The sequence below is a fragment of the Nyctereutes procyonoides genome, unplaced genomic scaffold (genome assembly GCF_905146905.1).
Source record: "Nyctereutes procyonoides isolate TBG_1078 unplaced genomic scaffold, NYPRO_anot_genome, whole genome shotgun sequence".
Classification (NCBI taxonomy): Eukaryota; Metazoa; Chordata; class Mammalia; order Carnivora; family Canidae; genus Nyctereutes; species Nyctereutes procyonoides.
In genome coordinates, this window is record NW_026575151.1 from 12,732,677 (window position 1) to 12,854,572 (window position 121,896).

A 121,896-nucleotide genomic window follows, 5' to 3' on the forward strand; every position below is an offset into this window, starting at 1 on the left:
ATTTGAAGTACACTTGAGAGTTGGCCAGAAAGGTGTGACATTTAGGCAGGTAGCAGTGGACATGACTACCTACAAGGGCCTTAACCTGAGAGAATACAGAATGCTGCGGCAAGAGCTAAGATTCTGGATTCGGAGACACGTGGGTTAAGATCAGAAGCCCACCATTTATTATCTATATGACTTTGGTTCAGGTACACTATTTAACCTCCCTGTGTATCAGTTTCCTCATTCAGGATTGTTGTGAGGAACAGACCCAGCATACATCTGATGCATAGAAAGTACTCAGTGTCAGTCCCAACCTTCCCTGACCACTTAACCTCTGTGGTACCTTCCTTGCAACAGAGGGTTCCACATCTCATACACAAGAGAGACCCTCCAAGGACTGAAAAAAATGTTGGAAAAATGAGACAAGGATGCCTGGATGGCTCAGTGGTTGAGCATCCGCCTTCGGCCCAGGGCGTGATCCTGGGGTCATGGGATCGAGTCCTGAATTGGGCTCCCTGCAGGGAGCCTGCTTCTCCCTCTGCCTGTGTCTCTGCCCCTCTTTCTGTGTCTCTCATGAATAAATAAATAAAATCTTTAAAAAAAAGAAAAACGAGACAAAAAGCCCATCTGACAAGTTCTCTGTATCTACATTTTTATATTACTAGTCCAGACCATTATTGTCCCATTCCTAGACTATAATAGCCTATTTTTCTTCCTGTGACTTTTAATCAATGTTTATCTTGCTTCCTTACTATTCAAAGCACAACTCATAGAATACCATTTTTGCTTAAAATGGTGTAACTTCTGTTTAAATCAAACACACCAGGGCCTATAAAGCCCTATGTGAGTTTATGCTCTGCTTGCTTTTCTGACTACGCTCCTTTCATCCTCCCCTTCATTTGTGAGCCTCAGCCTTACCTTTCTCTCTCAAGCATACTGAATTCATTTCCTTCTCAGGCCTTTGCATATGGTGTTCCCTCTTGTGCTGGATTATGCTATATCAGCTTGGTTAACCTGGGAACTCTCTTTCCCAGAATCTTCTTCTGTGTGTGGTTCTAGGTCAGAATTAACCTAAGAGGCACTTATGTGAGATTTGGAAGGTGGAAGTGAGGAAATGGCCATTACTCTTGATTAGGTATAATGACAGACACAGTGTTATCCCAAGGATTCCAGCTTGCCCTTGTTCTCCTCCATGTTCAGTTCATCTTCATGACTGCTGGCCTTGTGACTAACTATGATCCCAAACCCCCCACCAAATACTTGGAAGTTCACCCACAGAGGCAGTAGTTACACAGAAGCAACAGCTTCCTATAGGCCCCTAGCAGTCCCAGCGTGGAAGCTGAACAGATTTGGCTTTTTGGATTTTCTTAAAAGCTCTGACTTGTTCAGCTGTACCAGTGCTTCTGAAGGATTGATCAGTGAATCTTTCTCCAATTCCCTGAATACTCTCCCAGGCTTTTATACCCAAAGATCCTTCCTCATCTGTGAAAAGTCTGATTGCTATAGTAAACCTTTTATTCCCATAGTACTCAGATAGCCTCTGCTTCCCTGATACACCCGTGCCACTTTTTTTGCATGGCTGTTCCTACCTCATCGTTTGAGTTTCAGCTTAAATGTCACTTCACAGAGTCTCTGTCCCTTCTCAACCTTAATGAAATAGCCATCTTGTCCCCAGACCCTCTCTATTGTAGTGCTTTCCAAAGTTGATGTGTGCACCCTCTGGGGTGGATGAAACAAGAATATTCATAACATTTTTTTTCTAAAAAAAAATAATAATTATAAAGAGAGGTGCCTGGGTGACTCAGTGGCTGAGCATCTGCCTTTGGCTCAGGTCGTGATCCTGGAGTCCTGGGATGGAGCCCCACATCAGGCTCCCTGCAGGGAGCCTGCTTTGCTCTCTGCCTCTGCTTCTGTGTCTTTCAGGAATAAATGAAATCTTTTTTAAAAATTTAAATAATAAGAAAGCTGAAGAGTTTTTATAAATCTGTGAACTCAGCTGTTGATACTGGCAGCTTCACTGGATACATTGGTCAGGTGGTCATGTGTTACATGGAGATTTCCTGCAGAAAAAAGTGAGACATCCACAACTGGAAGGCATTGACATGTGTCCTTCAGTCACTTCCAGTGCATTGAAATGATGGATTGCCACTTATGTGGGCACAAACTTCTCTGGCTAACTCTAAACTACAACCGGGATTATGAGGATTATAAAATAGAGTGCTAAATGAGCCAGCCTTCACAAAATGGGCAAGTGGCTTCAAAAGATTCCTACTAAGAAATTCATATGGAAGATAACACTAAGAATGCAAATATAAACTAACAAAAGAAGGACGCCTGGGTGGCTCAGTGGTTGAGTGTCTGCCTTTGGCTCAGGTCATGATCCCGGGATCCTAGGGGGAGCCTGCTTCTCCTCTGCCTATGTCTCTGCCTCTCTCTGTGTCTCTTATGAATAAATAAATAAAATCTTTAAAAAAAATAAACTAACAAAAATAACACACATGCAAAGGATGCCTGTTATAATTTTATCTAGAGGGACACACAATTTTAAAGACCTGATAACTATTGTCTGTTTCATTCTCTTTTATCACAATCTGATAAATCAAACCTCATCACAATCTGAGATTATCTTTTAAAAATATTTATGTAGTTATTGCCTCTCCCCCAACCCCACCACAAACACTAATTTGAGTTTCTTGACTACAGAAAATTTCCTCTTCACCACTGTATCCACAGTGCCTAGAGCAGTGCCTGACACCTAAGGAAGTACTTAATATGTATTGTGTTTTTTTTTTTTTTTTTTTTACTTAAATGACATATGTTTCACCCTATATTTTCTTCCAGGCCTTTCCCAAATTAATCTCAACTACTCTTACCACTATTATTTAAATTTACCATGCTTACTTCTGTCTTCAGCTTTGCTGATGCTCTTTTATTCAGCTGCTCCCCTCACTCTTCATCCCCATCTGACTCCCACCCAATTCATGATGCAAATCTTGCTTTCCCATCCCACTCAGTACTCCATCCCAGAATGCTCCTGGACTACTGAAATCCTCCTACTGTGACTACCCTGTCATAAATTTTAACAATAAGAACTGTTCACTGAACTCAGGACAGAGCTGCCAGGCAGGAGTGCTCACTTTGGACTGTGAAGTGAGAAAGATATACAGTTCTTTCTTTAAGTAGGGAATCCATATAATTTATCATCCAAACTGAGACACCTGTGAAAATAATCACATGGCACACTTGTGTAAACAGATCAGTTGCTTCACTGAGACACCTGCACCCCAATGTTTATAGCAGCAACATCCACAATAGCCAAACTATGGAAGGAGCCTCAGTGTCCTTCGACAGATGAATGGATAAAGAAGATGTGGTCTATATATACAATGGAATATTACTCAGCCATCAGAAAGGACCAATACCCACCATTTGCTTCGACTTGGATGGAACTGGAGGGTATTATGCGGAGTGAAATAAGTCAATCGGAGAAGGACAAACATTATATGCTTTCACTCATACAGGGAATATAAAAAATAGTGAAAGGGATTATACGGGAAAGGAGGGGAACTGAGTGGGAAAAATTAGAGAGGGAGATAAACCATGAGAGACTCCTAACTCTGGGAAATGAACAAGGGGTAGTGGAATGGGAGGCAGGCAGGGGAATGGGGTGACTGGGTGACGGGCACTGAGGGGGGCACTTGATGGGATGAGCACTGGGTGTTATACTATACGTTGGCAAATTGCACTTCAATAAAAAATAAACATATAAAAAAAAAGAACTGTTCCCTGATTTAAAATTTAAATTATTTTGCTATACCAGAAAGCAGTTTGTATCTGAACAAAGTTTTTATATTAGAGCAAGTGGTAAATAAATCAGTAAAATATTTAGTCTGTAAACTTTACTTTTGAATTTAAATGCCAGTGATCTCTAGGTCAGTTCATTGAAAAAGCTATCTGAGATTTCTTTATCTTTCCTGGGAAAACAGAAAGCTGCTTTCTTCATAGAAAGGAAGATACAGGGAGAGACTGCAATTACAGATACTTAAAAAAAATTTTTTTTGGCCTGTATAGAGAGAAGATGAAATTAAGTGATAGGGAAGAAAAGCAACCTTCCTTGCTGATAAAGAGTTAGTTACCTTGTTGGTAGTCACTGGGCGAAGAGATCACTTGAAGCATTTTGATGCCAAGTTATTTTACAGTTCCCATAAGGATTTTTGAGCCAACATTTTAAGGAAGTAAGTAAATCACAAAGAAGCCATCAAATCTAAGTTTGTGAATAACATTATGAACTGGACCAAACTGATAAAAGATTAGAGGAAAAGATGTCAAATCATCATAACTATTTGCTTTCTTTAAAAGCTTGCTTTATGACTGAAGAAATTTCATACTTTAAATATACTATTTTATTATACTGTTTCAAGTTGACTGTTTTCATAGAGAATTTGTTTCACTTTAAAAAAAGAGGAGGGGAGAGTTGCTGGTGCCCCCATCTGGAGGGAACAAGGCCGTGGCCTCTACCTTCTGTGTGGAGCTCAGAACCGATTAGGCCCAGCTACCTACCACAACCTTTCTTAACCATCAGACAACCTGAACTTCCTCCAGAAGGAGGAACTGAACACCAAAATCTGTAATTATGAGAGGAGAAATGTCAAAATAAACCATATAACAGGAAAAAAGTTTTGTTACTTAAAAGTGTGATCAAATCACTTCTATAACATTATCAACAGCAGAATTTACCTCAGGACAGACAGAGGCCTCTAGTTTGGAGCCTTTGATTAGGGCCTGATTGGCATAGGAGTTTTTATTGAATGGAAACTAAAGCAAAAGTGAGCTAAATTTATCTGAATAATAAGGAAACAGGAATTATCTCTGGCAGTTAGGAAGGCTGTTGGGGGGATCCCTGGGTGGCACAGCGGTTTGGCGCCTGCCTTTGGCCCAGGGCGCGATCCTGAAGACCCGGGATCGAATCCCACGTCGGGCTCCCGGTGCATGGAGCCTGCTTCTCCCTCTGCCTGTGTCTCTGCCTCTCTCTCTCTCTCTCTCTCTGTGTGTGTGACTATCATAAATAAATAAAAAAATATTTTTTTTTAAAAAAAAGAAGGAAGGCTGTTGGGGATCCTGGAACAGCAAAAAGAGAGGCAGTAGAGGGAGATGGGAAGGGGACAGAAGGCTGGAGTAAAAGGTAAAGAAGAACAGTGGGAAGTTTCCTGTGGTGGGATGACCAGCTTTAAAACACTGCTGTGTGGGGCATCTGGGTGACTCAATGGTTGAGCATCTGCCTTCGGCTCAGGTTGTGATCCCAAGAATCCCGGGATCGAGTACCACATCAGGCTCCCTGCAGGAAGCCTGCTTCTCCCTCTGCCTGTGTCTCTGCCTCTGTGTGTCTCTCATGAATGGATGAATAAAATCTAAAAAAAAAAAAAAATTGCTGTGTAACATTTGGTTTTAAATGTGAGGCTTCCTAGGACTCTGGAAATATTGGGAAACAATGAAAATATTGGATTTCTCATTGGTGGAATAGAGGCTTACATCACCCTACTTGGATACTGAAGGTAAATACAGAAGGCACTTTGGGGCCACTTGGGTTATATGGCAGCCATGGAAGTGTGCTGCGCGGATCACCATGCAACAGAGTTCACTGTTCAGCTACAAAGAAGGCAGTTAGCTGCAGTTAGCTGTCACAGCTTGGCTCACACCAGATTTCAGACCATGGTCTTACATGGTCTTCCAGCCAATCAGAGTATGAAAAGAATACTAGGGCCTGGCCATGTCTGCCAAGTGCAGGACTCACCTTCTGGGTAGTTTTTAATCAGAGCTCCCCACTAGGTTGACTAAGACTTAGTCAGATCTGCATCACAGTCTGAGGCAGTTTCTGCCCCAATTCTGCTGCTGCTCTGTTTTATTTTTGTAAGGGTTACCTTCTCTAAAACTCTGGCATATCCAATTCTGTCTCAGTGCCTGCTTCCCAGAGAACCCAAATGACACAGGTTACATATACTGTTTATTTTGATCACTAAATGTTAGCTGCTATTACCTTATTATTCCCTCCTACAGCCCCACAGACTTTTAACACTGGGAGAAACCTTACAGATGGAACTACAACCAAGATTCTGGAAATGAAGATATTACTGGTCTGCCACACATTGGCCAAGTAGTTTCGACAAGTCTCATGGCCTCTCTGAGTAGAAGACTACTTCTCTGGTCTTAGGTTATTTTGATAGCTGATTTTCTACTGAGGAAGAAATTAGAAGCTGCAAAAACAGTTTCATTATTTCTCCATTTCCTATCAAATGAATTGCTAAGTAATATCCAGGTAGTTCCTACATTGCTCCATTCCTCTGCCTGAAAGTAAGAGTCTCCAATTGTCCAGTTACCCTATGTGGGTCTCTCAGGTTCAGGGCAGACAATAGAAGGGATGCTATTCCTTTTATAACTGAGAAGAACATTCACAATTCTTCCTGCAGCATCCTTGGTGTCATCTGAAACCTGCATCCTTTACCCAGAGATCAGGGTAAAGATCAGGGTAAAGAGAGAGACCCAAGAAAGAGGTAGGTCATACCAGATTGGTAGGTAGCAATTTTTGTTTGTTTGTTTTAAAGATTTTATTTATTGGAGAGAGAGAGAGAAAGCAGAGCAAGAGAGTGTGCCCTAGGTGGGGGGAGTGGCAGAGGAAGAAGCAGACTTCTCACTGAGCAGAGAGCCAGACTCCGGACTCTATTCCAGGACCCTGGGATCACAACCTGAGCCAAAGGCAGATGTGCAACCAGCTGAGCCACCCAGGCGCCCAGTAGGTGGCAGTTTTAATAAGCAAAGGGAACTTAGACACTAGGCTTGTCTTGGGTGGCAACAAGATGAATGTATCTCACACCTGCCCACCAAACCAAAATTGAGTTCAGTCACATATACTGTGCAGGTGTTCTCAACATCACACCATTATCTCAAGACTATGTCCTTAGAGCAGCCTCTGGGAGTTGGAAAGACAAGTGGAACCCATATTTCTGGCAGGAAAGGAAGCAAGGAACCTCCTATCTCCCAGCTCCAGCTCACAGGTCCAATGGAAGGTTCATCTTTCAGTGGCCTTCCTAAATAGGAAAGGAGAAGTGTTCTCATCATTCTTATTTAGTTACTGAAATACATAAGATCCTTGAGGTTGTGGATCCTTGAGGATATCTCAACACAACCTTCATATTATTTGGGGTAGAGAGAGATTTGTTTTTTCCGAATTTTTATAGAAAGAAAAAAAAAAGTAAGGATAATTTATCAGCAAAGAAATAGAGAATTTACACATATTACATGTTTTCTCCCCTGTTAACACTAGTCTTTTTTTCCCCAGAGAGGAGAAATAGACATCCTAAAGACACCAATTCTCTTCATAATGATCTTTTTTGAATTTATTTAAATTTAATTTGTAACCTGTCTTCTAAAAGGGACCCCAAAATCTTTTTATACCTTACTAAAACATATCCAAAAAAACTAGCCACAGCCTATTATATTTCTCATGTGATGGAAAATTATATATAGTGGTATTAGAACACCTTGGGCCCAAGATGGGCATTTTCCTAATGGGTTCCTATGACAATGAAAATCAGGAACATTAATAGTCTTTACATTGTCTAAATTAATCCAGCAGTAACAGCAGATCTTACAGATTAAGGCAATGAACTGCGTTGGTTTCATCTGGCACACCCAAGAAATCTGGCAAAAGAATAAGAACCAGTCTCTGTTTCTTTATCCTTTATGAGATTAAATATTGATAATGTGCAGTGATTTATCTTCAAAGGAGCTATTTCCCCACTATCACAAAATCACCAATATCTTCCAAAACCAACTAAAATGTTATCACCCTTTGAAGTTTTAAGTATAAACACATAAAAAGTAAAAAACCATCAGATGGTTCTTGAAGATTTTGACATAAGAACCTGGCTGTTGTTATTTCAAAGAAAAAAAGCAGAAAGATAGAGGAACTAGTCCCTGCTGGACCTGGGGTTGATATATTTGTCCAGGGGCAGACCCAACAGTTCTCACCGTCCATTGAAGGAGGGGTGGTGGTGGAAATAAGGAACAATGAAAACTTATATTAACCTTGAAAAGAACTTTGCTGTTGAGTTTGTTTGTGGTCATTTTTATCAAATGATAGAATTTTCTTGCTTTAAAAAAAAGCATGAGCTCCCTCCAGTGGCTAATCCAATAGTTTCTAAAATCAAGATATTTTAATTAGAAAAGGACTCACACACACCTGGCTTTTCTGAACATGATTGATATTATTGGCTTCTAACAAGAGAGAAAATAATTAGAATTCACATGTTAGTTACTGATCTTGAAGTAAATTTTGCTGGTGGATGTATATTTTAAGTTTTTACTTTATAAATCAAATCACACAACTGAAGAGGTAGAAGGCACTATAGATTGTGTATCTGTTCATCCAACAAATATTAACTGATTACCTACTATGTGTCATACATTGGTCTAATTGTGGAGGATTGAGCAGTAAACAAAACAAAGTCCTCATTAAATTCATCCTCTAGTGGCAGAGAGACAGACAACAAAAAATTAAGCTAGTAAATACATACTAGGCCAAAGCCTTATAAGAGCTATGGAGAAAAACAGAGCAGAAGGGGGTAAGCAGTGGGAGGCAGGATAGGAAGTCAGGGAAGTCATCTTGTCACCTTGATAACAAGATGTCTCTTGAGTGGAGACCTAAGGCAAGTGAGGGAGCAAGACTTGTGGTTCTTATGTCAAAGTAAGCACCTGTTGTGATGAACACTGGGTGTTATATGTGATGAATCACTAAATTCTATATCTGAAACCAAGATTATACAACATGTTACCTAACTAGAATTTAAATAAAAACTTGAAATCAGGGATGCCTGGGTTGCTCAGTGGTTGAGCATCTCTTTTAGTTCAGGGTGTGATCCCCGGGATTGAGTCCCACATCAGGCTCCCCACAGAGAGCCTGCTTTTCCCTCTGCCTGTGTCTCTGCCTTTCTCTCTCTGTCTCTCATGAATAAATAAATAAAATCTTTAAAAAAAATAATTTCAGAAAGTCTTTTAAAAACTTGAAATCATAAATGAATTAATCAATGCAAATGTATTTCTGTGAGAATTTAAAAAAGAAAACAACTCTAAAAATAAATAAATAAATCTTAAAAAGGGGGGGGCACCTGGGTGGTTCAGTCAGTTGAGCATCTGACTCTTCATTTCTTGATTTTGGCTCAGGTCATGATCTCAGGGTCCTCAAGCTCTGTGTTGGGCTCCATATTCAATAGTGAATCTGCTTGAGATTCTCTCTCCCTGGCCCTCTGCTCCTCCCCACCACATTCACACTCCTGTACAGGCTGGCTCTCTCTCTCTTAAAATAAATACTTTTTTTTAAAAAAAAAGGAAACAGCAAGTGTGAAGGACTTGAGGGTTGATACATTGAAGGTAGGAGGCTATTTTGCCTGGGGCTGACTGGACAAAAGGGAGTGTGATGGGAGAGGAGAAAGAAGCTTGGGATCAGATTATGTATGGCCTCCTCTGCCACTGGAGGACATTAGCTTTAAAGGTGAGGGCATGATCCTAGAGTCCTGGGATGGAGTCCCACGTTGGGCTTCCCGCATGGAGCCTGCTTCTCCCTCTGCCTGTGTCTCTGCCTCTCTCTCTCTCTCATGAAATAAATAAATAAATAAATAAATAAATAAATAAATAAATAAATAAATAATCTATCTATCTATCTATCTATCTATCTATCTATCTATCTATCTATCTATCTAAGTGAGGAGAGAAGTTGAAGGAGCAACCAGATCCCTCTGACCACCACTATAAGAACATACATAATAAGGGGCTAGGGAAGAAGCAGAGTCAAAGCTGTCAAAGGCCAGTTACCAAACTTGTTTCCAGAAGGAGTGAGAGACCAACTGTATCCAATACTGCACCTAAGATAAAGAATGACACTGACCATTGAATTTAGCAACAACAAGGTGATTGGTGATCTTGATAAAAAGTTTTAGTGGAATGGTGGAAGCAAAGGATGGTTGGCAGTTTCTTAAAAAGTTAAATAAAACCTATCATATCATCCAGCCATCCACTCCTAGGCATTTATCAAGAGAAATGAAAATGTATGTCCACATAAAGACTTGAACAGAAATACTGATAGCCAAAAACTGAGAACAATTCAAATAGTCAATAGGTAAGTGGACAAATAAATTGCATTATAGTCATATGATTAAATGTTACTCAAGAATAAAAGGAATGAATTATTAATATACACACACAACATGGATGCATTTCAAAATTATTATGCTAAATGAAAGAAGTCTGACACAAAAGAATAAAGGGTGGCTCAGTTAGTTAAGCGTCTGCCTTTGACTCAGGTCATGATCCCAAAGTCCTGTGATTGAGCCCCCATCGGGTTCCTTGCTCAGTAGGGAGTCTGCTTCTCCCTCTGCCCCTCTCCCGCTTCTGCTCTTTCGCTCAAGTAAATAAATAAAATCTTAAAAAAAGAAGAACGTAGGATTCCATTTGCATAAAATTTCTGCAAATGCAATCTTATCTACGGTGACAGAAAGCAACAGCATGTTTGTCTGGGGATGGTGGAGGCCAAGGAAACTTGGGGATATCTTCATTATCTTGATGGTAATAATGGTTTTGTGGATGCATACACACACATCAAAACTGATGAAATTGCACACTTTATGGCCAATTTCTCATACACTAATCACATCACATCTTAATAAATCTGGAAAATAAATACATGATCACAAAAAAATAAAGGATGGGATCTCATGTGGAAGCAGAGGTATTGACCTTAGATGGGCTCAAAGAAATATCACCACCACATGAAACCCATCATCCCCAGATATTATTGTTTTGTATCAGTGAATAGAGTATATTTAGCATCAATTCAATGGAAAATTTCAATTGATCATCATATAGATCACACCTCCATATGACAATGTAATAGTATGAGGTTGGAATGAGAATGGCTTTGTTCAATACTCTCATTTTACAAGGATATATTCCCTAAGGAATACCACAAAGCTCTTTTACACAGATGATACTAATAATTCTTATGGAATTACTACCTGTCTCAATTTGAGTTAGTTTCTTTGTTCTCTATATATCATCCCCCCAGCATATCAAAACTTTATACAGCTTTCAAGACCTATCTCAAGTACACCCATCTTCATGAAACTTTTCCTTACTTCTCAAAACAACCATAATCTCTCCTTCCTTTATCTCCTTCCTTTAATATCTCCTTCCTAATCTCTCAAAGCTTCATTGTACCCAGCCAAAACACTCCTTGGTAGGACTACCCATCTCACTGACCAAGAAGATAAATGTATTAGTATTACATTGTTTGGAACTTCTATAAAGCTAATTCAGCTGGGAGGTGAACCCATTTGCGCTTCCACACCCTCTTTCCTCCTACTGTTTGTAATAGAGATTTAATGGCTCAAGATGTGTTCAAACTGCTGTCTGGACTATCATAACCCACCCCACCCAAAAGGCGCCCCAAATAAAAATATAAGAAGAGTGTGCTTCTAATGCAATCAAAACAAACCAGCCCCCAGTCTTGGTGCCTTTAATAAAGAGATACTTATTCCATTTGAATCCAGATGATTTGATCCATTTTATAATTACTATAGGGTCTCTTCTGCAAAGGTATTAAGGAGATTTTCTTTCCTAGAATAATTCATTTCAAGTTAAAAGTTATCTGGGATCAGAAAAAGATGGAAAGTTCCTTTGCCAATTCAAGACTAAATATAGAAATGAATATGGAGTTTTCTTTTTTAAAAAATATTATTTATTCATTTATTCATGAGAGACACACAGAGAGAGGGAGAGACACAGGCAAAGGGAGAAGCAGGCTCCACACAGGGAGCCCAATGTGGGACTCCATCCCAGGACCCTGGGATCACAACCTGAGCCAACCAGGCATTCCTAGAGTTTTCTTGATGTTAATCTGGTTCATATACATTAAACATATGCAGATTATGTTACATACAATATAGCCATTGTTTAATATTTTAAAAATACATATTCAGTTAGTCATTCTCAGCCTTAGTTTTCTCATAAACTTATATGCCCTCCTTAGATGAGCACAGAAAGCTTTTCATCATTAGGATATCATAACCTCAGCTGACTCACTTTCCTCATCTCCTTCCCTGCTGTATTACTCTCCTCCTAACATTTAATCACACCAAACTTCTAGCTATCCCTTAAATCCACCAGATTTTTTCAAGCCTTTGTACCTCTATACAGGCTTTTCTTTTCTTTTCTTTCTTTCTTTCTTTCTTTCTTTCTTTCTTTCTTTCTTTCTTTCTTTCTTTCTTTCTTCCTTCCTTCCTTCCTTCCTTCCTTCCTTCCTTCCTTCCTTCCTTCCTTCCTTTCTTTCTTTCTTTCTTTCTTTCTTTCTTTCTTTCTTTCTTTCTTTCTTTCTTTCTTTTTCTTCTTTTTTAATGTAGAAAGCCTTTCTTTCCTTCCTCCAGAAAAACTCTTCATCTTTCAGGATTTCAACCAACTAGTACCATAACTATGAAACATTCTGGTTCCTCTAGACTGGGTTGTCCTTTCCATGGCTTCCACTACTCTACTGTAAGAACATTTTTATTCATTTTAAAAACGCTTGTCTATTTGTCTCCCTTTTCAGTCTATGACTACCCTGAGGACAAATGCCCATGCTTCATTTATCTTTGTATTCCTTGTACCTACCCTAGTGCCTGACATATAGATGGCAAACAAAAGTTTGTGACATGACCTGAGTGTTCTATTCTTGTCATATTTTTGTAATTAAAGAGTCATAGTACATAAGTTTATGATTTTGATAGGAATTCTATTAAATAATTTCAAATTTTTTTCAATATATTTCATTTTTAGGATACTTTTCCTAGTACAACCTAATCAAAAACGTTTTTTAATCTAAATCTATGAATGGGCTTTTTAAAAAACTTATTTACTCATTTAAGCCATCTCTACATCCAAGGTGGGCCTTGAACTCATGACCCTGAGATCAAGAATCCCCAGCTCTACAGACTTAGCCAGCCAGATGGCCCTCCGAATATGCTTTAAAAAGAGAAAAAAATATTGTCCAAACATAGCTGAAAAATAATGGTGGTTTGCACAACATTCTTGATTTTGTTTGTGCTCAGGTGATTATAGAGTTCTCTTGTTTTGGGCTCACTCTATTCAGTTCTGTGATGACCTGGACAGAAATGAAGTTGGTGTTTTGTAAATTTTTTTAAAATTTATTTATTTTAATAATCTCTACACCAATGTAGGATTTAAACTCACAACCCTCAGATCCAGAGTAGCATGCTCTAGCCCACTAAGCAGCCTGGTGCACCTAAAATTGTTTACCTTAAGCAGAAGAATACCACTGCCCCTCTATTAATGCCAGACCAGTTACCAGATGATAGATAGCAATGAGGTTTTTGGGGTTTTTTTTGTTTTTTTTCCATCTAGTTACAATCAAAACTGCCTGGGCTGAAATCCCAGCTCCCACACCAGCTATGAATTTGGGCAATTTGTCTGAGCCTATTTCCTCCTCTGTAAAGTGCAGATAATTATAGTACCTAATTTAGAGCGCTTTTCTGAGAATTAAATAAGTTGATACAAGTTAAGTGCTTGGAACAGTGCCTGGCAGAGTGAGTGATCAGGCATATTTTTGTATCAACACCTTAACTCAATCATTCATTCATTCATCACACTTGCTTTTCGAATAACCCGCATCTGATTTTAAAACTCTGGCTGAAGAATACTTAAAAGATTATAACAACATCCTTTAAAAGATTTTAACAATTTGTCCTTTAAATACAAATTAATTTGCATTTTAAATCAGCATGATTATATTTTATCCAGGCCACAACCTTTTCCCTAGTATGGGTCACGGTGGGTTGAAACAACCAAAACAAATGGCAGTTAAAGTTATAGCAAGGGACGCCTGGGTGGCTCAGCGTGATCCGGGGTCCCGGGATCGAGTCCCACATTGGGATTCCGGCGTGGAGCCTGCTCCTCCCTCTGCCTGTGTCTCTGCCTCTCTCTCTCTGTGTCTCTCATGAATAAATAAATAAATAAATAAAATCTTAAAAAAAAAATAAAGCTATAGTAAAAAAGTAACTTACGCACCTCATCGCTCTTCCCCCGCCCCCACTCTAAAATAGCATAATGCTATCCACTCCCAAAGGAAAAAGTTTCTGCTCTTAGGCTGTGGGATTTAAAAAATATAATAATCCTTATCTGTTTCATAGGAGTGTCAGAATAATGAGAAAACTAATATGTGTGGGAAAAAAATTGCATTTCAGATTTCAGAAACGCTAGGTAGAGCAACGATTGCCAGAGAGGGAAAACAAAACAAACCTCGTGTAAACCCTTGTTGAACATTTCGGCAGTGGGAGAAATTTGACACTCTCAGGCTCCCGTAATCCCGCTCCCCCCCGCCCTGCAGGAGACAAGATGGCGCCGCCTGCTGAGCTTCCCTTGTGCTGTTTCCGGTCGCTCTCGGAAGGACGAGTCCCACCCGTAGCCGACGCTGCTGGCGGTTGCTAGCGGTGAGGTGCTTCTTCAGACCGCTTCTTGCGAGCGACTCCGCAACCAACATGTCTAACAGAAACAATAACAAGCTGCCCAGCAACCTGCCACAGTTACAGAATCTGATCAAGCGAGATCCGCCAGCTTACGTCGAGGAGGTGGGAGTGGGAGTGCGGCGCGGCGCGGCGAGAGGCTGGGGGGGAGTGGAGTGGAGCAGGGATCCTGGCAGATTTTCCGGTTAGGTTCAGGTGTCCCTAGGGAGGAGCGAAGAGGTTGAGGAAGGGACGTGTCCTGGAGTTGGTTCCCCACCTCATGGAAACTTAGTGCCATTTGGATTTTCTGAACTACATGGTAGTCCCGGCTGCCTCGGAAAGACCCTTAAAGAAAGATTATATATATATATTTATTTACTTTTATAAAAAATATAAAAATATACATATATTATTTTTTTATTGTTTTATATTTTTATAAAATAAAAATAAAATAAAAATAAATATATATAAAATAAAAATAAATATATATATTTATTTTTGTTTTTATAAAAAATATAAAAATATACATGTATTATTTCTTATTGTTTTGCTTTAGGGTTTATCTCCCGACCTCATAGAGGCGGAGAGACAAATGGCTTCTCCCCAAACTCCAACTTGACGCAGATTTTTCAGCCTTTTGCTTTCAGAAACCCCGAAGTTGAATCAGTCGGTAACACTTGAGGAGCTTGCGTTAGAATGAATGCCTTCCGTTGGCGCCTGTTTCCAAGAGCCGGAAACGGACCTCCAGGCCTGAGATTGCAAGCGGGCAGGGGGGGCAGTTACGGAGCTGGAGAAGGTGCCCATCTGGAGGGATGCCTGTGCTCTGTCAGTAGCACAGGGAACAAAGAGGGCGCTTCCTGGGCGGAAGAAAACGAGACAGCAGTGCGTCAGGAGAGAAACAGTTTTCCAGAGAGCATCGGAATGACTGGGCTACTTTAAAAAGTGTGATGCCCTCGCCCCACCCAAGAGTTCTTGATTTCCTTGGTCCGGGGGTTAGAGAGAGGGAAATGAGGGATGGCCTGGGAGTCCTGGACGTTTGTGGTGACTGATGAACACAAGGGGCTTAGTGGCACAAGTACTCATCATCTCAAGACAGATAGTTGTGGCTGAACCATGAATAAGATGGGGAAGAAGTGAGATAAGGAACTTGCCACCCAGATCCAGGGCCCTCTCCTCATTCCTGCCAATGGTAGTGTGAGTCAAGAAAGCAGGGTCTTAGCTGAAGCGTGTAGGAGTTGTAGGTCTTTTTCTTGACGCTCTTGGAGAAAGCTGGAGGCCTAAGAGTTTTGTTGGAGTTGTTTTTTGACCATGCTAAGTTTAAAATGTCTATTAGATAACTAAACACAGATACAAGGCATTGAAGACATGAATTTGGAGCGCACTTAGGACCACTTAGGACTGCTAACATAAAGAAATACTGATTCTCAGGGTGCCTAGGTGGCTCAGTTAAGCCTCTGACTCTTGATTTCAGCTCAGGTCATGATTGCAGAATCCTGGGTTGGAGCCCTGCCAGGGCTCCCCTTTCAGAGGGGAGTCTGCTTGAGGACTCTCCTCCCTCTGCCCACCCTGCCTCCCACCCACCCGCACTATCCCCCCCCCCCATGGTCTCTCTGACTCTCTCTAAAAGTAAGTAAATAAATATTTAAAAATAATACTCCCCTAGTGTCTCTCTCTCACAATTTAAAGCTGTGGTCTAGGGCTGGAGAGTGGATGTAGGGCATGGAACTGAGGCCTGGTGAGTTCCAACATTAGATCGTTGGGTTGTTGTTAGAATTAAATATAAGTGAAATAATGTATGTAATGACTTAAACATACAGTAAGTGCTAAATAAGTGTAAGCTATTATCGTTATTGCTGTCTGTTGCTTTTGGCTGCTGATACATCCTATCTAGAACTCCAGGATAAAATCTTAATCATTATTTAAAGGAAGAGGGTAATTTTGACTGGAGAGTTTTACATAGTTGTGATATTTTCTTTTTCTGACCTATATTTTTCTGCTGCTGTGAGTGCTCTATATACTGAATCTGAGTTTTTGACTCTTTTCTTAACGTTCCTTATACCATACCACCTACATTTCTAATGATAAAGGAATGGGTCTTTAGATTACCAATGATGTGTCCACGTTTTTCAAAACTTCTTTTGAAGAATGCAGGTAAAGGAAAGATGTTTCTACACACTTTTGCCAATTCCCCTTTTCCATGCGACTATCAGAGATGTATACTAAGTAATTTCTTGTTCTTTACTGAGAAAGTCATATAATAGAATGTGACCGACTTAAATTTTATTTTTCTACAGTTTCTACAGCAGTATAATCACTACGAATCCAATGTGGAGATTTTTAAATTACAACCAAATAAACCTAGCAAAGAACTGGCAGAGCTAGTGATGTTTATGGCACAGGTAAGATGATTTCTGAGTAAAACAAAAACAATGAAAAATTGTTTCATACAGTTTGCAGAATATTTTTCCAGTAATACCCAATATTATTCCATTCAGGAATGGAAACGTAATTTAAATTTTTTTTTTAAGTTTCCTCTTTTTTGCAAATTTTATTTTCTCCCTGAGCTGAATTAGATTTCACTGGAGCTTTTTGCAGAACTAACTGAAGCAAAACTTTCAGATTGTTTGGTTCTTTTTCAAATTCATTATAAGAGCAGATTCTAAATCATGGTCAGAGAAATTAGCATGTAGAATAAAAAGAAATTATTTGAAACCATCTATTTCTATCAAACAGGCTTTTACTCTCCTTTTGCAGAACATCATATATATGTGCATATGAGTTATAGGAGAGAAAGAGAAACTTCAGAAGAACCTTTGCTTTGTTACAGATTGGTCACTGCTACCCAGAACATTTAAGTAACTTTCCCCAAGAGCTGAAAGATCTTCTCTCCTACAATCACACTGTCTTGGATCCAGATCTTCGAATGGTAGGTTCAGTATTTGGATTGATATATTGTGCTGTGTTTATGTGAGAACAGCCTCAGCTAAATATCTTCTTAGAATGTAAATGAGAATGTGTCACCTGTCCTTAAAATCTTTCCGTGGCTTCTATTTATATTTAGAGTAAAACTCAAACTTATTAACATGGCCTATAAGTCCCTACGTGATCTACTTCTTTCCAGTATTTGAAGATTTTATTTTTAGAGGCGCCTGGGTAGCTCAGTTGGTTAAATGCCTGCCTTTAGCTCAAGTCATGATCTCAGGGTCCTGGGATGGAGCCCCTTTTCAGCGGCGATTCTGCTTGTCTCTCTCCCTCTGCTAGAGCCCTAGCACCTAAAAGGTTGTCCTCCCAGCCAAATAGTGGTACCTGACTAACCCAGAGGTCCAAAAGCCTGATGCAGGACTTGATCCCTGGACCCTGGGATCACACCCCAAGCCAAAGGCAGAGACTCAACCACTGAGCCACTCAGGCATCCCTGCATGCATTGTTAAATAAATAATTGAGTGTATGTTTCTTTATATGATTTTTTAATGATGATTAATAGGTTTTTAAAAATAATTAATGGATATTTCCTTTGCTGGGAAACAAGGGATTGAGTCTGTGTAATTAACATTCCTCTTTTTAATTGGCAATTGTGATAACCACTAGTCCTTAACAACTGCTGGACTTTCTGCTTAGTGTATTTATTATTTTCCCAGGAGTTTTTGAATCATTCCCAAGTTTTTCCTGCTTAACACAGATAGAACAGACTGTGTTTCTTAATGGAAGAAACAAAATACCTATATAGGTTAACTGTTACTTTAATGAAATCAATAAAATTGATTTTCTTGTGTTTCTCTTTCTTTAACATTGTAACCTTTTTATGTCTTTTTTTTTTTTTTTTAAAGATTTATTTATTTGAGGGGCACCTGAGTGGCATAATGATTGAGCATCTGCCTTTGGCTCAGGTTGTGATCCCAGGGTCCTGGGATCAAGTCCCACATCAGGCTCCCAGTAGGCAGCCTGCTTCTCCCTCTGCCTATGTCTCTGCCTCTCTCTGTGTCTCTCTCATGAATAAATAAGTAAAATCTTTTAAAAAGAGAGAGAGAGAGATTTATTTATTTGAGAGAGAGAGAGAGCTTGCAGAGGGGATGGAAAGAAAAATTGTAAGCAGACTCCGTGCTGACCATGGAGCCCAACACATGGCTCAATCTCACCACCCTAAGATCACGACCTATGCCAAAACCAGGAGTTAGACATTTAACCAACTGTATCACGTACCTAAGTCCTTTTTATTCATTTCTTTTTTTAAAGCATTATTTATTATTTTTTGTTCAAATTGTTATCATTTGGCCAGTGGGAGCTTCTCAGTCCTTTTGGCAAAGCCCCTTCCTTATATTTTTGAAAGATCCTTACATTCTGGCGGAATAGTTCCAAAACCATTTTTACTGCTTTTTGTGCCCCAAGACTTGAGAATCATCTATTCTCCAAGAATTACCTGTTCCATTAATGGAGAATGGTAGTAGAAGCCAAACCTTGGGTGATATGGGTACTCATGAAAGTTGGTGTAAGCAGGAGTGCTACAAATGCTGTTAGGTGATTGATGGTACTAACACTACTGCTAAGGAATGCCTTATAAGGTCACAAATTCAAATTGATGATTTCAGTTCTGTTCTTGTTACCTCACCTTTCTTATCTTTGTGCATTCATTGTGCACAGTAGGAGTTTGTACTTTCTTGAGACACTTGGCCTCCATATGTAAAGTAGCCCTCCCTCAGTCACTGTGTATCAATTATATTACCCTGTTTTACTTTCTTCATGATATATTTCAATGTCTGAGATACCCTGTTTACATGCTTCCTTGCTCCTCTATCCCCTCTTCCACCCCACTCCCATGTAAGGTTCGCGATGACAGAGAATGACTTTCTGTTTTCATGCACAGAATAGTGCCTAATTAGTAGAAGATACCACACTCTTTTAGGATATACATACTCCCTTTTCTCATCTTAATTTCATCATCATCGTATAGTAGTATGTTTTCTTTTTTCTTCCTTAGACATTTTGCAAAGCTTTGATCTTGCTGAGAAATAAGAATCTCATCAATCCATCAAGTTTGCTAGAACTTTTCTTTGAACTTCTGCGTTGTCATGATAAGCTTCTGCGAAAGGTAAGGAGCAAAATTGCTTTTTCACCCCTTATTTTTCACTTTTCCATGCAGTGACATTAAACTTGTAGATTGAATTCTTGATGTTATTGGATACAGTTAAAAATAATTTTAACAGGAAAAAAATCAACACTTGTGTGCATGCAATATAGTGCTAATAGCTAATAACATTTATTGAGTGCTTACTTTTTACCAGGTACCATTCAGAGATTCTTAGATGTTCATCTATTTACTCACAAAATGCACTAGGGTTTTTTGTTACCATTATTTTAGAGATGAAAAGGCTGAGGCACAAAGAAGTAGAATGAGATACCCTGAATCATGGGACATGTTAGTGGGAGGGCAGGAATATAAACCCACGTATTGTATCTCCAGAACCCGTGCCTTTTTCAACTGTGCTATACTGACTAGCTAAATCAGAGCACAGACTGGACACTCATAGCTATAAAAGCCCCCACACTATTTCCCAAAACACTTTTTTTTTTGTTATTAAATATTTCCCTGTGATTTGGTGTTTGCTTTTATAAGTAAGACCAGAAGCCGAAGGTTTGTGAAAGAAATTTAAGGAAGAAAAATTTAAGCTTATATTTATTAACTTAAAAAAATTTTCTTTTTCCCAAGTGTTAAGAGACTGCCACCTCTTGATTTTAGCAATTGTGAACTTCTTGATTCTAACTGTAGGATAAAAGTTGTCTATGGAACCATATTTTGGTCACCAGTGGTTATTTGTATACTGGGTGGGGGCTAAGTAAATGGAGCAACTTTCCTTTTTTTGAATAACTTTATTGTGATATAATTCACATGCAATTCATTTATTGAAAATACACAGTTCAGGGGATCCCTGGGTGGCGCAGCGGTTTGGCGCCTGCCTTTGGCCCAGGGCGTGATCCTGGAGACCCGGGATCGAATCCCACGTCAGGCTCCCGGTGCATGGAGCCTGCTTCTCCCTCTGCCTGTGTCTCTGCCTCTCTCTCTCTCTGTATGACTATCATCAATAAATAAATAAATAATTAAAAAAAAATACACAGTTCAGTGGTTTTTAGTATATTCACAGAATTTGCAACCATCACCACAATCAATTTTGGAATATTTTTATCCCCCCTCAAAAAGAAACCCCGTACCCATTTGCATTCCCTCCCCATTTACCCATCTCTGTCTGGCCTGTGTAGCCATCAGTCTACTTTTGGCCTCTATAGATTTGTCTTCTCTGGGTATTTCATATAAATGGAATCACGCAATACATAATATTTGTGTCTGGCTTCTTTCACTTAGCATCATTCTTTCAGGGTTCATCTATGTTATTGCATGTATCAACGCTTCATTCCTTTTTGTTGCCAAATAATATTCCGTTATATGGGTATACCATATTTTGTCCATTTATTGGTGAATGGACAGTTGTTTCCACTTTTTAGCTATTATGGATAATGCTGCTGTGAATATTTGTGTGGATATTGGTTTGGAACTATCATTTTTCTTGGATATATAACTAGAGGTGGAATTGTTGGGTTATATGGTAGCTCTTTGTTTAACATTTTCAGGGCAACTTTTGTATTTTAGCTGCTGCTTTTGTTTTGTTTATGGTATCTTGTTATAGAATGAAAAGTAGGTAAGATTAAATTCTCCCATACTTTTGTACTTTGCTCCAAACTGAGCAAGGTTAGAAATGTTAATTAATATTTGTATGTTTTTGTTTCTTTTCCTCAGACTTTATACACACATATTGTCACTGATATCAAGAATATAAATGCAAAACACAAGAACAATAAAGTGAATATTGTAAGTACTCTTTTGTTTTCCATGTTTGCAGCATGTACCAGCAATGTATCATATTGTCTTCTCCTCTTTTTCTTTAGGTGTTGCAGAATTTCATGTACACCATGTTAAGAGATAGCAATGCAACTGCAGCCAAGATATCTTTGGATGTGATGATTGAACTCTACAGAAGAAACATCTGGTAATATATATATGTATTTGTCTCTTGAAGACCCATTACTACAGAGTACATACACAAATATTTTCTGGATTTTGAGCTCTTTAATATACTTCTCTTATAGATTAAGTTGGAATTAAAAATAGAGAGCAATCCAAAAACTAATAACATTGGCTACCATTTCTTGAGCCACTTACACCTCATAATACCTCATTCAACCTTTAGAACAATATAATGCAGGTTATCTGGAATTATCCCTGTTTCATAGGTAACAAAACTGAAGTTCATATAGTGTAAGCTTAGTTGCTAGTCAAGGGTAGAGCTGAAATTCAAATCCAGATATCAGACTCTGAATTCTGTGCACTTTCTACTCTGTCACTTTGAAGATTTTTACATTAGTTTATCCCATGTATATAAAGTATCACATTCTGTAAACTTTGATTTGTTGGTACTTTGCTCCCAATTCATGTCTTTTGCTTTTCTTATTCACTATTTTTTTTTACTATTAAAGTAATACTTATTGCAAAAAAAAAAAAAAAATGGAAGAAGCTAGAAAGTGTTTTTTTTTAACTTTTTGATAGTTTTACCACCCAGAGATAATCAATCACTGTTGATAGCTTATGATATTTTCTTGCTTTTTCTTTTTTTTTTTTTTTTAATTTTTTTTTTTAAGTTTTTTTTTTTTTTTTTTTATTTATGATAGTCACAGAGAGAGAGAGAGAGGCAGAGACACAGGCAGAGGGAGAAGCAGGCTCCATGCAGGGAGCCCGATGTGGGATTCGATCCTGGGTCTCCAGGATCACGCCCTGGGCCAAAGGCAGGCGCCAAACCGCTGCGCCACCCAGGGATCCCTTGCTTTTTCTTAAATGTGAATTTTTTAAAGATTTATTTATTTGAAAGAGAGAGGAGCATATGCACACACAAAGCAGGGAGAGGATCAGAGGGAGAGGGAAATCCTCAAACAGACTCCCCCTGAGCTCCAGATGGGGCTTGATCCCAGGACCCTGAGATCATGACCTCAGCTGAAATCAAGAGCCAGCCACTTAACAGATGCCCCCTTTAACATGAATTCTTAAATATGGTTGCAATTTTGCAATACTATTAAGTTTCTATTTTTTGTTTCTCTTGTCTTCAGTAGATTTCCTGTGTCATTAAAAATTCTTCAAAAAAATCCATATTAAATGGCTGCATAATTTTCTGACATAGGCTGGGCTAATGTTGAATTAAATGTTTACCTAAGGTTGACAATTTAGTGATCTGTGGTGTTTTTTAGCAATCCATGACTATTTATTTATTTACTTACTTATTGCAACTCACAACTTTTTTATACTATGGAGTCTAACATGTTGGAAATATATTTTGCGCCATTGTCAGTGCTATGAAATGCAATAGAATGAATTTACTTTGAAACACTCATTTGTCTTACCCCAGGAATGATGCCAAAACTGTCAATGTGATCACAACTGCATGTTTCTCTAAGGTCACCAAGGTGAGTGTCTATAGGGCTATGTGAAGGCACTGTCTTGAGTAGTCCCAGTTCTCCAAATGGAAGGTGTAAGAAGATGGGCATATGAACAAGAGGTACTGTATGGGCATGCAGTTCATGTTTAGTAAAGCTCTCTTTGTGTTTAGGCTGCTTTCCTGGTTCACCTGTGCTTTAGAAGGGCCAAAGTTAGGAGTTTTTTAAATGCTTTGTATTAAATGATAGCCTTAGTGTTTGACTATTCTTTTAAGGGCCCAGCATAGCTGAAAGAAATTTAAGAACGTGTTTGACTTTCCGTTAGAAAGGCTTCAATGTCACTTTTCAGAGCTTGGGTTGGGATGTAGAAATTCCTGGCAGTCTATTTAAAGGATAACTATGTAGAGCCTGGCTGTTTTTATCTAAAAATAACTTTTTAAATTATATACACTTTCAGGACAAAAAATGCTATGACAACGTTATGTTTTAATTAGGAAAAATGAGGGGCTTTGGGTGACTCAGTTAAGTGTCTGCTTTCAGCTCAGGTCGTGATCCTAGGGTTCCAGGATCAAGGCCCACATTGGGCTCCCTGCTCAGCAGGGAGCCTCCCTCTTCCTCTCCCTCTGCCCCTACCCACAGTGGTGCTCTCTTTCTTGCGCACACTCTCAAATAAATAAAATCTTTAGAAAAAATTTCTTGAGAAAAATGTACCCAAATCCCACCAGTCTAATTCTGTTCCTTCGGATCCTAGTTCTGTGCATGAATAATGCATAAACAAAAGTATTTATTCTTCGTTGTAAGCCAGGATAAGTGATTAACTTTGTTCTTATTGGTCTTTAGATATTAGTTGCTGCTTTGACATTTTTCCTTGGGAAAGATGAAGAGGAGAAACAGGACAGCGACTCAGAATCCGAGGTTAAACATTCAACCATAGATGCTTCTGAACTTTACAGTAGTCTATCTGATTTCATTATTACTGTTGGTACAGATTATAAAATCCATGACTTCTCAAGTTAGAAAGAAACTTACATGATACCTTTGTCCTTTATTGTGTTCTGCCATGCTGAGACTTTATTCTGTTTAGAATTTGTCACTTAACATTCGCTGAGATTGGTTACAGAACTAATAAAAGATTCATTTAGCCTTGTTCTTCGTTCTAAAGCTATACCTTTAACTCACTATAATAAACTTAGAATGAAAATTGCCACCAGCATATTTTTTTGAGATGATGTCAGTATTATAGTATTTAGAGAAGGAGAGGAATAATATTGTGACATCTTTAAAAAGGCAAAATGAATATTTATGATATCATGAAATTTTCTCTATTAAAAAGTATTTTTTACTAAAATAAAAAAAAATCCTTCCCTCTGGTAACAAGAATACTGGAATATGTAATAAGCTCTTTTAATAATGTTATTAAATAATGTGTGAAGGGCAGCCCAGGTAGCTCAGCGGTTTAGCGCTGCCTTTGGTCCAGGATGTGATCCTGGCAACCTGGGATCGAGTCCTGCGTCGGGCTCCCTGCATGGAGCCTGCTTCTCCCTCTGCCTGTGCCTCTGCCTCTCTCTCTGTGTCTCTCCTGAATAAATAAATAAAATCTTAAAATAATAATAATAATGTGTGAATAATATATTCTTATTGCCAGAAATTTACAGATACTATAGATAAAATTAAAGATTTCTTGATCCTATCTTATTTCTACTTCCCAGTTCCATCTTCACAGATAACCATTTTGCTTCCCAGACATTTATATGTGGATGTGTGTATATGTTGTGTGTATATTAGATCTTTGAAGTATATATTAATAAGATGTGTATTATGCTGCAACCTGATTTTTTTTGTGTCATATATATAGATTATACCAATGCAGTTAGGTCATCTTCTATTAGCACATACCTCATTTTTTTTAACTTCTATTTATTTCAGAATATGAATGTATTATATAGCTTAAGCATTTTCCTAATGATACTGTTTCCAGTTTCTTTTTTCAAATAAAAACAAAATTGTATTCTATACTTTGATAAAAGTATATACTATACTTTGATAAAAGCAAAATATAAAAACAAAAATCAGTGCTGCAGTGAAAATCTTTGTACACGTAGGCAAGTTTTTTTTTTTTTTTAATTTGAAGTCATACTCATTTTTGTTAGTGATTGCGTAAGTACAAAAAAGACTTTAAAAGACTTACTATTTGCTTCTATGCAGATTTTCCTTGCTTACAAAGTAGTTTCTTCTTCAGGATGAAGGACCAACAGCAAGAGACCTGCTAGTGCAATATGCCACGGGGAAGAAAAGCTCCAAAAACAAGAAAAGGTTGGAAAAGGCTATGAAAGTGCTCAAGGTGAGGCTTGTACCTGGAAGATGAGATAGGAATCATTAGACTACAGAATATGGAATTTTCAACAAAAGCTGTTTAGAATTTGAAATAAAGAAATGACATTTTTGAAAGACTTAGAAATGTGTGATAAATTTTTAAGTACTGGTTTTTTTTTTAATGATGAAATGTTTTCAGTTCTAACAAAATCTGTGACTTGAATAAATTGATTAAATTCAGTTTTTACTTGTTCGGATCAAGATGACCTATATTAGGGTATTTTTGCTAGACTTATCTTCTCAGAAGAGTACACCAATGAAATACATTTTATATTCTGTAATGTTTAGTCTGAAAACTCATCAATTTGGCCCTTCTCTGTTTTGTATAGTTTGTTTCTAAATTCCTTGCAGTCTCACAGGTGCTATGTGCTGAAACATTACTGAGGTTTAATGTTAAAAGACTAAAACCACCTTTAGTCCTAGTTGAAAGATTTTGAAAACAAATTTGTTGTAGGTTCACCTCCCCCAGTAGTGTGGCATAATGTAAATGTTTTTCCTTTCGTTTTATTTCAGAAACAAAAAAAGAAGAAGAAACCAGAGGTGTTTAACTTTTCAGCTATTCATCTGATTCATGATCCCCAAGGTATTATAATTATGACTTCCCAAATTCCTTTTTGGCTTTATCTCTGCTTGTGACCAGGGAATATAAGATCCGTAGCACTTAATAGACAACCAGTAATTGTTTAGTTGTTATTAGTTGGTTGTAGCCTGGGGGAATTATGTTCTGAAGTTATAATTCCCAGTCCACAGCAAAATAAGAAAAATGTGGAAGAATACTTCTTTACTTCATGTCATTAACAACACAGTAGTGGTAGGACATTGTGCTTGAGTAAATGAAAAATTGAATCTCTTTTGTTGGTGAAGATTCTGATTTAGTAGGTCTGCGGAGGGAGGGGGGCCTGAGATTCTATATTTCTAGCAAGCTACCAGCTGGTAGTGGTCTGTGGACCACACTTTGAGAAGCAAGGCTCTGAGAACTGTTAAGTGGAGCTCCTGTCAGTCACTCAAGATGTTGATGCTAAAAATCTTGGAGATCCTTAAGACTTAACTTTGGGCACCATTGAAAGTACATTTACCTGTGTGTGAATCTTTTCATCTGTGATGCTGCTGTTCTTAACATCCTGGTTCAGCAGAATGATTCCAGGTACGCAGTCACTGATCTAATGACTGCCCTTTCTACACCTGTTGGATAATGTTATACAGACCATGGACTTACACAGTGTACTTCTCTGATCTTCTTTCCAGATTTTGCAGAAAAATTATTAAAACAACTAGAGAGCTCTACGGAGAGGTTTGAGGTGAAAATGATGCTCATGAACCTCATCTCCAGATTGGTGGGAATTCATGAGGTTCGAATTACATTATGTTTCTCATTTTAGTGAATATTAGAATTCTTGGTGAAAGGAAAGCCACTAAGGTAGAACAATGGCTTAATTTTATCCCTCGAAACTATTTAAACCTATACAGTTTATAGAAGAATAAAATCTTTCACTCCAAAATAGCAATTTTTATCACTTTGTTTTTTTATCAGTAAGTATGGATGTTAAATTGTACATATATTCAATTTATGGACAGACTATTTTGTGTTCTATTTTTCTAGTTGTTTTACATATACATTTTTCTGAGCCAACATAATCCGTGTATTTTTATTGACTATTACTACATTTTGCAGTGTGTTTATTCCTTTATAGCTTTCCTGACTTCCAGACCTCTGGTAGGAGATTATCATTGTTTGCAAAGCTGAATTTCCTGGTCATTTATTTCATTTTGAATTAAATTGTAGGAGATCCTTGGTGGTATAATGTGTGTGTGTGTGTGTGTGTGTGTGTGTGTGTGTGTGTGTGTGTGTGTATATATGTCAAATCACTATGCTGTATATATACACACACACAGATATGCGTACATATGTGTGTATATATATATATATATATATATCTGTATAGTGTGTACATAGTGGAAACTTCGCACATACTCATGGACTCACTGACATTGTAGAAAAAGAGATTTCCAAAAAATGAGGCCATGAAGAAATGGCCATTGAGGTTGTTCTGTATCATTTTGCTCTGGAGACGTGCTGCTCTGTATGTCATTAAATGTATTGCTTTCTTCAAAAGATTTTTTTATTTTTTAAAGTTTAATTGATTGATTGATTGATTGATTCTTATGTAATCATGCCCAACATGGGGCTTGAACTCGTGACCCTGAGATCAAGAGTTGCATGCTCTTCCAACTGAGCCAGCCAGGCACCCCATTCAAAAAGTTTATTTAAAGAAAAAAAATAAAATAAGCTTGCTTACTGAAAATCTAGCAGTGTCAATATGTATTCAATTAAAAATGAAAGTATATGGATTGAAAACACTTGTCCCCTTTTTCTAAGTAAAACTTAATATCTTAAAGAATAAGATACTTTTTCTCCATGAGCTGTAGTCCCACAGCAGGATTACCAGGTCAATTTATGTTATATTTGTGCAAAAATATCATGTCAGGCCTGAATTTAAGCTTGATAGGAAAGCAAAAGTGATGTGTAATTTAAGCATGGTTTGATTGAAATGATGTTAGAGCTTCACAACTGACTGTAGTTGAGCATCCATCTTTATATTGAACCTGAATCTTCCTTATTACTTGTATGATCATGGTTTTGCTTTGTGGCTAAATAGAAAAAAATAATTGATTCTGACATGTTGAACTTTGGGAAGGACCAGTCCATTTCCAAAGTTTCTCTCCTTGTTAAAAGATTACAGCTGCTTCAGTGAACGTTTTGTAATGTATATTAATGTCAAATCACTATGCTGTAAAACCTGCAACTAATATACGTCAACTACAACTAAAAAAAAAAAAATACAGTTTCTTTAATAACTAGATGCTGTCACCTTTATTTATGTAGACTCCAGAGTGCTAGTGTTTTCTCGGTCAAACATAGAGCTTGGAGTATATCGAGTGTGATTGTGGACTGGTGTCCAGTAATGAAATGAGAACTGTTGGGGCTTTGGTGATTAAATAATACTGGGTGCTATTCAGATTTTGAGTTACTATTCTATGCCTTGCTTTGGATCCTTAATATCATTGCTATCCCTTCTATAATCCATAATCCTCTTTATCTTTGAAGGCTTAAAGTTATCTCTGTAGCCACACCAATTTTAAAAGTAGAAATGTTACATTTTGGTTGCCTCTTTTCCCCTTGGTTTATTCTGCATGTACGTTTTTCTTCCTTACCATGAGAATGGCAGCTGCACAGCCTCCCTTTCCTTGGGTAATACAGCACATTGAATAATGAATGCTTGTTGAGGAAAACAAAAGTAAAAAGTGGCCCCTAGTTAGTTGAGCTTGGTGATAAAATTGCGTTAAGGAGAAATAAAACTCTACAGCTTGAGTTACATAAATAAAAGTCTGTGCATTCTTTGTTCCACAGCTTTTTCTCTTCAACTTCTATCCCTTCGTACAAAGATTTCTGCAGCCCCACCAAAGAGGTAAGCTTCCCACTTCCTTTGGTGAACTTGGGTTAGAATAACCATCCATGCCTTTTGTTTTGGAATTATTAAAGGCAAAGAGTTAGGAGTAAAGTGTGCTCTGTTTCAGAGAAGCAGAGGGAAACCCTTATGTTTTCTTTTCCACTGTCTGTCATGGGTTAATTGTTCTGCTTATCAACTTTAAGAAACAGTTATTTTTGGAATACAAAAAGCTGGATTCTTAAAGCATGTCTTTTTGTAATACCATAAACAAGTAGAAAGTTCTAAAAAAGAAGTCTGACCTATAACTGTAATAGATACCAGAATTTTATCTTACTGTTATCATTGCCCTCGTGTGTATTGTCAGTTAAAAACAATGTAACAGCAGGAAAGAAGAGATGATTGCTTTTGCCTTTAAACTTGAACCAAGATAGGAAGGAACCCAGCATGTTGAATACCTAATATGAGCCACGTGATGTGCTAAGTGCTTTACAAATGTCATCTCATCAAATCCTTACTTTAATCCTATGAGATGTAGAAATAAAAAGAACAGGGTCACTCAGCAAATAAATGGCAAAGTAGGATTCACCTCACTTCTTTTGCCAGAGGCCTTGTTCCTAATATATACTGCCACTTTGAAGGGAGAGCATGTGTATATATTTATGTTTGTAGTTCTTCACTTAGTGATTTCTAGGCTGGACACTGAGTTAGACACTAAGAATTCCACAGAAAATGTAAAGCAATGTCCTCTCCTTCATAGAGGTTACATTCTGGAGGGAGAGCCAGAGAGTGCTCTGTGTACAGTGTCCAGGTGAAGATACATATTTTGAGGAAAAAGGAAGAATAAAGATAATACAGAGTACTGGAGCAGGATCTAGTTTAGATTATGTCAGGAAAGACATTTTGACAAGGCAGCAATTGAGCAGGGACCTGAGGGAAATGAGGGAGTGAGCCATGCAGGGTTCTGGGGATTGGCTGTTCTGGGTGGAGTAAGCAGCAGTAGCATAAGGTGAGAACGTGCTTACCATGTTTGCTATAGTCCTGAGAGACACCACGATAAACTGACTATGATTTTTCTGATCTCTTATATTTTTAGAAGTAACAAAGATCCTTCTGTTTGCTGCCCAAGCATCTCATCACTTAGTACCCCCAGAGGTGAGAACTCTTAAACCTTACTTTTGTCTGCATAGCAGTGCCACTATTAAGTATATCATGGTAGCTTTTCCCGCAGGGATTGCTGTCTCCTGCTCCTCTTTCTTCAAAATGAGAAGAGACACTAACTCTTAAGGAGATAGACACAGCAGTTTAGTTACAGAAATTGAAAAAAAAAAAAAAAACATTTACTATGGAAAAGTAAACTTCGTTTTAGATAAGTTGATGAGAATTCTGACTTTAATTGCTTAAATCTTTTGTTAGGTCAAAAATATCAGTAAATTAAAGAATCATCAGCAAATTTTTATAGTGGTTATATTTTAAAGCTCATAATTCCTTTCTTTGATTAAAATAGCATTGGGGGGTGCCTGGGTGGCTCAGTTGAATAGGTGTCCAACTTTTGATCTCAGCTCAGATCTTAATCTCAGAGCCATGAGTTCAAACCATGCATTGGGCTCCATGATGGGCGTGGAGCCTACTTAAACATAAATAAAATAAATAGCATGGGATTGTCCTGGGTCAAAGCAATTTTTAAAATCCATATTGAAAAATAATATTAAAAGCAAAATTTAATCCAAGGATAGTCAAGAAGACTGAAACCCAAAGTATTTTTGTCTTCCTCAGTCTATTCCTTCCAACTCCCAAACTGAAGATGATTGTTTTACTGTGAATAGTTTACTGTTCCTTCATCCTCAAGTGTTTGGGTAGGTAGAGACATTTTATCAACAGTCATCCCTTTTCTTTTATTTCCATTTCAGATCATTCAGTCAGTGCTCATGACTGTGGCCAACAATTTTGTCACCGACAAGAATTCTGGGGAGGTCATGACAGTAGGGTATGTAGAATGTGCCTAGAGGCAGTGTGTCTGTTTTTAATGGACAGTTGACCCTAGAAACCCTATGAAACCCAATTTATATACCTTTTGAGACTTATCTTTTTAGGAAACTTTCTTAGATTTAACCATCTGAGATTGCTGTTTGGGCTTTCTAAATTCATTTTCCTTTTTTAGAATCAATGCTATAAAAGAGATAACAGCTCGATGTCCTCTAGCCATGACTGAAGAACTTCTCCAAGACCTAGCTCAGTATAAAACACACAGAGATAAGAGTAAGATGCATGTTATTCTCTGTAGATCAAAGAATATCAAATGACTCTTTTTTTCTCAATACACTCTTTGCTCTGGAGTTTCTAATTAAAGGTGTTTTTTGTAGATGTGATGATGTCTGCTAGAACTTTGATTCAGCTCTTCCGAACACTGAATCCTAAGATGTTGCAGAAGAAATTCCGGGTAGGTGAAACATGCATATGTTGATCCAAAGGTTCGTATCTCAGAAGGTGAGAACAACTTCCTACAGTAGGAGTTTCAGCATTTGTAAAGCTTCCACTAAGAGTGTTGCTAATTTTATTCTTAAAGCTCAGAATACAATTGAAGTGAATACCATCGCCTTAACTATTTTGTAGTTGGCATGTACTCTTTGACACTGACTGAGTCTTAGAGACCTATCAGGCTCTTTAATCTTGAAAGCTTTTAACGTTGTTAACAGATTGGAATTCCAGAGATCCGTCAATAACTGATGCCAGTCTTGAACAGGCTGTTTCTCAGCCAGATAGTACCTCTTTGGAATTGGGAAGAAAGAGAAATGTGTATATGTAACAGAGAGAGATAGTGATCTCAAAACTTGAGAATTGGAGCATTGTTCTCTACTAACTCCGGGTTTCCTGATCGAATCAGAAGAAAGAAAATAGTAGGCAGAGTTCTGGCTGAGGGATTTACTTTGACCCAAGGCAGAAGTGGAGTGTTTTGTCATTTGATTACTTACATTGTTCATGCTCAGCAGGGAGTCTGCTTGGGGTTCTCTTCCTCTGCCCCTCCCCCCACTTGCACACATGTTTGTGCATGTGCACTCTCTCAAATAAATCTTTAAAACAAAACAATGTTCTTTGCTTTAGGGCAAGCCTACAGAGGCCTCCATAGAAGCAAGAGTGCAAGAATATGGAGAATTAGATGCTAAAGATTACATTCCAGGAGCAGAAGTTCTAGAAGTTGGAAAAGAAGAGAATGCTGAAAATGTTGAAGGTTCATTTTCATTTCACCATTATTCAAGATAAAATCACTCCTATACTGGATTTACCTTGAAATCTTTATGCTGATTGAACATTCATTCAACAGATATTTATTGAGCAAAGACTGTATGCCAAGCACTATTACCAGCTTTGGGAATCAAAATGGGCATGGTTCCTGCTCTTAGGGACCTTGCATTATAGTGTTAATGTTTTATCATGTCCTCAGGGTAGCTACCCCTTACCAAGAGCATACTGAGCACTTGGACAAGACAATGGTTTTTTTGTTTGTTGTCTAGAAAAAACAATGAGGGTCAGTCCTAAGCAACCCTCCAAGATTCTCCTTGTTGAAGGAGAACACTTGTTGAACATATTGAAGAATGCTTGAGAAACTCCATTCTGATTTCCAGGGTTAGCCTTTATTACCTTGATTGCTGGAGTCCTATCTTCTTCTTACTAATTCATTCATTATATTAACAAAACTTTTTAAAGCATTACCTGTGAGCTGGCCTCTGCCGATATAAAGATGAATTGTTCCTGCCCTTGAAGATCTTTCATAAATAGCTTAGCAATAGTGTTACCAGGATTTATGATTGAAATGCTGAGCTATTTAGGAAAGATCTTCAAGGGCAAGAACCATACCATTCATCTTCACATTGTCAGGGGCTAGCTCACAGATAATGCTTTAAAAAGTTTTGTTAATATAATGAATAATGTGAAGAAGGGCAGGAGAGAAGTCAGGTGTACCTCAGAGGTTCAAAAAAGGCTCAGTCAGTTAAGTGTCTGACTCTTGGTTTCAGCCCAGGTCATTATATCAGGGTCTTGGGATCCAGCCCTGTGTCAGGCTCCCTGATCTTTGGGGAGTCTGCTTGTTTCACTCTCTCTGTCCCTCCATCTCCTCGCATGCTCTCTTTCTCTCTCAAATAAATAAATAAATAAATCTAATAAAAAAAAAGGATTTGGAGATGCTGATCCAAGAGCTGTATCTTGAATAATAAGTGAGGAATGGTAGAATAGTGGAGATTTTCCAGGCAAACTATGAGCAAAGCCCTGAAGGATTCAGGAAACTATTACAATGTAGGATTGGATATATAGCAAGATACCAGACTAGAGATAGAGTTGGGGCCTCAGCAGGAGTGGTTGTGTATACACCATACCGAAAAGCTGAAACACTTTCTTATGGGGACTAACTGAAAAATTGGAAGTGTCTGTAATTTTAAAAGTTTATTGTGGTGACTTCATTAAGAACTATATTGCCTCTTCACTGAGGTGTCTGCAAGGTTCTTTCACATCCAGAATATTCGACTTCAGTTCTCTGAATGACTTTCTGACTAGTTTCAAGAAACATGTTTAAAGCTTTTTTTTTTTTTTTATTTATGATAGAGAGAGAGAGAGAGGCGCAGAGACATAGGCAGAGGGAGAAGCAGGCTCCATGCACCGGGAGCCCGATGTGGGATTCGATCCTGGGTCTCCAGGATCGCGCCCTGGGCCAAAGGCAGGCGCCAAACCGCTGCGCCACCCAGAGATCCCCATGAAGAAACATGTTTAAATACACTTAGACAAGTTGTCAGACATTTGCTGTGAGGCCAAGGTAAATGTCTAGGTGCTATTTTCATGTACATGGTTTGATAGAAAGAACATGAGCTGTAGGCTCAGACATGATTTTCATAAATGTGTGCATTGTAGGCCACATTTTATAGCAGTAGAGTAGGCATCCTAACTTACAGGGTCTGTTCCTCTTCTGTTGAGTCATGAAAGTTAAAGTAATTATAAGGTTTTAGCTCATGGTAGACACATAGTCAGTGCTTATTTCCCATTCCATAAATGAGTTAAATTGATGTGGCTTATTTAACAATAAATATTGCTCAATTCTTGGTCAGTAGAACGCCATTGACTTTGATACTTTACTTTTGCTTGATTTATTTCAACTTACTGTGAGTACACAACATAAAGTGATAGTACTATCTCTTGTTTTTCTCACAGATGGGTGGGAAAGTACCAGTCTCAGTGAGGAGGCAGATGCTGATGGTGAGTGGGTTGATGTGCATCATTCTTCTGATGAAGAGCAGCAAGAAATAGTAAGTCCTGAAATTTCCTTGTACAAGCGCATCACTCTTGCATAAACTCTGATGTTTATTAAGACCTAATTTACGCTAGGCTTTATTGGGGAGCTATGCTCTTACTTGAGCTAAACTTTTGTTGTGTGGTTTCAAGTTCAAGAAGCTCAACAGGATGCCCATGGAGGAGCGGAAAGCCAAAGCTGCAGCCATTAGCACGAGCCGAGTTCTAACTCAGGAAGACTTCCAGAAAATCCGCATAGCCCAAATGAGGAAAGAACTCGACGCTACCCCAGGGAAAGCCCAAAAGAGGAAATATATTGAAATAGATAGTGATGAGGAGCCCAGGTAAAACAACACATACACCAGGTCTTCTTTAGTCAGCTCACATGATGATGAAAGTATTAGGGAAAGGAATTCCACCCTAGTTTCATATTATATTTGTTCTTCACCCCAGGGGTGAGTTACTTTCTCTTCGGGACATTGAACGCCTTCATAAAAAGCCAAAATCTGACAAGGAGACAAGACTAGCAACAGCAGTGGTAAGTGAAGCTTATTATTCTCTGTTTCCTCAAACAAAAAGCAAATAAGATAAAAAATGAAATAAAATGAATAGCCACAGAATGGCAATATTTTATTTTGATGTTTTAAATAAAGGTATAATTAACAGAATAAAATGCACAGGTATTAGGTGTTCTGTTAAATGAGTTTTAACAAGTTGATAGCCATGTAACCACCATCCAAAACACCGAAAGACACTAGGTCATGTTCTGGTATCTGGGAAGCTCAGTACATTTATCCGAGTTATTAGGAAAGCAGGGGAATGTTTATAGTCATTGAAGAAAAGCCTCTGGTAAGGTGCTATGGCTGTGTGTGATTGCGCATCTCTCACATTTCCAACCACCTAGCTTTTCAGCTTTATGTCTATACCTTTATTGTTTTAGGCACAACCCGTACTGGTTTCATATCACCCTGTGCATTCCATTTGTACTGAAACGTGTTTAGATAAATTTAAAAATCTATGTTCATTATTCACCACCTTCCCATATTTTATCCTACTTTCTGAACTCCTCTACCCTTCCCCTCCTTTCTCCCACCACAAATGCCTTCATCCTGCCAAAAACAGCTCATCAGTCTCCCTTTCTAGGAAGCTCCTCTGATCTGACTGGCTGAATTACACCATTTTCTTCCACTGAGCTTCCCTTGCCCCATTACAGTATATCATGGTCATTTCTTGCCTGGAGTGAGTTCCTGGGGAGCAAGGACTGAGTTCCTTCCATCTTTTTGTCCTTGGCATCCATAGGAGTGCCTAGCATAGAGGAGACACAATTGTGGGTTAGATAACTGTTGAAGTATTTTTGTGTGTGTGCTAATAGGCTGGAAAGACAGACCGAAAAGAATTTGTGAGGAAGAAAACCAAAATGAACCCATTTTCCAGTTCCACAAATAAAGAGAAGAAAAAACAGAAGAACTTTATGATGATGCGATATAGCCATAACGTCCGGTCAAAAAACAAGCGTTCCTTCCGAGAAAAGCAGGTGAGTTCAACTTGAAGCTTGATTGGTTAGAATACTGTTGTCATTTTAAGACTTTACTCTTAAGACAGTTGTACCTTCAGGACCTTGTGTTATGTGTGTCTTAGGATTAATGGGGAACATAATTGGAGAGCATGGAGAGGTCGAAAGTGGTGAGGACATGTAAACTATATATTTGACGTGGTTGAGATTCAGCTGTGTGACCAAAGGGGAGTCCATTTTCTTCCTCTATAACTAAAAGAGTGTAAGCAAGATGGTCTGTAAGGTCTTCCCTCTGCTAAAATTATTGATGTTGCATCTGTGAAACATAACATGATCCTTCCTTACATGCTCTTTTGCAAAGCTTTTATGTTTAAAGATTTTGGGAGTTTCATTTTATCTATTTATGGTCTTTGATGTGTAGTCCTGTGTTGCTCAGTTGGCTTGCTTATTTGAGTAATTTATTATAATAAATTCATGTTTTCATATTTTTATCTATGGGGAGTATACCAGAATATATGTAAATGTATTCTGAAGGATGGCCAGAAAGTCAAGTCCAAGAATATACCAGTATTTCTAAGTTGCTAGCCAAGGATGAGCCTGCCAGACCAGAATGTTAATGGCCAGCTTTCCAAGGCAATATTCCATCTGTGGGGGCACCAAGGCAGTATTAACTGAATTAAGGTGCCATTTAAAATCTACCTGTCTGCTTATTTCATTTTTCTGGTTCCTAAACTGTGTCCAGCAACATTATGTAAATAATAAAGTGACCTGTATTTTGAATAAAGATTGTTAAAATTGAGTTGAAAAGGAAGGTGCCATTTCAGATTTTAAATATCTGTATTTTGGGCTGCTTGAGTGGCTCAGTTTATTAGGCATCTGAGTCTGGATTTCAGCTCAGGTCATACTCTCAAGCCCCACCTGTTCATCGGGAGTCTGGTTGGGATTCTCTCTCTTCCTCTGCCCCTTCTCCCCCACCACCTCTACTATCCCCCCCTGTCTAAATTACGTAAATAAGTCATAATAAATAAATATCTGAATTTTATCAATTCAACTTAAATTCATAGTTGAATTGATGCAGTCCATTAGCTTATCCTTCAGCAGACCTTTATAAGATTTTAGGGTTGAGGAATAGTAACCACTGAGTTGCACCATGGTTTTTTCCTTCCTTCATTATGAAGTTTTTGTGGTTTTGCTACATTTTGTGACTGACCCCACTCCATACTTCCTCTGTTGTTTTGGAGAGATTTTTTTTTTGGCATGATCTGGAAGCCTTGCTTTTGTTCCTTGCCAGCAACCCTTGAATCATGAAACTTCTCTCTCAAAGATGAAAGAATTTTTTATTTAAGAGTAAGAGTTCATTAGACATATGCATTTGTTGGCTCAAGAATGTTTTCCCTTGTCGTGTAGTTTTTTTGCCGTTTGGAACCTGAAATTAATCAGAATTTCTAGTATGTATCCTTGCCCTATATTTTCTTTAAGGTCTCTAAGTTATAAAACTTGACTCTAGGTTTCTAATTTTCTCTTATTCTCTCCACTCTAGACTACCACTCCCCAATTGAAATTCAATATAAACCACATATATAATTTTAGAATGAAAAAGCAAAAAGAAAGAGATGAAATTAATTTTAGCACTCTATCTTATTTAACCCAGTACATCCAAAATGGTATCATTTCAATATGTAATCAGTATAAAAATTATTAATGAGATGCTGTACCTTCTTGGTTTTGAACTATTTGAAATCCACTGTGTGTGTTACATTTGTGGCACATCTCAGTTTGGACTCGCCATTTTTCAAATGTCCAGAAGCCACATGCAACTAGTGACTACTGTATTGGACATGCAACTTTAGAGCATCTCCCAAACTGACCTGTGATTCTGAAATAGAACAACCCATTTCAGTCCAACTTTTGTGTGTTTCTTTTGCTATTCACACAGAGCACTTCACTTCTGACATTTATGGTCACCAAATGTGTAGAGTCTTTTTTCCCTATACATGCAATGTTCTGTAATGCTGGCTAAGTGTCCTACAATTTAATTTAATTCTGACATTGTTTTTGTGGAGATAGTGTCAGATCCCACAGGTTAAGGGCTCAGTCCCATGAGATTGCACACACACACATAAATTTCAGAAACCAGTCACAAGCCCAGGTGATAACCTGTGTTTCTGACCAGTGACCCTTTCCTTAGGTTTCATTAAGTTGCCACAGCTGCTCATGGAACTCAGGGCAACGGTTAAATTTACTAGTTTATTAAAGGATGTGATAAAGGATACAGATGAACAGCCACATGAAGAGATACATAGGGGCAAGGTCTAGGAGGGTCCTGAATGCAGAAGCTTCTGTCCCTGTGGACAGAAGTGGAATACATTACCCTCCTGGTGTAGATGTATTCGCTAACCTGGAAGCTCTCAGAACCTCACAGTAAAGGGATTTTTTTTTTGAAGGCTTCATCACATAGACGTGATCAATTATTAATACCATTTCCAGCCTCTTTCCCCTTCTGGAGAAATGTGTATGTTGGGGGTGGGGGTTGCCAAAAATCCAAGGTCTTTCTTGGGCCAGCCCCCATCCAGCAGCCCACCTAGTTGCCTCATTAGAAAAAAAAATATTCTCCTAGTGGTCTTATCACTTAGGAATTACAGGGGTTTGGGGAGCCCTGTGTCAGGGATAGGGTCAAGGACAAATATTAAAACAAGATGCCCTTATCACTTAGGAAATTACCACTTTTAGGAGTTCTGTGCCAGGAACCAGTGGCAGAGACCAGTATATATTTTCTATTAGCTCGTGCACCTTAAGCCCTCTCTGAGAAAGCATCACATTTCATACCCTTATACCCCTCAGTGATACTTTATTTTTATTTTTTTAAAAGATTTTTTATTTATTTATTCATTCATAGAGATGCAGAAAGAGAGAGAGTAGCAGAGACACAGGCAGAGGGAGAAGCAGGCTCCATGCAGAGAGCCCGACGTGGGACTCGATCCAGGGTCTCCAGGATCACGCCCTGGGCTGCAGGCGGCACTAAACCGCTGCGCCACCGGGGCTGCCCCCCTCAGTGATACTTTAACATGCCTTGAAAGTGTACATAGGGTCTTACTGCAAATTTATAGAATATAAAAAAAAGTTGAGACTAGAAAAGGAACGTAAAGCATATGGCAGAGAAAGAGAGGAGGATCTTACAGTGAAACCTTTGGAAAGGTAAAGGAAGAGGAAGGAGAATATACTGGTTCCTTATGTTCAAAGGGTGACATTTGGAGGGAGAAGGGAACTGAGATCTGTGTGAGAGTAGTGATAGCTTGTGCTTTATTACAAAGTTTAATAAGCAGAATTAAACCCATGTAACCTTGGATTATAACATCATTATCCAACATATAGTTTTTACCACGTGCCTTGACTATTCTAGAGCTTTGTATTTTTTTAGATTAATCAGTATAGAACAATATGAGCAGGTACTATGGTTTTATATTTTGCAGATGAGAGAATAAGACAGATGAGTCTGAGAAATACTTCTTCAGCCATACAAATTAGGTTAAAATGAACTTGTTAATTTGTATACCTTTAACCCTTAGCTATTCTGACTATCTACAAAGATGTACCAATTCCCAGATATGAATAAAGACAAGGAGTTAATACCTTAAAATCATAAAATGCAGATAGTTTGAACATTTAGCTAGAGAATCAGGTGACTTCCACCCCAAAAAATGCTTTAACAAAGCAAACAAAAAACACTTACCTTGTTGAAATTCAAAAGCTAGAGATCTTAAAAAATTTCTAGGAATCAAAGTGGTGCTTGAGAATTCATGGACTACTATCCAATACACACACACTTAATAATCTCAGGATGATTTGTTGATTTAGTGATTCTGTTGGTATAATGGGATACCCAAAACTTCCCATGTTTAGATTTTTTTTTCTTACATTCCAGCTGGCACTACGAGATGCACTTTTGAAAAAGAGAAAAAGAATGAAGTAACCTCCGAGCAAGTCTTCCATTCCAAGAAGAATGCTAAATTTGTATCATTATTTTGAAAATTAGTTAATCAAGCATGCTTACATTAAAAAGTCCTGAAGGTACCATATTGTGAAAAACACAGTAAATTTGGTAGCAATTTAGTATTTCTGTTTGGAGTTGGGTAATGGGAATGTTTGGAATGTAACCAGTAGTGGTGTTGTAAAAGCATTTTCATTTAGCATTCATGCAAAGAAAAATATTGTTGGATGCCTACTAAATGTCACTGTAGATACAAAAATGAATGAGCCATCACCCCTCACAAAAGGCATTCACAGCCTATTTGGCAAATTGGAGGGGGCGGATGTGTATTGTATGTGTATTTATGTGCAGTGTAAATAGTTCTCTAGTAAAGATAGGTCTGTGCTTCTCTGGGGTCACAGAGGCTTCTACAGGGCATAAGAGTTAAACATTTTCTCAACAGGACAATGTTACAAGAGTAAGAGATTCTTACTTGTATATAGGCTTACCTGCTAAAAAACAGGTCCCTGCTGTACAGATTTTATGTCGCCAATTTAGGTCTAATTTAGTCCATCCAAAAAAGTTTACATATTTTTTTGAATGCCAGGTACAGGCTTTTCGGCTAAGACCTCACTTTTTAAATTGCCCTAAGTATAAATAGGAATCTTAGAGTGTCTAGTTCGTCATTTAGGCCACCATAAAGGAATAAGAAATCAGATTGATTTCCTCAGTCTGTCTTCATGCTCTAGTATTTTTAGCTTGCTGTTTGCTTTATCTCAATAAAAGGTACCTAATGTCAGATAGGTACTATTGTGTGTGTTAAGTGCCGTGTTAGGCTCCCTCCCCTAAGCATGTCTGAGTGGATTTCAAGGGACACAGAGCCATGGTCAGCCTCTCTGTTTGCAAGTCATTGCATTTGGAAGTAGTCTGATGCTTTTGCCTTTGATTTCCTAGATCATATTGTGATAGATGAGAAAATTGTTGCTTGAGAGTAAAAGGCAATTTTCTGTCTACCCAGAATTAGAAAGTAGCTTCGAAAACTACTTCTCTTATTCACTTTCTGTGTTCACTTTTCCACTCCAAGTCCAAAAGACTTTGGTTTTATTTTGAAACTTTGTGACCTTCCCCAAAGATGCCCCAGCTCGCTAGAGATTAGTTGTGAAAATCTTGAAGTTTAACATTGAAATTACACTGGCCTGGTGAGAGGAGTTCTGAGTTAACTTCAGCAACTTCATTGTTTAACAGGAAGTGTCCGGTGCAAATTTGAATATTTCAGACCTGAAACTTCTCTCTCTCTCTCTCTCTCTCTTTTGTTTGCATTTTTGAACTGGGTGTCTCCTCAAGAGAGGTAAATAAAATTCAAAATGGCATAGCAGCTAGGGTTCACAGCTTTGCTGCATGACTTGTGATGGTGTCTGGAAGTCATCCTTCCTTTGGACTTTCCCACTCCACTTAGAGGCCAGGAGGCCAAAGTCCATTCTGTGCTCTGACTTCTGTACTACTGTGGCTTCACCTTGCTCTAACTGAGGTTTATATGCAAGATAGAAAAATATCTCATTTAAAAAGGTGAAAGTCTTAACTCTTATTTCTCGAATGCATAGTATCTTAATTCTACCCAATTTCCTAATAAAGGAAATCTTAGAAATCTTCTCTTGCGAATATTTACTATAAATTTGAAGATCAGATTTTCACAAGGTTGGATGCTGTCAACAAAGGCAGAGTGGTCTTTCAGGGTCACTTTTACCATAAAGTGATCATCAGAGTCTGAGCATCAGCTTTTCAATCTCCATTTTTTTTTTAATTTTTATTTATTTATGATAGTCACAGAGAGAGAGAGAGAGAGAGAGAGGCAGAGACACAGGCAGAGGGAGAAGCAGGCTCCATGCACCAGGAGCCTGACGTGGGATTCGATCCCAGGTCTCCAGGATCGGGCCCTGGGCCAAAGGCAGGCGCCAAACCGCTGCGCCACCCAGGGATCCCCTCCATTTTTTTTTTTTTTTTTTGTCAGTACTAAGAATGGATCCATTTCAGGGATGAGCTCCCATATCCAGGCTCATAACTTATGTATAAAGTGATGTGTAATTCTAGAATGCTGATGTATTTTGTATGTGATCTCAGCAGAGTCATGAAATGCAGTCTGTTCTCTGCTCTATCACTAGTGCTAGTTCAGTGCCCAGGATGTTAGGTGCTCAGCAAGTATTTGAATATGTGATTTTTTTTTCCAGTCAGTTCTCTCTGTAAATATAAGACCACCTACCTCATTGATTGAGAATTCTGAGAATGTTAGCTAATTCTTTGAAAATGTATCTCTTTAAAGTGTCACATGGCAACCCAGATTGTTTAGAATATTCTGTTCTTCAAACCATTTTAGATAAATACATTTTAAGCTTTGTTACCAAGAATAATAAGGCTCTATCAGTGACATCCTTTCATAGCATAAAATAAAACTAAAAATTAACTATTGTTTATTTTTTTTAATGAGATTTTAAAAATATCTTGAAAATGAATAGAAAAGTAAGGCACTGACATGGAGCTTTTTCTCTTTTATAAGGAAATAAACTTTTCTTCCTAGTACAATCTTTGGTCAGTACTTATTTAAAAATGCAGATAAGAACAAAGCGCAGCTAATTCTGTACTATTTAAATACCATACAAATGTTTGTGTAGGGCACTTCTTACGTGGTAATCTTATTCTGCAAATTCTTTCATTGTTTTGTCAATCCAACCTCAGTGTGGAGATGAAGTTACAATTTATCTGCATGATGGAATAATTTGAAGCCATAAAAATGTTTACAATAGGGAATGCTTACAAATGAAAGGAACAAAATAACAAAAGTATTTATAGCATAATCAAATAACACATGTAAGAAAATGAATAATAAAGGCCCAAGAGGAAATACTCTGTTGTTTATAAAATGACACTGTTTTAACTTTGATTTCAGTAGTTACTAGAGAGGTTAAGGTTGTTTCACATAGATTTTTGTCATTTGGTTCTTCTTTTACAGCTTTTTGGTGTTTTTTATTATTGATTTGTAGGAGATCTTTATATATTCTAGATACCAATTCTTTGTTAGTTACTTATGTTACACAAATCTCCACAGATAGCCAGTGCCATCTACGTGATAAACTTTGTGATAAACCCAAATATACCTTGGGTCTGGGAATTTTCAAAACCAGTCCTGGATCCTTATTTTAAAAAATAGCCAATTTTTAATTTGAAGGTTTATTTATTTTAGAGACAGAGCAGGGAGGAGGATTTTGGGGCAGAGGGAGAAAGAATCCTAAAGCAGACCCAACTGAGTGCAGAGCCCAAGGCAGAGCTCCATCCCAGGATCCTCAGGTCATGACCTAAGCCAAAACCAACAGTCAACCGCTCAACCAACTGAGCCACCTAGGAGACACTAAATAGACTTTTTTTTTTTTTTTTTTAGCAGTTCTAGGTTCATGGCAAAACTGAGTGCACCAGAGTGATGCAATCATTGCAGTTGATGAACCTACATCATTATCACCACAAGTCATAGTTTACATTAGGGTTCACTCTTAGTTTTGTATATTCTATGGTCTAGACAAATGTATAATGATATTTGTCCACCATTGCAGTATACAGGGTAGTTTTAGTGCTCCTACAATCCTCTCTGCTTGTTTACCCCCCTTTCTTCCTGACCCTTGGCAACTACTGGTCTTTCTACTAGCGTTTTGCCTTTTGCAGAATGTCACAGTTGGAGTCAAAACCTACTGTTTTCATATCGGGTTTTTTTTTTTCCATTTAGTAGTTTGTATTTATGTTTCCTCCATGTTTTTTCATGGTTTGGATAGTTCATTTCTTTTTAGTGATGTAACATTCCATTCTCTGGATATATTACGGTTGGTTTATCCATTTACCTACTGAAGGACATCTTGGTTGCTTGTAGGTTTTGGCAGTTATGAATAAAGCTGTTATAAACATCTATGTTCAGGTATGGACATAAATTTTTACCCCTTTGGATTAGTATCAAGGAGAGCAGTTACTGGATCATACACAAAGAGTTTATATTTAGTTTTGTAAAAAATTGCCAAACTGTGTTCCAAAGTGGCTGCACCATTTTGCCAGATCCTTTGTAACAGTCCTAAGCTTCTCTCACATTTTACAATAAGCAGGAAGAAGGTAGGTGACAACTTCAATATTTTAAAGCTGCGTTGTTCTCCAGTTACATTGTCTACCTTCGGTATTACTGCGGATGACAGTTGTTAAATGTTCTACTATTAAGTAACAACTGCTGTTCTCCAGTTGCCAGTACATGTTCCTCACTTCCCCTGAAACTAATACAGGCAGTCTCCTTAAAGGCCCTCAGACTTCTCATAGTCAATTCCAGGAGCATTTTTTTTTTTTTAAGATTTTATTTATTTATTCATGAGAGAGAGAGGCAGAGACACAGGCAGAGGGAGAAGCAGGCTCCATGCAGGGAGCCTGATGTGGGACTCGATCCCAGGACTCCAGGATCACGCCCTGGACCAGGTGCTAAACCGCTGAGCCACCCAGGGATCCCCAATACCAGGAGCTTTTTAGGCTTTCACTAATACTGTTCAGAGTCCGTCCAGTTGCCACCTACTGCTCCATTCCAAAGCCATGCCTACATTTTGAGGTGTCAGGATGGTAATACTCCACTTGTGTTATTAGTCTGTATTAGTTACCTACTGCTGCATAACAATTTGTCAAAATTTAGTTGCTAAAGCAATGAATATTATTCTGTAGCTTCTGTGGTTCAGGAATTTGGGGGTGGCTTAGCTGGGGCTGGGGGACCCACTTTGAAGATTGCTCATTCGTTTGACTACTAGTAAGAAAGCTCAGTTCCTCTCTGATTCTTGGTAAAAGGTCTCAGTTCCTCAAGACAGGAACATTTTCACAGGACTTTAGTGTTCTCAGGGCATGACAGCTGGCCTCCTGCAAATAGTGCAAGGAGGATGCCTGCAATGTGTTTTGTGGTCTTGTAAGCCAGATACCACCACTAAAGCTGTATTGTATTCATTAGAAGCAAATCATTAAGTATAGCCCATAGTCTCAGAGAAGAAATAGGCTCCACCATTGCATGAGAGGAGTGTTAAAGAGTATGTGGCTATTTTTTGAAACTACCACACTGTTTTTAAAGTGAACAAAATGAAATGCAAGTATAAAAACATTATGTCCCATGTTTCTGACACAATCATTTACCTTCGTGCATTCTCCACAGAGGTTTTTATTTATTAGAGACAAAGAGAGGGATCCCTGGGTGGCGCAGCGGTTTGGTGCCTGCCTTTGGCCCAGGGCGCGATCCTGGAGACCCGGGATCGAATCCCACATCGGGCTCCCGGTGCATGGAGCCTGCTTCTCCCTCTGCCTATGTCTCTGCCTCTCTCTCTGTCTCTGTGACTATCATAAATAAAAAAAAATTAAAAAAAATTAAAAAAAAAAAAGTTTTAGAGACAAAGAGATGCAGAGACACAGGCAGAGGGAGAAGCCGGCTCCATGCTGGGAGCCGGTCGCGGGACTCCATCCCAGGTCTCCAGGATCACACCCCGGGCTGCAGGCGGCGCTAAACCGCTGCGCCACCGGGGCTGCTCGATTTCCCTTTTAATGTTTATTTTAAACCGTCCTATAGGGCAGCCCTGGGCTGCTCGATTTCCTTTTTAATGTTTATTTTAAACCGTCCTATAGGGCAGCCCTGGGCTGCTCGATTTCCTTTTTAATGTTTATTTTAAACCGTCCTATAGGGCAGCCCTGGGCTGCTCGATTTCCCTTTTAATGTTTATTTTAAACCGTCCTATAGGGCAGCCCTGGTGGCGCAGCGGTTTAGCGCCGCCTGCAGCCCGGGGTGTGATCCTGGAGACCTGGGATGGAGTCCCGCGACCGGCTCCCAGCATGGAGCCGGCTTCTCCCTCTGCCTGTGTCTGTCTGTCTGTCTCTCTCTCTCTCTCTCTCTCTCTCTCTCTCTGTATTCTCATGAAGAAATAAATAAAATCTTTAAAAAAATAAATTATAGCATGTATAACCTCTTAATACTAGAGGAATACAGATTATGAAGCTCAGCTTGTGAATAATGCCTGGCAAACCACAATGTAGATTCGTTCATTGAATACATTTTATGATGGTTGTTTTACAAATCTCTTATCTTTTTAATATCAACCTTAAAGTGACAGGAAGTCACTTTTCTTAAATGCAAGTGAACCTCTTTAATCTGTTTGCACTCTTGGTGATTCTCACAATGCACCTGTGGCTTAAGCTGTTGCAAATGAGCAAATTAAGACCAAGGTCTTGACTGGGATTTTGTGCCAAGACCAGGAAAAAGTGGAAGCAGAGACTTAAAACCGTAGCCCAGTGACATCCAGGCCATAAAAATGTGGGAAAATAACATCAGAGGTACCAGTGGTGTATTCTATATGATGGGGGGGGGGAGGTGGAGGAGGGGGAGACGTACTTAAAAACAAACCTGAAAAAAATGAACCTTCTAAGTTTTCTCTACACATTTACCCACAGGAGACCGCTCTAGCCATTAAGAACATCCCAGCCTCCTTGAGTCAGGTGGTTTTCTTAAGTTTTCCATCTCCCAGCTATTGGGAACCGAGAGGGGTGAAGTTAATGACTATGAAGGTGGAGTTTGGATTCTGCAGCCTGGCTCAGGAGGCCAGCGCAGGCCCACAGTGGTGTGACATCCGTCAAATTACTGAATCTCTGCAGGCCTCACATTTTGCCCATAAGGAAAACGGAGATGAGTTACTTGCACCTGTCTTTGGCTTGTTTTGATGGTTAAATGTGAAAGACTCAGCAAAAACATTTGGCACATAAATTTCAACTCTTTTCAGTTGAAAAGACAGGAATGTTGAACAGAAAATAATTCTTGTAAAATCCAGATAAAGGCTTTAAAGACAAGCAAATGAGGCGGAAAAGGAGAGCTAGATCTCTTCCTACAACGGTAGGATTTTCTGCTACCTCTTCGCCCCCGAAAATCATCTTCTTGAACCTCCTCCGGGCCGCGGCTGCACTCTCTGGGTGCGGCGAGACGGGAGCGGCGGCGAGGCCGGCAGCCCCCGGCGCCCCGCGGGGCAGAGACGGGGCGGGCCTCGCGGGTGCGGGGCGGTGTCCACCGCTCTCCGGCGTCTGCGGTCGGGAGAGGCCCGGCGGGCCCGGCGGGCCCGGCCCCCGCGGGCTCCGCCTCCAGCGCCCCGCCCCGCCCCGCCCCGCCCCGCTCCGGCTCTTCCTCCGCATGCGCGTCCCCGGGCGCTCTGGCCGCAGCGGTCTTCGCCGCAGCCCGCGGAGCCCGAGCCATGCGGGCCGCGGGGCCGGGGGCGCGCTCGGGGCAGGCGCTGCTGCTACTTTGGGCCGGGGCCGGGGTGTTGGCCGCCGCGTCGCCCCCAGCCCCGCCGCTCTTCAACGTGAGCCTGGACGCGGCGCCGGAGCTGCGCTGGCTGCCCGTGCTGCGGCACTTCGACCTGGACGTGCTGCGCGCCACGATGGCGCACATCCTCGGGTGAGCGCGGGCGCGGGCGCGGGCGCGGGCCGGCCGCGGGACCCCACCTGCAGTCTGGGTCGCGCACCTGCAACCCGTAGGCACCCCGGCCCCGGCCCCGCCGCCGCCGCCCCGCCCCGCCCCGCCCTCCGCGACCGTCCCGCGCTCTGCCCCGGCCTCCAGCCCGCAGCTCGGGCGTGCAGGGCGCGGCGACCCGGACTGGCGTTCGTTCCTCTCCGGGCAGCGTCGGGCCCGAGGAGGATCGGAGCGGCCCTTCCCCCAGCCACCCGGGCGAGGGTGGCGCGCAGGCTGTCGGGCGCCCGCTCGGCGCACAATGGGGAACGCGGCCCACACTCGTTGCAGGCCTGTCGAGCCTCCCGGGGGTCCGCCCCTTCGGGGACCCTGCTCGCCCGCTCTACCTCCGCTTCTGAGTTTCCTTGTTCCCTCCGGGATGCCGCGAGCTGGCTGGTGCGGGCCCTGGGCCGACGGCCCTCTAGGAACGGGAGGGACCTAGCACCCCTAAGGATAAGAGCTTTAGGAACCCCACCACACCCATACGTAGTCGCACCCCTCAACCCCCGATGGTCCCAGATCCAGCTTCCTCGTGGTTCTTCGTTTCCAGAAAGAAGGTCCCCCGGTGGGTCCACGCGTTGGTCGGAAAGGCGGTGGGGGAGCTGGCGCGCCTCCTGCCCCAGCCCTTCACCGACGAGATCCGCGGCATGTGCCAAGTCCTGGACTACAGCCTGGCCGACTGCCTGCTCCTCAACCTGGCTTACGAGTCCAGCGCGTGAGTGTCCAGCTAGCGGGGGTCACCTGGGGGTTACCAGGGACTCCTGCCACATCTGGGTGGGACGAGACCTATCTCGAGTGTAATAAAAACAGCTTGGTGATTGGGCTGCCCAGAAACCTCCCGTGCTGTGCTTCCTCTTTGCCTCTCTGGGTAAATCTGAGCAGCAGATCTTGGGCTTCGAGAAGGAAAGCAGCTTCTCTGACCTCAACACTGACCTTTCCTCTACCCAAAGTCCTTCTTTCTCCCTCCACCAATCCAGGTAGTAACCCACTTTCCAAACGCTACTCAGCATGTACTTTAACAGAAAGTTTTAAGAACTAACCCCACTCTCTAGTTAACCCAGGGACCCTGCATCCTTATAATGCATAGGGTCATCCCAGCATTCATTTGTACCCCCTACATTTATTCCATGTTTTTCACGGCCAGAGGTCCTGACTTCTCTTTCAAAGCCTATACCCTCCAGGGTTGAGCCAGTACTTGGTAGGCAGAGTGGGCATGATAAAAGGGGGCACAGAAGTGAAAGCACTAAAGAATGTGTGGTTGATCCCAGGCACAGGGCAGGGGGAGTCTTAAGTCTTATTGGCTCAGTAGTAGGTCCTAGAAGTAAGACAGGTTTGACCTGGCCTCTGCCTTCAGGACTTACTGTTTTGCCACCAGACCAGCCTTATCTAACAACATACGTAATAGCTTTTGGTTGCCAAAAGATGATTGGGGGGTGGGGGGGGAGAAGGTTCTTGGAATAAGGCAACTTGAAGGCCCCCTGGTATCTTCCCTGAACCCCTAGGCAAAATAGGCTAAGAAACACTGAGTGTCTACCACTTTAGGGAAGTATTTAAAGACCCTATTAAGACACAAACTTGTTAAATTAACATGCTTTTCAATTGAAGGAAGTTAATTCTGCTGTTCCTCATCTCCTACCCCCATCTTTTTCTTCTTCTGACATGTGGCTTTCTCAATTAAAAAAAAAAAAGTTTTCACTTCCACCTTTTTTTTGCTGGAGTCTATGTATTCAAGCAGATTGAAGCCAAAGGTCTAATAAAAATATTCTAAAATTTGGATTTGATATGTATTGAATTGCCTGACAATAAAAAAGCACCGTCAGACTCTATTAGGATCAACAAAGGAAATGTTCTGTTCACATATCTGATGTAAGGCTTTTTGAATCAGAATAATCCTACCTATCCTTTATTGAGCCTATTGGGTGCCAGGCACTGGAGATGATAGTATTACCTGTTGTGTAGAAACCAAGCTTCAGAAGGGAAAAACTTGCTAAAAGTCAGGTGCCCGGTGAGTGGTCAGAGCTGCTGCTAAACGTTCCTGTGTCTCCAGTGTACTGCAGCACCTCCCCTAAAGCCCACAGCTCCCCTCTTCTTCCCTGTGCTTATTGACTACCTCACATTAAAATATTCAGGTTACAGGGCGCCTGGGTGGCTCCATCAGTTGAGTGTCTCGCTCTTGATCACAGCTCAGGTGATCACAGGGTTGTGAAGTCAGGCCCCCACATTGGGCTCCAGACTGGGCATGCAGCCTACTTAAAAACAAAACAAAAAGCTTGGCTTGACATAGAAATATTGTCGTCTTGCCAGTTTTGAAAAATCCTCAGATTCCACAAACTTTGCTTTAGCCACTTCCAGTGTTTTATCAGCTTCCTCTTTGATATCAACTCTTGGAAGACCAGAAATCTTGGAAAAAATAAAAAACCAAACTTCCTTTTTTAAACCACCAAAAAAAATAGATAACATTTATTTTCTCTTATTATGAAAATAATCTGTAGTCATTATAGAAAATTAGAAATGCAGAAAAGTATAAAGAAAATTAATCACAATCTTGTTACTGAGAAATGACCAACAGTGCAGAACAACGATCAGGGTACTTCTCTCAATTTTGTTTGTGTGGATATACATATCTTTTCCTAAATTGGACTTGCTATGTGTATTTTTCTACAAGGCATTATATATTCTCAGAAGAAATGGACACTTGGATTATCTTAACAAACCTCTCCCTCTTTTCCTCAAAATACTTTTTTCCAGCTGGGAGTTTCTGTGTCTCTCCCTCTCTGTCTCTCTCTCTCTCTCCCTCCCTCTTTTTAAAATTTTTTTTCTATTTATTTGAGGAAGAGAGAGAGAGAGAGAATGAGCAGGGGGAGGAACAGAAGGAGAGGAAGAAGCAGATTCCCTGCTGAATTGGAAGCCTGATGCGGGGCTCCATCCCAGGACCCCGAGATCATGACCTCAGCTGAAGGCAGATGCTTCACTGACTGAGCCACCCAGGTGCCCCAGCTGGGAGTTGTTAAAGGATCCTTTTCTCTTATTAGCTCTTTGCAGGGAGCCCTGAGAGGGACAGGGTAAGTGCCAGGCCCCTAAAGAGACAAAATGAGACATTTGTGGAACAGAATGGTTTGGTGCCATTGTACGTGCTCTGAGAAATTCATAGAGGAAAAGTGAGTTTGAACTAGCTTTGAGTGGTGTGTTAAATAGACTACATACTGCCAAACTGAGGCATAAGCAAAGCTCACAGATCTAGCCGAGCCCAGAATGAATCAGTTTCAGATTTAAATTTAGGATGAAATTCTCTTTCAGTAGGTGTTCAGTGCCAGGTGTGCTGAGGGCAACGGTCTAATAATACCGAATGAACACATGAGTTTGTGTCCAGTTGTGCTTTTCTTTTTTTAAAGATTTTATTTATTTATTTATTTATTTATTTATTTATTTATTTATTTATTTGATTTATTTAATTTATGAGAGAGAGGTGGAGACACTGGCAGAGGAAGGAGCAGGCTCCCTGCAGGGAGCCTGATGCAAGACTCAATCCCAGGACCAGGGACCATGACCTGAGCCAAAGACAAACGCTCAACCACTGAGCCACCCAGATGCCTTTTCATCTTGAATTGTGAATCCATATTCTTGCACAAGGATCACCTATCATATGTACCCATTATAAGGAGAAGACTTATTTTACTTTAAGGCTTTCTTTCTTTTTTTTTTTTTTAAGATTTTTATTTATTCATAGAGACACAGAGAGAGAGAAAGAGAGGCAGAGACACAGGCAGAGGGAGAAGCAGGCTCCATGCAGGGAGCCTGACGTGGGACTCGATCCTGGGCTTCCAGGATCACACCCTAGGCTGCAGGTGGCGCTAAACCGCTGCGCCACAGGGGCTGCCCAAGGCTTTATTTCTTAAACGAAAAACTCATTTCCCTTTTTCTTACGTTTCTCATTCATTCACATTGTACTTTTCTCTTCTCTCAGATTCTGCACCAGTATCGTGGCTCAAGACTCCAGAGGCCACATTTACCATGGCCGGAATCTGGATTATCCTTTTGAAAATTTCTTGAACAAGCTGACCGTGGATGTGCAATTCATAAAGAATGGGCAGGTATAGTTGTACACTATAAGATTCAGAAATCAGAGAGACTTGCTAACCAAAGTTAGCAATCACTAGGATGGCCTGCTGCTTAAGTGTGTTATCACTTTAAGGTACAGAAAACATCAACTCCTGAAAACACAAAACTGCAAGAGAGGTTTATGTCCATTTTGCTCATAGAAAGAAGGGTCATTTATTATTATGGAGTATCGACTTAGAGAAAGCAATTAATTTTCCTTAGGGAACTCTCAGTCACCCACTTATCCTGGTGAGTCAGCTCTTTCTCTGCTTTCCCGTATTGAGACTGCTTCTGGAATAGGGCGGGGCTGCATGGTGGAATGACTAGAAATGGCCAGCTTTGAAGTCTGACAGTCCTGGGTTTGAATTCTGCTTCTGTCACTTACTTCCTGCAAGAATGTGGGAAATTATTCAGACACATTTTGCAGGTGACACCTCAGGTTAATCATTACTTTATGGAGGTAGCTATACAGGTTACATGAAGTAATCTATGCAAAGCATATGATAAATGCTTGATAAATTAATAAATGGTCCTTCATTCTATAAGTATGATTGACCTAAAGCACTCTCTTAAGTATGATCTTTAAAAAATTATATTGAGATCATTTTACTTTCATCATAAAAATGTAACCTAATATGTACTATTTTCATATTTCTGTGTAAGCATCTGAAGAGACAGCTTTAATCGATGTTCATTGAATACACAAAGCATGTTATTGCCATGAAACAGCATGCTAAAGCCAGATTTTAGCTTTGGGGGACACTTTAAGGATAAGGACTATATTTCATATGTTCTTTGCATTTAGGGGCTGAGCCACAAATGCTGCAAACTCATTTATTCAATACTTACTTGGTCATCTGGTTTTACAAACAACTTTTTCTCATAAAAAATTAAAACTATACAGAAATACTTAAGGCGAAAGTTTCTCATTTTCTCATTTCATTCCTTCTCCACTGCTAACAATTTGGTTTGTAGCTGAAGAATTATTTTAAAAATGGTTTTAAATGGTAACAACAGAATATCCATGCGTGCTATGTTCTAAAAGGAAATCTGCTGAAATGTTAGCAATTCTTACTGGATGATGGGACAGTAATCCTTTTCATTGGCTGCTTTGTGCTTTCCTCCATTATCTACAATAAAGCAAAAATTCTTCTAAGTTGACAAAGGAATAAATGCAGTAAAAATAAATTATTTCAACAGTTCTCTCTAGAACTTGCCCTGTTACTGCTTTATTTGTCCCTGTGTGTCCTGGAGCGGCCCTAAGAAATAGCCTGCTGGTGTGGCTTGACTCTTAGTACTCAAGTTATTACCAAATCCAGCAGTGGACGCTTGAATAGTGCCTCTCTGCTGAGGGCTCATGGCCAAGACTGTTTTTGCTAAATTAGGAAGAAGTTATCCACAACATAATTAATCTCTTATTCTTGAATATTGTACATAATTTTTAAAGTATTTTCACATACCGTTCCTCATTAGATCTTCACCATGGCCCTCCAGGCGGGCGCAAATCAACATTTTCATCCTCATTTTCCAGATGAGAGGTGGAGGCCTGACACAGGCCACCACAAAACCAGGCCTTTGGCCTCTTACTGGCTTTCTTCCCCCCCAAACTCAGACTTCGGTGGTGATTCAGAGCCTCCTGCTGTAGCTAAGGGTTTATGTTAACTCACCTGGCAGAGACAACTGGAAAGTGCAGACATTTAGAAATAAAGACAGTTTTTCAGAGCTGCAAGATAAAAGAGCTTGTAACTTATACCCCAGAATTATCTATAATCATGTAGTACAAAATATCTTGGAAACTACAATGTGATTTTGATTTTCAAACTTTAATTTGCTCTGCCTTTCAAGAGTGACCCTAAAATGAGCGTCAGTGTATTATGTGAACAAAATGACAGTATAATTATTTTTTTTTCTTCATATAATTACATTTTGTAAAGGCTTTGGCAGCAACGTAGAATTATGCCCATTTTACTGCCGTGAATGGAAATGGGGAGAATTCACTGGAAGCCCTCAATGAGCTAGGAAAATGTCATTTATAAAACTAAGGCCACTGCATTTTTTTCTTTGTAGTTTAGCCACCTTAAATTATTTTTACAACCCGATGAGGTAGAAAAAAATGATTAAAACGATTACAGATGTAAGGTATAGCTTTCTAAGGAAAAATATTAGCCCAGGTCTGTTTGTTTCTGAAAATAAAAAGTGTTGGTTAATCTTTATTGAACAGGCATTATTCTAAGTATCTCTTTAAAAAATGAAATCTGGTATCTGCAGTAACTGCTAGAGTGTGATTGGAGCTCATTACCTTAATTTAAAGTGGAAGTGGTCCCTATAACTCATGGGATAACCATGAGGGTTACATAAGAGATACATTTAAAATTTAAATATGGGGACGCCTGGGTAGCCATCCACACCTTTGGGTCAGGGTGTGATCCAGAGCTCCAGCCTGCTTCTCCCTCTGCCTGTGTCTCTACCTATCTCTGTCTCTCATGAATAAATAAATAAAATATATTTTTAAAATAAATAAATATAAAATTTAAATCTGATTATGACTGCCAAACAATCTCACTTCCTCTTATCTCACAAAACTTACAAGATGCATGACCTTTTTCTCTTACAATCAAGTCAACACAAGTTTTTAGTCAGAGCCCATTTGCTATTTTTAGCATAGAGTTTCTCAATCTTTTGGGGCATGATCCCCTTCGATGAAGCCTATGATCCTTTCTCAGAATGTTTTGTAACACATAAAATGAATAGATTACAAAAAAAACCAGTTATGTTGGAATTCAATATTACACTTTTTCTCAACACAATCAGTAAATCTTAGCCGTGTATCTAATAACTACCGTAGTTTCAGGGTAGTGATAAGTTAAGAACGGCATTTCAGGATACATAATTATACCATGTCAAGATAAGTATGATACCATTATATATGTGAAGGTATCTGCTATGTCTGTGGTGGCAGAGTCATAGGCACTGCTATGATTACAGGATTTCTTGTGTGCATCTGTTACTGAAGAAGTGAAGTTTTAGTTAGAAATGAGTGAAAATAAAGATGTGCCTTTTTTCCCATTCAAGATCACCAACCCACTGACTTCTATCAATGGAACCTCCAGGTTAAACCTTTCAGAAGATTTTAAGAGTTTTTATTATGTTGGAACTTATAAGAAAAAATTCCACGAGTGGGACAAAACAGATGATTTCAATGTATATTTGGTGGGAATGGCAAAATGATACCTATCTCTTGATTTCAGGTCGCATTCACAGGAACCACGTTTGTTGGCTATGTAGGATTATGGACTGGTCAGAGTCCATACAAGTTTACAGTTTCTGGTGATGAACGAGGTAATCAAAACAAATTCCTGAGCATTTTTAGCCATATTTCTGGTCAGTTCTATCCAGGTACTTCATTTGCTCCCCCAACTGAACATACAGATGAATACCTACTATACTGTGTAGCAGGGACTTCCAGTCTAGTCGGAGGTCATGATAAGGAGTTTGGATTTTAAGTGTAATGAAAGCCTGAGGAGGATTTTAGACCAGGAAGTGAACAGATCTGATTTATATTTTTATTTTTTTATTTTTTAAGGATTTAATTCATCCATTGGAGAGAAAGAGAGAGAGAGAGCATAAGCAAGGGGAACAGCAGGCAGAGAGAGAGGCAGAAGCAGGCTCTCCGTCCAGCAGGGAGCTGGATGTGGGCTTGATCCTAGGACCCTGGGATCATGACTTGAGCCCAAGGCAGATGCTTAACCAACTGAGCCACTCAGGCACCCCCTGATTTATATTTTTAGTTACGAATTTGGCTGCTATTTAGAAATTGGGTTGTTTTGGGGTATCATGGAAGCAGAAGACTGTTAGGAGGCTATCACAGCATTGTAGAGGTTCATGATGGCATTGTACAGGCAACAGCTGTAAAGTACTTTATAGTGTACTGTGGACTTAGTTCTGGGTTTTCTCACTAGACTTTTACAACGGTCCTGTCAGGCAGGGCTGACAGTGTTAACCTCACTCTGATGGAGGAAGCTGAGGCTGGGAGCTGAAGTGACAGCTGGCAGGTGGGAGAGGTGGTTCTCAAACTGATCTCCTGGTCCTGGCCCAGTTGCTCTGTTGGTTATACTACCCCACTGCCATTCCCAGAGCTCAGGGAATATCAGTCAGTTCCATGGTGTCGTAGGAAACCCAAAAGTCCACAGATCCTTGTCTCTGTCCTCAAGAACTTGCAGCTGAGCTAAGGAGAAAGACAAAGTTTAGTGTTGGTCATCAGATGAACGCTTGATTGACTTCACATTGTTTCCTTTGGTTAGGTCTGTTCTTATCATTTTACGTAAGGATTTAACAGGAGGATGCTGGCTGAGTATAGATCAGTGTCCAGTAATCAGTTCTTTATCCTAATGGATTTCTTCAGCATTTTCTCAAAAGTCAGCTGTGGGTGAGACTGAATCTCTTTTTTAAAGATTTATTTATTTTAGAGAGCAAACAGAGGAGGGGCAGAGGGAGAAAGAATCCTCCAGCAGACTCCCCGCTGACTGAGGAACAGTACATGGGGCTCAATCCCACCAGCCTGAGATCATGACCTGAGCTGAAATCAAGAGTCAGATGCCAAATCAGCTGAGACACCCAAGCTCCCTGTTGTGAGACTGATTCTCAACCAATGGTACTCAAACCACAGCATGACAGTTACTGAGGTTTTACACAGAATGTCTGTAAACAAGTGTATATGTAAAAGCTGGACTTTGTGGGCTTTAAGTCATTTTGTGACTTAAATTGTTTAACAAACTGATTACTAGAACCTAAGATATAAACAGTTTAAATATAACTGAGTTGGGGCGCCTGGGTGGCTCAGTTGTTTAAGCTCTGATTCTTGATTTTGGCTCAGGTCATGATCTTGGGGTTGGGAGATGGAACTCTGCATGAGGGTCTGTGCTCAGTGGGGTGTCTGCTTGAGATTCTCTCCCCCTCCCTCAGCCCCTCTCCTTGCTTGTGTGCACACACTTTCTCTCTAAAATAAATACATAAAATCCTTAAAAACAATTGAGTTTTTCTGTGACAGTTTGAATACTGACAAACTGCCCCCCCCTCTTTTTTTTAAAAGAGAGGGAGAGGAGATGAATAACGGAAGAGAGAGAGAGAGAGAGAAGCTTAAGTAGGCTCCTTGCCCAACATGGAGCCCGATGTGAGGCTTGATCTCAGGACACTGAGATCATGACCTGAGCCGGAATCAAGAGTCAGATGCTTAACTTCTCAAACTGATTTTTTTTTTAATATTTGTTTGTTTGTTTGTTTGTTTATTTACTTGAGAGACTAAGCACACAGAGGAAGAGGGAAAAGCAGGCTCCCCACTGAGCAGGGAGCCTAATGTGGGGCTCCATCCCAGGACCCTGGGATCATGACCTGAGCCAAAGGCAGATGTTTAATCAACTGAGCCACCCAGGCACCCCTCAAGCTACTTTAATACTTATTTTATGGGATCCCTGGGTGGCGCAGCGGTTTGGCGCCTGCCTTTGGCCCGGGGCGCGATCCTGGAGACCCAGGATCGAATCCCACGTCGGGCTCCCGGTGCATGGAGCCTGCTTCTCCCTCTGCCTATGTCTCTGCATCTCTCTCTCTCTCTGTAACTATCATAAATAAATAAAAAAATTTAAAAAAAAATACTTATTTTATCCTTATATTAATGAAAACCAATTATATTGTAGTCTGCTAAGATGAAGTTAAAATGCCTAAACAATAAGGTAACATGTCTGGGTTGAGATAAGATATTCAATTAAGTTTCTGGACCTTATGGAGAGTGCCTACAAGGCCTCTGACTCCCCTGGGAAAAGGTAGGGATATGAGGGGGATCAACAAATTGCATACAGTTTGGGGAGGCTTAATAAACCACCTGGCAGGTAAGGTCTCAGACTTGGGAGCCAGCCTGCCTGGTTCCAGTGTTGGTGCTGTCCCTTGCTAGCGTGGCGACCACACCCGAGGTACCTGGAAAGCAGGGGATGATGATGGCTGCCCTGAGGATGAAGCAGTTCATAGATGTGGAGCAGAGCGGTGCCTGGCAGAGTAAGGGCCATGGAGCACTTGCTGTCGTTGTCACATCTCCAGGCCCGACCTCTAAGCCCCACATTGGAGCCCCAGCCGCCTTCTCTGCCTCTCCACTTTGATGGCTGCTAGGTGTCTCACATTTTGCATGCTTAAGCAGATGTCTTGCTTTTTTCTTTTTTTTTTTTTTTAAAGATTTTATTTATTTATTCATGATAGTCACACAGAGAGAGACAGAGAGGCAGAGACACAGGCAGAGGGAGAAGCAGGCTCCATGCACCGGGAGCCCGACGTGGGATTCGATCCCGGGTCTCCAGGATCGCGCCCTGGGCCAAAGGCAGGCGCCAAACCGCTGCGCCACCCAGGGATCCCGTCTTGCTTTTTTCTTTTCCCTTTTTCTTGCCCTCACTCTGCCTCTACCCACACCTGTTACTCTCCTGGGTTTCCGTGTCTCAGGATATGGCACCCCTTTCTACTGCACTGATTGTACCAGGAGAATTTTTTGACTCCTCATTCCCTGGACCTTAGTTCTACCACCAAAACCAGGCTGTCTCTGACCATCCTGTCCACTCCACTGCTCGGCTAGTTGCTGTCACACCTACACTGCTATAGTTGTGGCTCATCTGGTCTCACCCTCCAATAATTCTTTCTCTTCTTTTTTTTTTTTAAGATTTTATTTATTTATTCTTGAGAGAGAGAGAGAGTCAGAGACATAGGCAGAGAGAAGCAGGCTCCATGCTGGGAGCCTGACGTGGGACTTGATCCTGGTCCAGGATCACGCCCCAGGCCGAAGGCAGGAGCTAAACTGCTGAGCCACCCGGGCTGCCCTCTTTCTCTTCTCAGCAGCTGGTATGATCAGGTTGTTCCCCTGTTTAAAACCTGCATTGAATTTCCATTTCCCTTAAAACAAGTCCAGATTCCTGACTCTGACCTGAGAACGCTCTGTGGCCGCCTCCTACACCTCATTTTTGCCTGTCTCCTCCTCATCCCACTGGCACCAGTGTCTCTTTTTCTGACATCTACCAAGTTTGTCCCTGCCTTAGGGCCCTGCCAACCAACGCCTTCTGTCTGGGATGTTCTAACCATCTTAGCTCAAATGTCTATAACTCATAGAGGCTATCCTTAACATTTCTCTCAAAAAGACAAAAATGTCATCACTTGCAATTGTATAATCCTGTTTTATTTTCTTTATGATAGTTATCAAAATCTTATTTGCTTAATGGCACCTAATTTCTCCTTTTTGCTGTTAAATTCCAAGGATCTGGACCAAATCACAATAGGGCACATAGTCAATGCTCAGTGCTTATGTCTTGGATGAATATATTTCTTTGGAGATAAATCCCCAACAAAGATTTTTTTAAGATGTTAAAAAATAATTTTGGAGAATGACTGTAAACTCATATTTAAAAAAAAAAATGTGAACCCAAATCAAATCTAAAGTTCTGAAAGACACATTCTCTTAGTCTTCCTACTCCTTATTGAGCCACTTCTGTTGATAGCTACATAATTCTGCTTTGCCTGGGATGATTAATAGAATTGTTTACTTTCACATAATTATCATTGCTTCTAGGAACAAAAGATATATATATATATATATATATATCTTTTGTATATATATATATATAATACAGAACGTTTGTGCATACACATGCAGAATATTTCAGAATATTTCCCAATCCCTAGAAATTTGTATATATATAAATTATATGTTTCTATGGGTGCCATGAAGTTTAAGCTGTGTCTTTGAAAGCTTTATCTTTATGCCAGTAAACTCACTCTTCATCCAACAACTTTCCTCTCCCATCATTTTGTACCATGGGGAAGAAATAAGATATAAGGAACTTTAAAATGTGGCACTTGGGCAAGAATTCATATATATTCTTATTGTTTCTCCCTCAACACGGCAGACAAAGGCTGGTGGTGGGAGAATGTGATCGCTGCCCTTTTTCAGAGACACTATCCGATCAGCTGGCTTATCCGTACTGTGAGTACTTTTACTGTTGAGCCCCCCACACCCTGACTTCATCTTCTATGTGCTCCTGTTGTAATGCTTCCTTTCATTTAAAAATGTTATTTTTCATGTAAGAAGCTCCTAAAAAGGATAAGCATCTAAGCATTTGCAAAATGCATATCAACCTTCATGATAATAAGTATCAAAGATAAACAGAGCTGGAAAGGAGTTAAATAGTTACAAATTGGGGATCCCTGGGTGGCGCAGTAGTTTGGCGCCTGCCTTTGGCCCAGGGTGCGATCCTGGAGACCCGGGATCGAGTCCCGCGTCGGGCTCCCAGTGCATGGAGCCTGCTTATCCCTTTGCCTGTGTCTCTGCCTCTCTCTCTCTCTCTCTGTGTGTGACTATCATAAATAAAAAAAAAATAAAAAAATAGTTATAAATTATAAATTTACAGTCATAAAATAAGTTGTGGGCATATAGTGTTCAGCATGGTGATTTTAAGAGTAGATCTTAAAAGTTCTCATGCAGAAAAAAAATGTAATTATGTATGGTGACAGATATTAACCAGACTTACTTATTTTGCAACATATGCAAATATTGGACCATTACATTGTATGCCTGAAACTAGCATAATGTTATATGTCCGTCATACCTCAATAAAAAGAAATCAGTGGTGGGGACAGATTTTAATCAGTAGTATACTATTGTAGTAGGGAAGAGTGTCCAGTGTGAACAGAACTCAACTTTGATTTGTACAAAGGCAACCAGGTGTTTTAAATGGAGAATGAGAGAGGGGTGCCTGGGTGGCTCACTGGTTGAGCATCTGCCTTTGGCCCGGGGTGTGATCCCCTGGTCCTGGGATCAAGTCCTGCATCAGGTCCCCCACAGGGAGCCTGCTTCTCCCTCTGCCTGTATCTCTGCCTCTCTCTGTGTGTCTCTCATGAATAAGTAAATAAAATATTTTTAAAAATGGGGGAGGAATGAGGGAATACAGAGGAGTGTCAATAGGCTCTCAGTGGAGTTGGAGAAGTTAAAAATTACAAAAAGTGAAAAAGAGGGATTGTCCGTGTAAAACCTGTCTGGGATTGCTAATGTGCTTATCAAAATTAGCCTCCTACCCTCCTGCAGACACTGAAAAACAGAGGCCCTATCTTTAAGTGTTAGCTGGAACAAACAGTAAATTCTTTGGGCAGCCTTATTTTCTCAGACAGGCACTGGAAGAGGGGTGATGGTAACCCAAGGGGTGGAGCCTTGAGGTGTGAGAACTGTTTGTTCAAGTGCTTAATAGGCCCAAGTTAAGGCCTTATCAAGAAAAGGCCTCAGAAGACCCTAGCCTAAGTATGGTCAAGGAGAAAATCTTTGTTACAGACCACAGTTTTAGCCTATAGTGTTATCTTTTTTTTTTCAATATTTTACTTAAATAATTTTTAAAAATTTATTTATTTTTATTTAAATTCAATTTGTCAACACATGGTATAACACCCAGTGCTCATTCCATCAACTGCCCTCCTCATTGCCCATCACCCAGCTACCCTATCCCCCCCACCACCCACCCACCTTTCCTTCCACAACCCTTTGTTTCCCAGAGTTAGGAGTCTCTCATGGTTTGTCTCCCTCTCTAATTTTTCCCCACTCAGTTTCCCCCTCCTTCCTTTACAGTCCCTTTCACTATTTCTTATATTCCCCATATGAGTGAAACCATATGATGTTTGACCTTCTCTGATTGACTTACTTCACTCAGCATAATACCCTTCAGGTCCATCCACGTCGAAGCAAATGGTGGGTATTTGTCGTTTCTAATGGCTGAGTAATATTCCATTGTATACATAGACCACATCTTCTTTATCCATTCTTCTGTCAAGAACATTGTACCTCCTTCCACAGTGTGGCTATTGTAGACATTAGCCTATAGCCTTATCTTGATAACTGATTGAGATAAGATATAACAGTAGGCTTTTCTGCAGATAAAAATGTACCCTCCTTTTAGAATCACCATTTGCAAGTGTTGAAATTAGCAAAACAAAGACATGAGAAAGTAATTCTGCACAGAACAAAAAGTTTGCTTTACATGACCTATTAGAGAGTTCCAGAGCACATACATGTAAACTGTAATTTGACCACATTTGGTGCAAGGCCCTTCTTGGTCTTGCTCTAAATTATCTTAGTCCCTCTGGACTTAAAATTCTTCTAAACTTTTTGCCTGGGAATTTCCTAAAGCTGTTGACAAACTATGTAGCCTTCATGCATTTTTCAGATGACCTCTAAAACTTTTCATCATAAGATTTTTTTTTAAGATTTTATTTATTTATTCATGAGAGACACATTGAGAGAGAGAGAGAGAGAGAGAGGCGGAGACACAGGCAGAGGGAGAAGCAGGCTCCATGCAGGGAGCTCGATGTGGGACTCAATCCCGGGTCTCCAGGATCACGACCTGGGCCGAAGGCAGGTGCCAAACTGCTGAGCCACCCAGGGATCCCTTATCATAAGATTTTAAAGCTGCAAAAAATCCAGTGTGTTGCAAATATGGCCATTTAAAAATAAAACTGGAATTTAAATCTATCAAGGGGAACCTACACGCCAGAATGATTTTTAAATGTTTTAGATATAACTTACATACCATGAAACGCACAGATCTTAAGAATGTAGTTCAATGCATCTGGACACTTGTACACACTCATTTATTCATCTGTGTAAGCACTGATGGAACAAGATACAGAACAAATGTCCCAAGTCCCTGGACATTTCCCTCCTGTTCCCTTGTAGCCAAATTCTCACCTCCTCTCATACTCTCCTCCAGGGAATCCACTCTGTGACCTCTGTCACCACAGATGAGTTTGCCTGTTTTAGAATACATCTAAAGGAAATCCTAGAGTACAGACTCTTTCTTTCACTCCGCCTAATGCTTTTCAAATTCACCCATGTTGTTTGTACCACTCACTCGTTCGTTTTCATTATGGAAGAATATTCCATTGTATGAATATGCCACAATTCATTTTCCTATTGATAGATATTGTGTTGTTTGCAGTCTTGGGCCATTATGAATAAGCCTGCTGTAGAAATTCTTGTACAAGGCTTTCGGTAAACATGTATGTCTATTTCAGCTGAGCAAGGGCTTAAGAGTGGAATTGCTGGGTCATAAGGTAGGTGTACCTTTAGTGGAGGTGTAATGCCATGCAATTCCCATACCATACCACTCAACCATTTAAAGTATATAACTTCGGGGCATCCCGGGTGGCTCAGTGGTTTAGCACCACCTTGAGCCCAAGGCCTGATCCTGGAGACCTGGGATCAAGTCCCGCGTCAGGCTCCCTGCATGGAGCCTGCTTCTCCCTCACCTGTGTCTCTACCTCTCTCTCTGTGTGTGTCTCTCATGAATAAATAAATAAAATCTTTAAAAAAAAAAGGTATTTAACTTCCTGGTTTTCAGTATAGTCAGAGTTGTGCAACCATCTCTACAATCAATTTTAGAACATTTTCATTTCCCTAAAAAGAAATCCTATGCCCATTAGCCGTCACTGCCCACTTCCATCACTTCCTGAGCCAGACAGATAAAGTGCATGTCTCACCCTGACTCTGCCAACTGAATGAAGTAAGTCACCACTGCCTTCAGTGTCTCTTACATCATTTGGCTTTCTTCTCAGAATTCTGTTAGAGGAAACGGATTGTTTGATCGCTGTTGCAGGATGGTATAGATGACATAAAATGATGTTCCATCACTCCTGTTGCCTCACTTTATAATTTTGCTGAGTTCAGAACAAACCAATTTGATTCTAAATACCTCACCCCTGACAGTAATATGTATATGTGAGGGAAAAGTCCACGGAGTCCTGCCATGGGTTGATGGTTTATGGTGCTGACTGATGGCACTTTTGCAGACACTAGTATTTTGAATTGTTCTTTTGTTAGAATTTACTCCCATCGCTGGCACTGTGCCTCAGCAGTATTCAGGATGGGTGAGCAGAAAACCAACTTCCCAAAAGCAGTGAAGAGTGATTTTGAAGATGCAGGTGGAAAGGGCAGACTGTTCCACAGGACGTTCTTGAGCAAATCAGCTTGAGCAAGGAGCACCTATGGAAGCTGAAGAAATGGAAAGTGGTCCCCTTAACTAGACCTTTGGGAGTCTTCATGAACCCTTGGGGGTGTCTGAACACTCTGCCCACTGCTCTGATGTAGCATGCTGTCTTTCATCTCTAAGCCTTTGCCAAACTATTCCATTGAGCTAGAACTGTCTTACCCTCCCCCGTGCCCAATACCCCCACTCTCACCAGCCTGACTTCCCTTTGTCCCTTTGGCTCAGCTTATGTGATACCTCCCTGGGATGCTTCCCTGATGCCCTGGGTGAGGGTGGCTCCCCTGCTATGGCTTTTATAGCAACTGCTTCCACTATTTACACCTCTTACATTGTGTCACCACTTCCTGTCACTCTTGGAAGTCTAGAGTAAACAGGGTCAGGTCAGTCAGATTCACTGCTCTGTCCCAACACCAGCATAGAGCCTAGCACGTAGTAGTTTTTCAGAAAGTAAGAAAGTACCAGTTGAAAGAATAAATACGTGAGGAAATGTGCAGAATCTTTTATGAAGGTGACCTGCCTAGAAAGCAAATGGCCCATATTTGGTGAGCCAGGCCAGAACTTGTCAACAGTTCTTCCCTCTTGTGAGAAAAATCCCTCTGCTGTCAGCTCCCCCACTGAGGTTTCTTCCATCTCAGGAGCCCTGATGACAGGAGGATGAGGTCAGAGCAGTTTAAGAAGGTAGCCATGGCTTCATGTATCAGGAGAATGTGTTTTGGACCATCTGTCCATCCATTGATGTGAGTAACTGCCATGAGTGATTATGCTAATGCAGCTTTGTCTTCTTGTTCAGACCCTGAGTGAGTCGGAAAACTTTGAAGCAGCTGTTTATAAATTAGCCAAGACTCCCCTTATTGCTGATGTTTATTATATTGTTGGTGGTACGTCCCCCCGGGAGGGAGTGGTCATCACGAGGAACAGAAATGGCCCAGCAGACATTTGGCCTCTAGATCCTTTAAATGGAGCGTGAGTAGAATTAAAACTCTGGTCACTTTGTATCAATAATGTTTTTTACCTGGTGAAACTAGAAGTTTGGTTTTGTTTTTATGTTTTTTTCTTCTTTAGCTATGGGCCAAATGACCTTGGGTAAGACAAGATGATATGCTCTTTTGTAGGTGGTTCCGAGTTGAGACAAATTATGATCACTGGAAGCCAGCACCTAAGAAAGATGACCGAAGGTAGGCCTCTATACACTTCCTGGTTCACAGTGTTTTCTTGGGGTCAGGAAAATGTGCCCTTTTTATGACAAGAACTGGAGAGGACTACAGGTGCTACCCCCTCTCAGAAAATGTACCTGGGCCCCTCACCAACATCTTGGTTAGAATGGGAGAGTGAAGTGTATAGTGGAGAGTGTGGGGGAGGTCTTCTTGGCAGTTGGTTGGCTGTTGGAGGGTAAGGTTGGCCCTGGCCTCAGGATCAGGAGCCCTATATCCCACCGCTAGCTCTGCTAATGACTCACTGGGTGGCCTCTTGAGCCTCTGTTTACTCAGCTATAGAAGGAAAGGATAGAACAAGATTCATGGTTTTCTATGTAAGAGTTTTTTGGAAGGAAAACATTTCCAAACAAACAAACAAACAATTAGAGACTTTCCTTGACCCTTCTTATTTTGAACATTTTATAATTATAAGTCCCTGCATCCCCAAACAGCAGGTCGTTAGGTATTTCCCCTTGGCTTTACTGCCCATGTGTTTGGTGGCAGCCGTTTAATTTTGTAGCAATACATTTTCACCTTCCCAGCTTCCTGGAGCAGATGGTGCCCGTTGGCCTGACTGTTGAATTCGTTTTACCACAGTGGTCTGAGACTGGAAAAGAAGCGTGTTTGGGGGCCAGAATCTGCTTCGGTGAAAGGGAGATAATACAGCTGGGCCTTGTATTGAGGCTCCCAGTATGAGAGCGGGCGGCATTTAGGGTTTCATAATGTGCCAAGTAACCTTTGTCCTTTCTCCTTCCAGGACGCCTGCCATCAAAGCCCTTAATGCAACGGGCCAGGCAAACCTCAGCCTGGAGACACTGTTCCAGGTAACTCCCGGTGCCATGATGTCTGGCTTTTACCCAGGGTGTTTCATGTCTTTGTTAATAGTGCTTAAAAAAAAAATCTCCTCTGAAATCAGGCAAATGTGGTAAAGCAAAGTGTTGGGGTTAGACTTTCACCTGGTTGAAAGCCTTTGTAAGAAGTCTGATGACATGTTGTGAACTTCTTTCAGTATAGGTTAAAGCATCCTTCCTCACCCAAGTTTTTCTGCATGTTAAAAAAAAGACACAGTTAAATATATGTTCATTTATTAAAAGGAGAAAAGATTCAAAAGTTTACAACTCTGTCACCCCAAGACACACTAGCGTGTTAGGTGGTTTTATTCTTCCTACAGATACTCTACATGTATTCCTTCTGCCTTTTAATAGTCTTTGTAATATGACTTTTTCCTATGCAGGTTTTGTCAGTGTTTCCGGTTTATAACAAGTAAGTGACATGCTAAACACATCTGTTCATACATGGTCCCAGACTGCGGGACTCACTCTCCTACTCTTCGGCTCAGCAGAGTTCTGGGGGCCTCTATAGGTCAGGCTTTCAAGGTGCTGTGGGTACAGCAGTGAAACGAACAAATCCCTGCTCTCATGGCACTAGCATTCCACTGGTTGGGAGTGGGGAGGAGGAGAGGTAGGGCAGATAAACAAATATAAGTCAGGTGAGACGTCCATGAAGAAAAACAGAAGGAGGAGGGCAGTGATTTATTCATCCTAAATCAGTCTGGTATTGGCACTGCCTGCCCTGGTTATGAGCGCCTTAATTTCACTCTGTTAGAACTAAACTTTAGACACCATTGGCTTCTCTTTAACTTCCTGGGACTTTCTGCTACCACCCTACTTGGAAATTATTGTTTCTTTCTTAGCCTGTGCCCTGGATAGTAGCATTCTGTGAGCAGTGGCTTCATAGCTCTACAGCCCAGCGTTTTACCCATGTGGTCTTCTGACGTGAACCCCTGGGCCATAGTTACTCCTGTCACATTAATTAAGCCTGAGAGGCAGCCACAACACTTGTACAGAAAACTCTGAAGGTCCTCTGTCACCATAAAAGCCAAGCTCACTAGACCAACAGCATGCTCTTCATTGTCCTACTTCATTGCCTTATCTGCACCTTGGACCAGCTCTGTAGGGGTGCAGACACCTTCTTTTGCTTAGTGAGGTGGGGTTTAATTTAATAAAATGAAAGAGAAAGCATCTGGAGGTCAAAACACTTTTATCTCCTTCTTTTACTTCAGTAAATTTCCAAACCCAGCATTTCCTACCTTCTTATCATTCTTATATCTGCTTTCTCCAAAGCAAGAATATCAAAATAGACCTTTTCAGGAAATAGTATAATACAGACAAAACCTGTCAAGCAATTTTTAGTTTTTTTTTTTTAATTTTTATTTATTTTCTGATAGTCACACAGAGAGAGAGAAAGAGGCAGAGACATAGGCAGAGGGAGAAGCAGGCTCCATGCACCGGGAGCCCAACGTGGGATTCAATCCGGGGTCTCCAGGATCGCGCTCTGGGCCAAAGGCAGGCGCCAAACCACTGCGCCACCCAGGGATCCCGCAATTTTTAGTTTTAAATACACAGTTGATTCTTTTTCTTTGAAATGACCCTCTCTTACACAAACACAAAACATTTTTCCTGATGGCCTGTGGAATAACTTTAGTATACAGGTACTTTAAGATTCCTTGGCGGTTATGACATTTACAAAAGTGTGTGTGTGTGTGTGTGTGTGTGTGTGTGTGTGTTTAAGATTTAATTTATTTGAGAGAGAAAGAGAACAAGAGCAGGGAGAAGGGCAGAGGGAGAAGCAGACACCCCACTGAGCAGGGAGCTGGATGCCGGGCTCCATCCCAGGACTCTGGAATCACAACCTGATGCTTAACCTACTGAGCCACCCAGGTGCCCCAAAACTGGTGGTGTTCTTTTCATTTTATACCATAATAGGAATATATCTTCCAATGGTCCTTTCGAAAGCTTTTTCTGTAAGTGTGGCCTGATAAAAAGATTAACATTAAAAAATTTATTCTGTAAGCAATATTCTAAAAGCCAATACAGGAAAACAAATGAGGCAGTACTTAGCCACTCAAACAAATGAGCTGCTTGGGTAACAAATGATACCCAGTATTATGCTAGTAAGCTAGCTCTTTGGTTGGGGGCAGGTGGGATCCGGGGCAGGGGCGACACAAAACACAAAACAGAGACCCTCCTTGAGTTGTAGCATTTATTGACTTCCATGATGTAAATACTTCTGCCTGGCCTATTTCAAGCTTGTGATTGGCTTCTAAACTTTCTTTAACAGTTAGCTCTCACGAGCCTGTAGGAGCCAGGTCCACCATACAATTGACTGTATCCTTTCCGATTAGGGCACAATTTTGCCCTTCTAATATTCATTTTAAAAATAAGAGTGTTCTCTTTTATGTGTTCTTACAGTTTTTAAAATAATTATATAAATGATGACTATGTCTTTTTAAAAATTAGTATTCAAATAAAATAGTTGTTTACATATTTTTAAAATTTTTATTTATTTGAGAAAGAGAAAGCACAAGCAGGGAGAAGGGGCAGAGGGAGAGTGAGAAGCAGACTCCCTACTGAGCCTGAGATTCCAGAACCCTAAGATCATGAGTTGAGCCAGGATTCTGAGATTGTGACCTCAGCTGAAGACAGATGCTTAACTGACTGAGGCACCCAGGTGCCCCGATAGTTGTCATATTTTTTAAAAGAATGCTGTGAACAGCCCTTATAATTTTAAATAGGTATACCATTTAAAATTGGTATGCCAATAGCCAATTGAAATATATTGTATAACTGACTTAAGCATTCTCCAGTTGTTAATTTTTCCTCTATTAAGACTCTGAAATAAACATATTAATACATCCCTCTCTGCTCCCCACTTTTGGGTTATTTTCCCTGGCTGAATTCCCAGAAGTAGGGTTACTGAGTTAAAGGCTATGAATGTTTAAATGGCATATGAATGTTTTGTTGAAATAGAACTGTTAGAAATTATAGTTAACCAAGTAATATTTTTCTCTGTTGTGTAACTGAAAATCCAAGAGGAACTGTATTTTTTTTTTTTAAGATTTGTTTATTAGGGATCCCTGGGTGGCGCAGCGGTTTAGCGCCTGTCTTTGGCCCAGGGCGCGATCCTGGAGACCCGGGATCGAATCCCATGTCGGGCTCCCGGTGCATGGAGCCTGCTTCTCCCTCTGCCTATGTCTCTGCCTCTCTCTCTCTCATTCTGTGTGACTATCATAAATAAATAAAAATTTAAAAAATTAAAAAAAAAAGATTTGTTTATTAGAGAGTGCAAGAGCAGTGGTAGGGTGAGGAGGCAGAGAGAGAGAGAGAGAGAGAGAGAGAGAGAGAGAGGAAGCGGACTCCTACCTGAGTGGGGCTGGATCGCAGGACCCTGAGATCTTGACCTGAGCACCACCAAGAATCCAATGTCCACTGACTGAGCCACCCCAAAGAACTGCATTTAAAGGATAATCACCACTAAGCCAGAATTAACACAGATCCCTGACTCTCAGGCCTTTTGCTTGTAATGATTCCTGGCAACTAAGGCTGTTCACTGTGCGAAGTTAACAGAAAGAAAGCTCAACAGGTAGGACACCTGGGTGGCTCAGTGTTGAGCGTCTGCCTTTCACCCAGTGCGGGATCCTGGAATCCGGGATCCAGCCCCACATCGGGCTCCCTGCGGGGAGCCTGCTTTCCCCTCTGCCTATGTCTCCGACCTGTCTCTCTGTGTCTCTCATGAATAAATAAGTAAAATCTTAAAAAAAAAAAAAAAAGCTCTATGCTGCCCTCTTGTGCTGTGCTGTAAGATTACACTCACCTGCAATTGAACATTCTCTGAAGTGGCTGCAAGCAGAGAAAATATTAAAATAACAATGGAGAATAGAATTATGACCAAAGTAAATAAGTAGCTGAAGTCCTCATTCAGGGAACCTCCATTGCCCTTGGACAGTCTCTGCATGCACTCATAGTGCTGACTTCAGCCAGGTGTACAGTTTGGGCCACTAATTCTTCCTATTCCTCAACAACCCAGCTCCAGAAGCTTTGGGCATGCATCCCAGCTAGTGTCCAGGACAAGAGGTAGATGGAGTGAGGAAAAGGGGTTTGAGTGTGTGTGCATGCATGTACGTGTGATCATGTTCAGGTTTCTTGCTATGCAGTATGTTGAATAAATTACATTGTGCTTTTCATCTTTAGATCTGAGTGAACAGGCCCCCTGACTTCAACCCTGAGCTTTCGAGGCTCCACTCTGGCCTTCCTCTAACCCTCCCTTGATATAAATGATATAACCCTCACTGGACCAGGAGCATTTGCCCAGTGAATCTGGCCCAAGTACAGAGCCTCGAGAGCTCCAAGCTATTTCCAGGGCCTGTGTGGTCCACGGTCCTCCGTGGTGTTCTCCCAATGGCAGTGGGTAGCCACCGTGGACATCCCATGCCTGGTGGGTGGCCAAGGAATGACTTCTTCCTGGAGTTGTGCTTGAAGCCTCAATGCAAAGTCTGAGGTGTCCACACACATGCCACTTGTGGTGTAGGGCAGAGCAAGGGGTGATGGCCGATGGCTGGCTCTCCCTCATTGCCATGGTGTGAAATTCTGAGGAGTCTGAGAATTTTCAATTTGAACCTAGCCTTCCACAGTGTTGTCAAAATAGAAAGGAAGGACACGCTGTGATCACTTGAATTATAAGTTTTAAATATTCTGACGTGGGGATCCCTGGGTGGCACAGCGGTTTAGTGCCTGCCTTTGGCCCAGGGCGTGATCCTGGAGACCCGGGATCGAATCCCACATCGGGCTCCCGGTGCATGGAGCCTGCTTCTCCCTCTGCCTGTGTCTCTGCCTCTCTCCCTCTCTGTGTGTGTGTGACTATCATAAATAAATAAAAAAATTTAAATATTCTGACATATCCAGGCTTCTGTTTGTATTATTTTCCTGGGTCCCAAGGGTGAGGGAAGGGCTTGGTATTTTTTCCTCCTCTTTGAAATATTAGAGACAATGATGTGTATATAAAAATTCCTCTCATGGTTTACAGCTACACAGTTTATACTACAGTGATGACTGCTGCCAGCCCAGAGAAGTACATGACTAGGATCAGAAACCTGGGTTAAAAGTAAGTAAGCAGAGGAGTGGATTCAACCATGTGTGAAAGTTTTGCTAGTTTGTTGTTTGTTGATTCGGGGACATCTGTGTGTATGTGCTGGTATTGCTCACAGAAGATGGTAACATCTCTAACATTTATACATACAGAATATTTCCTGACAGACATCTGGCAAATGGTTGTTGTTTGTGTCAGGTGAATGTCACTGTTAGATATTTATTTTGAATTTGTTGGTAGGAGAGCTAATCTTCTCATGCCCTGTGCCCTTTGTCCTTTATTCAAACCTATTTTCAGGGCAAAGTGTTATCTCTTCACTGATGCAGAGGGGGAAATATCTGGGGAGACTTGCATGTCCTCAGAATAATAGTGAGACAAGCCCAGCACCTTTGCAACCTAAGAAGATGACAGATAGTGAAGGCAAAGGACACCTGCAGAATTTATTTCAGGCATTGCTGAGCCCATCAGTGAGTGGGAAGACATGAAGAAAAAGCAGGTGTCCTTTTTGCTGTGCCTGAAACCAAACCTAGGCAGTTTTCCCTATTGCCGGGGTCTTCTGGAGCTTGTAAACCTGGCCCAGTGTTTTGGGCATTTGCATCATGGCAGTGTTAAAAATCAGTGTTTGAATTAAGTACATTTATTTTTCTTCCCTTACAGATGATGTCTTAAAAATGAGATTTTTGAAGAGCTAGCTGTACTTTTAAAAAAAAAAAACAGAGGATTGTATTATTTTAGGAATAATATGGAATCATGCTCGTTAAGCTTTCCAGTCTTGTGAAGTGGGAAGCAGAATCACTTTGCAGCTTGGGTAGGTAAAGTGGATTATAGGCACGCCTCACATTGGCTTCCATTTGTCGCTTGCCTTGACCCTCTCTAAGCTTTGTCTGTCCTGACTTGCACAACTCAACGAGGTCAACTCAGAGGGTGAGCCTCTTCTCACCACAACATGTAGCAGTGGTGTCATACATCAGCCTCTGAAGAAATGAGCTGGCAAGACTTCTGTTTATTATGAAGTGCTTCTGGAAGAGCTGGAAGAGCCTGAGAGAAAAGGTTCTCCTAAAAGAAAATGGAGACCTGTAGTTTGAGTAGAGCCTGTTTGAGTGTGTTGTTAGTCTGAGCGTTGATCACGTGTTTCCATGGGATTCTCATTTTGCATAATGAGTCTAGTGTTGCTTTATAAAAACTGATAGGCCTCCTTTTTCTAAATAGCTACTTTCTTACCACTTTTTGAAAGCAATATGAAACCAAATTATTTCTGATTGTCACTTTTCATTAGTTAATAAAATGTTGAAAGAGTTATTGGCAAGGAGAATAAAAATTTTTTTCCAAGACATTTAATGTTGTGTTTTCCCTACCTTCTAACCTCTAGAGTTGTGTGGTTCTGAACACCTGTCCGGAGGAAGCAGCTGTCACAGATGTTGCTTAAATGTCAGGACTCAAAGGAGCGCACAACTGCGTTGCAGAATTTGATTTTTTGTTTTCCCACACGTACAAGAAAGAAACGTCTCTGAGGATGAAGTGGGAAAAGGTTAAAATCCATGAACAGTGAATCAGTGGGATGTTTTTGTTTAGTGAACTAGCAAGAGCAAAGGAAAATGGAAAGAGTGGAGGGAAGTGTTAGCCAGGCGCTGGTCACCCTGCTTCACCATAATGCACATACCTCACTAGTGGCCCAGAGCAGTCATGTTTCTTCTTGGGCAGTGTTGGATCCACATAGTTAAATTTCCATCATCTAATGCCCTTTTTAAAAATCAAACATCAAGAGTAGCTTACTCTTGCCAGACATGTTGAACTGTGATGAAGACTAGGAACTTCTACATATTAGTCACTTCCATTCTTGTTTTCTAGACTCCAGACCATGACCTTTGGATGGAAATTTGGGGAATTACCCTAATTTTAACCAGGCATTGAGGACTTTTCAGCAGGAGAGGGATTTAAGTAATCTAAATTTCTGTTGTTTTTAAGACCTGTGTTCCTTATGCCCTGTGGTTTCACTACAGTGGGTCTAGATGTAGATTTCTTGTTATTTAGCTTGCTTAGGATTTGTTATGCTTTTCAGATTTCAAATTTATCTCTTTTATTCAAGTTTGGAAAGTGCTCAGTTACTCTTCTGTGACTGTCCTATATTCTCTTAAGTCTTCTCTCCTAAACTCCCAAGCATATGTGTTTTCACGCTTTCTATCCTCTGTCTCAGCCCTCTGGTATTTTGGAGGGGAGAAAAATAGGAGGGGGTAGATTTCTCTCTTGATGACATATTCCAGGTAATGTCTTTATTTTTTTCTGTAAAATCAAATATTTCTTCAGTGGATCTATTGAGTTTTTAATATCAAGGATTATGTTTGTTTGTTTGTTTATTTTAGAGAGAGAAAGCATGAGCCAGAGGGATAGAGAGAGAAGGAGAGGGAACCTCAAGCACACTCCCTGCTGAGCACAGAGCCTGATGCAGGGCTTGAGATCATGACCTGAGCTGAAACCAAGAGTAGGACACTTAACGGACTGAGCCACTCAGGCATCCCTATTTATTTATTTTTTAAAAGATTTTATTTTAAGTAACCTCTGCATCCAGCATGGGGCTTGAACTTAAAACCACCAGATCAAGAGTTGCATGCTTTACTGACTGAGCCAGCCAGATGCCCCTCAAGGATGATATTTTTATTTCAGATGGGCTATTTGCTACTTTTTCAAACTGCTGGGATTTTTGTTGGATAGTATCTGCTCCTTGCTTTGGTTTGTTTGTTTGTTTGTTGTTAAACTTCTTAACCCATACTTATTTTATACTCTGCTTCTAAATTCAACCAGCAAGTCCTCAACTTTGCTGTTTGTTTTCACTGACCCTCCCTCATGGAGATTTCTCTGGTGTTCTGTAGTTTTGGATTGTGTTCCTCTGGAAATCCTGCAGGCCAGGATTGACAGTATACCACCCAGAAAAGATTTATGTCTGTGAATTTCTCAGCTTGTGGTTTCTTAGAACATTCGGTATAAATTGAAGCCTCAATTTATATTGTATGAGGGCAAGCCTGTGGTCACATCTTCACAGAGGAGAACTGGCCCCTGCAAAGGCTGATATTCTAACTCCATCTTGTGTGTACCCATGTCCATGTCCTTTTATCTCTCATCTTCCAACATAAGTATCGAAGAACCAAAGGTTCTAAGTTCCTGGGACCAGCAGATGTCCTGGAGCCGCCATGACTCTCGTGCCTGCTTCCCTCCCAAGCTTCTCTTTATTTCCCATCCTCCCTATATTTCCTTCATCCCCTTTCATTACTTGCTAGCTCAGCTAAATATTCAACATTTAAGAGAGATGCTTGTTTATTATCTTTAGTTTTATAGTGGGCATGTTTTTTCAGGTATTTATCCCTCCAAAGTATCCAGAAATCAAAGAGCTGATGAGTGATTTTTTTTAAAAGTTCATTCTGTGTAATCATGAAGAGTGCATTGATGGGGGCTGATAATCGAAAAGTGAAAATCAGTTAACTTGACATTTTTGTAGAACATAAGAAATTAAGATGGATTGCAAGATATGCAAACAACCTTAATGTTCACAGATGAATGGATAAAGAAAATGTGGTATGTATATGATGGATATTACTCAGCCTTTAAAGAGATGGAAACTCTGCCATAGGTGACAGCGTGGATAAACCTTGAGGGCATTATATTAAATGAAACAAGCTAGTCACAGAAGGACAAATACTGCACATTCCACTTATTTGAGGTTATGGAGTATAGGACACACTACCTCAGAATATGGCACATTGGCATATTGAATATTTTAAGCTGAAGGAATTTGGGAAAACAGCAGAAGCACGAAGGCCAGTCTGACTTCCTCTCCCTAGCCCTTCTTCCTGAAAACAGGTCAATAGAACCCTCCTGCCAAGGAGTCTTCCCTGTACCTGGAGGAATGGAGCATCTTTATCTCTGAAGACAATGGAACCCCTAAAGAATCCTAATGAACAGTTCTCACTAAGTTTTCTCTGGTTCACTATAATTACCTCGTACTCCTCGACCTATCATATTCCTCTGTGTCAAACCTCCCACAAATACGCACAGAACCGTCTCTTTGGGTCATTTCCTTATGAAGGCCCCCGTGTCATGTGAAACTTAAACTGAATAAATGAATAAATGTGTATATTTTTCTCCTGTTAATCTATCTTTGTCAGTTTAATTCTCAGACCCAGCGAGGGATCCTAAGAGGGTAGAAAAAACCTTTTTCCATCCCCACAAGAAAAAAAATTTAAAGGCAGAAATATGTTTAATAAAAAGTGTTTTTAGGGGCGCCTGGGTGGCTCAGTCAGTTAAGTGTCTGCCTTCAGCTCAGGTCTTGATCCCAAGATTTTCGGATCGAGCCCTACACCAAGCCCCACATGGAGGGGGAGGGGAGGGAGGGGGTGCGGGTAAGGAGAAGCCTGCTTCTCCCACTGCTGCTCCTCCCTGCTTGTGCACGTGCTCTCTCTCTCTGTCAAATAAATAGATAAAAATATTCTAAAATTTTTGAAAAATAAAAATTTTAAAAAGTGTTTTTAGAAAATTAATATGGCTTGGCCTACAGTGGTTATATAGAGATTGATAGGGTTGGTTTTTAAAGAATCTAATTTATTAAGTGTACAAGTAACATATACCTATTTTAAAAATAAATCAGGGGTGCCTCAGTGGCTCACTCAGTTGGGCCTCCAACTCTTGATTTCAGCTTAGATCATGATCTTCACAAGTGGGATGGAACCAGCAGGAGTTGGCTTCCTCTCTGTCCCTCCCGCCCACTCATGTGCTCTCTCTCAAATAAATTAAATCTTTAAAAGATCAATCAATCAATCAGGGGCACCCAGGTAGCTCAGTTGGTTTTGCATCCAGCTCTTGGTTTCGGCTCAGATCATGATCTCAGGGTCACGAGATCAAGCCCTGCATCAGGCTCATGCTCAGTGTAGAGTTTGCTTGAGATTCTCTGTTCCCTCTGCCCCCTCTCTGCACTCGTTCTCCCCTTCTCTCTCTCTCAAAAATAAATAAATAAAATATTTAAATAAATAAATCGAACAGTACATAGTACAATCCTTTGCCTGTCTTCTCCACTCATAGATTATGCTCTCCCCAATAGCATTCCCTAAAGATAACTGTTATCTGTATTTGTGAAGAGTTTTTTAATGCGTATATGTTAAAATGTAGATTTTATTTAGGTCTGGTGAGGCTAACAGGTCGGGGACAGTTCCCATTAGATTGTTACAGTTCCCAAGAGGAAAGGGACACAGCAGGTGCCTGCAGGGCCATAGCAAAGAATACCAAGATTGGTCACAGGCAGAGAGAGCAGGGAACTGTGTGTCAGTAAAAGAATTTTTGTGGTGTTCAAGGGAAGGAATGTGTGTTGACACAGGGTAAGCAGGCTAGACAGGTCTAGGATTGTCTAGTGTGAATAATTTCATCAGCTCCACAGTTTAGGAGCTTCCCTAAGTTGTCTGATAGTGGTTCTGGGTACTTAGGGCAGGGGAATAGTGTCCCTGAGTGGTAAAGTGCTTAAAGGCCATGGTTGGGGGATGTGGACTCTGTATTGGGTGGCCTACATATGAAAGACTAGTGTACAGACCTTTGCCATAGGTAAGAATCAGTTAACCCTGGGCAGGGTGTTGCTTTGCTGGGAGACAGCAAGGCCCCAAGATGTCAAACCATTAATACAGATATTAGAAAACATAATTAATAACATAGAATTTTTCTTCACAATGAGGTTAGATTATACATTTCAGCAAGTTTTGCCTTGTTCACATAAAAAATATGAACATCTTTTAATGCAGAGGATATTGATCTGTATATTTTTAAATGATGGCATAGGACTCTTGTATATACTATAAATTCGTTAACCATTCTGCAACTTATAGATTTTTAAGTTTCCAATTTTTCATGATCATAAAGAATATGGTAATGAAAATCCTTATATACTTTCTGTGTGGGTGTATAGTTCCATAAGATACCCTTAAAAGTGGAATTTCTGGTTAAAGGGTTTACATTTTACAGATTTGTAATTGAATTTAAACAGCATTTTTCACAGAAATAGAACAAATTTTTATGAGACCACAGAAGACCACAAATAGCCAATATTGAAAAAGAAGAACAAAACTGGAGGTATCACAATTGCAGATTTCAAGACATACTACAAAGCCGTAGTAACCAAAACAGTATGGTCCTGACATAAAAATGACACATATATCAGTGGAACAGAATAGGGGCCTCAGGAATAAACCCACACTTATTTGGTCAATTAATCTATGATGGTGGAGGCAACAATATACAATGGGGAAAAGACAGTCTTTTCAACAAATGGTATTGGGAAAACTGTACAGCTACATACAAAAGAATGAAACTGGCCCACTTTCTTACACCATACACAAAAATAAATTTAAAAATGGATTTAAGACCTAAATTTGAGACCTGGATCAAGTCTTAAAGATCCTATAAGAGATCATATACAATAACTTTTTTGATGTTGACCATAGCAACTTTTTTCTAGATCCATCTCTCGAAGCAAGGGAAACAAAAGTAAAAATAAACTATTTTCAAAATAAAAACCTGCACAACAAAGGAAATTATCAACAACCCACCAAATGGGAGAAGATATTTGCAAATGAGATATCCAACAAGGGGTTAATATCCAAAATATACAAAGAACTTATAAAACCCAACACACAAAATCCAATTAAAAAATGGACAGAAAAGCTGAATAGATATTTTCCCAAAAAAAGAGAGATGGGCAACAGACACATGAAAAGATGCGCAATATCACTAATTATCAGGAAATGCAAATCAAAACCGCAATGAAATATCACCTTACACCTGTTAGAATGCCTAAAAGCAAAAAGACAAAAAATAGCAAGTGTTGGCAAGAATATGGAGAAAAAAGAACTCTTGTGCTTTGTTAGTGGGAATGTAAATTGGTGCAGCCACTGTGGAAAACAGTATGAAGATTCCTCAAAAGGTTGAAAATAGAAATACCAATAATTCCACTATTGGATATTAACCCAAAAGAAAATGAAAACACTAATTTGAAAAGATATATTCACTCCTGTATTTATTGCAGCATTATTGACAATAGCCAAGATAAAGGAGCAACCTAAGTATCTATGGATAGATGAATGGGTAAGGAAGATACAGTATATATATTTGATGGAATATTATACAGCCATAAAAAGATGTGATTGTGCCATTTGAGACAACATTAGATGGACCCAGAGGGTATTATACTAAATGAAATAAGTTATATTGAGAAAAACAAATACCATATAATTTCACTCATACATAAAAAACAAAATGAGTAAACAGAATCAGACTTATAAATATTGAGAACAAACGGATGGTTGCTAGAGAGGAGGGGGGTGGGCGGATGGACAAAGTGAGTGAAGAGGGGTGGGAGATACAAGTTTCTAGTAGTGGAATGAATAAGTCACGAGAAGAAAAGCCACATTATAGGGAATATAGTCAGTGATATATTTTTTTAAGATTTTATTTATTTATGAAAAACAGAGAGAGACAGACACAGGCAGAGGGAGAAGCAGGCTCCCCATAGGGAGCCCAGTGCGGAACTCGATCCCAGGACCCCGGGGTCACGCCCTGAGCCAAAGGCAGATACTCAACTACTGAGCCCCCCAGGTGCCGCTGTCATAATGGCGTTGTATGGTGACAGATGGTAGCTACCCTTGTGAGCACAGCATAACATACAGAGTTGTTGAATCACTATGTTGTACACCTGTGTACAACTATATTCAAATAAAATTTTTTAAAGAATGTCATGTTTTTCAGCTAAAAAATACATAATTTAATAAATCACAATTAAAATTTAATCTCGACTAATTCTGACAAAGTGAAACAATTTACATTCCCATTTGTAGTGTAGGAAAGGCTCCTTTTCTCATACTGTCAATAATACAGGATTGCATCAGTCTTTTAACTTTTAGAGAATGGGGGGGGGCATGTTAGCAGTCAACCACTAACAAAAGTGAGTCAATGTGAAAATGTCAGTATCAGACAAAAGAGAATTCAAGCCAAAATGGATTTTGGCAGAATAATATTTTATTTTGATAAAATTTCTACCAAGAAAAACATACATAAGCTTTCATGTATTATAAATATACAATTATATAATGGCAATTTTATGTAACTCAACACATGTTTAACACAGAACTACAAAATCTAATGCAAAGGTTCAGAAATCCAAGAATAAATTGCTAAATCTGTACTTATAGATATCTTTGAAACGGGGAAGAATACATAAGGATAAAGAGGATTTGAATAACAATAACAAGCTTAACCTACTAAATAGATGCAAATAAAGTATAAATTTCTTTGCAGATTCCCATGGCACAGGAAATGGTACCTACCAGCATACACATAAGCATCTTAGATTTTTTTTTAATTTTTATTTATTTATGACAGTCACACAGATAGAGAGAGAGAGGTAGAGACACAGGCAGAGGGAGAAGCAGGCTCCATGCACCGGGAGCCCGACGTGGGATTCGATCCCGGGTCTCCAGGATCGCGCCCTGGGCCAAAGGCAGGCGCCAAACCGCTGCGCCACCCAGGGATCCCAGCATCTTAGATTAATTGAAAAAGTAAGCTGTCTGGGAATAGTGATTAATATTTTAATATTTTGCGTTATGTCCTAAGAAAGTAAACAAGAAAAGGCAAAATGTTCCATCACTTTTGTGAACAGAGAAAAGCCAGCCAGAAGAAAGAGTGCCTGGGGTCCTGGGGAACTGCAGGGAGGGCCCCCGGTGCCCGGCAGCTCTGAGCCCCATGCCCTGTGTTGTCAGCACTCTTCTATTTCTGGCTTAAGGAGCTCAGGCTGCATAGACGTGTCTTGAGAAACACAGCCTCCTAATCTGGGGTGGGTAAGAGGCTTAGTTCTGGGGCTAGGGCAGGAGAGTGCTGGGGAGAAACTGTCTTCGGGAATCAGGCCCGGGTGTGAGGGAGACATCCTGACTATGCAATCTCCCCTTTCAAATCCTCCTCGCAAGGCTTGATCTGATTGAGTTGATGAGGTGCCTATTGCTGTGAGGCAGGGAGCCCTGAGTGCTTGGCCACAGCTGTGGATGTCCTTACTGCGTTTCTGGAAGACGGTATGCCAGCTTGAGCCTGGGCCTTCTTTACCAGATCTGTAGGTCTGGAAGAAACTGCATCAGCCAAGGATCCCTCAGCCAACTCCAAAGACAGGATGGAGGTCACACCTGTGTGTTAAAGAGGCTCCTGCCTCCTTGCGTTTCATAGTAAAGAATACCAAAGATTACCAAAGAAGGTAAGAACTTTCTTTCTAGCCTAAAGTACAGAAATGAGGGCAACAAACATATGTTCTTACACAGGAAATAAATCCAGGTTTGGTTTGAGGACAGAGGTCAGAGAAAGCCCCTGTTATCAACTCACCCAGGGAGGGTCTTTGCTATGTGTGTTTTGAGGTTCACTCAGTGGGAAGATAAATAATTGCCAACATTTTTTTTGAAAGATTTTATTTATTTATTTGAGAGAGAGGAAGACAGTGCACAAGCAGAGGGGGAGGGAAAGAGAATCCAAAGCCGACTCTGCACTCAGCACAGAGCCAATGCCGGGCTCTTTCCCAAGACCATGAGATCATAACCTGGGCCAAAACCAAGAGTCCAGCGCTTAGCTGACTGAGCAACACAGTTGCCCTCCAACCCTTTTTTAAAATGATAACATCAGATATTGGTGATGCTAAATCAAATCCTAGAAGGACAGTGGTCTCAGGTAGTATAGATGTGCTATTTACCTGAGTAGATGGCTCAGCTGGGGGGATCACCAGCAGGAAAAGCAGTTAGTCATTACTAAAAGGTGTCGATTCAACAATCTGAGGCTACATCAACTCATTTTCTGTTTGGTTTTACAAAGCTTTTACTTTTTCCCCAAGAATTATTTTAGTTCTCCTTTCCATTCCTTTTTCGTAGTGATTTCTAGAATGTTCTTTACAGATCTGTAGATGATATCACTTTCTTCTATTAAGGAAGCCATATGTGATACCTATTTAATCAGAGTCACTTTCTAATTTCCTTACCTCAAAAAATATTGGGGAAATATGATTTATTGATTTTTAATTAACAAAGTTATAATAAAGCTATATATGTTAAAAATTAAAATTTCTCATAAGCCCATTCCCCAGAAAAAAATCACTATTAACAGTTTGGTGTATGTTATTTGATTATACATTTACTGATATGTTTTTTATAGAGATGATGAGATCATAGGAAGCATATTGTTCAGCAATTTGTTTTTCTTCATGTAATGATATATCTTAGGGATATTTTCATACCATCACATTTAGACTTGCTTTGTTCTTTGTCCTGGCTGAATACTGTTCCATCCTACTTTTGATATACCATGATGTGTTTTCTATATCTGTACTGATAAAGTATTTAAAGTGGCTATGATTTTGGAGAGAGAGGTTTTTTTTTAAGATTTTATTTATCGAGAGAGCATGAGCGAGGGGTGGTGGCAGAGGGAGAGAGAGGGAATCCTGAGCAGACTCCCTGCTGAGCACAGAGCCCCACTCAAGCCTTCATGTGGGGCTCGATCTCATATCCCTAAGATCATGACCTGTGCAGAAATCAAAAGCTGGCTGCTTAACTGACTAAACCACCCAGGTGCCCCTAGGGAGAGAGATATTTTAAAAGATTTCTGAGAGTATCATTTAAAAAGTTTCCTCATCTATAGTTTTCATGACAGAGACAAACACTTGCAAAGTACCTTCATATATAACCTCATCTCACCCTTGTGACAACCCTGTAATGGAGTTATCACTATCCATTCACCATCCTGATGTCTGGGTGCTCCCTGTCCCCTTCCACAATATATGAAGGCACATACTTTTTGTCCTTAATGACCAGAGTTCATTACAACTGGATGTGCTCCCTGAGGAGAGTCTTCATTTCTTTCATTACTACAGGTTGTTTCAAATAGTTTATTGACTCATGATAGTTACTGCTTTCTCATTTTATGGCAGTATCATATTTCTATCTCTACATCTTGTTTGTAGGGTAGGTGACAAACAAGGTTGCCTTATTCTGCAACCATTTTCAGATTTATAAACTCATAAGAAATAAGGTCCCAAAGGGCAAAAATGGACTTACTTACTATTACAGTCTTTGACCCAGAAATAATCAATATCTATCCCATTTATGGGATAGTTTATGCTTGACTTGGTCAGCTAGGGCTGCCATAACAAAATACTACAGGTGGGTGTCTTAACCAATATGTATTTATTTCTCACAGTTCTGGAAACTGAGTAGTTCAGGATCAAGATGCCAGCAGATTTGATTTGTATATTGAGTGCCTTCTTGGCTTGCAGATGCCCACATCCTTGCTCACATTGTGGCCGGGGGGGAGGGAGAAGAAGAGAAAGGGGGGAGAGAGAGAGAGAGAGAGAGAGAGAGAGAGAGAGAGAGAGAGATCTAGTCTCTCTTCTTCTTATAAGGACACTAATCCCATCATGTGGTCACCACCCTCATGACCTTACCTAAACCTAATTACCTCCCAAAATCCCCACCTCCAAATACCAACACATTGGGAGTTGGGACTTCAATTTGTGAATTATGGGGGACGCATTCAGTATATAACAATGCTGTATTAAGATAGTATGTCTTTTACTGCCTCCTAAATTTGAGCCAGGGACATGTTTTTGATTATCTATATTTTAAAATAAGTATATCAGATCCAATCTGTCAACATATGTTGAGATTCTACCAGATACTAAGAACACTTTAAATACATTATTTATTATTCTCAAATATTTATAGATTTGATAAAACTGAGTTTATGGGAGGTTAAGTGACCAACATCTAGTGAAAAGCTGAGCTGAAATTCTCACCTGCATCTGTGTACTTCCAAAACCCAAACACTTTAGTACACAGTGGTCTCTATAGGCAAGTTACTGATTATCAAAACAAATTGTAAGTCCACCAAATCGGTGGACTCAATCATTGCTGATGACCCTTTCAGCTCTAAAACTGTTCACGTATCCAGAAAAATTTGGGTTGATTTGGTAATGATGGCTGCTCATTTTGACCCATACTCAGGTTCTAGTTTTATGATATCTCTTACATCTGGAAATCATTTTGCACACACACAAAAGAGATCATAGTATTTTTTCCTTTGATTATTTAGTCAAAATAAGCTAAACAACATAAGCAAGTTGTGACTTTTCTTTGATTTGCAAGGGAAAAGATAATCACTAATACAATAACCTTTAAAAGTGGAGGAAGTAAAGTGCAGTAGATGTGAAGGAGGAGAAAAATATGGAAGTGGAATCCATTCTCAACATTAAGTCAGTACATCTCACATTGCTTCCTGAAAAAGGTCTAGAAAAAGATTGTTCTTTGTTGTGTAAAAATAAATGTGGCAATAAATAAATATGGTAAAAATAAATAAAAAGTTTATTCAATTAATATTGCTTGAATCCCTGCCACATGTCAGGCCCATGGTACCTTCTAGAGATATGATGAATTTGCTCACACACAGTCTTTGCTGTCAAGGAACTGATAGTCTAATGGTAGAGAGACACAAAATAGGAAACTATAATACATTATTGCAGTGATGGAGATGTGAATAGGATATTCAGGACCTCACAGGAGAGACCTGTCAAACTAGCTTCCCTAAGGTGATGCCCAAAGTGAGCTTTAAGGAATGAGTAAAGTTAGCTAAGTTAGCCAAGAGGCATTGGATAAGAATATTCCATGTCAGAACAAAACACATAGGCCATTGTGGTCAAAGAGCAGAGTTTGAAGAAAGAAAAGAGAGATGAGGCTGGAGGAGTAAGATTTTAGAGAGCTGAGTTCTGCTTGTGGTACATGGAGTCTAAGGCACCCCAGTGAAAGTTTAACAGAAAGCTGGGTATATGGGGCTGACATATATGGATAATCTGGGATGAAGATATAGATTTGAGAAGTGGGAAGCGATAGTTGAGTATGAATTGATTCAGTCATCTGGGGACCATGTTCAGAGTGAGGAGACCTGACATTTGAGTCTAGAGTACAAACCAAAATGGACATTTAAAGGACAGAAAAAAGTGAGCTCAAGAAGAGAGATAGAGAGGTAGAACAAATGCAAGGGAGTCCAGCATCATGGAAACCCAAGGAGTAGAATTTTTATCAAGGTGGGGCTTGCAGAGACAGATGGTTTTGCTGTTTGGGCAAGGTAAGGACTGAAAAGATGAAGGCATCTTAAAACCATAAAAGTGGTTTTAAGAGGAATTAAGGAGAAAATATGTAGTCTACTCAGAAATATGAGAAGAAAAGAGACTGGCTTATAACTAGAGGGATATGGGAGTCAAAGAATGATGATTGTGATCAATAGCTTTGAGATTGTAAGAGAAGAGATTTCAGGACGTTTCTAGACTCAAAAGGAAAAGCTAGTAGAAAGGCTGGAAACATGGGAAAGTAGGAGATGACAAATGAAGGGAATTTCCATGCACTGACACTGAAGAGGTAGGGAAAGTGCTCTCAGATGATAGTCTCACAGTTTTTATGATGTGGGTGACAAGGTCCATAGATAACTTAGTCTACCTGAACTAATAATACTCTGCCTGGATTATCTTATTTCAGATTCCCTCTTCCTTTTATCAGCAAACAATTTGCTCTCCCTCTGCCTGCTATCTGTGTCCTGCAGAAATCTTGTACGTACACTATGGGAAGTGGTACCTCAGCCCAACATCACTTTGCTTTCCAGAATGCAGAGAAAGGTATGTGTTTCCCAACTCCCAGATTATCCGTAGGTATCCCAAAGCCTACATTTTATAGGGAGGGGCTTCTCAGAATAGAAAGAAACCATTATATTTCTCCTCAGACAGTTCTTGAAACTCAGCTTCTCCTCCTTATGATGAGACCACCAGAATGTCAGCTGAATATCTTAGAAGTTGGTGAACTATATTTGACCAAGTTAAAGTGTACTGAGGAGTCTATGTTGTCCACTATGGGTTATCCCAAATTGTTCATGCACAAATAAATGAAATAAAATTGGCAAAAAAGCAGATGAAAGAGCTTTTCAGGTAGAGGGTTTAGTATATATATATATATATATATATATATATATATATATATATATAGAGAGAGAGAGAGAGAGAGAGAGAGAGAAGAGAGTCATATTCAAGGAACTTGGTCTGAAGTGAACAAGAGGGAGGATGGCATGACATATGGCTGCCAAGGTAGGCAGAGCCCAGATCACTCAGGGTCTATAGGATTTTAAACTTTATCCTAAAGACATGAAGAACAATTGAAGAATTCAAAATAGGGAGTTAATAGTAAGATATGCACATTAAAAAGATCTCAGAGTTCTGTCGAGAAGGGATTGGAGGGAGTAAGAGTAGAAGAAGGAACAGCCCAGAAGCCACTAAAGTCATCTAAGCAAGAGATGATGATACTTTGGTCAGAGTTGTTGGCAGCAAAGATGGAGAGAAGAGGGTGAATTCCAACAGTATTCAGGAGGTCGAATTGACAGGATCCAACTGAGTAGATGTATGGGGTGAGGGAGAAGGATCAAGAATGATTTCCAGTTTTCTGGCTAGCAAAACTGGGTAGGCAATTATACCAATTACTGACATAAACATAGTGGAGGAGAATCAACTTTGACTAGAGGGAAGATGAAGGGTTTATACAAGTTAGGGTTGGGGTGTCCGTGAGACACACAGGTAGAAATACTGAGAAGGCAGTTACATATTCACATCTGGATTCTGGAGGTGAGGTTGGGCTGGAGAGATATGCACTGAAAGGCATCAGAATGTTATGTAGTGGTTGAGGCCATGGGGGTCCCTGAAGTGCCCTAGAGGGAAAGTAAAGGCAGATCAGAGTCTAGGGCCTAGGACAGAGCCATGAAGGACCCCGGGGCTTAAGCACCAGGTAGAAGAGGATGAGTCAGCAAAGGAGGCTCAGGAGAGGCAGCCAAAGTTATAGGAGGAAAGCAGGGGGAATAGTGACAACACCTTGTTTATATGGGCTTCAGCATCACTGGAAGTTTGTGGCTTCCTTGTTTTCTAGCTTGGCAATATGTCCCAGGGTCATCTTGCACATTTTTGGCTCCAGAGAGGGTACTTCTTTAGGGTACCCTCTCTTTAGGGTGCGGGGTATTCATTGCTTCCTGGTTGGCCTATATCATTCTATACCTTTCCAGTGAGCAGATCTGGAAAATAAGTATTACTTAGAGAAAAACCCACCATAACCAATTTATATTTAGGAACACAATATTTTTACTTAACAGCCTTGATATTATACTTATATATATCTCTTTATTAAAAATCTTTTTTCCCTAGTGACATTAAAATAGTATTATTTACTCTGTTCCACCATAAATAACAGTTTCAGAATAGTAACAATACTATTATAAGCAATGTGATGACTGAAAATTCTTTAAGATTTCTTTGTAGTTCTTTTTGTCCTTTGTTTGTTTGTTTGTTTGTTTTTAAGATTTTACTCATTTATTCACAAAAGACATAGGCAGAGGGAGAAGCAGGCTTCCTGTGGGGAGCCTGATGCGGAACTCAATCCCAGGACCCTGGGATCATAACCCGAGCCAAAGGTAAACACTCAACCGCTAGCCACTCAAGTACCCCGTCTTTTTGCCCTTTGGATATATCCACTAGGGATGTACAAACTACTGAATTCTCAAGGCATTTGAAATAACTCCATTCTGTATTTCGAACTTAAATAAGGTTAGATTCACTTATTTAACTTTTGTGCTTTTTTTTTTTGAGAGAGAGAGAGAGAGAGAGAGCATGTGTGAATTGTAGGGGAGGGGAAAAGGGAGAGGGAGAGAGAGGACCTTAAGCAGGCTTAATGCTTAGCGTTGAGCCAAACCCAGGGCTCTTTCTCACCACTCTGAGACTATTAGCTGAGCCAAAATCAAGAGCTGGATGCTTAACTGACTGAACCACCCAGGCGCCCCTAAACTTTTGCTTTTCATCTTTGGAGATCGATTATTCATTTTGCTTTGAGTTTATTTTATGACTTTGTAAAGCATTTTTATAATTCCTCTTCCGATGATGTATTGCTGCATAACCCAAAACTTAGTGGCTTAAGGCAACCATTTTATCTGCTTGTGATTTTGTGGGTCTGGAATTTGCAAAGGAACCAGCTGGGTGGTTTGTCTATAATCCTCTGGGTAGCTGGGGGCTGGAGGCTCTTGTTCTTTTTTTTAAGATTTTATTTATTTGAGAGCATGTACATGAGCAAGGGGGAGGGGCAGGAGGAAAGGGAGAAGCAGATCCCTGGTGAGCAGGGGGCCTGATGCGGGGACTTGATCCCAGGACCCTGAGATCATGACCTGAGCCAAAGGCAGATGCTTAACCAACTGAACCACCCAGATGCTCTGAAAGATTTTCTTTTTTAAGTAATCTCGACACCCAACATGGAACTCAAACTCACAACCCTGAAATCAAGAGTTGCATGTTCTAGAGGTGCCTGGCTGGCTCAGTCGGTGGAGCATGTGACTTTTGATCTCAGGGTCATGAGTTTGAGCCCCACATTGAGTGTGGAGCCTCCTTAAAAAGGGGGGAGGGGTGGGAAAGCTGGAGCAAGAGGAGCCCAAGTGTGTTATATTGCGCTGTTGGGAAGGCAGGAGTAGAAGGTCTTAGACCATCCTGCACCTCACAGCCTTTATCTCAGTTAAGGGTAACTCAGACACCTGACAGGACTAGGTGGGAGAAACAGGTGAGGAGGCACTGCCTGCTGTCCTTGCCCAAAGCCAGTCAAGCAAGACTGAGGATATAAATATGCCTAGTTGGCAGCCCTTTCCTTTAAATGTGGAAGAAAGGTGTTAGCAAATAACATGTTTCACAGAACCTTGGTGGCCCCAGTACTCCTCAGTATTGCTTCCACTTGGGTGCACATGAGTCGTGTGTGGAGTTTGTCAGCCTTGAAGGTCCCTGGACTCCTTGTAGAGAGTCTAAAGCTGTGGTTTCTAAGGCAAGGTCCAGGTATCTGTGCTTCCCATAAGTTTCTAGAAAGTCTGTTCACCATTCTGAACATGGATTTACAGAAGTCAGTTGGTAGAGCTTCAGCTTCAACCCTTAGTGTTGGGTAAGTGCCTTTGAGTAATAGCTACCGTGTGACATTCTTTGTCGGAGGAAATCACATTCAGCTTTGTTTAAGATCCTCCCTGGTTCTCCTCCCCCCACTCTCCCATTGACATTCTTCTTAGAGAAATCAGCAGAATTCTGTTAGCTCTCTAATGCAGGCTAACTATATTAAATCAGTCTGTCTACTCTTCATGAGGTTGACCTGAATTAACCTGTAGGGTTTTCTTTTTAATCTCGCTTTATCCACAAATACTCCGTTCATCACCAGTGGTACATTCAGGCCCAGAAGCTTAAGAAGAATCTAGTTATTTATGTGAACAGCTGTTCTCTTCTATAGCAGCAGTACATGACCACAGGTCCTAAAGCTCATAGAAAGAATTAAACCTCATCGTGCCACCCTGTGGATGCGGTCACCCAGCACAGGTCCTGGCAAAAGGAGAAGCCCAAAGCCTGCCTGCAGATTTGATAGTCAGTGTGGTCACCCAGGTATCATGATGGGGACACTTAAAGCCCACAGGGCTGTGACAAGTATGGAGAAAGCAAGTGCAGAGCCCCATAGGCATTTACTACCACCTGACATTTCATGCAGAATTTGCGTGTTTGTCTATTGTTTGTTTTCCCCAGTCATCTAGTCCATCCCCCTTTTGGGATGGGAACACTGAGGCCCAGGAAGGTAAAATCCACGTGAGGCCACAGAGCTGATGAGGGCATTTCCAGGCCTAGAACCCAGGACTCCTGCTATCCAGTCTATTGTTATGTCAAAATGTCTTCCCCACTTTCTACCCCTGCGTTATCCACTCTGCAGGGATGCCTCATGCTTGCAACCTCTTCAGGTTACGTTTCTTAAGAATCCTGGCAATCCAGCCTTTCCACCTGCACATGCAGTATTTTCAGCAAAAAGTAGGAATTCTAGTAAACCTCCAGTGATGTTAGTATAAGTACTAGGTAAGAATGAAGGTGGGGTGGGAGATGGGAATGGGGAAACCAGCACCCCAGCCAGTGGTAAGGCAAATCCTTCCCACCAGCAGCAATGGGTAGTACTTCTCTCCACTGTCTTGTTCCTGCGTTACCATAGGAGAGGTGCCCTTCACCCCCTCCCAGCCCAGGGGGTCCCAGCTTACTGGCTTGCATCTCCACCCATTTCACAGCCTTCAAGGCAGCAGCCCTGATCCAGAGATGGTACCGGCGCTACATGGCACGCCTGGAGATGAGGCGGCACTGCACCTGGCGCATCTTCCAGTCTATCGAGTATGCTGGGCAGCAGGACCAGGACAAGGTGCGGTGGGATGTGGGACAGAGTCACCTTGTGCTCTGCCTTCTAGCCCGCGGGCAGCAAGGCTCAGTTGCCCAGAGGGTGCGGCTGATTTGGACCCTCCCGGTTCTGTTTGCACTCATCTCTGAAGCGGAGTCTTTGGTTCTCCTGCAGCTCCATGATTTCTTCAGCTACCTTGTGGATCACTTTACCCCCAACAGCAACCATGAGAGTGAGTATGAGCTGCCATACAGACATAATGGGGGTGGGGACGGGGTGGGGAAGGAATTCAGGGAAAGGAAGGCAGCCAATAAAGGGGGTGGGGATGTGCTACTAAGCCAGCAGGTTGGTGTGCCTGGGAAATGTGCAACATCCCATGCCTTGGAATGATCCCACCTGAAGGCAGAGAGAACTAGAGTCTTCATATGTCATGTCCTGAAGCTCATTGGTTGAAGGCTGTTGATTCCACAACATTTCAGGCCTGCTGAGGACCCCTGTGAGCCTAGGAAAGAAGTTCCCAGGCCAGTGATGCAGAAGCTGGTGGTTGGCCCTTGCTTGAAGGGCCCTGAAAGGTCTAATGGCTTCTGCCACACTCACTGAGTATACCACAAATACCTGTGAGCTTTTTTTTTTTTTTTTCCTGTCAAGGCTTTTCCTTTTCCTTCTGCTAATAAGCCTCGGCTCCTCAATTTCTATTCTTTCTAGGTCTAACAAATCTCAATATTTTAAAATAAAAGTAAAATGAAATTGACATTAAAGCTTAACCTTTTCCTCCTGCCCACCTTAACCTTTTTTTAAGACCTTATTTATTTATTTGAGAGAGAGCAGAATGAGAGAGAGAGAGAGAGAGAGAGTGAGCAAGGGTGAAAAGCAGAGGCAGAGGAAGAAGCAGGCTCCCCACTGAGCAGGGAGCCCAACACAGGGCTCCATCCCAGGACCCTGGATCATGACCTGAGCCAAAGGCAGGGTGCTACCCAGGCACCCTGTGCCCACCTTAATCTGTTGTCACTTTCCCTTCCCTTTCTCTTCCCTGGTGTTGGAGCTGATGCCAGACTGGCCCACCCCACTTCAAGTATGATCCAGGGAAAGACAGTTTTGTATTGCCAACTGACTGCACATCTGATGATAAGCTGTCCGAACCTTTCCATCCTGACCAGGAGACTTCCTGAACTGCAAATTCACCACAGAGAGATTCCTCCAGGACTCTGAGATGGAGAAAGGCAGTGACTATGAATCTATAGAGGTACCAGACAATTACACGGGGCCACGCCTCTCCTTCCCACTCCTTCCTGACCACGCAACTGCCCTGGTGGAAGCTTTCAGACTGAAACAAGTAAGCTTGCTCTGGGGAACCTGGGCCGCCACCAATGCCATGTAGTAGGTAGAGAGAGACCAGACCTAACACAAAAGGAAGAGCCCTGGATTTAGGGTGTTAGTATCTATATGGATGTACTAGAGAGATTCCATGTCCTCTTCACTTAACCAGGACCTTGTACAAGTCAATAAACCAGGTTTTGTGTACTGAAAACTTCTCCTCCTAATTTATGTCACCTTTCCTTGTTCATTCATCCCACAGGTAATTAGTGAGCACTACTATGTGTGGACACTGTTCTGGGCCTGGGGATACAGCAGTGAGCAAGGCAGAAATCCCTGCCCTCACAGGGCTGACATTCTAGCGGGGAGACACACAATAGATCAGAAAGAACAACAAATAAGTAGATTCTGTAATATATTAGACAGAAATTAGAGCTATGGAAAACAGTGAACTAAGTTCTAGGTAGGAGAGATGGCTGCCGTCTCAGAAGGCACCACGGAAAAGGTGAGGAAATGTACCATGTGGATGCCTCCAGAAAAATGTTCCAGGCAGAAGGAACAAACGGAAAGGCTGTGAGGTAGGACCCTGCCTGGATGGCTTGGGGACCTCAGGAAGGCCACTTGGTGAGGAGAGGCTTGGGGAAGAGAGTTAAGGAATGGAGGCAGAGAGGAGAGTGGATGGGCTTTTATGTTTCTCAAAGAGATGAGAAGACATTGGACAGAGGAATGATATAACTTGGCTTGATTTTTAAAATCATCATTCTGTTTTCTTTTTTTTTAATAAATTAATTTTATTGGTGTTCAATTTACCAACATACAGAATAACACCCAGTGTTCATCTCTTGTTTTCTGAATAGAGTGTGGGGAGCAAGGGCTGAAGCAGGGAGACCAGTCAGGGTTTTCCCATAGACCAGGCAAAAGGTGATAGTGGCTTGAAACCCCGGTGGTAGAGGTAGAGGTGGTGAGAAGTGGTCAGATTCTGGTTCTATGCCAGATTCCAGCCCTTTCTTTCCTTCATTTGAAGGTATTTTGTTGCAGGAGGAGTTGGGATGGTATTCTCCATGATGTCAGGATCACTCAGTACCATCAATGCACATGCACTTACTCACACCTCACTGAGATAAGCGTGCATTTCTCCCAAGCTGAAGGCATGGGATGCTCTCATTCAATTGGTAGTAAAGAGGTAATTAGTTCAATATTTGGGGATGATGAAAAGCAGAAACAAGAGCAGAAGATAGGTGAAAAAGAGAGGATCCATGCAGAGGGTCCCAGAGTCGATTTACTAGGGTCACTCTTGGGGTCTCAGGTGATTGGAGTCATTACATAGTAAAGGTGAGGCCCAGTTTGCTGCATGAATATCAGTGTCATTTTGTCCCTCCCTCTGCTTCCTCCTAATAGCAGCTCCATGCTCGCTATGTCTTGAATCTTTTGCATGAAACCCGGAAACACCTGGTACAACTGCCAAACATCAACCGGGTCTCCACCTGTTACAGCGAGGAGATCACAGTGTGTGGTAAGCACCGGACAGAATGGCTTCATATGCTAGACACAAACAAGAAAGCCCCTGTGATGGGGAAGAGGAGAGGCAGGCTGGTGGGAGATGCATGCACCCTGAGAGTGCTCACGGATTCACTCCACGTTTACTGAGGCAGCTGCAGTGCAACGAAGGGCTATGGGCCAAGAGGGCCCAGCTTCTGCCTTATTTCCCCAAGCAATTCACGTTTGGCCCCTAACTCACGCTCTCCATTCAAAACAAAATCCCAATTAGCCAGATCTCCCTTGTCAGAAGACAGCTTATTTCTTGTTACTTGAGCAAGCCCTAGCAAACTCTTCCTTCCACCCACATATAGTCTTTTCCCAGAGAGAAATCCTGTCAGTCATGATTCTTTCCATATCCTTACGTTTTCAGAGACATTTAAACATCTATTACAGACTGATGTCCCACATCTTAGGGGATACAGCCTGCAATACACCCGGGATTGTAAATAAACTGGCACCTGAGGACTGCTTGCAACCTGCAGATAGGTCTTATTTGCCCTGAAATGTTCTTAAATTTTTCAAATTAATTTCCAGTTTTTGAAAATCAGAGGATTTCATATTAAAATCCAGATTTCCAACATCTCTTGAAAAATCTCAGAACACTGGCCCACATGTGAATATCGTCTTCCTGCCGTGGATAGAGCAGAATCACTCCAGCTCCCATTTGAGTTGGCAACCCTGCAGTATTCTGTCCTGTTCTTTACTTCATTTACTATTCATGATAATCTTGTAGAAAAAGATCGTATTTCCTGCTTTCAATATTAACTATCTCTGCAACAAGGGAAATTAATATTTATCCCTCTCTTACATATGGAAAAATGAGTAACCATCACTTTGTCAGATTTTTCTGGGTCTTTTCCTTTTCATAGTAAAGATGAGACACAGTGGCAAGAACCAATAGAAACTGACATTCTTTTTCTGTCTCTGTTAGGTGACTTGCACGGCCAGTTGGATGACTTAATATTTATATTTCATAAGGTATGAGTGCTTAAGATCCCGTCTTGCTCTGAGACTTATTCTGGAAGTTCAAATATAGAATCTATAAACAAATGCTTAAGTATGCTTGGATTTTTAAAATATTATTTTAAAGTTTAAATAATACCTTGTAGCAAGTACATAATATAGCCAGCACTGCATTACATTTTAGTATATTTTTGTAAACTGTTTATTTATTTATTTATTTATTTATTTATTGTAAACTATTTTAAAATAAAGACAAAGAATCATTATTTAGTACTTTTCTTTTTTCCAAATAAAGAAAATTGATGATTAGCAAAGTGCCCAAAAGCTATTTTCCTATCCATTTCTAGTTATAAAATGTAGAGCATATAACAACATACATGAATGTTCTATTAATGTAATATTACTTTATATATACTGTGCTTCCCAAAGCATTTTCTCATTTGTCTTATTTAATTCAGAGGAATCTGACAGCTGCTTTGCTATTACTAAAGATATTGTGGCCAAGGGTGCCTCGATGACTCAGTTGGTTAAGCATCCCACTCTTGATTTTGGCTCAGGTCATGATATCTGAATCATGGAATTGAGCCCTATGTTGGGCTGTCTCTCTCTCTCTCTCAAACAAATGAATAAATCTTTTTTTTTTAAAGTAGATATTTTGGCCAGGACTTAAAACTGGCTGTTGGATCATAAGTTCAGTGTCCTTTGTACCTGCCACATGGCAAGACTCTGGCTTTGTATAAAGTCCTTATTTTGATGAGCATGTCATAACCTCAGCCTGACTAGAAAGGAAATATAAGACCAATAAAAAATACTTCCATATTTTGTTGACAATTCACATTTGGAGGAGAGCCAGAAAGTACAGAATTCATGTATGATCTGATGTAACTGTCAAATGCACATTGGTTTGACCCAATTTCCTATTCCCTTCCTTTGTTTCCTCTTCTTGACTTGTCTTCTTGTTGGGAAGAATGGCCTTCCATCACCAGAGAGGGCCTATGTCTTCAATGGTGACTTTGTGGATCGAGGCAAGGAATCAGTAGAGATCCTGATGATTCTTTTGCCTTCATGTTGGTTTACCCAAAAGAGTTCCATCTTAACCGAGGAAACCGTGAGGACCATATGGTGAACTTACGGTAACAAACTAAAACATGCTTGGGTATTTGATATTTACTTGTCATTGTAAAAAGTTATTTCATCAGAGCTTCTTATTTGTTAAATGCCTTTTAAAAGTAGTTTTCCAGTTTTATAAAAGAATATGCAATATATGACATTTAAAATATTTCTTTAAAATTTACACATTATCCTACTCCTAATAAAACATTAATTTTTTTTCACATATCCATACTCTTTATCATCTAAACAATAAAGGCTCACTATACAAAAGGTAAGAAATACAGATAAGCAAAAGGAAGAAAATCAAAATATCCTATAATTTCTTGAACCAAACAGAATGCTATGATTGTAAACATTTTGGTAAGTATTATACCTCAGTCTCTTCCATATATTTAAGTATATGTACATAGAATATGAATTTTTATAAGAATTCAATTATACCATAATGTCACCAAATTTAATATCTATTTTTCCTTTTAAATCTAGATATGGCTTTACCAAGGAAGTGATGCATAAATATAAGGTATGCTGCCTTTAAAAGCAAAAGTTTCTCTTAGTTCAGATGAGTCTAGTAGTGTCATTTGAAACTTACTATCTTCTAACTATCATTTTCTAGACACATGGCAAGAAAATACTAAAAATACTGCAGGATGTTTTCTGTTGGCTTCCTCTGGCTACTCTGGTTGATGAGAAAGTCCTGATTCTTCATGGCGGAGTGTCAGACATGACTGACCTGGAGCTTTTGGCTAAACTAGACAGGCACAAGGTACTGACTACTGAAGTGGTATATATTTCACTATAATTTAACCCAGTTAATCCAGTTCATAATAATTTAACCCAGTTTCACTGGCAGCATAAAATATCATCTTGCACACTGACTCCAGGTGACTAATACGGGCTGTTAAGAGAAGCCATTAAACCATTAAAAGGAGAAAGATTAAGAATCCACGTCCAAGCACAAGGCACAAACGTGCTGTGATCCATTAATGGTGTTTGTTCTGGATGTGATAGTGGGGAGTGACAGTGAGAGCCATCTATTTGCTGTCCCTGATCTGGACAATTCTAGTAAATACTCCTCAATCACTGTACCTGAAGAGCCTCTATTTCTCAAATAACTCGGTTAAACTAACAAATGTTTATTGAGTACCTACTTCATGGAGGGAGGATGCTATTGGCAGATAGAAGGATGAAGATCAATTTAGAATTAAACTCAACAACTATGTTTAAAGTGCTTACTATGTGCAAGGAAAATGGTAGGGGGGATACAGAGATAACCAGAGATGGTGCCTCCCTAAGGGGATTTACAATAACCAGCAGGAGGAGTGAGTGACACAGAATGCATTATACTCCAGTATTAACACGTCTCTATTTTGTTTCACTTTGGAAGTAAAGCTTTAGGAAAAAAAGATTCTATTTTCTTTTAATCACAAACTCTTGTACTTGAACGGTGTCCTAAGGCTTCTGTACTCCAGCTGCCCCTTCCAAAACACAGGAATCCCTACTACAACATCCTTGAAAACATTCATCTGAGCAGTTCCAAAGATAGAGAACTCATTACTACACAAGCCTGTGTGCTTTGAGCAACTCTAATTCATGTAAGTCTGTGTTATATGAGACACAAATGAAAGAATATGGCTTTAGAATCAGACAGATCTGGGTTTGAATCTTAGAACATGGAGTACTTGGCTAGTATGGCAGCTTTGTTTTACTAGGTTATCCAAGAACCAAGTCTTCTTATGCTGCCATCCTTGGGGTGTGTTTCCCATGCCCTCATCTGTGTAGGCCAAGATGGCTTGCCACCCCACCACATCTGTGTTCCAAGCAGTAGGATAGAGGAAGGAAGGGGGGAAGAATATTCCTGCCCTTTAAAGACACAGTGAAGAAGTTGTATACATCTCTTCTGTTCTCATCCTGTTGTTCAGAATTACACCTTGCTATAAGTGAGGCTGGAAATGCAGCCTTCTTTCTGGTTGGCTGCAGGCCTAGCACAAGAGTTGGGGTTCCCATTCCTATGACGAAGAAGGGGAAAATAGATTTGGAGGAGTGGTGGTCTGCCACACAGGTATTGAATAGAAATATGCTCTTTTTTCCTTGAGTAGCTATGGTGAGTGATTATGCCATGGCCTATGAAGTTGGAAAGAAATGGATAAAAATTCTGTTTCTGCTACTTATAGAATATTGCCTTGAAAAAGTAATTTATTATAACATCAGCTTCTGAATCTATACAATAGGAATATGAATGACTATATCCTAGGTGTTGTGAGGATTAAATGAAAATACATATGCACATGCTTTACAAAATTTGTATTCAACAAGTAGAAATCATATTAACTGCATTTGGCTGAAGTGACAGAAAACTTCAATAACAATGGTTTATGATTATTCCTTCCTTCTGTAAATAAACACAGGAAGCAAGCAGTCCAGGGCTGGTAGGGTAACACCACAAAGTCACCAGGGACCCAGTTTCCTGCTGTCTTGTTGCTCCCCCAGGCTGCATCATGGCCCAGCATGGCTACTTGGGTTGCAGCCATCATGACCACATTCTAGCAGCATAAATTAGAAAGTAGAAGAAAGGCATGTTTCTTCCCTTTAAGGACATTCAGTTGTACACAAAGCTTTTGTTCATGTTTCTGTTCAAAATTTTATCATTTGTTAACATTTAGGCTGAAAGGCAGGTTGGAGAGTGTATTCTTAATTCCAGGTGGTATCTATAAGAATCTGGGTTTCTATTTCTAAGGAAGAAGTGTAGATAGATGTTAGATAGAAGTGTAGATAGATGCCACATTCTGTCTTGATCTGTTTTTGTTACTCCCCAAATTTCCATGCATCCTGGTTTCCACATAGCGAGCCATGCCCATCCCTCCTCAATGGAGTCAGCACTCAGGTCTCATCCAATAATTGCATACAGTCCAAGGTTTCTGGATTCAAATCCTACCTATCAAGGTCTGGCTATGGCCCCTTGTGTTCTGGCGACTGAAAGACCAGTTATGTGTCCCTGTACCCACAAACTGAGTGTTGGAAGGGGAAAAGGGTAACCCCTTGGCAGAGGTGGGAGAGGGGGCACCTGCAACATTTTCAACAGCTTCCTTCAAAAATCTTCATTATAAATTCCCTCTCTGCTTTTCCATAATCTCAACCCTTTCATGTTCTTAACAGAGGAGGAGGGGCTCAAGGGACCTAAAACTAGCTCTAAGTATTTCCTTTGTCAATTCTGCACAATGTCCAGCACCTCACTTTTTTTTTTAATTCAAATATTCTGTTCTGCTGCATCTATGTCTGGAGGTAGAGACAACAAGTCACAATAAAGCAGATGATCTCATGGGAGGAATCACATTTCATGTATACAGGAGAAGTAGGAACTTTGGGAAAGAATGCTAAAGAACAGTTTATTTTCTGTAGCTTAGCAAAAAGCCAACCTCCCAATAGTTGGTTTGCAAAGCTCTGGGGAGGGGAGATGTAGCCATCTGTACAGAGTCCAGGGATCATTTGGGAGAGAAACACAAAAGTAGGAGCTCTGGAGTCAGATATCTGGATACAGTCGTTTTAGTATCTCTATGTCTCAGGTGTCTCGTCTGTACTATAAGTGAGGATGCTATCTCACAGGGGTGTGAGCACTAATCAATGAATTCATGTAAAACCATAAATGAGGATGCAGTCTTATAGCGGTGACCTGAGGGTCAATCAATGAATTCATGCTAAGTGCCCAGCATAGCACTATTTAGAAAGGGCTCAAAACATAGTAACACTGTCATTCTCCTTAAAAATCAAAATTAGAGATGCCTTTTGGGGGCAGATAAATAACATCCTTGAAATAAAGTTACCAGAGGGTGGAAAGGGGTGGGACTGATAGTCTGACACTCAATCTGAGTTGCAGCAAGGAGAGAAGGAGGTGGTTATGACTCCATTCACATTTGATGGCCTTTTACTCTCTATGCCCAGGGCTAAGCCGCCTAGGAAGTCATTAGTGCTTGTCCAAAGTTAGAGAACACCTCTGTTCTGTTATATTCAATCTGGATTCCTCTTAAAACATCATTCAGGTTCTGCTGACCCTCTCTGAGTGTCCTTTGTCCTTGCCCTAGGCTAGTCCACACGAGGACATGGCTTTCTTGGATCACAGTCCTTACATCTATTTGCAGAAAGTTCTCATTCTTTGATTACGTGTTTGCACTGAGTTCCCATTGTGAGCCAGACCTCTGTCATTGGTAGCCTGACAATGTGTCCCTCGGTTTCCACTGTGGCACTCAGGCACACCAGGAATGGTTGCTGGATGCCACAGCTCTGCTCTGTGGCCTTATTTTCTCTCTTTCCCATGATCAGAATTCTTCCAGCTTGTGACTACACTGTCAGCCGGGTCCCAGTACCATGATGACTCTGAGTCAGTGACAGGGACCATACTCAGTCTCTTTGGCAAAAAGAGTCTCTTTCCAATTAGATCCAGGCTGAAAAGAGGTGCTCCCTTCCACTCCCTGCCTTCCTCAACAGGTAAGATAGCACTTCCTATAAGATGCCACAAAGTGCTGCCTCTCCCACAGCAAAGCATCAGGTGTTTCCTATCCCAACATTTTTCAACTGCAAGCTGCATTTCTTCTCCTTTGTTTTAACACCTGGTTGTATAGCAGGAAAGTCCATACAGACTTACCTTCCCGAGAGGTTCCCTTTCCCGTCCTTGTCTAAAACTCACCAGATTCCTAGAGGAAACAGCGGCCTAGCTTAGTATCTCTCGAATTATCTGTGGTGGAAGATCAGGTTTTATAAATTTCCAGTTTGTCACAGATCAGTACTTTTGTAAAAAATACAATATATATGAAGTACTAGAAAAAAAATGAAATGCAAACCAAAAACTGTAAGCCCACAGATCATGTCCTTGAATATCACAGCAATTACCAATCTGCTCTGACGGTTTCCAGAGGCATCCTCCGGAGCCCAGGTGCTCGCCTTGGAGGGGCTACTCAGGAAACCAACTCCGGTGTCAGCCCAGCATCTGTATCTTCTCCGGACGTTTTTAGATCGTTTCCACCCTGTGGCGCAAAACGAGAAAGCAGAAGGGGAAGCAGCCTGCGAAAGAGAAGGCCGCCCCGACAAGCCACGCAGAGAGACCCGCCCCGTGGCTTCTGCCCCAGAGCTGCTCTCTGCCCACTTGGCCCCTCCACCTGGGCTCCCCCGGGCGGCACCGAACCAGCCGCTCCTCCAGCATCCCCTGCAGCCGTCCGGTCGAGCCCCTCGAGCTGGCCCCACGCGGAGGGAGCTCTGCGGACCTGGGGCTGGGGGGTGCCGGCAGCAGGCAGGCCTCCCCAAGAGCCGGGCCGGAGGGGCGCCCCCGCTCTTCACGCCAGAAGCAGGCCCAGAGGCCGAGGAGCCCCTGCAGGCCACGCAGGAGGAGTGGAAGCAGGTGAGTTGCGGCCACGTGCTGCTCCCTGCCATGTGGCTGTCTTCCGGAGAGGATTTTGAGAACCAAAGGGAATCTCTTCCCTCTGTAAATTCGGGGTATTTTCCCACCTCTCCCCCTGGGGCTAGAACACCCCAGAAGGATATTAGTTAGTATTTGCCTAAGAACTCAAATATTTTAGAGTTTTACAGAGGATGGGAAGCTGTGGCAGGTGGGCAATCACCCACTTAGTGACCTAGCCTCATTGGGTAGGAAGGTAAGCCGTGAGTTACTGGATGCTATTACCTGATGTTTTGTTTTTAATGTATCAGAAAGATGGCTCCTGTAGTTCAAGGTCCAGGGGGTTAGGTCAGCAGCTTCTGGGACCTCTGTTCTCAGGCAACCAAAGGCTTCTCCAGAATCTTCAGAACTGTGTCGCATAGTCACCCTTCGCTGTAAGGGAGACTGGGAAAGCAAGTGTTTAGCTAGGCATGCTGCCACCCCAAACACCTCATCAGAGTTCTCTTCCCAAGAAGGAAAAAGGAGAATGAATTCAGAGGAGGCACGCCCAGTGTTCACCTAAATATGCCCCTGGCTGCCAAATGGAGGGCACATTTCACCCAGGCAAGACTGGGGTGGTAGGATTTGTAATCCACATGGGAGATCCATGTGGGAAACGTGTGCCAGGGGTGTTAGTGGCACTAAGTGAACTTGTTGGTATTCAACCATTTGTCACCTGTAAGAATGGCAGTTTTTTTTATGGTTCATCCAATAAAGAAAGGAGAGAATTCAGAATTATGTAAGAGCTAAAATTGGCAGAACTTGCGGATTAATTGGATGGAGGGTGGTGAGAAAGAGGAGTCACAGCTGACCCCGAGGCTGGAAACCTCAGAAGCTAGATGGTGAGTTTACATTACATTCTCGCTGAGCTGTCTGTCGATTTGGGCTCCAACATCAACTGAAAATGGAAATTCTAAAATAAATGCAAGTCTCTCCTTTTGCAAAATGTGACTCATTAATAATGTTCTGATGTTTACAAGTCAAATGCATTTTTCCCCCTTAAAAGTACATTTAGAAAGTACTGGGTGTCAACAACCAAAATACACCCAAATATTTCATGTAAGTTGTGTATAAGATTAGCCATCAGTGTTTCCTGAGTAGTAACCAAAGGGTAGAACCTGAATTGCTAGAAAAATTATTCAGCTCTTCTGCAAATTCTTTTTAAAATGCTGAAATTACTTTAAGAGATTAAGCATTTGATTGCACCTTCCCAGGACTACACCTGGGCCTTGTGAATGCTGCATGAGAGATCACATTGCCAGTCCCAGGACTTCTGCCTTCTTTCCAGGAGCCCAGAGAATTGGGCTAACTGAAGATTACTGGCTCTGATCAATGCTCCTACCAAAGCAGCTCCCTTTTTATCTGGTTTATATGTGGAGCCTTCACATCTGATTTATTTCCTAGAAAGTGGCTTGTCAAACAATATGCGCATACACATGCTCCTCCTGTGAGTAAGAGAAAGTTCTGGAACCCCAGAGGTTCAAATATGAGCATCTATCAAATATTGATCACAGGGAAAACGATTCACTTATTTCCATCCAAATATTTGTAGCCTCTTCTTCTTCCTCTCCTCCTCTGCCTTTTACTGCTCCGCTTTTCATAGGAATGACTCTGAATCTCTCTCTAGAGTTTAGGAAAGAAACCATCTCTTGGCCTTTCCAGGTGGTCGATATACTGTGGAGCGATCCCATGGCCCAGGAGGGCTGCAAAGCCAATACCGTTCGAGGAGGAGGCTGTTATTTTGGACCTAATGTAACAGAACAGTTGCTACAGAAATACAACCTGCAGTTCCTGATCCGCTCCCACGAGTGCAAGCCTGAAGGCTACGAGTTCTGCCACAGGCGCAAGGTGGGCACCGTGTCTGTGGTGCCCGGGAGCGGTCCACGTCACCCCCAGGGCGGGACAAGCGCAGGCTCTTGGTTGCCCACGGCCAGCCGTGGCTTGTGTGTGCCACCCACTCTCTCCAGGTGGCTCCGTCCTTTACAGTCGCTTCTCCTTGACTTTCATAGCCTCTTTAAACCTCAGAATTTGATTGCTGCCACCACACAGCATGTACCCTGAGAGAACAAAAAGGCAGATACTGTCCCATCTCGCGGACAGAAATACATGGCTTAGTGTTTTCCCAGCCGCATCTCCATTCTTTAAGTCACATTGCTTGCTGCCACATGTTTCAAACAACACTGCAGGGTGACAGGATTTCTGCACTGTGCCCCAGACAGGGATTCAGGATTGTTTGTCATCTCAGGAACATATTTAATATCCTAACTGATCTTTGGGCATCTTAATCCTACAATGTTTGCCTAGCCCAGTGCCACTAGGATGAGAGTGGTCCCGCGGAAACCAACTCTACAGGAGAATAACAGGTTTCCAGTGGGGGGAAAAAGTGAGATGAACTAATCTAAGAAGTGTTTGGTTAATTCAAGTTTCTCTACTGTGGGACTTCTGAGAACTTTTAGTTTCCTATATCCCTTATAAATCTCCAAGAAGAGATGCAGTGTCTACCATTTCCCAATGTACTAACAATGGAAACCTTCACAGGGCTTCGTAGGAGGCAGAGTATTCCATGGGAAACTGCTTTGAGGCCTCATACCAGCTCTGATTACTGGTTTGCCAATTGTTTGTTTTTTTTTTTCTTTTTAAGATTTTTATTTATTTATTCATGAGAGACACAGAGAGACAAAGAGTCAGAGACACAGGCAGAAGGAGAAACAGGCCCCATGCAGGGAGCCCGATGTGGGATCAGGCACAAGATGGCGCTAAACCCTGAGCCACCTGGGCTTTCCCGGCTTGCCAATTGTAATGGCCTTCCCAAGTTATTGGATCCTGCTTGCCTCTCAGTTGATCCAAATGAAATGTTTTCTCTGACCCCTACTATTGTACTTGAGATGAAACTATGAAGAAAGCATGTTGTGGATGTCCCATCAGAATTCAAGCTGTTATTACTTGAGCTCCTGCCTTACTAGAACTGATGACTTTAAAAAATTGAAAAGATCTGGGACATCTGGGTGGCTCAGTGGTTGAGTACCTGCCTTTGGCTCAGGGCGTGATTCTGGGTCCTGGGATCAAGTCCTACATCGGGCTCCCTGCCTGGAGCCTGCTTCTCCTCCCTGTGCCTATGTCTCTGCGTCTATCTCTGTGTCTCTTGTGAATAAATAAAGAAAATCTTATAAATCAATCAATCAATCCATAGGTGAGGCCAAGGAATAGCCTCTGAAATTGAGCAATGCCTGAAATTGGGTTGGGCCCTATCAGATTGATGGTGAAAAGTTTTTCAGTGAACCTGAATGCCTTTCTCTCTCTGTTTTTTTTTTTTTTCTCTCTCTCTGTTTTGATTTAGGTGTTAACAATCTTTTCTGCCTCCAACTACTATGAAGTTGGCAGTAACAGAGGGGCCTATGTCAAACTGGGACCGGCCCTGACCCCATACGTCGTGCAGTATCAAGCTAATAAGGAGACCCACAGGCTGACTATGAGGCAAAGGCAAGACTTTTTAATGAATGATTTTCAGAAAAACAGAATTATGGTGCTTGTAGAAACGTCAAGCATCATGATATTTATCCAAATTCTAAGTGAGAATTCAAAATATATGGGGCACCTGGGTGGCTCAACTGGGTAAGCACCCCACTCTTGATCTCAGCTCAGGTCTTGCTTTCAGAGTTGTGAGTTCAGACCCTACACTGGGCTCCACATTGGGCATGGAGCCTACCTATAACAACAACAGTGACGACAACAACAAAATTTAGCTATGTCAGCAGTGAGGTCCACATAGACATAGCAAGGGCCTCTTCCTTGTCCTCCATATACTTTAAGACCTGTACCTTTGCGTCATTAATGAAAGCAACAAATTTGCTTCCTGCAGAAGTTATTTTCAATGGATGTGTCTTGGGTAAAGTCCATATACCAGGCCACTAAGTCTTTCCAGGGTCACTCTTCTGTTTTCTCCCTTCCTTAAAGGGCTTGTGTTACCCTATAAGCCACAGACAAAGGTTTTTTCCTTTCTAGGCATTTGACAGATGGGTTTCAGTCCACACATTTGCTGGCCGTCTTCTTCCCAGGAAGGAAGCATATAATAGTACTTAAATGGCTTCTGTTGGGATGATTCTAAGTTCTAACCTTGGTTGAGGACTCACCACCCACTAAGTGCTATTATAAAGAATTTATATGTATGTCTCACAATGAACTTATAAAATACATATGAATTTCACTTTTATGGAGGAGATCAGTAAGGAACAGAGGTTAAATCAGCTGGCTCATTCTCATACAGCTAATACACAATGAAGGTAAGCCTTAACCCAGGCAGTCTTATTTCAGAAATCACACACATAACAGATGTGCAGTACTGCTTCCCACCAAGAAGATGGTCCCAGAGTATATAAGCTGCTAACAGATACAGTGTTAGTGCTACTGAACAAGCTTCTTTAATTATCAAGTGAACTAATTAGAAATCAAAACAAAGTTAACATAAACCCAGTTGAAGAGAACACTTTAATGTTTAACATCTGCTTTGTGTGAGTGCTATGAAAGTGCATTATTTTAAATCACTCGAGTTATTAAATATCAAGAGTTAGGTTGGGAGGCAAGATGGCAGAAAAGTAGGGTCCTCAACTCACCTGGTCCCACAAACTTACCTAGATAACTTTCAAATCATCCTGAACACCTACGAATTCGACCTGAGATGTAAAGAGAAAACAGCCGGAAAGCTAAAAGAGAAGGGTTTCGCTTCTAACAAGGTAGGAAGGCAGAAAAAAATTTTTTTTAATGAATAAAGTGGGGAGGGGAACCATGACAAGCTGGGTGAAAGCAGAGCCATGAAAGCCTCTGTGGCAGGAAAGCCCAGCCCTGGACAAGTGGGAACTTTAAAAATCCACATCTGAGTGTTCCCTGGCTGAAAAGTGTTTAGCAGGGAAATAGGGCAGAATTGCGGAGGGGGGGGGGCATTGAAGCCTCAAGATTCCCAGAGACACAATAAGAGTAGGGGTGCCTGGATACTCAAAACTCAAAACGGATGAAAGATCTAAATGTGAGACAAGAATCCATCAAAATCCTGGAGGAGAACCCAGGCGACACCCTTTTTGAACTTGGCCACAGCAACTTCTTGCAAGATACACCTATGAAGGCAAGGGAAACAAAAGCAAAAATGAATTATTGGGACTTAATAAAGATAAAAAGCTTCTGCAAAGCAAAAGAAACAGTCAACAAAACTCGAAGACAACCTACAGAATGGGAGAAGACATTTGCAAATGACACATCAGATAAAGGCTAGTATCCAAAATCTATAAAGAACTTACTAAACTCAACAGCAAAGAAACAAACAATCCAGTCATGAAATGGGCAAAAAACATGAACAGAAATTTCACAAAAGAAGACCTACGCATGGCCAACAAGCACATGAGAAAACACTCCGCATCACCTGCCATCAGGGAAATGCAAATCAAAACCACAATGAGAGACCACCTCACACCAGTGAGAATGGGGAAAATTAACAAGACGAGAAACCACAAATGTTGGAGAGGATGCGGAGAAAGGGGAACCCTCTTACACTGTTGGTGGGAATGTGAACTGGTGCAGCCACTCTGGAAAACTGTGTGGAGGTTCCTCAAAGAGTTAAAAATAGACCTGCCCTACGACCCAGCAACTGCACTGCTGGGGATTTACCCCAAAGATACAAATGCAGTGAAATGCCAGGACACCTGCACCCCGATGTTTCTAGCAGCAATGTCCACAATAGCCAAGCTGTGGAAGGAGCCTCGGTGCCCATCGAAAGATGAATGGATAAAGAAGATGTGGTGTATGTATACAGTGGAATATTACTCAGCCATTAGAAACGACAAATACCCACCATTTGCTTCAACGTGGATGGAACTGGAGGGTATTATGCTGAGTGAAGTACGTCAATCGGAGAAGGACAATCATATGGTTTCACTTATACAGGGAATATAATAAATAGTGAGAGGGATTATAGGGGATAGGAGGGGAACTGAATGGGAAAAATTAGAGAGGGTGACAAACCATGGGAGACTCCTAACTCTGGAAAACGAACAAGGGGTAGTGGAAGGGGAGGTGAGTGGGGGGTTGGGGTAACTGGGTGATGGGCACTGAGGAGGGCACTGGATAGGATGAGCACTGGGTGTTATACTATATGTTGCCAAATTGAATTTAAATTAATAAAGTGAAAAAATCAAGAGTTATTAAACACTCAAGTTATTAAAAAATCAAGGCCAGCATCACTCAAGAAGTTTCATATGAAAATTTGAACTCATTAAGTGATAGTCAAACCTACTGTGCAGGCACATCATCAGGGGAGCTTTACAAAAACTCAGCTGCCCTACCCTCATCACAGCCCCACCAAAGTAGGATCTCCAGGGGTAGGCCCCAGGGAATTGGAATGGCTGATTCCATAGGATTTAGGTGTTGTCACTGCAAAAGAAGTCACTGTAGGGAATCCTATAGAGCATATGTTTTAATAACATAATTAAAGAGCTCTTTGAAATCTTCATCAACTGTATTAAAGCAAGGAAACATCACCTAATTCACCTAGAAGTCACTCGTCCAACAACTTCAACTTCCTGGAGTGCAGTGGAGAACTTAGAAGTAAGGGGGAAATGTCTCTGACTATTGTTATTGATGGTTCAATGCCGTAAACTCAAAATCTTGTGTTTTTCTTCAAAGAGCTCTCATTCAGCATCCATTCACTTTTGGTTCACATCAATGCCTCACAGTAATAGTTTAGCCTGCCTGGAGTCCACCTGTTAAGATTGATTGCTGGCGCCACCTGTTACTAGCTATGTGACCTTGGATTAGTTACTTTGTAATGGGCATAGTAATCAGACCTTCCTCAGTGGGTGTTGGAGGAAAGAAACAATCCACGCAGAACTCTGCATTTAGTTAATGTTCACTATTTGCTGCTTGCCGTAGAAACAGAGAGCCTCGTACATCTAGCCAGCTCCCAAGAGTGTCACCATACTATATCCCGTCGTGATAATGATGGAGGACTGCAATTTGACAGAAGACAGTTTGAATGTTTTGCCAGACCAATGGTTTATAAACTTTTGGGGGGAGGAGAGGGAGTCCCATACTTCTTTTTTTTTTAAGATTTTTTTTAAATTTTTTTAAGATTTTATTTATTTATTCATGAGAGACACACACACAGAGAGAGAGAGAGAGAGAGGCAGAGACACAGGCAGAGGGAGAAGCAGGCTCCGTGCAGGGAGCCCGATGTGGGACTTGATCCCGGGTCTCCAGGATCAGGCCCTGGGCTGCAGACAGTGCTAAACCACTGCGCCACCGGGGCTGCCTTATTTATGTATGTATGTATGTATGTATTTATTTAAATTGCAAGGAAGATTTTCATCAAACATGATTAAAACTGTGTGTGTGCGCACACACACATGTGTAACTGTTGGCACTTGAAAACATAGGTTATCTGGTCCTCATTTATAGAATGGCTGGCTCTTCAGTGAGGCAAGACAAAGTATATATTTACCTTTATCTCTTTTTTTCTTTACCTTTCTCTCTTTTTATCTTTTTATTAATTCAACTATACATATTTCCTGAACACTTACTTTGGATCTAGTGCCTGTTCCCGGCATTACTCTTTTGATCCAGTAAGAATGAGAAAATTAAATTAGAGCTACTTTATTATTCATACTCTTGTCTTGTGCCTATTTAACGTAATAAATTACAAGGAAAGCATATGAGTATGATAACAGAGACCATTTACTGAGTGCTTTCCAGGTGCTGCGGTTTCTTCTAAGTACTTTATATGAATTTACTTTTTTAATCTTTACAATAATCCTATGAGGTAAGTACCATTTTTCTTTTTCTTTTCTTTTCTTTTCTTTTCTTTTCTTTTCTTTTCTTTTCTTTTCTTTCTTTCTTTTCTTTCTTTCTCTTTTCTTTCTTTCTTTCTTTCTTTCTTTCTTTCTTTCTTTCTTTCTTTCTTTCTTTCTTTTGTAGGTACCATTTTTATCCCTCTTTTGTAGATGGGGAAATTGAGGTGCAGTACAGTAAGATAACTTTACTACAAAGGTGGTCTCTCTCCAGATCTTTTGCTGTAACCACTGTCCTGCACTATGATGGAGAGCAGCAGGTCCTGTTTGTGCCCAGCAGGGAGAAGTGGAAATGCCAAGGGGAGAAATAAGAGATGGAGCTCTTCCTTCAAAAACTGAGCCCTTTCCCTCCTTCCCAAACTGAGCTCCAGGGAGGCTGAGGCATTAGGAAAGAGAGAAGTATGGTAAGAAAAACAAATCCATGCCTATTTTCTCTATGTTAACTTTTTAAATTTTTTCATCTCCTGTCCCAGGATTAGCAGAGTAGAGGAGTCAGCTCTGAGATCTCTGCGGGAAAAGTTATTTGCTTCTTCTTTGGATCTTCTTGGTGAATTTAAGAAGCATGATGCAGATAAAACTGGTGAGACCAAGGAAGTAAAATATTCCTAGAAGAAAGCTGGCCAAAAAAAAAAAAAATCTGTGTTGCAGAAGTTATCAAATCAATATTTGTTGAACTAATGGCCAAAGGACACCGTTGACTTCTTTCTTTATTGTATTCAATTTAATGTTCCAGTTATCTTTTCTAAATTTTAAAATTACAAGCTTTTAACATAATATGAATTTAGCAAAAATATATATGGGGAGATGGTAAAAAGAAATGGAGTCAAAAGGAGGGTGACAAGGCCAGAACTAAGCAAAAAGCAATAGGTGGGGGAGGTTGCAAGAAATTTTCCAAGATTAGTAAAAGATTAGTGATTTGGCTTCTTGTTTAATGTGTATATTCTGTGTTCTATTATCAAAGCTAGAAATGCTGTCTTTGCTCAACTCAATGGAATGTCTAATAGACATTGACCACATATAGCCCTATTAGAAAGCAGCAGTAACAATTTAATTGGGCATCCTGTATTTTATCTTGCAATCCTGGTTTCCAGCAAAGTCTACCTTGACTAACAAATATAGTGACAGTGCCCATTATTTTTATTACCTACAGAGAGCAAGAAGTATGCCAGGATAAAAATGTCTGCACTATTGGGCAGGACACTAAACCTATAGGTGACAGGTCAACAAACTTTCTCTTTCCTGTAGGTTTAATCACTCTTAGTGCCTGGGCAGAAGCTGTGGAGTCTGTGCTGCATCTAGGACTGCCATGGCTCATGCTGAGGCCTCAGCTGGTGAACAGTTCAACAGATAACACATTGGAGTACAAGTCCTGGCTGGAGGACTTGGCCAAAGAACAACTGAGCCGTGAGGTAATGGTGAGAAATTGGTGGATGAAGGCATATCGTGGACCATGAATCTCCCTATGGATAACTTTGAATCAGGAACAAATATTGAGAACCCAAAAAAGAAGATGGACGAGAAAATGGAACTATTTGAGTTGAGTTGAGTTTCTATATGTCAGGTTTTGTGTTAAGTGACACATATGTTGCCTCAATTTATCTTCAAAATACCCACCCCACAAGTATAGTATTCTCAGCACCATTATACCTATGAGGACACTGCTCACAGAGCTTCTGAGTTGTAGACCTGGGATTCAAACTCAGGGCTGTCTGATTTCCCTGGCACCATACTGCTCCCCACCCCTCCAAAAAAAAAAAAGGATTTATTCAATAAATACTTACTGAATGTGTAATGTATATGAGGTCTTGAGCTAGGTACTTTTTAAAATAGCTTTATTTCAATATAGTTCACATACCATACAATTCATCCATTCAAACTGTACAATTCAGTGGTTTTTCATATATTCACAGATATGTGCAACCATTATGAGGGTCAGTTTTAGAACATTTTCATCATAGACTAGGTACTTCTTAAGCCCTTAGATTATTTAGTAGGCTGAGGGGGTTGGTGACAAAATATCTTCAGGCTGTTTCAATAGTATCTTATTGTCAGGGTTGATTGTTAATTATATATTAGAACAAGTCTAAACATGAGATATAGAAAGAAAACGTCTTTTCTTTTGCAGAACATACAGTCAAGTTTGCTGGAAACATTGTATCGAAACCGATCCAACCTAGAGGCCATTTTTAGGATCATAGATAGTGATCATTCAGGTAAAGACACTCATTATCCTATCACTCCTGACACAGAGTACGAACTTTACCTCCCACCTTTCAGTCTCTTTCCTGGTTATTTACCTCTCTACTCAAGCACCTTAGGACCAAAATAAATAATGGTTATGCTTATAAATGGCAGAACTGGAAAAGTACTTGGGCAAGATGAACAATCCTGGTAGAGGGGTAGAGCAGAGAAGAAAGAAGACAAACCTTATGAGAACTTCTCATAGGAAAAACAGCTATTAGAAGATGTACCTAGAGAAGAAAGGCTTTTTAACAATCTCACTCCTAAAGAATTCTTTTTAAAGTTCTTATTCTGGAATCATTACAGATTCACAGGATATTACCAGAAAATGTACAGAGAAGTCTTGTATACTCTCGTCCTGTTCCCCCAGTGGTCAAAAGGCCTTTTTCAATATTATTACTCTCTTTCCACCTATTTTTAGGTATAATTCACACACCGTGTAATTTACCCATTTAAAATGTTCACTGATTCTTAGTATATTCATGAGGTTGTGTGACCATCACCACTATCTAATTATAGAATATTTCATCACCCTAAAAAGAAACCCACACCCATTAGCAGTCACTCTCCATCCCTGTCCCTTCTCCACCAGCCCCTGCCAACCATTAATCTCCTTTCTGTCTCTATGGATTTGCAGTATAACTGTGCAGTATAATTGCACATTTCATATAAATGGAATCATACAATATTATGGCCTTTGGTGTCTGGCTTCTTTTACTTTGCATAATGTTTTCATCCATGTTGTAGTGTATATTGGTTCTTTATTCCTCTTCATAGCTGGCTAATATTCCATTGTATGGATATAGCACATTTTGTTTGTCCATTTATCAGTTGATAGACATTTAGATTGTTTGCACTTTTTGGCTGTTATTCACAATGACGCTGTGAACATTAGTGTACAACCTTTTATGCGAACATATGGTTTTTTATTCTCTTGGACGTATTCCTAGAAGTGCAAGTGCGGAATAATATCATAAAACTATGTTTTACTTTTTTGAGGAGCTGCCAAATTGTTTTCTACGGTGGCTATACCATTTTACATTCCCATTAACAAGGTTTGAGGGCTCCAGTTTCTCCATATCCTCACCAACGCTTGCTACCTGCCCCCTTTATAGCCATCCTTCTGGGTATGCAGTATCTCATGGTTTTGATTTGCATTTCCTTAATAAGCAATGATATTGAGCATCTTTTCATGTGCTTATTGGAATTTTTATGTATTCTCTGGAGAAATGTCTATTCAAATCCTTTACTCATCTTTTAATTGAGTTATTCATTTCTTTGTTGTTATGAGAGTTTTTATATATTCTGGATACCATGCCATGATCAGATATATGATACGAAAATAATTTCTTCAACTTTATAGATTGTCTTTTCACTTTCTTGGTAGTTTCCTTTGATGCGCAAAATTTTTTAAAAGATTTTATTTATTTATTCATGAGAGAGAGAGAGAGAGAGAGAGAGAGAGAGAGAGAGAAAGGCAGAGGGAGCAGCAGGCTCCATGCAGGTAGCCCAACATGGGATTTGATCCCAGGACTCTAGGATCACATCCTGGGCTGAAGGCAGGTGCTAAACCACTGAGCCACCCAGGGATCCCTGATGCACAAAATTTTTTAATTAAAAAAGTCCAATTTATCTTTTTCATTTGTTATTTGTGCTTTTGGTGTCATATCTAAAAAATCATGACGTAATCCAAGATCACAAAAGTTTACATCTATGTTTTCTTCCAAGAGTTTTACAATTTTAGCTCTTCCCATTAGGTCTTTGATTCATTTTGAGTCAATTTTTGTTGGTAGTGCAAGGTAGGGGATTTAGCTTCACTCTTTTACATGAGGATATCCAGTTGTCCACTACCATTTATTGAAAAAACAGTTCTTTCTCCATTTAATGGTCTTGGAATCCTTGTTAAAAAAAAAAAAAAAGTCAATTGACCTTAGATGTATGGGTCCAAAGGCTTTTTATAAGCAAAATAAATTATATGTTTGGGATGGGTTATGGTTTCTCAGCAATGGCACTATTGACACGTTGGCCTGAATAATTCTTTGTTTGGGGGTCTATCCTGTGTATTGTAGGATATTTAGTAGCTTCCCTGGCATTTACCTATTAGATACCAGTAACATTTACCCTACCAAGTCATGACCATCAAAAATGTCTCCAGACCTTGACAAATGTCCCCAGTGGAAAGGAAGCAGAATTGTTCTCAGTTGAGAACCATTGGTGATCCATTAGTTTTGTGCCATCCCCTTGGGAGTTTAAACTAGATAAAAGGCCTTCGGTATCTTTGTTCAACAGTAAGGAGCAGGTGTCCCTGCAAGAATGTCAGAGGAAATGAACATTGAAAACTAGACTGACTCACTGAAATAACTTCCTCTCTCTGGTAAGGGTTCATCTCACTGGATGAGTTCAGGCAGACTTGGAAGCTATTCAGCTCTCATATGAACATTGACATCACAGATGACTGCATCTGTGACCTTGCCCGGAGCATTGACTTCAACAGGGATGGCCACATCGACATCAATGAGTTCCTGGAGGCTTTCCACATTGTGGAGCAATCCTCCACAGAGGGTGATACTTCAGACTGCCCCCAAGCCACAAACACAGATAACAGTGGCTGCAGCAAACCAAGCAAACACTAAGAACAGCCTGGTGTCCATCACCTATGGTGCCTCATAACCAATATTCAGCTTGTCCCTGGAATAGCCCCCTTATTCTCCATAGATTTATGGAATTTTATGCTGAGAAATTGCCTACCAGTGTGCATCATAATCAGCTCTTTGTGTGTGTGCATGTGTGTATTTAAATATATAGGTACCCCATCCCCATCTCAGAAGTTTCACAGGGTAAGACCCACCTATAAATATTTTAAATCCTCAAGTCTACCCCAGTTAAGAACCACTGATAATTTAATCCCCTCTTTGTTTTCATTTTATACTTTTTAATTATTATTTTTAAAATGTCTTATTGATAAAGGAAAGTTATGAAAAATTGTGCAATTCCATGACAAACATGGATTCTTTTCACTATTTACTTTTTCTTGTTATAGTTTTTATATAATTATATGTTCTGCTTTTTTAAAAAATAAATTCACATCAATTTATAAATACTTTTCTGTGTTGCTACATAGTCCTCATGATTATTAGTTTAATGGCTGCATAATTTTCTTTCAGATGGATGCACTATAATTTATGCAGCCATTCTCCAGTTGTTAAACATGTGCATTGTTTTTAGTTTTTCATTATTATAAGTAACACTACAGTTAATAACTTTGTGCATATAGCTTGTTTTACAAAGTCTTTTGAATTATACATTTTCTTAAAATTAAATCCCAGGAATGGATTACTTTGTCAAAGAATATCATATGAGTCTATAAGAAGATTTACTATAAGGAATTGGTTCACATGATTATGGAGGCTGAGAAATCCCAAGCCCTGCAGTCACCAATCTGGAGACCCAGGAGAGCTGATGGTGGTGTGGTCCCAGTCCAAGTCTGAAGGCCTAAGTACCAGGAGGGCCAATGGTTTAAGTACTAGTCTGAGCCTGAATCCAAAGGCTGGAGAAGACAGATGTCTCAGCTCAAAGAAAGTCATGCAAAGAGAGAGAATTCTTTTTTATTCTGTCGAGGTCTACAGTGAATAGGATGTAGCCACCACATTAGGGAGGGCAATCTGCTTTACTCAGTCTATGAATTCAAATGTTAACCTCATCAGGTATACTCAGAAATAACATTTAACCAAAAATCTGGGAATCCCATGGTCAAGTTGACACAAGTGTGAATATTTTAACGGCAACTTGCTTTTTAGGACTGAGCATACTCATAAACTCACAAGCTCTGAGTGTGATCATTTGTAATTTTTGCTAAAGGCAAATGATGGTATGTCCATGCTATTTTAATCTACATTTTTGAATTAGTGTCTCCGTACTTCATTTTATTTTTAAAGTAAGGAAGTTGAGGTCCTGGAACTAGCTGGATAAATGATCTAGTTAATGACACAGCCAGGGCTAGACCCCATGTTCCTGCTCCATTCAGCGTTCTTTCCAGTTTTTCCAGGACTAGATTATCTGTTTGGTTTGACAATGAGGAAGCCCTGGTTCTCCTGACCTTTCTCTTATGTGGCAAACAGTCTCTAAAGTGACCCCTGCCCTCAATGATTTCCGGCCTGCTAGTATTCATGACTTTGTGTGATAGCTCTCTGTAAATGCTGGCAGGACCTGTGACTTGCTCCTAACCAACAGAATATGGCAAAGGTTATGGGTGTTAATCCTGTGATTACACTCATTATATAAAATTTTTTGCTAGTAGACTGGAGCAAAAGATTATCCTAGCTGGTTTGATGAAGCAACAGGCTATGTTGAAGGAACCCACATGCCAAAGTACTTTGGGTGGCTTGTAGGATCTACAGATGGTTCCAAGTGGTGGCTACAAAAAGCCAGCATCTCAAGTCATCCAGCTATAAGGAAACAAATTTTGCAGACAAACTGATTTAGCTTGGAAGCAGATTCTTCCAGATATAATTGAGCCTCCAGTTGGAAATGCAGCATGGCCAACACCTTGATGGCAGGCATATGAGACCTTGAGTTGAGGATACAGGGATGTTCAGATCCCTGGCCCACAAAAAACTGATAATAAATTGTGTTGTTCTAAGCCACTAAATTTGTAGTCATTTTTTTCTTATTCTGCTATTCTAGAAAAGTCTGTCTTTCCATTGGTGAGTACAATCCAGAAAAGAGCTAAGATATTATGACCCATGTGTTTATCTTGCCTGAATTAGTAACTAAGAGATCAAATATACTAGCGAATTCATGGGTTTTTTTTAATACTTTATTTGTGAGAGAGAGAGAGCACTCCAGCAGGGATGGGGGCCAGAGGGAGAGGGAGAGAAGCAGTCTCTCTGCAGAGCAGAGAGCTTGATGAGGGGCTCCATCCCAGGACCCTGAGATCCCTACCTGAGCTGAAGGCAGATGCTTAGCCGACTGAATCACCCAGGCGCCCCTGTTTTGAGATCTTTGACATATCTTCAATTTGTGTTTGGGGGGCTTTGTGTGGTTTATTAAACAATTACTCTTGCTGCTGGACATAGAACACACATGCAGATACAGTTACTGTTCCATAGATCTTTAACAATCACTGCTTTAAATGTGAGCATTTCTTTCTGTAGAACTCAAACCTTCTTTTATCTGTATTTTAATTTTTTAAAGATTTTATTTATTTATTCATGAGAGACACAGAGAGAGAGAGAGAGAGGCAGAGACACAGGCAGAGGGAGAAGCAGGCTCCCTGCAGGGAGCCCAATGTGGGACCTGACCCCGGAACCCCAGGATCACACCCCGAGTCGAAGGCAGATGCCCAACCGCTGAGCCACCCAGGCATCCCTCTGTGTTTTAGTTTTAAAACAAAGGAAGAAAGTTCTGAATCTCTGGGTTACTCTTGTGGATTATAAGGGACTTTAGATACTAAGGACAACCTAAAAACCACTTCCTGGCAGGTGTCTGCTGGAATGCCCCAGGAAGTCACCACTCTTAGAGGCTGCCTAGTTCCATTTTGGGAGAGAGGTATGCGTTAAGAGTTTTTCATGTGCCAAATATCCACTTGGTATGAGGACCTGAAGTAAGAAGATTTGGACTTCAGTTCTTGGCTGTGGAATCTGGGAGATCATCTGCCAGACTCCCCATAATCCAGCTCTTTAGGTGGCAGGGAGTAGCTCTAAATATCTACACAGGTGTGTTGAGATTCTGGGGGCAAATTAACACAAAAACAGAAGCAGAATTATCTTGACATAACTCTCATCTTAGTCTTAAATGCTATGGAGCTGAACCTCTTTATTACTGACTGATTATACACCATTTAATTTTTTCTCCCCAAAGAAGATGTTAGGCATGCATTTCTTTTTGCAAACAGATTAGATTCACTAATATATTTCATTTTACCTTAAACAGTTCAAATGTACTCACTTGAGGTTTTTTTCTTTCTTTTTCACTAAATTTATTTTTCTGGTATCTCATGTTTGTGGCAAATGATATTGGTTTTTCAATTACAGTATTGAGGTAATCTTTTCTTTTAAAATAACAGTATCTATACTTACTTGGTAGGGGAGATACCGTGATCATGAAGGTGGTTTTCCCAGGACAAGGTTTATCCATGGCACTCTGATGTGCTTTCTCTGAAATTTCCCCTAGTATGGGAAACTGGACTACATAATTTGTGATAATGAGGGACTGCATTCATACTCTCCCCTAAAAAAAAAAATAGGTAAAATAAAAGTGTGCAATGTTTAAGAAACATTGGCCTTACAGATAAAATCTAAACTCTATGATCTTGCCTGTGCCCACCTCTGCAGTCTCAAATCTGAGCTGCTTCTCAAACCCTTTCTAGCCACTTGGATCTTCCCAAAGTCCCCCAATTATACTCTATCTTTCACAGAGTGTTTCCTGGATCCCACATGGCCTGTGCCCCATTGGCCTACCCTCATTCTTCAAGACCTGGATCAAATACCTTCTCCTCTACGAAGGTTTCCAGTGACCAATCCCCTCCTCAATTGCTTCTCTACAGCACGAGCTTGCCTTGGGTTCCTTCCAGTAGAGCCTGAATCACACACTGAAGACAGTGATTGACTTATACACTAGACTCCACTGGCTCCTTAATAACACAGGGCAGGTTTCATATCCTATTCACCACTGTGTCTCTAAACTGGCCAGGCATGGGATCCCTGGGTGGCGCAGCGGTTTGGCGCCTGCCTTTGGCCCAGGGCGCGATCCTGGAGACCTGGGATCAAATCCCACGTCGGGTTCCCGATGCATGGAGCCTGCTTCTCCCTCTGCCTGTGTCTCTGCCTCTCTCTCTCTCTCCCTGTGTGACTATCATAAATAAATAAAAATGTAAAAAAAAATAAACTGGCCAGGCACATACTAGGCACTCCATAAATATCATTTGAGTTAGTGAATATTAATAAAGGCCAAAAATATCCTTGTTTCTGAATTGGAATCCACCACCAGCTGACAAATTCAGCATGAACTATCTCTAAGAAGATTAAGGATCAGAAAAAAAAAAAGGATCATATTGAACTCAACCTCGTCATGGCAACAAAAATTCCCCCTTTTTTTTTAAACGTAGAAAGATTAAAAAATGACACAAAGATTTTTACGTAGGTGATAACATGGTGGTGATGTGAGCATGTGGGGAAGCAGGCACCCTCAGACATCTTAGCAGATTGGTGGAAAAATGCTCATTTCTCTTTGACCTAATGATTCTGCTTCTAAATGACCATCTTCAGAAGCACTCTTAAAAGTATAAAATCAATTGCACAAAGTTGTTTGTGGAAACATTGCTTATGGGGATCCCTGGGTGGCTCAGCGGTTTAGCACTGGCCTTTGGCCCAGGATGTGATCCTGGAGTCCCGGGATCGAGTCCTCCGTCGGGCTCCCTGTGTGGAGCCTGCTTCTCCCTCTGCCTGTGTCTCTGCCTCTCTCTCTCCCTCTCTCTCTCTGGCTATCATGAATAAATAAATAAATCTTAAAAAAGAAAAAAAAAGAAACATTGCTTATAATAGAAAAAAACCTTAAATCTCCCCCAGAGTCTATTAATGGATACGGTAAATAAATTATGCACGCCCTATTCCCTACAAAATACCATGCAGCCATTAAAGAGCATACTCTACCATTAACATTATCTGTGGTTACTCCTGGAGTGTGTGCTCATGTGGGACTTTCATTTTCTTTTTTTTTTTTAATTATGATAGACACACACACACACACATACACACACACACACACACAGGCAAAGACATAGGCAGAGGGGGAAGCAGGCTCCATGCACCCGGAGCCCGACGCGGGACTTGATCCTGGGTCTCCAGGATCGCGCTCTGGGCCAAAGGAAGGCGCCAAACCGCGGCGCCACCCAGGGATCCCGGACTTTCATTTTCTATTCACATAGTGCCCCAGAAACCAGAAACATTGTGAGTTAAAATTTGGAAACAAATCTTATCACAAAGGCTATTACTACTCAATATCCTTTGAGGTTTTCTAATCCTGATGGGATAGTTTTGCAATTGAAAAAATACAATTAAAAAAAAAAGAAAAAATACAATAAGAAAACATTTAAAAACTAAACTACAATAAAAATACATATTTAAAAACTAAAAAGGGGCCTCTACACCTCAAGAAATTATGCTTATAAAGCCACTAGGTGTCACTGAGCAAATGCTCTGAATCTCAACAGTGGCTGCCAGAAAATGTTGATCCCTCATCAATCAGCTAGAAATAGCACAGTAATCTGCTCTCAGGGAAATGCTGACATCCGGGAAGTATCCACATAGAACTTTTGGCACCAAGTGGTTGGAACAAAAAAGGGGAGGCAGGAACACAGATGAAGCCAGGACATCCTGGGGTGGCCGGACTCAACCTGCACCGGAGTTAGGAATGGGCTCCTTCCACACCACAGCCACGGTCACACAAGTCCCTCCTTAATTTTGGGCCATGAATTTATGTGTATTGGCTGCCTAGCCTTGACAGTTGGTTTTGTTTCAAAAATGGCTACCTTCAGGCAAAAACCCTTCTAGCACCTAGGAAAGAGTTTTGAAAAAAAAAACAAAAAAATCCAACCTGAATCTGATCAAACTTCTTGTATCTGCTGGATTACAAGAGCTAGAAGGTCCAGAGGAAAGTGTGAAATGAAAGTGGGAGTATATAGTCAAGCAAAATCTAGGGTGGGGACAATACAGGACAAATGACTTGGTTTCTTCAAAAATAAATTACAGGGAGACAAAACAAAAAGAGATGAAAGGGAAACCCTCAGGTTAAAAGAGCCAGATGAAGCAATTGCAATGTATAGAATTTTCTTGGATCCCTGATCAAAGAAACCGAAAAAAAAAAAGGAAAGAAGAAAGGAAGAAAAGAAAGAAAGAAAGAAAGAAAGAAAGAGAAAGAAAGAAAGAAAGAAAGAAAGAAGAAAGAAAGAAAGAGAAAGAAAGAAAGAAAGAAAGAAAGAAAGAAAGAAAGAAAGAAAGAAAGAAAGAAAAGAAAAAGACAGAGATGTGTGAATACTGATCGGGTATGAAAGGATTATTATTAATTTTTTAGATATGATAACGATTTTGAGTTTATTTTGCTTTCAAGTCTTTAGAGAAACATACTGAAATATGTGCTTGGATTTGTTTCAAATAAGAAGCAGTGGATGAGAATATAGATGAAATCACCCTAACCCTGAGTTGATCATTATTGAGGTTGGTTGATGATTAAATGAAAGTTAATTACGCTATTCTCTTTATGTTGTTTGAATTTTTCTATAATAAGTATTGTTTAAAATTAGATACCAGTGTTCAGATAGAAGGAACAGATTACATACTTGCCAAAGCAAACAATCAAACTTTCTAGGGCACAATTGGAGATAGAGGAGAACCATCGCAAGTCATCAAACTTCTGAGAAGACAAGAGTTAAGTCAACAGTTTATTCGTTTTGTGGGAGTGGGAGGAGGGGAATTACCTCATCTTGTTAAGCCTCAGTTTCCTCATCTGTAAGATGGACATCACAAAATAATATTTTCCAGGAGAGTCATGAGACATAAATGAAGAGAAGCATATAAAAGAGTATTCTGAGACCCATAAAGTATTACCCAAGTACTAATAGTCACTTATGTGATAATACTACTTCATTTATTCACACATATGTTCCATAAACATTTATGAGATGCCAGATGCTGTGTTAGGCACCACAAAGATGATAGGACATTAGTTCTGCTTTATCAAATTCAGTGTTTCTCAACCCTAGATACATATTAAAGATACCAATGTCTGGGCATCACCCCAGATCATTTGAATCAGAATCTCTAGGTATGGGTCCTGGCATAGGGATTTTTAAATTTTTTAAGCTTCACAAGTGATTGATTCTACTGTGCATCCAAGGTTGAGAATCATTTGTCTATTTGATCTTTGATCATGAATAGTGCTGAGCAATCACTAAAAAGATTTGGGTCTTGGTTTATGTGGCTCTCAACTTTTTTTCCCCAAACAACTTTTAATGACCAGAGGCATCCTCTAGGTGTTCACTGCCTGGAAGGACAGGTTTAGTCCAGCTATAAAGTCATGGTGTCTTTCTGGTCCCATGTGACCTCTTTGCTGACACAAGAGAATGACAATTTCAGCTATTTTCTATGGAATTTAACGTTGTGTTTTTCTTCCTTACAGGGAATTTATCTTTTCTCTGATTACAAAAGCTTTTCGGTTTTGTAAACTTCCCAGTTTCAGATATGAGCAGGGGAGACTGGTCAAATTTCCTGAGTCACATTCCAGGTCAGACCTTCCAGAGTTTGCACCCTGAGTCATACTGAACCCTGAAAGCACGAGGTTTGAGGTAAGAGAGTAGTGAGCCTGGTAGCACCATTCTACCCAGCACAGAATTCACCAGCAGCAACTTCTGGTTTGATCGTTCTGTTTATTCCAGAAGGTTCTGAAAAGAAAGAAATAGGATCAGTTGAAATGCCTAAAAAAGAAAAGAAAATCTTGATAGTTTTTTTTAAGATTTATTTATTTATTCATGATAGACATAAAGAGAGAGAGAGGCAGAGGCACAGGCAGAAGGAGAAGCAGGCTCCACGCCAAGAGCCCGACGTGGGACTCGATCCCGGGACTCCAGGATTGCACCCTGGGCCAAAGGCAGGCGCCAAACCACTGAGCCACCCAGGGATCCCCAGAAAATCTTGATTAAGAAAGTAAAATTTGGGGATCCCTGGGTGGCGCAGCGGTTTAGCGCTGCCTTTGGCCCAGGGCGCGATCCTGGAGACCCGGGATCGAATCCCACGTCGGGCTCCCTGCGTGGAGCCTGCTTCTCCCTCTGCCTGTGTCTCTGCCTCTCTCTCTCTCTCTCTCTGTGACTATCATGAATAAATAAATAAAATCTTTAAAAAAAAAAAAAAAGAAAGTAAAATTTCTGGAGAGACAAAATAACGCTCTGAGAGCAGAGTCCCAGATTCTCCAAGTCTCTGTAGTAGAGGTAGGAATTATATATAACCACGGAAATAAAGATTTACTTGCAATAACATCTTATTTTACTTCCTTTCTTTACATATTCAGGCACTTTTCTCCTTTGACACATACACTCAAATGCAAGCACCTACATGGGATCTTTCTGGACACAGAGGAAGTCCAGAGAGGAAAAGCATACATTCAGGAATCACAGATGCTAAATGGTAGCCCAGCTTTGACCCTTACCTGCTGTGCAATCTGGAGTAAAATGCTTAACTGTTTTCCTATCTGTGAAGTGGGTTCATGATAGTACCTACTTCATAAGGTTGCTGGAGGATTAAAGAAGATAAAACTTAAATGAGATTTAAGGAGATAAAGAATGCTTAGCACAGTATCCACTGAATAATAAACTATAAGTTTATCAGAAGGTCTACTGCCAGCAGTCCCCTAGGCCAGTGCTGCTTATACTTCTACATGCACGTGAATCATGTGAAGACCTTTTTAAAAAGCATATTCAGGGTATAGAGTTCTAGTTTGCAAAGATGGAAAAGTTCTGGAATGGAGTGTGAGGTTGCACAACAATGTGAATGTACTTAATGCCACTGAACTGTACATTTAAAAACGGTTAAGATGGTAAATTTTGTTATGTACATTTATAATGTTAAAAACTTAAACATTACACATCATTACATTACACATTCAGTAGCATTTCTAGCAAGTTCCTAGGCTGATGATCTGATATGAAGACCACACTTAGAGCAGCAAGGTCCTCTAAGTAATGAACCACACCACCCAATTCACACTGCATTTTACCCTTTACATAAGGCATTTCTATATCCCTTGTCTCTGTGATCCCCACAGTACCAGCACATGGTAGTGTATCCAGAGCAAATGCAATTATTTTAAAGATTTTATTTATTCATTCATGAGAAAGAGAGAGAGGAGAGAGAGAGAGAAAGAGGCAGAGACATAAGCAGAGAGAGTGAAGCAGGCTCCATGCAGGGAGCCTGATGCAGGACTCGATCCCGGGACCCCAGGGTCACACCCTGAGCCAAAGGCAGACGCTCAACCGCTAAGCCACCCAGGTGTCCCACAAATGCAATTCTTTTTCCCTTGCAGACAACACCTTGATCTTGGTAGTAGTTCTTTATACCAAATCAGGGCTATCTCTTTATAGAGGCAGATAGGATCTTACTTGAGGGACTCTTCACTTTTTGCTGTTTTGCTGCCTTTTTTTAGACCAAGTCTCTGAAGCAAATGCTTCCCACATCACTTTAGGACTTGTCTTCCCCGTTTATGTTTGTGCTTCAGACCACAGGTGGGCCCTGGGGCCTAAATAGGGAACATCTTCTTCACCCTTTGGGTGCTTGCCTTCCTCCCCAAAGTCTGGCAGGAAGCATTTCAAACATTTTCTCTGCATTTACCACTTTACTGATAGGACAGAGAAGTGCTTTGTCATGTCTGTTGAACATGGGACCAGGATAGTATTTGCTGGAATTCTCGTCTCTGTTTAGTCGTCACTGATACGTATCTGCAACGGAAACAGAGCTGGGATCTCCGGACTACACTGTGGGAGTCATACAATCCATGTCACCCTCAAAACATCAGTTCTCCGAGGGCTAGCAGGAGATTCTTCCTGGGAGATTTACAAATATGGATCTAATTAGCGCAGTAGCTAACAGCTGTTTCCTGTACCAGAAATCCAAGCATGTCCATCTGAGGCTGTCATTGTTGCACATCTTTCCTTGGACTAACCTGCAATAATGTAACCATTTCCCAAGCCGCTGGAAACAATGCAGGATCACTGGGCAAGCCTGAACTCCACTCCGAAGAGTAAGTTGTCCTGTCAGCTCTCCCGGTCCTAG

General features: G+C 40.7%; 3 protein-coding genes and 1 non-coding gene across 5 annotated transcripts; all 4 read left to right on the forward strand.

The window, feature by feature from the left end:
* The first annotated feature begins 14,413 nt into the window (after window positions 1-14,413).
* SDAD1 (SDA1 domain containing 1) lies at window positions 14,414-43,518 on the forward strand. 2 transcript variants are annotated; one of them, XM_055313101.1, is made up of 22 exons: window positions 14,414-14,651; window positions 16,820-16,924; window positions 17,353-17,451; window positions 19,501-19,611; window positions 21,313-21,384; window positions 21,462-21,562; window positions 22,970-23,027; window positions 23,838-23,912; window positions 25,237-25,338; window positions 25,884-25,953; window positions 26,616-26,719; window positions 28,780-28,837; window positions 29,913-29,971; window positions 30,727-30,803; window positions 30,978-31,075; window positions 31,180-31,256; window positions 31,919-32,045; window positions 34,013-34,107; window positions 34,244-34,434; window positions 34,544-34,628; window positions 35,463-35,624; window positions 39,526-43,518. In XM_055313101.1, exons 1-22 carry the CDS (start codon window positions 14,562-14,564, stop codon window positions 39,571-39,573), a joined length of 2,064 nt encoding a protein of 687 aa, XP_055169076.1. In that variant the 5' UTR covers window positions 14,414-14,561; the 3' UTR covers window positions 39,574-43,518. The 2 variants fall into 2 exon arrangements, with proteins under 2 accessions (XP_055169076.1, XP_055169078.1); XM_055313103.1 differs by lacking the exon at window positions 14,414-14,651 and having other exon boundaries at window positions 16,819-16,924; window positions 17,280-17,451.
* A 3,264-nt stretch (window positions 43,519-46,782) lies between these two features.
* NAAA (N-acylethanolamine acid amidase) lies at window positions 46,783-71,700 on the forward strand. Its single transcript, XM_055313099.1, has 11 exons — window positions 46,783-47,050; window positions 47,652-47,816; window positions 51,066-51,192; window positions 54,448-54,538; window positions 59,131-59,207; window positions 64,040-64,212; window positions 64,362-64,424; window positions 65,200-65,266; window positions 65,677-65,705; window positions 70,305-70,382; window positions 71,025-71,700. Exons 1-10 carry the CDS (start codon window positions 46,848-46,850, stop codon window positions 70,378-70,380), a joined length of 1,071 nt encoding a protein of 356 aa, XP_055169074.1. The 5' UTR covers window positions 46,783-46,847; the 3' UTR covers window positions 70,381-70,382; window positions 71,025-71,700.
* Window positions 71,701-84,023: 12,323 nt separating this feature from the next.
* PPEF2 (protein phosphatase with EF-hand domain 2) lies at window positions 84,024-111,714 on the forward strand. Its single transcript, XM_055313100.1, is given in 18 exon segments — window positions 84,024-84,078; window positions 88,554-88,681; window positions 88,832-88,889; window positions 89,815-89,990; window positions 91,370-91,484; window positions 92,442-92,488; window positions 93,441-93,525; window positions 93,528-93,606; window positions 94,073-94,109; window positions 94,203-94,352; window positions 98,593-98,848; window positions 98,851-98,975; window positions 100,674-100,859; window positions 102,349-102,491; window positions 107,314-107,420; window positions 108,086-108,249; window positions 108,966-109,053; window positions 111,461-111,714. Coding segments are annotated over 18 exon segments (2,253 nt in total).
* A 3,436-nt stretch (window positions 111,715-115,150) lies between these two features.
* LOC129501899 (U1 spliceosomal RNA) lies at window positions 115,151-115,312 on the forward strand. Its single transcript, XR_008662840.1, has one exon. It is a non-coding gene; the product is annotated as a U1 spliceosomal RNA (small nuclear RNA).
* The last annotated feature ends 6,584 nt before the right edge of the window (window positions 115,313-121,896 follow it).

Coding starts and splice junctions, on each gene's coding strand:
- SDAD1 (XM_055313101.1), top strand. CDS start 14,562: ATGTCTAACAGAAACAATAACAAGCTGCCCAGCAACCTGCCACAGTTA. Junction 21,563..22,969: donor CTCTACAGAAGAAACATCTG/GTAATATATATA, acceptor GTCTTACCCCAG/GAATGATGCCAAAACTGTCA. Junction 28,838..29,912: donor TCTGCAGCCCCACCAAAGAG/GTAAGCTTCCCA, acceptor TTATATTTTTAG/AAGTAACAAAGATCCTTCTG.
- NAAA (XM_055313099.1), top strand. CDS start 46,848: ATGCGGGCCGCGGGGCCGGGGGCGCGCTCGGGGCAGGCGCTGCTGCTA. Junction 47,051..47,651: donor ACGATGGCGCACATCCTCGG/GTGAGCGCGGGC, acceptor CTTCGTTTCCAG/AAAGAAGGTCCCCCGGTGGG. Junction 65,706..70,304: donor GTGTTTCCGGTTTATAACAA/GTAAGTGACATG, acceptor CATGGTTTACAG/CTACACAGTTTATACTACAG.